The sequence below is a fragment of the Oncorhynchus gorbuscha genome, linkage group LG08 (assembly GCF_021184085.1).
Source record: "Oncorhynchus gorbuscha isolate QuinsamMale2020 ecotype Even-year linkage group LG08, OgorEven_v1.0, whole genome shotgun sequence".
NCBI classification, from domain to species: domain Eukaryota; kingdom Metazoa; phylum Chordata; class Actinopteri; order Salmoniformes; family Salmonidae; genus Oncorhynchus; species Oncorhynchus gorbuscha.
The window spans coordinates 29723943-29844876 of NC_060180.1; the positions used below are offsets into that span (position 1 = coordinate 29723943).

At 43.5% G+C, this 120934-nt stretch overlaps 2 protein-coding genes across 14 annotated transcripts; both read left to right on the forward strand.

Moving 5' to 3' along the window:
* Positions 1 to 5291: 5291 nt before the first annotated feature.
* LOC124041470 (LIM domain-binding protein 1-like) lies at positions 5292 to 51682 on the forward strand. Of its 11 annotated transcripts, none has more exons than XR_006839951.1 (13): positions 5292 to 5428; positions 11161 to 11262; positions 37618 to 37723; positions 37837 to 37881; positions 38020 to 38095; positions 38229 to 38331; positions 38466 to 38638; positions 38836 to 38958; positions 41433 to 41516; positions 41822 to 41945; positions 46470 to 46606; positions 47832 to 48758; positions 48962 to 51682. XR_006839951.1 is itself a non-coding variant. In XM_046359081.1 (13 exons), exons 3-13 carry the CDS (start codon positions 11235 to 11237, stop codon positions 48054 to 48056), a joined length of 1224 nt encoding a protein of 407 aa, XP_046215037.1. In that variant the 5' UTR covers positions 6831 to 6853; positions 8184 to 8188; positions 11161 to 11234; the 3' UTR covers positions 48057 to 51682. The 11 variants fall into 11 exon arrangements, 10 of the variants coding, with proteins under 10 accessions (XP_046215035.1, XP_046215044.1, XP_046215041.1 ...); XM_046359081.1 differs by lacking the exon at positions 5292 to 5428 and adding exons at positions 6831 to 6853; positions 8184 to 8188 and having other exon boundaries at positions 47832 to 51682; XM_046359082.1 differs by lacking the exon at positions 5292 to 5428 and adding exons at positions 6838 to 6853; positions 9055 to 9060 and having other exon boundaries at positions 47832 to 51682.
* Positions 51683 to 57718: 6036 nt separating this feature from the next.
* LOC124041472 (prominin-1-A-like) lies at positions 57719 to 93227 on the forward strand. 3 transcript variants are annotated; one of them, XM_046359090.1, is made up of 24 exons: positions 57719 to 57951; positions 66420 to 66762; positions 75325 to 75389; positions 75783 to 75988; positions 76095 to 76215; positions 77461 to 77524; positions 77694 to 77783; positions 78030 to 78226; positions 79795 to 79869; positions 87364 to 87427; positions 88410 to 88566; positions 88668 to 88820; positions 89057 to 89180; positions 89282 to 89370; positions 89503 to 89587; positions 90898 to 91041; positions 91162 to 91230; positions 91341 to 91427; positions 91631 to 91684; positions 91810 to 91890; positions 92244 to 92312; positions 92521 to 92610; positions 92763 to 92875; positions 93120 to 93227. In XM_046359090.1, the coding sequence occupies exons 2-24, from the start codon at positions 66519 to 66521 to the stop codon at positions 93169 to 93171; spliced, it is 2493 nt and encodes an 830-aa protein (XP_046215046.1). In that variant the 5' UTR covers positions 57719 to 57951; positions 66420 to 66518; the 3' UTR covers positions 93172 to 93227. The 3 variants fall into 3 exon arrangements, with proteins under 3 accessions (XP_046215046.1, XP_046215047.1, XP_046215048.1); XM_046359091.1 differs by having other exon boundaries at positions 66487 to 66762; XM_046359092.1 differs by having other exon boundaries at positions 66511 to 66762.
* Positions 93228 to 120934: the final 27707 nt, after the last annotated feature.

The window sequence follows — 120934 nt, forward strand, 5'->3', positions numbered from 1 at the left end:
TGTTAGTTGAGAACGACAGTTTGTTGTCCAGGATCACGCCAAGGTTCTTAGCGCTCTGGGAGGAGGACACAATGGAGTTGTCAACCGTGATGGCGAGATCATGGAACGGGCAGTCCTTCCCCGGGAGGAAGAGCAGCTCCGTCTTGCCGAAGTTCAGCTTGAGGTGGTGATCCGTCATCCACACTGATATGTCTGCCAGACATGCAGAGATGCGATTCGCCACCTGGTCATCAGAAGGGGGAAAGGAGAAGATTAATTGTGTGTCGTCTGCATAGCAATGATAGGAGAGACAAGTTTTTAAGTGGGAGAACTTGCACAATTCGTGGCTGACTTAATACTTTTTTGCCCCACTGTATGTTATTACATTTAGCATTACAGCAGTAATTACCTAATGTTAGTTGGATACTAATACATCGAACTTGCCAGGCAGTATATTAACCATCTGCTATCTAACTAACCAACGTTTGACTCGATTATTCACATCATTCTTAGCTAGGTGGTATAGTCATTGTGCTTTCAATGGACATTGTTAATTCTGGCTGTCTACTCTGATTTCAGAGCACTCTCGCGCACCGTTAAATATGGCTTGGGTCAGTAAACGTCGGCAAAAAAAAGTGTAAAGAATTGTTGCCAGCAGCACAGTTACAGTCACCAACGCTCTGGATAACATGAAAAACTTCCTAACCAGCGGTGCTGGGGCGAGTAAAGTGAGGTGTTCTCAATTTTTTTGGGAAGTAACTAGCCACCGTTAGCCAGTTAAGGCACGCTGGCACTCCAGATTGAATTTACTAACACAACCGAAATTATAAAATGCTTAGCTAGTCATTTGTTATGCTAATAAACTAGCAAGAGGTTGCATAGCAACAGCATCAACTTCCGGTAGACTGGTGAAGCTCTAGTACTTTCAACTGAAACGATATTGTTTGTTTACAGTATACTAAAAATGAACTATTTGTATATAGTATATACACATGAATAATTATGTGTGTAGTATACAGTATGTGTGTATGGGTATTCGAACACAGCTCTTGACTTATTCCACATTTTGTTGTTACAGTCTGAAATCGAAATAGATCAAATAGATTTTTACACACAATACCCCATAGTGATAAAATTAAGATTTTTTTTGTTGTTGACCATTTTCCAAATTTATTAAATTAAATAGATAAATATCTCACTTACATAAATATTCACACCCCTGAGTCAATACTTTGTAGATGTACCTTTGGCAGCGATTACAGCTTTAAGTCTTTCTGGTTAAGTCTATAAGAGATTTTCACACCTGGATTGTGCAACTTTTGCCCATTATTCTTTAAAAAAAATCATTCTATGTCAAATTGGTTGTTGATAACTGCTCAACAACCATTTTCAGGTCTTACCATAGATTTTCAAACAGGATTGTAACGGGTACGCTAGGAGTCAGGAAGCAAGTACAGGGAGTGAATTTAATAATAAATGAAACATGGAACAAAACAAGAGTATGGTACAGACATAATGCACAGGAACAGAATCAATAAAGCCTGTGGAAAGAGACAAAGGGAGTGACAGATATAGGGAAGGTAATCAGGAAGGTGATGGAATACAGGTGAGTCTCTTGAAGCTCTCAACCGACTCCACTTCAGCCCCGTCAATGAGAATGGGGGCGTGCTCAGTCCTCCTTGTCTTGTAGTCCACAATCATCTCCTTTGTCTTGATCACGTTGAGGGAGATGTTGTTGTCCTGGTACCACACGGCCAGGTCTCTGACCTCCTCCCTATAGGCTGTCTCGTCCGTTGTCGGTGATCAGGCCTACCACTGTTGTGTCATCGGCAAACTTAAGGATGGTGTTGGAGTCATGCCTGGCCATGCAGTCATGAGTGAACAGGGATAACAGAAGGGGACTGAGCACACACCTTTGAGGGGCCCCTGTGTTAAGGATCAGTGTGGTGGATGTGTTGTTGCTTACCCTTATCACCTGGGGGCGGCCCATCAGGAAGTCCAGTATCCAGTTGCAGAGGGAGGTGTTTAGTCCCAGGGTCCATAGCTTAGTGATGAGCTTTGATGGCACTATGGTGTTGAACGCTGAGCTGTAGTCAATGAATAGTATTCTCACATAGGTGTTCCTTTTGTCCAGGTGGGAAAGGGCAGTGTGGAGTGCAATAGAGATTGCATCAGCTGTGGATCTGTTGGGGTGGTGTGCAAATTGGAGTGGGTCTAGGGTTTCTGGGATAATGGTGTTGTGAGCCATGACCAGTCTTTCAAAGCACTTCATGGCTACAGACTTCTTGAGTGCTACGGGTCGGTAGTCATTTAGGCAGGTTACTTTAGTGCTCTTGGGCACAGGGACTATGGTGGTCTGCTTGAAACATGGTGTTGGTCAGGGACAGGTGAAACATGTCAGTGAAGACTCTTGCCAGTTGGCAGGTGTGCGTAATTAAGATGAATAAACTGGTGACAACCAGCACCAGTGAGGGGAGCGGGAGTAGACTTGACATGGATTTAAGTTAAAACAGTAAATCGGTAACTCAGAAACATTGTCTTCTTGGTAAGCAACGCCAATGTATATTTGGACTTGTGTTTTAGGTTATTGTCCTACTGAAAGGTGAATTAGACTCCCAGTGTCTGGTGGGAAGCAGACTGAACCAGATTTCTTTCTAAGATTTTGCCTGTGCTTAGTGCCATGTATTTTTTATCCTGAGAAACTTCCCAGTCGTTACTGGTACTCAGTATTTGTTTTATTGGATTTGACCCAAACACTTTATTTGTTAAGTGGAGCAACACATGGGAACCCAAGAGCAGACTCAGATGAGGAAACAGGGATGAATGAACCAAAATATTTGTTACACAGGGAGATATGGAGTGCAGCTCCGGGGAAGCTCGGATGAGTTGCAGAAAAAACAGGTGTGGAGACGGAGGTTGGAGTTAGCCGAGTAGAACAGGGTAAATCCAAGGTAGTGGTGGGGAGTAAAATCCAGAGCAAGGTGGTGAGATGTTGAACAGGAGCTAGAGCGGTAACTGCAATGAGAGGATAAACATAGCCAGGCAGAGTAACAGGAGCTTGAATTATTATAAATGGCTAGAATCATGAACTGACTGAGCAGAGATTACAAAAGGCAGAGAGGTAGTGGCAGGACTGAGTATTTGTAGAGGCCTTGATTATGGAACGAGTTGCAGCTGGTAGGGATCTGCTCTGACTCCAGCACACCTGTCTCCAACCACACAATCACACAGAGAGGGAGAGGGAGAGAGAGAGTGTACAGGGGGAGTAATTGCAGGTCAAGAAGACACCGGATGAACACCAGAGGGCGTAGCAGGAGCAGATGTGACAGTATTCATGACAAAATGTTAATTGCTTTGCCAAATTTTTTGCAGTATTACTTTAGTGCCTTCTTGCAAACAAGATGCATGTTTTGGGATATTTGTATTCTGAACAGGCTTCCTTCTTTTCACTCTATCAATAAAGTTAATATTGTGGTGGAACTAGAATGTTGTTGATCAATCCTCCATTTGATCCTATGACAGCCATTACACTCCAACTGTTTTAAAGTCACCATTGGCCTTATGGTGAAATCCCTGATCGGTTTCCTTTCTCTCCGGCAACTGAGTTTTTTTCCCTGGCAACTGTATCTTTGTAGTGACTGTTTAATAGTGATTTTACCCAAATCAAAATTGCATTTGACTAAGAACTCCAGACCACCAACCTGTTGGAATATTAAATTAGGGAATATATTCCAAATGCAATCATTATTTCTTCAATCATTTTGGATCTCTTTGATCTTAAAGATTCTGTTAGAGGTTTTAAAATCTAGAGCATTCAACACTCACTCACTTTGGGTGTTATATACAACCTATTCTCTTAAACAATTAGGTTTATTCTTCATATCAATTTAAATGATTTTGTATCAACCATTTTAGTTACTGACAAAGGAACATCTAAGGCAAGGGAAGTATAAACTAATCTGGACAAACCTTCAGATTTGGATAAAGGTACAATTACGATCTCTTAATAACCAGGAGTTAAATCTCTTTACAATTTTATTTTACCTTTATTTAACTAGGCAAGTCAGTTAAGAACAAATTCTTATTTTCAATGACAGCCTAGGAACAGCCTTGTTCAGGGGCAGAACGACAGTACCTTGTCAGCTTGCAACCTTTCAGTTACTAGTCCAACGCTCTAACCACTAGGCTACGCTGCCTCCCCTATCTACAATAGGAGATACATTTAAATTGTCCTTTTCTTTTTGATCTTTGCAAACTTTAATTCCAAGATATGTTATCACGTCCTTTACAGGAATATTACATTTTGAGTTCAAGTCACATCATTTCAACGCTCATAATTCACATTTCCTATTATTCAGAAGAGACTTGATTGGGCCAAGATACACGAGCAATGGATATTAGACTGGTGTAAATCTTCTTTTGGTTTGATGAGTCCAAATCTGAGATTTTTGGTTCCAACCGCCGTGTCTTTGTAAGACGCAGAGTAGGTGAACAGATGATCTCCGCATGTGTGGTTACCACAGAGAAGCATGGAGGAAGAGGTGTGAGGGTGTGGGGATGCTTTGCTGGTGACGCTGTCTGTGCTTTTTTTAGAATTCAAGGCACACTTAACCAGCATGGTTACCACAGCATTCTGCAGCGATACGCCATCCCACCCCGTTTGCACTTAGTGGGACTATCATTTGTTTTTCAACAGGACAATGACCAAACACACCTCCAGGCTGTGTAAGGGCTATTTGACCAAGAAGGAAAGTGCTATATCAGATGACCTGGCCTCCACAATCACCTGATCTCAACCCTATTGAGATTGCTTGGGATTAGTCAGACCGCAGAGTGAAGGAAAAGCAGCCAACAAGTGCTCAGAATATGTGAGAACTCCTTCAAGACTGTTGGATAAGCATTCCAGGTGAAGCTGGTTGAGAGAATGCCAAGAGTGTGCAAAGCTGTCATCAAGACAAAGGGTGGCTACTTTGAAAAATCAAAAATAGAAACACTTTTTTTGGTTACTTCGTGATTCCATATGTGTTATTTCAGTTTTGATGTCTTCACTGTTATTCTATAATGTAGAAAATAGTAAAAAAAATATAAAAAAACTCTTGAATGAGTAGGTGTGTCCAAACTGTTGACTCTTACGGAATATAAATAAAATAAAGATTAAATAAAAACTAAGTGGTGTAGTTTTTCTCAAGTGCAAAAAATGTTTCATGAAAACTAGTCAGCTCTCGTTGAATGGCAACAAACAGTTAATGTTCCCACTCTAGTTAGGAGTAGTACTGTTGACCAATCACTGACGAAGGGGCGTAGACTTCGGCAACTGATACTCGACTTGCCTCAAGAACATTTTTGGTGTGCTGGAACAGCTGAAAAAAACCCTGCCGAAGACCAAAACGAACAACAAAAAGTAATAGTACTGTATATGCACGAACAGTTTTGACTGGCAAGCAACACGGTAAGCTTTAGGATGGAATCAGTGTAGCCAACTGTGTGATTGATCGTCAAAGCTTAGCTTATGTAAAAAAAAAACTGACATATTTATGAAGTATGTGTAGCTAGAGAGGCCTAATAGGAAAAGGGGGATACCTTGTCCGATAGTACAATTTGTGTGCTCATAATGATAATGATAATGATGATGGTGATCACTAGAAGTACTGTAGTAAGACAGTAATAAATGTGGTTTTGTGAGAATCATTCATTTGCTTACATCAACAACAGTAGACATGGTTAAGGTAGGCTAGGCTACTACTAGGCCTATAGCCTAATCTAATTCTTCACTGGTCCAAAAAGTTGTACCTGACATGAACTGGAGCTGTGGATATTCTACTCGAACCGAATGATTAAAAAAAAGACCCGACCAGATCGGACCTGAGTGACAAATGAAACGTTATTCAGCTAATTTGCCCTACACTATGTAAGCTATACAAAGCTGTGGTCAGGTTCGGATGGGTCCACTCGAATATATCAGCTCTACAACATAGACCCGATCCATGACAATTGACAACTCAACCTGACTTGGACCGGAGGGACAAGTTGAATTTTGGACCCTCATGGTACACTAACCCGAATACTGGACCCAGGACCAGAACAGGCCCAAAATTATAACTTGTCCCTCTGCCCTGGGTCTCTTTTTTTGTTTTGTTCTTTTGCACAACTTTTTGGACCCTTGAAGACCTTCACCTTTTCATCATCAATTGATACATAAAAAAAAAATGCCATTTTGGTGGTGGCTTGAGGTACGACATGGCATTGCACTATTGCCAAAGACCAGCCTCTTTCCAGAGATTACATACCTCCCCAAAACTTATTCAGAAGCTGAGAGGGGCAGATGGAGGGAGGGGGACCCTAAATTCGGTCCCCTTGTAGTGTGGTAGTCTGTCATCATTAGGACATTCACTGCTGCTCTGGAGGACTAGAGGGAATCACACAGGCTGTGTGCATGTCAGGAACAGACTGAGATAGCGTGCTCATTAAAGGGAGAGTGTGTGTGTGTGTGTGTGGGGGGGGGCTGGGGGCTGGGAGAGAACACTGCTGTGCCCCAGCGAGCTCAGTAACCACCGCTTACTGCTGCTCTGTAGTTGCCATGGATACAGTGCCCTCTCTCTCTCTCATGGGTATGGAGGGATGGGGTGGAGGAGAGGAGAGGAAAGAAGTGACTCTGGCTGCTGCCTCTGCGTCATATTTATACCATCGGAGAGCTAGCTGTCTCCATCCCTCCTCATCATCTCCGCGATCCATTTCATCTCTCTGTTTCGCTCTCTCTCTTTTTCTGGCGGTCTATTTTTCTTTGCGGTTGACCTGGTGGATGTTATAGTGAACTGACTCTGGTGTTTCTACAGCCAGCCAAGGACAGAAGACTGGAGGAGACAAAAGGGGGGAGGTAAGCATGGATGGCGTGTGTGTACATGTGCCTGTTTGTGTAGTGAGGTGCCAAGATTTTTTTTTGTGTTTTTTTTGTTTGTTTTTTTGACCTCATCCGAGATATACTGGGAGATGGATGTCATGCCCCTCAGGCTAGACTATGCCAAAGTCCTTATTTTGTGTGTGTAAAATGTAATGTTCATAAAGAGTGTTTGTTTACCTCCACAGAGGTCAACATGTTCTTCACATGTTGTGTGATGCCTCTGTGATGAGGTGTGATGCCTCTCATTCAGTTGTGTTTGTGCAAGTACTTGACTCCTCCTCTGACATTACTGTTGTGCTGTTGCTGCATGCCTTATGACAGAGAAAGACAGAGCGACACCATCTTTGTTTTCGGAGAAGCTGCTTTCGGAGGGTGAGTGACGGTGTGGGAGTGTGAGCGCCGGTGTGATCAACATTGCCTGTTTGTGCAGTCAGTGGTGAAGTGTATATCTCTAGGCTTAAAGCCTACCTGGTATATAAACAGCAGCCATTTCACCAAAGCTGCAGTGGAGACAGACACACAGACGTACTGTACTGCACATGCAAGCAAAAACACACATACAGACACACAAACACTGTGTGTGTGTGTGTGTGTGTGTGTGTGTGTGTGTGTGTGTGTGTGTGTGTGTGTGTGTGTGTGTGTGTGTGTGTGTGTGTGTGTGTGTGTGTGTGTGTGTGTGTGTGTGTGTGTGTGTGAAAATACTCATATCTGCCTTTGTTCTCAGTTCGCCATTTCAAAAACAAGAGTTCTACTGCCAGCTGAGATAATTCTGTTTTGGTCTGGCTAGACTGAGAGAGAAGGGGGGAGAGAGAGAGAGAGAGGAAACAGAGTAGAGAGATCTAAGAGCGAGAGATGTGAGGACTGACAGTAAAAAGGCCTCAGGGAGGGTGGCGATAGTTCCTCGGAAATGTGTCTTAACAGCATGTATGACATTCAGCTCTGATGGCTCGGTCATCGACACGGCGCTTGATAGTTTGTAGAGAATGTCGTGTCCCACTTGACGTTTTTGTAAAAATGGTTGTTGTGTTTACTCAACGCATTGATCCTGACTGACGGATAACAAAGAGCTGTAGCTTGTGAAGAGGAGCCCCACTCCTACTGTGTATATGTGTGTGTCACTGCGAGTGTGTGTGTGTTAATATTCTCTCCTCACCATTCTTGATGTCCCTAAGATATCATGTAGTGGAGCGAAGGAAGAGTAGACATGGGGCTCAGAGGAGTGTGTGTCTGTTTGTCTGTCTGTGCACGTGTGTGTGGTGGACTGTAAGAATATTGGGTTTAGAGAGCAGACATCCTTGATGGAGAGGGGAGGCTGAAGAGACTAGCGCTAGCGTGTGTGTGCATTTTCTATTTTTTATTTCGCCTTTATTTCACCAGGGAAGCTCGTTGAGAACAAGTTCTCATTTATAACTGCGACCTGGTGTGTGTGTGTTATTAATTTATATATATATATATATACACAGTTCAAGTCGGACGTTTACATACACTTAGTTTGGAGTCATTAAAACTCGCTTTTCAACCACTCCACAAATTTCTTGTCAACAAACTCTTGTTTTGACAAGCCGGTTAGGACATCTACTTTGTGCATGACAGAAGTATTTTTTCCAACAACTGTTTACAGACAGATTATGTGACTTATAATTCACTGTATCACAATTCCAGTGGGTCAGAAGTTTACAATACACTAAGTTGACTGTGCCTTTAAACAGCTTGGAAAATTCCAGCAAATTATGTCATGGCTTTAGAAGCTTCTGATAGGCTAATTTGAGTCAATTGGAGGTGTACTTGTGGATGTATTTCAATGCCTACCTTCAAACTAAGTGCCTCTTTGCTTGACATCATGGGAAAATCAAAAGAAATCAGCCAAGACCTCAGAAAAAAAATCGTAGACCTCCACAAGTCTGGTTCATCCTTGGGAGCAATTTCCAAATGCCTGAAGGTACCACATTCATCTGTACAAACAATAGTACAGAAGTATAAACACCATGGGACCACGCAGCGTCATACCACTCAGGAAGGAAGAAGCCACTACTCCAAAACCACCATAAAAAGCCAGACTACAGTTTGCAACTGCACATGGGGACAAAGATTGTTTTTGGAGAAATGTCCTGTGGTCTGATGAAACAAAAATAGAACTGTTTGGGCATAACGACCATCGTTATGCTTGGAGGAAAAAGGGGGAGGTGTGCAAGCTGAAGAACACCATCCCAACCGTGAAGCACGGGGGTGGCAGCATCATGTTGTGAGGGTGCTTTGCTGCAGGAGGGACTGGTGCACTTCACAAAATAGATGGCATCATGAGGAAAGAAAATTATGTGGATATATTGAAGCAACATCTCAAGACATCAGTCAGGAAGTTAAAGCTTGGTCGCAAATGGATCTTCCAAATGCACAATGACCCCAAGCATACTTCCAAAGTTGTGGCAAAATGGCTTAAGGACAACAAAGTCAAGGTATTGGAGTGGCCATCACAAAGCCTTGATAGAACATGTGTGCGAGGAAGGAGGCCTACAAACCTGACTCTGTTACACCAGCTTTATCAGGGGGAATGGGACAACATTTACCCAACTTATTGGGGGAAGCTTGTGGAATTCTACCCAAAACGTTTGACCCAAGTTAAACAATTTAACGGCAATGCTACCAAATACTAATTGAGTGTATGTAAACTTCTGACCCACTGGGAATGTGATGAATGAAATAAAAGCTGAAATAAATCACTCTACTAATATTCTGACATTTCACATTCTTAAAATAAAGTGGTGATCCATACTGACCTAAGATGGAATTTTTACTAGGATTAAATGTCAGGAATTGTGAAAAACTGAGTTTAAATGTATTTGGCTACGGTGTATGTAAACTTCAACTGTATACACTACCGTTCAAAAGTTTGGGGTCACTTAGAAATGGCCTTGTTTTTGAAAGATAACTGATTTTGTTTTGTCAATTTTTAAAGTAACATCAAATTGATCAGAAATACAGTGTAGACATGGTTAATGTTGTAAATTGCTATTTGTAGGTGGAAACGGCAGATTTTTTAAAATGGAATATCTACATAGGTGTACAGAGACCCATTATCAATGACCATTACTCACTCCTGTGTTCCAATGGCACGTTGTGTTAGCTAATCCAATTAGCTAGTTTTAAAAGGCTAATTGATCATTAGAAAACCCTTTTGCAATTATGTTAGCACTGCTGAAAACTGTTGGTCTGATTTAAAGAAGCAATTAAACGGGTCTTTCTTTAGACTAGTTGAGTATCTGGAGCATCAGCATCAGCACACTCATGTACTTGTCGTCTTGCTCAGTTGTGCACCGGGGCCTCCCGCTCCTCTTTCTATTCTGGTTAGAGCCCATTTGTGCTGTTCTGTGAAGGGAGTAGAACACAGCGTTGTATGAGTTTTGTTCTTTTCTTTCAAAAACAAGGACAGTTCTAAGTTACTCAACTTTTGAACCGTAGTGTGTTTGTGTGTGTGTGTCAGAGGAGGCTGGTCGGAAGAGCTATAGGAGGACGGGCTCATTGTAAAGGCTGGAATGGAATTAATGGAACTGTATTAAACACATCCCAAAAATATGGAAACCACGTTTGCCTCCGGTCCATTGATTCCATTCCAGACGTTACAATGAGTCCGTCCTCTTATAGCTTCTCCCACTGTGTGTGTGTCTGTGTGTCTCCCTTGGTCTCCAGTGTCGCAGTGCTCCAGGAGGGCTTTGCATTTTTAATCGATGCTGACTGTAGTGATTAACACTGCTGTTATACACACAGATGCAAAAAAAGAGGGAGGACAAGGGAGAGAGTGAGAGGGAGTGTTTTTGAGGTTATTCCTATTTACACGAATGAACATTACAAATGGACGCTCAAATCAATGAACTGCACATCAAGGCCACCAATTAAATACGAGAGCCGGCACTGGCTGATCAATGTTTGCAAAGCACATAGCCTCTGCGTGACATCATACATTTAGAACAAAAAACAGGATATTTCCCTGTCTGTTGCCCTGTATAATCATGTTGTTGCTCTGTACAAGCACTGATACGTTTGCCACCATAAGCCATTTCAAGAGACCTATGGTTTGTCTCCTCTCTCATATCTTTCTCCGCCCACCAGTGTTGCAATTTGCATATTAATGAACCAACCAGTGCACTCCATTTCCTACTTCCTGATTCTCAGAGAGCGAGAGAAAGTGAGGGAGTTCCGATCCAGTTTTGTTTCATTATATTCCCTGTTGTTCTACACCTTTTTTTTCACACTCTTCTCCTTGTTTCTTTCCCTTTGCACGTGTCCAGTGTGTCCATGCGTACGGAGGGAGGACTGAAGGCAGCTGTTTCCAGCAGAGCAGAGACCTACAACATGTGAGAAGATGTCTGTTGGAGGCTGCGCTTGCCCGGGTAAGTCCACCCATCTCTCTCTCATTTGACCTCTCGTGTCTTTGCTGCTGTTAAGGTTTGATGGTATCCACATATTTGTTTAGAATGTACTGTTACAAAAAGGTCCAACTGGTTTACAGTGTTTTTTTACTGAAGTCAATATTCAGGGTACTTTATACTGTATCTCAAGGAGACTGCACAACAACTTACTAGCTATTGCTAACTCACATCTGCACACATATGTGGCTTTCCCCCATGTTGAATGAGGTACAGATTGTAAACAACTTGGGAGCAATGTTTTCTTGCTGGGACAAGTTTAGGCCAGTGAAGCGCTCCTGCGCCCACAGAACAATCAGGTTCCTTATGGAGGGAGGTGGGGGTGGGTCGAGGAGGAGAGACTGAGGGAAAGAAAGTGAGAGAGAGAGAGAGAGAGAGAAAGAAAGGGATTAAGAGGGGACACACAGTAACTCAGTGGTCCTGTTTGAAAGCTAGTTTGTTTACATTCCTGTTTGATGTTGCACTGATGGATCCTCTCCCTCAGTGTGTGTGTGTGTGTGTGTGTGTGTGTGTGTGTGTGTGTGTGTGTATTTGGCTCTGAGTGTGGGCTGTGCTGTGGAACACTGACATGACTACATCCTAACAGTCCGTGAGAGTCTGATCTGTAAGTACTGCAAGACAGATCTCACTGCTCTATCATGGTGGAGGTAGTCACAGCCTGGTAAAAATAGAACGCACGTGTGCTAAATTACCCCCCCGCACCCTCTCTCGCACATGCACACACACATGCAAGCTGCTCTTTCCCCTCTCATGTCTCTTCCTCTACCTCTCTCCTCTCTTTACCTCTCCCACTCACTCCCTGTTGTCTCTCTCGCTTTCTCACTCTCTTTCGCCATCGGTGGCACCAGCTCATGCAGAATGTCACATGGTCTGCCTCCTTGATTGAAGGGAAAAGGACTTGACGCAGAACTAAGATGGCAGACAGGGGGAGTGAACCGATCCACTCTTTCCCCGATAGATTGGTACTGCCTCTGCTGACTGATTACCACTCTCCCATTTTCACTGTCCCCTCCCGTCAGAAAGAATGCAGTAAGAAGAGGGATGATGAGAGGAACGGAGAGGGAGATGCAGAGAGGAGTGGAGCGGTGAGAGGGGGGGATGCAGAGAGGAGAGGGGGATACAGAGAGGAGAGGATACAGAGTAGAGAGGGGGATGCAGAGGGGGGATGCAGAGAGAGAGGAGGATAGAGAGAGAGAGGATATAGAGATACAGAGAGGAGAGGGGAGATGCAGAGAGAAGAGAAAGGGATACAGACAGCTTTCGATGTGCAAGGAGAGGGGAGAGCAGAGGAAAGTTGGCATGAGCCACTGACTGGGGAGAGGAGAGGAGGAATGAGAAATGGGGTTTTCTACATGGTTGAAAATTAGATGGCAGGTAAACAAAGTCACTCAGTGGAACACAATCCTTCCAGTGTTCAGAGAAAGCTTCATTGTGACGAATAGGTGAGAAGAAGAGCACAAAAAGATGAACAACAACATCCTTCAAGCATTGCATAGCTTTATTTTATTAGCCAGTGAGGTATGTGGTTTAGCACTGAAGGAGAGGCAGCCTATGGTGAGTAATACAAGCAAAGAGACAGCAACTATTTGCTGTGCTTTTAAATTCCATCTCAGTGGATCATGTTTGTGCGTGCGGGGACGGTCACTCGGCATGCCCATGATTGTGCCGGGCCTCAACAACCCCTGCTACCCCATATAGACTCAGTAGAAGGGACAGAGTAGATATATAGGCTCTCACTCTTTTTCTTCCCCATTGTCTCCCTCTTTCAGCTTCTAACTACTTGCTTTGTTTGCCGTTCTGTTGGCCTCCTTGTTGCTATCGCAACCAGTGAGCAGCTATGACAATCCTGACGGGCTTGTGTTTTGAGAACCGTTTGTATGTAACTAAGGGGTTATATAACGGTAACTAAGTCTGAGCTTAAATCGCTTTTTTTCATCGCTTACCCTTCTTCATTTTTTACTTTTCCACCATAAGTGGACAAACAAAGTGGACACACACTCCAACTATGCTGTTTCTCTGAGACCTAAAACCTGGAGACGTTTAAAAGATAGATTCACGGGGTGTGTGTGTGTGTGTGTGTGATTGCGTGTGTATGAGAGAGAGAAGTGTGTACATATGGTCTTTGCTTGTCGAGAGAAATTGTCAGTGACTTTTTGTACAGTTCACCTCAATCACGTATCTCATCTCAGTATCTTTATCAGGGTCCGTTTTCATTTGCAAGTACAAGTCCGAATCACTCTATTCAGAACAAGCGTGATGCCTACCAGGGCGTGGGAGTCTACGTCCGTCCCTTCAGGAAGTGAATTCAAATGTCATTAATGAACGGACAAATCATCTTTAATTCAATGATCAATAATTGCTTCATGGAATTTGCCTTAACCCTGCTGGCCTGTCAAGTCAACACAGCTATTGGAGGATACATGTTGTCATCGTACAGCAGGGTCACGATCAAAAGGCACCAATCGGAAGAAAGTCGACAAAACAAGGACTAACCTGAAATATCAATAACAAACACTAATCCCAATAACAAATGCCAAATTTTCGATTCGCATTACAAAACGCCATACTAATACTCATCCCCCAGATCTGTGTAGCTGAAAGCCTGTTGGCCAGTGAAGCACACAGTGACGTCCATCATCAGCTCTGCCTAACCTTTTACAGGAAACACTGAGAGAGCAGAGTCTTCAGTAGATGGGGTGATGTAAGACAAGACACATGCGTCAGGCTTCTAGGGTAAAGGTTAGACTTGTGAATGAGACTACAGTGGGCCCCCTTTTCAGCGCGGTCTGTCTGGGTTTGAACCTGGGCCGTCTGAGCTTCACTGTGAGTTTTCCATAGGGCATTCAAGGTTGTAAATTCCATCAGCATTCCAGTTGAATACAACTAAGTTATATTGAGCATTCTGATATGATCTAGATGGTTTGATGAAGCAGAGCACAGTAAGTAGATATTCAGGACGATCACAAGAGGACGCCAAAGCATCCGTTTCATGCGTGTCATGATTTCTAAAATGCACTATATTGCCAAAGGTATGTGGACACCTGCTCATCTAACATCTCATTCCAAAATCATGGGAATTAATATGGTGTTGTTCCCCCCCTTTGCTGCAAAAGTAGCCTCCACTCTTCTGGGAAGGCTTTCCGCTAGATGATGGAACATTGCTGCGGGGACTTGCTTCCATTCATCCACAAAAGCATTAATGAGGTCAGACACTGATGTTGGGCGATTAGGCCTGGCTCGCAGTTGGCTTTCCAATTCATCCAATGATGTTTGATGGGATTGAGGTCAGGGCTCCGTGCAGGTCAGTCAAGTTCTTCCACACCGATCTAGACAAACCATTTCTGTATGGACCTCGCTTTGTGCACAGGGCATTGTTATGTATGCTGAAACAGGAAAGGGCCTTTCCCAAGCTGTTGCCACAAAGTTGGAGGCACAGAATCGTCTAGAATGTCATTGTATACTGTAGCATTTAGATTTCCTTCACCGGAACTAAGGGGCCTAGCCTGAACCATGAAAAACAGCCCCAGACCATTATTCCTCCACCAAACTTTACAGTCAGCACTATGCATTGGGGCAGGTAGCGTTCTCCTGGCATCCGCCAAACCCAGATTCATCCATTGGACTGCCAGATGGTGAAGCGTGATTCATCACTCCAGAGAATGCGTTTCCACTGCTCCAAAGTCCGACGGTGGCGAGCTTTACACCACACTAGCCGACGCTTGGCATTGCTCATGGTGATCTTAGGCTTGTGTGCGGCTGCTTGACCATGGGCGAACAGTTCTTGTGCTGACGTTGCTTCCAGAGGCAGTTTTGAACCTAGTAGTAAGTGTTGTAACTGAGGACAGACTATTTTTAAGCGCTAACAGCACTTACAGTTGACCGATGCAGGTCGAGCAGGGCAGAAATATGACTTGTTGGAAAGGTTGCATCCTATGGCGGTGCCACGTTGAAAGTCACTGAACTCTTCAGTGAGGCCATTGTACTGCCAATGTTTGTCTATGGAGATTGTACGGCAGTGTGCTAGAGTTTGTACACCTGTCAGCAAAGGGTGTGGCTGAAATAGCCGATCGAATCCCAAAATTTGAAGGCTTGTCCACATCATTTTATATATATTTAGTGCCCCCTATAGCAACATAACCATAACCAACGCGTGCTTAACTATGGAGTTAAACAGACAGGGTTGGCTTAGACCTTTGACAACATGTCGACGATTTCTTCTCAAAATGTTTATTGAAAACACAAATACATTTGCACAACGAGCACTTGTTGCCTTTCAAATACATTATTACAGTTTTGGTTAGCTCGGTAGTGAATGTTAGCCATATTAGCATAGACATGGCATCAGTCAAAACAAAAAATGGCATCAGGGACAAGTTGGAACGAGATGAGACGAGCCACCTACACTTCCCCACATGGTAGCTTCTTGTCATTATTGCTAGCTATCTGATTCATATCAATGTATCTCTACCTAGCCATATCTATGCACGCACATCATTTCCATGACGTACTTAGTCAACCCGTCTATTGTACTGAACACACAATGGCACAGTGGAGAGGGCATAAGGATTACTGGCTTTAACAGGCTGTGCTGGCATACCAGCACATTGTCCTGCTGTTTCCAAGAACTCGCTCACGCACGGGTGCAAGCTTGCACACACACACACACACTCCCGCAAACACACACACACGTGCACACTTGCATGAGCGCACACGTACAACCATATTGTTTGTGTCTTTCTCGGTCTCTGAGATAATCCCAGCAAAAGAACCACAGAAAGGGCAAGTTGTGTGTGTGTGTCTACAGTATTCTACATTCTCAGCCTGATGTGACTTTTATTCACCAGTGATATACAGTTCTCGGAAAGTGCATTTTATCCACCAATCTACACACAAGTCCCTAATGATAACAAAGTGAATAAAAAAATACACTTTTTTTTTGCTAATTTATTGAAAATAGAGCTATCCCCATTTAGTCGATTGTTTTGTTGATGGGCTGTTGGTCGACCGAGATTTCTTTAGTCGAGCAAAACATATATATATATAATGTGGGGCAAGACATAATGGGGGGCAAGACATCTGTATGAAAAATTACTACACTACCGTTCAAAAGTTTTGGGTCACTTAGAAATGTCCTTGTTTTTGAAAGAAAAAGCACTTTTTTTTGTCCGTTAAAATAACATCAAATTGAACTGCCTAGAAGGCCTGCATCCCGGAGTCGCCTCTTCACTGTTGACTTTGAGACTGGTGTTTTACGGGTACTATTTCATGAAGCTGCCAGTCGAGGACTTGTGAGGCATCTGTTTCTCATACTAGACACTAATATACTTGTCCTCTTACTCAGTTGTGCACCGGGGCCTCCCACTCCTCTTTCTATTCTGGTTAGAGCCAGTTTGTGCTGTTCTTTGGAGTAGTACACAGCGTTTGTATGAGATTTTCAGTTTCTTGGCAATTTCTCGCATGGAATAGCCTTAATTTCTCAGAACAAGAATATACTGACGAGTTTCAGAATAAAGTTATTTGTTTCTAGCCATTTTTAGCCTGTTATCGAACCCACAATTGCTGATGCTCCAGATACTCAAGTAGTTTAAAGAAGGCCAGTTTTATTGCTTCTTTAATCAGAACAACAGTTTTCAGCTGTGCTAACATAATTGCAAAAGGGTTTTCTAATGATCAGTTAGCCTTTTAAAATGATGAACTTGGATTAGCTAACACAACGTGCCATTGGAACACAGGAGTGATGGTTGCTGATAATGGGCCTCTGTACGCCTATGTAGATATTCCATAAAGAATCAGCCGTTTCCAGCTACAAATAGTCATTTACAATTTACAACGCAGTATTTGTGATAAATTTGATGGACCAAAAAAATGGCTTTTCTTTCAAAATCAAGAACATTTCTAAGTGACCCCAATCTTTGGAACGATGGTGTATATTCATAATAATATTAACCCTTCTTTTTTGTTATTAAATCTCCTTATTGTTATTGTTATTATTTGTTGTTATTATGATCCTCATTATAATAATAAGTAATGTCATTATCATTAGCAGGCTTAGTATTGCAGCTTCATATGAGCCATTCATGATTTGAATTGCAATTAAGCATTTTAGTAATAAATAAATAAATGTGACCCTTGAATAATTAGCCTTAACACATAAATAAACCGTTCCATGTCGCCAGGCACTGGCCAGGCACAAGCGAATCAATTGCGTCCCTCTAGTTATTTGTGAGTCTTCATTTTTTTCATCAAACAGTGCGCTTAAAGCATCAGACAAGCTCAGGGCATATAGTTGATTTGATTAAAACACATAGGATGTGTCTATATGTTGAAACATTTCGACCAAACGATTGGTCGATAGAACAGATGACCCTGTCGACCAATATTTGTTTTGTTTGTCGGGGACAGCCCTATTTGAAAATGAAATACAGAAATATAATTTACATAATAAGTATTCACACCCCTGAGTCAACATGTTACAAAAGCCTTTGGCAACGACTACAGCAGTGAGTTTTTATGGATAAGCCTCTAAGAGCTTTGCACACCTGGATTGTACAAAATAAAAAAATTATAAACATAAATACCTTATTCAGACCCTTTGCTATGAGACTCGAAATTGAGCTCAGGTGCATCCTGTTTCCATTGATCATCCTTGAGATGTTTCTACAACTTCATTGGTGTCCACCTTTTGGTGCCTTTTGGCAAACTTGTGTTTATATTAATGAGGAAAACAAAATAATTTGAACCATTTTAAAACAAGGCTGTAACGTAACAAAGTGTTGACAAAAATCAAGGGATCGGAATAATTTCCAATTGGATTGTACAATATGTGCATTATTATTAATTGGCTGCCGATCATTGCTAGACAGACATTTTGAAGTCTTACCATAGATGTTCAAGCCGATTTAAGTCAAAACTGTAAGTAGGCCATTCAGGAACATTCAATGCCATATTGGTAAACAACTCCAGTGTATATTTGGCCAAGCGTTTTAGGTTATTGTTCTGCTAAAAGTTGACTCCCAGTGTCTGTTAGTCTGTTGGAAAGCAGACTGAACAACGTTTTCCTTTAGGATTTTGTCAATGCTTAGTTAGCTCTATTCCATTTATGTGTATCCTAAAAAAAATCCATTGCCAGTGACCAGCATACCCATAAAATGATGCAGCCCCCACCATGCTTGAAGATATGAAGTGGTACTCTTGTATTCAGGACATAAAGTACATTTCTTTGACACATTTTTACAGTTTTACTTTAGTGCCTTATTGCAAACAGGATGCATGGTTTGGAATATTTTTTATTCTGTACAGGCTTTCTTTTCACTCTGTAGTTACTCCACAATAATAACCTAAATTATAATGTAATTAATCCAAGACTAACTGTTTTAAAGTCACCATTAGCCTCATGGTGAAATCCCTGAGCAGTTTCCTTCCTCTCTGGCAACTGAGTTAGGAAGGGACGCCTGTTTCTTTGTAGTGACTAGGTGTATATAACTTCACCTTGCTTAAAGGGATATTCTATCACATTTTAGGAAAGACCCAGATGCAGACAGTGTCGAAGTAACAAAAGTGTATTACTAGAACAAGGGGCAGGCAAAATGACAGGTTGCGGGCAGGCAGAGGTCAGTAATCCAGATCAGAGTCCCAAAGGTACAGAACGGCAGGCAGTCTCAGGGTCAGGGCAGGCAGAGGTCAATAATACAGTATGGTGGGACAAGGTACAGGATGGCAGGAAAGCTCATGGCAGAAAGAATGGTCAAAACTGGGAAAACAAGAACTAGAAAAAGTCAGGAGCAAGGGGGAAAAAACGCTGTTAGGCTTGACAAACAAAACAAACGGGCAACAGACAAACAGAGAACACAGGTATAAATACACTGGGGATAATGGGGAAGATGGGCGACACCTGGAGGGGGGAGGAGACAAGCACAAAGACAGGTGAAACAGATCAGGATGTGACATATTTAATGTCTGCTTTTTTTTACCCATCTACTTATAGGTTCCCTTCTTTGCGAGGCATTGGAATCCTTCCTGCTTTATGGTTGAACCTATGTTTGAAATTCACTGCTAGACTGAGGGACCTGATAGATCATTATATGCGTGGGGTACAGAGATGATGTAGTCATTCATACATCATGTACACAGAGCAAGTCTATGCAACTTATTACGTGACTTGTTAAGCAAATCTTTACTCCTGCACTTATTTAGGCTTATCATAATAAAGGGGTTGAATACTTATTGAAGGCACTGTATCAAATCACACAGTCTATTATTGAGTTCCACAGGAAAAAAAGAGAGGAGAAGCTGTTTGTCATCTGGTCCAGTAGAGGGGGATACTTTTTCACAAGTCTCTCGCTCTACCTCTCCACCCCTACCTCTACCTACCTCTTCAGAAGGCAACAATTAGTGAGGTGTGACTGCCTCTCATATGGAACAAACAACAGGCTGGGAATTAGGCTAGTAGTGGGATTCTCATTCTTGTTTCATTAAACAAGAAAAACACATGCTTTCCTCTGCTCCTTACATTCCCCCCTCTCCCACTCTCTTTCCATCCCTCCTAACTTTCTTCCTTCCTAGCTTTCTTCACACCTTTCCTCCCTCCCTGACCAGTCCACTAAAGAGTAGAGATTGGGTGGATTGGGTTAACACAGATTAGTGATCACTGGTCATGCCTGCCTTTTAGGACCCCCCAAAAATATGTAAAAACATTTGAGAAAATATTGAATTTGGCCTTTACTACTATAGCTCAGAGAAATGCATTAAATAACATATAAATGGCAACAAAAAAAGACAGTCAAATAAATCATAAGAATCGAGGTTTAAACTGATACCGTTTTACCTTCAGACGAGTAAGAGCAAAACAGAGAATCTACCCTTTTCACGATTGGGGTCACGTTATTTTGTAGCCCAAACGGTTCGGATGCTACAAACTGAAGTTGGCACATCGACGGTGCAGACTTCAGAGTCCCGACACTTGTGGGGGTTTCGAGAGCAAAACTGTAGGTCAAACCGTTCAGATGCTACGGATGTTTTCGTGAGAATAACAATTTTTCAGGATGTCTCAAGGTCTGTCCAACACCGCTCTAGCTCTACCACCTTTCACGACATCGGCGGATGCGGAGGATTGAGACACATCCAATGCAAAAAAAACAACAATATCTCTAGCTTTAATATGTTACTTAGATTGATACACCAGTGTGTTAATTGACTCGAGGGGGTTAAACACAGAGGGGAAATGTGTACAGCTGTCCCGACACTCTGTAACCATTAATAATCACCGTGTGATTAACCTCAAACTCTACTTTCATATCGCCACGAAATAACTTTACAAATACAAAAGATCCACTTACTGTGCGACATTTGAACACATATTCCCACAAAGATGTTTTGCGTTGTACTTCCTGAGCTAATTGAAACTCTGGAAGGAAAAAAAAACATTGCAATCAAGGATCAATTGTTTCTAGATACAGCATTTCACACCAAATCAGCTCCGCTATTCATCAAGAGACTTTTTGGCCCTGACGGAGACATGGTCACCCCACAAAAACACTGCTACTTCAGCTGCTCTCTCTTCATCTTACTATGTGTTCTCTCATAGTCTGAGAACATCTGGTTGTCATGGTGGTGGCATAGGGCTACTCATTTCTCCTAAATGGAGATTTTCTCTTTTCCTCCACTCATGTCCATCTCCTCATTTGAATTCCATGTTGTCATGGTCACTTGTCCACTCAAGCTTAACATTGTTGTCATCTATCGCCCACCAGGTGCCATTAGAGTTCCTCAATGAGCTTGACACCTTGATAAGCTAATTTCCTGACGATGATTCGCCACTCATAGTACTGGGCGACTTCAACCTCCCGACGTCTATATTCAATTAATTTATTTCCCAGTCCCCTCCCACTTAAGGCAGGCCACTTTACTATATGCTGTTCGCCTACTAATCTCACTGCAACCCCCCTCCAGGTCTTTGATCACTACTTAGTTTCCTTTTCCGTCTTGCTCTCCTCCAGCCCCTACCAAGATGGTCAAGTGTTGTCGCAATCTTAACTCTCTTAACTCTCGCCCACTGCTCTCTCCTCTTATCCAATCATCTCTCCCTTCTGCTAAATCCTTCTCCCCTCCAGTCTCCTGATTCTGCCTCTTTGATCCTACTCTCCCCCTGTTTCGCGTCCGACGACTCTCACTGTAACCTTTCCTCTCAGCCGGCTTGGCCCTCTCCTCCTGCTCCGTGGCTGTGACACCATTGTGAGATCACAGAACATAGCTGCGGGCAGCTGAGCGAAAATGGAGAAAGATCCTCCGGAAGTTATCATCCTTTCTCTACCTTCTCTTCCAGCTGCTAAAGCCACTTTCTACCACTCTAAAATATCAAGATTCTGCCTATTTGCCACCTTCTCTCTTCTGTAGCTCAGTTGGTAGAGCATGGCGCTTGTAACGCCAGGGTAGTGGGTTCGATTCCCGGGACCACCCATACGTAGAATGTATGCACACATGACTGTAAGTCGCTTTGGATAAAAGCGTCTGCTAAATGGCATATATTATTATTATTATTATTAATCCTCCAACACCTAATTCCCCTCCCTCTCAACAGATGACTGTCAACCACTTTGAAAAGAAGGTTTCCGCACCTCATTCACTCAGCCGATTGACTATTGAGTCCACTGGTCCCTCTCACACAAAACATGCCGTGGTGTCTTTCTCCCCTCTCTTTCCAGATGAAATCCTGCGACGAGTGATGTCAGTCCGTCCGACAACTTGCACATTCAACCCAATCCCCTCTTCCGATCTCCAGACCTTGTCCTACAGTTAAAGTCGGAGGTTTACATACAGTTAGGTTGGAGTCATTAAAACTTATTTTTCAACCACTCCACAAATTTCTTGTTAACAAACTATAGTTTTGGCAAGTCGGTTAGGACATCTACTTTGTGCGTGACAAGTCATTTTTCCAACAATTGTTTACAGACCGATTATTTCACTCATAATTCACTGTATCACAATTCCAGTGGGTCAGAAGTTTACATACACTAAGTTGACTGTGCCTTTAAACAGCTTGGAAAACTCCAGAAAATAATGTCATGGCGTTAGAAGCTTCTGATAGGCTAGTTGACATCATTTGAGTCAATTGGAGGTGTACCTGTGGATGTATTTCAAGGCCTACCTTCAAACTCAGTGCCTCTTTGCTTGACATCATGGGAAAATCTTTTAGAAATCAGCCAAGACCTCAGAAAAAAAATAGTAGACATTCACAAGTCTGGTTCATCCTTGGGAGCAATTTCCAGATGCCTGAAGGTATTACATCTGTATAAACAATAGTACACAAGCAAAAACACCATGGGACCACGCAGCCGTCATACAGCCCAGGAAGGAGCGGTCTGTCTGTTAGAGATTAAAGTACTTTGGTGCGAAAAGTGCAAATCAATCCCAGAACAGAAGATGCTGGAGGAAACAGTTACAAAAGTCTCTATATACACAGTAAAAACGAGTCCTATATCGACATAACCTGATCGACCGCTCAACAAGGCAGAAGCCACTGCTCCAAAACCAGCATTAAAAACGCCAGACTACGGTTTGCAAATGCACATGGGGACAAAGATGGTACTTTTTGGAGAAATGTCCTCTTGTCTGATGAAACAAAAATAGAACTGTTTGGCCATAATGACCATTGTTATGTTTAGAGGAAAAGGGGGAGGCTTGCAAGCCAAAGAACATCATCCCAACCATGAAGCATGGGGGTGGAAGCATCATGTTGTGGGGGTGCCTTGCTGCAGGAGGGACTGGTGCACTTCACAAAATAGATGACATCATGAGGCAGGAAATTTATGTGGCTATATTGAAGCAACATCTCAAGACATCATTAAAGCTTGGTCGCAAATGGGTCTTCCAAATGGCCAATGACCCCAAGCATACTTCCAAAGTTGTGGCAAAATGGCATAATGACAACAAAGTCAAGGTATTGGAGTGGCCATCACAAAGCCCTGACCTCAATCCTATAGAAAATGTGTGGGCAGAACTGAAAAAGCGTGTGTGAGCAAGGAGGCCAACTAACCTGACTCGGTTACACCAGCTCTGTCAGGAGGAATGGGCCAAAATTCACACAACTTATTGTGGGACGTTTGTGGAAGGCTACCTGAAATCTTTGACCCAAGTTAAACAATTTAACAGCAATGCTACCAAATACTAATTGAGTGTATGTAAACTTCTGACCTACTGGGAATGTGATGAATGAAATAAAAGCTGAAATAAATCATTCTCTCTACTATTATTCTGACATTTCACATTCTTAAACTAAAGTGGTGATCCTAACTGACCTAAGACGGGGAATTTTTACTGGAATTAAATGTGAAAAACTGAGTTTAAATGTATTTGGCTATGGTGTATGTAAACTTCCAGACTTCAACTGTATATCTCACTTCCCTCATCAACTCCTCCCTGACCACTGGCTGCATCCACTCGGACTTCAAAATGGCTCGAGTCTCTCCCCTCCTCAAGAAGCCAACAATAGACCCCTTTGACGTCAAAAACTATAGACAGGCATCCCTTCCTTCTATCTTTCCAATAACACTTGAGCGTGCTTCCTCTGACCAACTCTCTTATTATCTCTCCCAGAACAATCTTCTTGACCCTAACCAGTCAGGCTTCAAGACGGGTCACTCAACCGAGACTGCTCTTCTCTGTGTTACGAAGGCTCTCTGCACTGCCAACGCTGACTCTGTCTCTCCTCTGTTCTCATCCTCCTTATCCATATTAGATCTCAACATCTCTCTTTCCCTCTGATACTGCCTACACTGTAGCAATACATGCTCCACGGCAATAATCACAATAGTCTTATTCAACCGGCTGTGTCCCACCCGTAATCTAGTAAAAAATTGCCTCCTCTCTTCTGTCCCTTTCTGCCGTCCTCCCCTCCCCGACTTTCCTCTGTGCTTTGAAATAAATGCCTGCCCTTAATATCTCTTTTCCATTGCTCCTGTCATCTCTGCACCATCACTGTCCATATCAGGCTTTCTGCCTCTGCTTTGCTCATTGAAATTTCAACATCCCCACTACTAAGTGCTTGTTTAACCAGTACATCAACTGCCTTGTTCCCCTCCACCCCCACATGGGCTGGGATGAAGTAAATCTTATCTGTATACCCATCTGTCTAATCTTGTCAATGGGTTTGTAGTACCTCAAAGCAGGTCTTGTCTGTTACGTGACCTAAAGGACTGCAGACTCATCAACACTGCACACGAATCAGAGCAAATAACTACTTCTGTCTGTCTTGACTTCCTCCATCCACTGCAAGGCCAACAGTATGGCCATCAGCTCCGCCATATATACAGCCAGATGATCTGTAACACGTTTTCTGACTTCCACTCCACATTCCTGCACGACAAATGCAGACCCAGTACTTCCTGTCCTTGGATCTTTCGATCCATCTGTGTAAATGGCCACAAAATCCTGATACACAGCATCCAGACTTCTCTTAAACAAATCAGATGGATCAACACCCTCTCTATCTTTCTGTAGACTTTACAACACTTCTAGATCAACTACTGGAGGTGGGAGGGGCCGTGGTGGATTTACAGGAATAGCTACCGTTGGACAAAACTCCCTTCCATTACAGTCCCATCTCCTTCGCCTGGGTATTACCCCACCCACCCAAAGCTTGTATTCTGTTCTCGCTCATGTTCCTAGCACGCCCGTGAAATCCCTTTCGTAAGATGAGACAACCCATGTAGGTTGACCCAATAATTAATTGCCAGCTGCTGTCTCCTTATTTGCAATGGCATATTCCAACATCTCCACCTGTGGCGCAGCCACTGGAGAGGTGCGAAACGCCCCACTACATATTCTGAGCCCTTGCCAAGTGTATGACATCTAGCCTTTCCAATGAGGTCCGGCCTTCGAACCATACCCTTTACTGCCATAGTCTATTACAGATCGGATCAATGCAACATACATGGTCCTCAATGAGGAACACCCCTTCCCCGTCAGACAGCGCATCACATTTAGCACCTTCTTACACTTTCCCACCACTCTTTCAATGTGTTCTACCAAGGTCGGTCTGGTGTCAAAATATACCCCGAGGAACCTAAATGACCCCACCTGCTCCAAGTTTCTTCCATAAAAACCTCAAGCATACCTCATCTCCCATCTTCCTCCTGGTAGAGAACACTGTCTGAGTTCTCTACAGAGAACCTGAATCCCCACATGAATGCCCACCGTTCTACCTCATCATTTGCTCTCTGTACCTTCCTGACTATGCATGGCTTCTCTTCTGCAAATAGCTACCTTCCAATATCCATCTGTACTTGAGAGTAAACATTATTGATCATGATTGAGAACAACAGAGGACTAATCATGCTCCCCTGCGGTGTACCGTTATCCACCAGCTGCCTGGTATATACTTCCCAACCCTCACCGGGACAGCTACAACAGTCTCCTTGTTCACCTGAGTCTTCCTGTCCTCTGCTTCTAAGCAGAGCACTGGTTCCATAGTTCCTCTTCCCTTCCTGAACCCACTCTGGTGTGTCGATACTAGCCCCCTGCTCTCCAGGAAGTAAGTTAACCTCAACATAATCACGTGTTCCATAATCTTACATACATGTGATGTTAAAGCTATTGGCCGATAGCTTGTTGGCCTCGTTGGGTCCTTCCCTGGCTTCCGGATTGGTACCACTACGGCCTCCTTCCAGCTTCCTGGTAGTTTCCACTCCTCCCACACTCTATTGTACAACACCAATACATTATCCAGTGCCTCATCACTAAGATGTGATAACATGGCACATCTCAGCTTTCCCAGGTGAGGTTAACCCAGCCTTACTTATTGCCCTTTTCATCTCTGCCATGGTAAATGGTGTATTCAAAGCAGCATTTACGTCCTCCCTCCTATCCAGGTGCCCCTCCCTCATTCTCCCTCTGACCCTCCTCTGACAAATTTTCCGAGCTATGCACTTCGACAAACGATTTGGCCATCGTCTCTGCCTTCTCCTCATCTGTTACTTCCACATCCTTCCCACTCCTCAGCACTGGATAATCCCACTCTCTTCTGACCCCTCTCATCCTCTTAATCATCCCCCACACTTCTCCCATGGGTGTCGCCCTTCCAATTGTGTCACAAAACCCGTCGCCAACGTGACCTCCTCTGCCTGACGGATAGTTCTCCTCGCCTGGGCCTGCTTATACTGAATCAGATGTTTGAAGTTATGCATCCTGGTCAGTACTCTAGATGCCCTGTTCCTACTCCTCATCATTGCCCCTCACTCCTCCAACCATGGGACGGCTTTCCTCCTCCTCCTCCTCCTCCTTACTCATAGGTATTGCCTCAGCAGCTACAGCAACTGGAGCTGTTTTCACCCAGTTATTCATACGATCCACATCCCTTCTCTTATCCACTTGAGCCATCACCCGCTCCCTCGGCTCCTGAAACTGATCCCACTTTGCCTTTCAAAACACCCACCTGCCTACTCCATCCACAGACACCTCCTCCTCTTCCCTCCGGTCCTACTGTGCATACTATGGGGTAATGATCACCCCTTACAGTGGACTCCTCCCATACCTCACAGATTCCTGCCATTGCACTAGATACCAGAGTGAGGTCCAAGGCCGAATCTGTCTCTATGGCTACAACAATCCTGGTCCCACAGCCATCATTCAGGCACATCAGATCTTTCACTTCTTTCCGATTTTACATTGCTTGCCCCCCCCCCCCCCCCTCTCCCTCCCAGAGCGTGTCGTAGCCATTAAAATCACATACCACACTACATTACTTATATCATGGCCCTCCACCCTCTCCAGCACTTCCAGGTCCAATATCTGATAAAGATAAAGTAGTTCACTACCACTCGCATCCCTCCTCTCAACCACACCTCCACCACCACCACATATTCCAGTTCAATACCTTCGCCTAGCATCCTGTAAAGGAGTCGTTGCTTTATGAAGGTGGCTCATCCCCCTCCTCCCCCCTATGTCTTTGTCCACACGAACCACTACATATCCCTGTATGATAATCTCCACAGTCAGTTTGAGCCATGTTTCCTGCACACAAATCACATCGGGCTTAGCTGGCACTATCTACAATGTACTGCTTGAACTCCTGCCCACTACCCAACAGGCTTCGAGCATTCCACTGTAGTACGACCACCATAACTAAGATCCAGTAATACATGACTCCCCCCTCCAGATGATTGAGGGCATCTCAAACCTCTTCCCATGTCAACCCTGTCGTACTCAGACGTCTCTCGGCCGCTTTCACTATTAGCTGAATCCTCCCTGTTGTAGACCTCTACTTTGGCAGTTATATCGATAGCTCCTGCTATGAATGTCACCAGCGTTCTCTTGTCTATGTATGCCATATCACCCACCCGGCTGCCCTGTAATCCCCGGTCTATATGTTCACGCCCACTGCACCTCTGATTAAAAGGGTTTGGGTTAAATGCGGAAGACACATTTCAGCCAAATGCATTCAGTTGAAGAACTGACTAGGTATCCCCCTTACCTTTTCCAAACCCATCTCTCCATTGAACCTGCATCTCCCTCGACCTGGACCACCCTCACTACCTCACTGCATATAACTCTCTTCTCTCCACTCTCACTTGTTGCACCTCCACTGCCTGCTTCATTGCCTCACACCCACCATATGCCACACTATGAACACCCCCCCACAGCTGCAGCACTTTGGTTGTACACCATTGCACTTTTAATAATCCCCTCCGCATCTGGCACGCACCCTTTTTTCTCTAGAGGCTGTTGCCACATGCCCAAAACTCTGGCAGTTATAACATTTCAAAGGCTTCGGTTCATACACCCTCACATAATAACTCCTATATATCCTATGGTTACTATGGTTACCCAATTTGTAAGTCGCTCTGGATAAGAGCGTCTGCTAAATGACTTAAATGTAATGTAAATGTACTGTATTTGGCAGTGCCCTGTCCTTGAAGTGTAACAGAATAGACACGATATCTACCTTAACTCCACCCCTTGTTGCTCTTTGAACATTCAATGGAATACCTCCTCAAGTTGTCGCTTACCTCTTTAATGCTAACACTCGCAGGCACTCCTGTTATCACCCTTTTAAGACACTGCTTCCCTGCTTGATCAGTTCAGTTGCTCGACATCACCTTACTCTTCCCTTTTTTCCCTCTGTGCCATGTCCGTACAGAACACCAACAAGCTCCCATCTCTTAACACTTTAGCATTGACAACTTCCCCCAATCAACTCTTTCATCACAGCCGTCAACCTTATTGGACTCATCGCCCCCAACTCCCCTTCCTCCCTAAACTTCGGAATCACTTTATGCTCCTCCTCACCTCCACGCTCCCCTCGCAACATATCTCGCACTTCTTCAGCACTCTCTACCTCCGAACTTCTACTAGCATTGGACACTATGTTGCTCTCCTCAAATGTAGTTTTCTGCCATCTCTCTGCCTCTGTAAACCTCTCATTTCCCTTCAAACCCCTACCCCCTTCCCCCCCCCTTTATTTCTACCGCTATGCTCCGTACTTGCTTCGCTTTCTTCTCCATCACTATCTACTACCATATCTGACCCAGTCACAGCACACCCGTGCCGAACCGCTGCCACACTGAGTAAAGTTTCATTGTTTCTTTATCAACTATTGATACCAGAGCTCCGATCAACCCACTTCCCAACAACCGTCGCCAGCAATTCCGTCCACACTAAATGAATTACCGTCAGAGATAGTTTTGAGGAGATAGGAAAACTCCATTGGAATTGTAAGGTTAGTTGGAAAGTCAATTTTTCTTATTTTTTCCCCCAATCCTTTTTGAGTCAAAGTGTAATGAATTCATACTCCAGAACAGCAGGTGGAAACACAGGTTCACATTCCAGTACAGTAGGTTGGCGGTCTATGCGCCTTTCATTTGGTTTTGATCCGCTAATACAAATTTAAAGAAGACAAAACAGCGAGAAGGGGGAAGCTGACTGTACAGAGAGAAGGAAGTGAGACAGTGGATGGTGGTTGGAAGAGTGTGCTTGTTTGAATTGGAAAAGCATTGCAGCTGCTTCATTAAGTGGGATGCACTGTTGAGCGCTACATCCCGAGGGGTTCGTGCTGATTGTACGGAGATTGTGACCGCCGGTTAAACGGTGTCCCTTGAGAAGGCAAGAACAAGATGACTGTCAGGAGAAATGCGATATCATAAGGTGATGTATACTTGGAATACAGGGGAGGAATGGAGGTGAAAAAGAGAGGCAGAGGAGGTCATAGCGAGAGAGAGGAAGCGGGTGAGCTCGAGTCGGTTATAAATGGTGGGAAAAAGGGAGATCGTTTTTTAAAGAAGAATGGTAGAAGGTGTAAGCAGAGTGAGCTGAAGACAGGAGGAGAAATGGAAGTGAATGAGGTTGAAGTGTCCGAAGTGATAGGTGTGGGGAAGTTCTTGGAGCCCGAGGCTCGCACCGAGGGTCAGGATAAAGATGAGTCTGTGACCGTTTTTTTTTGCTGGAAAAAGTGGACCCCTGCCTTTTGACCCATTTCTGGTTTCAGGGTGGGTGAAATGAGAGTTGGGTGCTGTGGAATTGGTGAGGGTAACCAGAAGTGGTCTTGTGATTATTGTTTGTGTTTCTGCTGGTCAAAGGGAGAAGGCGCTCCGCATTATACGAATGGGGGAGAGAATTGTAAATTGTTTTGCCTTCAAGAAAAGGGTGATTACTGGGGTAGCAGTAAATGTACAAGTTGACCAACTGAAGGGGAAGATTCCCTTTGTTTGTGATGCTCGTCGTTCGGTGTGAAGCAGACAGGGTAGCGTGAGTGGTGAAACAGAAGAGTCGTCCTCTGTTCTTTTGAGCTTTAAATGTTGAGTCTTTTCCCAACAAAGTGATGTTAGGATATACACTACAGTTCAGAAGTTTGGGGTCACTTATAAATGTCCTTGTTTTTGAAAGAAAAGCTCATTTCTTTGTCCATTTTTAAAATAACTTGATCAGAAATACAGTGTCGACATTGTTAATGTTGTAAATTACTATTGTAGCTGGAAACGGCTTATTCCATAAAACAAAATATCTACATAGGTGTATAGAGGCCCATTTATCAGCAACCATCACTCCTGTGTTCCAATGGCACGTTGTGTTAGCTAATCCAAGTTCATCAATTTAAAAGGCTAATTGATAATTAGAAAACCCTTTTTCAATTATGTTAGCACAGCTGAAAACTGTTGTGCTGATTAAAGAAGCAATAAAACGGGCCTTTCAGACTACTTGCAATAGCATCGAATAGTCCCCGCGATATGCAACTGTTCAGGGAAGTCAGGAACCAATACACGCAGTCAAGTCAGGAAAGCAAAGGCCAGCTTTCTCAAGCAGAAATTTGCATCCTGTAGCTCTAACTCACAAAAGTTCTGGGACACTGTAAAGTCCATGGAGAACAAGAGCACCTCCTCCCAGCTGCCCACTGCACTGAGGCTAGGTAACACGGTCACCACCGATAAATCCGTGATAATCGAAAACTTCTCAACTGCTGGCCATGCCCACCTCCTGGCTACTCCAACCTCGGCCAACAGCTCCGCCCCCCCGCAGCTACTCACCCACGCCTCCCCATTTTCTCCTTTACCCAAATCCAGATAGCTGTTGTTCTGAAAGCGCTGCAAAACCTGGACCCATACAAATCAGCTGGGCTTGACAATCTGGACCCTCTATTTCTGAAACTGTCCGCCGCCAATGTCGCAACCCCTATTACCAGCCTGTTCAACCTCTCCTTCGTATCATCTGAGATCCCCAAGGATTGGAAAGCTGCCACAGTCATCCCCCTCTTCAAAGGGGGAGACACCCTGGACTCAAACTGTTACAGACCTATATCCATCCTGCCCTGCCTATCTAAGGTCTTCGAAAGCCAAGTCAACAAACAGATCACTGACCATCTCGAATCCCACCGTACCTTCTCCACTGTGCAATCCGGTTTCCGAGCCGGTCACGGGTGCACCTCAGCCACGCTCAAGGTACTAAACGATATCAGAACCGCCATCGTTAAAATACAGTACTGTGCAGCCGTCTTCATCGACCAAGCCAAGGCTTTCGACTCTGTCAATCACCATATTCTTATCGGCAGACTCAGTAGCCTCGGTTTTTCAAATGACTGCCTTGCCTGGTTCACCAACTACTTTGCAGACAGAGTTCAGTGTGTCAAATCGGAGGGCATGTTGTCCGGTCCTCTGGCAGTCTCTATGGGGGTACCACAGTGTTAAATTCTCGGGCCGACTCTTTTCTCTCTATATATCAATGATGTTTCTCTTGCTGCGGGCGATTCCCTGTTCCACCTCTATGCAGATGACACCAATCTGTATACTTCTGGCCCTTCCTTGGACACTGTGCTATCTAACCTCCAAACGAGCTTCAATGCCATACAACACTCCTTCCGTGGCCTCCAACTGCTCTTAAACGCTAGTAAAACCAAATGCATGCTTTTCAACCGTTCGCTGCCTGCACCCGCCCGCCCGACTAGCATCACCACCCTGGATGGTTCCGACCTAGAATATGTGGACATCTATAAGTACCTAGGTGTCTGGCTAGACTGTAAACTCTCCTTCCAGACTCATATCAAACATCTCCAATCCAAAATCAAATCTAGAGTTGGCTTTCTATTTCGCAACAAAGCCTCCTTCACTCACGCCGCAAAACTTACCCTCGTAAAACTGACTATCCTACCGATCCTCAACTTCGGCGATGTCATCTACAAAATAGCTTCCAATACTCTACTCAACAAACTGGATGCAGTTTATCACAGTGCCATCCGTTTTGTCACTAAAGCTCCATACACCACCCACCACTGCGACCTGTATGCTCTTGTCGGCTGGCCCTCGCTACATGTTCGCTGCCAGACCCACTGGCTCCAGGTCATCTACAAGTCTATGCTCGGTAAAGCTCCGCCTTATCTCAGTTCACTGGTCACGATGGCAACACCCACCCGTAGCAGGCGCTCCAGCAGGTGTATCTCACTGATCATCCCTAAAGCCAAAACATCATTTGGCCACCTTTCCTTCCAGTTCTCTGTTGCCTGCGACTGGAACGAATTGCAAAAATCTCTGAAGTTGGAGACTTATCTCCCTCACCAACTTTAAACATCTGCTATCTGAGCAGCTAACCGATCGCTGCAGCTGTACATAGTCCATCGGTATATAGCCCACCCAATTTACCTACCTCATCCCCATACTGTTTTTATTTGATTTACTTTTCTGCTCTTTTGCACACCAGTATCTCTACTTGCACATGTTCATCTGATCATTTATCACTCCAGTGTTAATCTGCTAAATTGAAATTATTCACTCCTATGGCTTACTTATTACCTACCTCCTCATGCCTTTTGCACACAATGTATATCGATTATTTTTTCCTACTATGTTATTGACTTGTTTATTGTTTACTCCATGTGTAAATTTGTGTTGTTGTCTGTTCACACTGCTATGCTTTATCTTGGCCAGGTCGCAGTTGCAAATGAGAACTTGTTCTCAACTAGCCTGCCTGGTTAAATAAAGGTGAAATAAAATCAAAATAAAATCTGGAGCATCAGCATTTGTGGGTTAGTGGTTGGAGCGTTGAACTAATAACCGAAAGGTTGCAAGTTCAAATCCCCGAGCTGACAAGGTACAAATCTGTCATTCTGCCCCTGAACTAGGCTGTTAACCCACTGTTCCTAGGCTGTCATTGAAAATAAGAATTTGTTCTTTACTGACTTGCCTAGTTAAATAAAGGTAAAATAAAAATAAATAAATAGGCTCAAAATGGCCAGAAACAAATAACTTTCTTCTGAAACTCAACAGTCTATTCTTGTTCTGAGAAATTAAGGCTATTCCATGCGAGAAATTTCCAAGAAACTGAAGATCTCGTACAACGCTGTGTACTACTCTCTTCACAGAACAGCGCAAACCGTCTCTAACCAGAATAGAAAGAGGAGTGGGAGGCCCCGGTGCACAACTGAGCAAGAGGTCAAGTAAATTTTTTTATTTTAATTTTTTTATTTATTCAACCTTTAATTTAACTATGCAAGTCAGTTAAGAACAAATTCTTATTTTCAATGACGGCCTAGGAACAGTGGGTTAACTGCCTTGTTCAGGGGCAGAACGACAGATTTTTACCTTGTCAGCTCGGGGATTCGAACTTGCAAGCTTTCGGTTACTTGTCCAACGCTGCCGCCTCATTAGTGTCTAGTCCTCAACAGGCAGCTTCATTAAATAGTACCCACAAAACACCAGTCTCTGTCTAGACGGTCAGCATCACGGGGTCACCTCTTCACTGTTGACGTTGAGACTGGTGTTAGGCAGCTGCAGTGGTATTTGGGTGTGCGAGACGATAACTCTTCTGATGTACAGGGTGTGGTAAGTGGTGGTGTCCCATCCTTTCAGATTGTTGGCCTGAGGTAGGACTACAGAGATTTATATAATGAGTTGGGTGGTATTTTTTAAAGTTTTTTTTTTTTGTGAGCGTAGTGTTCGATGGTAGGGTATTTGTTTATTCCTTTGTTTTTTCAAGCAAAGTACAAGGGAGTTGTACTCCAGTCTAGTAGGTGGCGGTAATGCAATATTTATTAGTTTGCCAACCGCTGTTAAACTTCATCGAAGAAGAGCAAGTGCAGAGACGGGGGGGGGGACATTGTTCGCTGCTGGCTAGGAACAAAGGGTTTGGCTCCTTCACCACTTCTCAACAACTGTGTTGCTAAAAAAAAAAAACGCTACCTCGGAGGAGTAAAAATAACGCACCTGAGAAAGTACTGATTATTGCCACTTTTTTGTTTTGCTTTTCTTTTTGTTTCGGAGGAGCACTGAAGTAACGGCTATTTTTTTTAAAGCTGAGCCTGAAGGTGCTTCAAATTGGGACAGCTAGCATTCAAGCTAGCCTGCTAACCGAGCAGTGGTGTTGGAAAACCCCCCCACCGCGTTTCGTTTAACCATTCGGTGCAGGTATGGTGGCTTGAAGTGTTCGCAATTAACTCTAGGTACTAGTCTTGTTGCAATTTTAAGTAGCAATGGATTATTAGGATGCAAACGTGAAATTTCGAATGCGGCTCGTGCAGCTAGCTAACGTACTTAGTTCCTTAACAGTTAACGTTAGATGGCTAACGCCACAGCTAGCTAACTTCACTGCCACTGGTCAACACAGGCAATCTTGCTGTTGTAGCTAGCATGCTATCAGCATCCAGTCAAACCTTGTGTTCAACTGATCTCACGCGTCAGTATTCATCAAGATTAGACAATTAATGAAGACGTCATGTAGTTGGCTGCTAGCTTCTCAGCTCTGTCACTTCGATGTTTAACTAACGTAATCTGTACTAGGCTCAATGCTGTCTTTCGGTGTGTTTAATTGAGCAAATGTCAATTGGCGATTGTTGTTTTGTTATTCAAATCTCGTTCTAATCAATCATAACCCCCAGACTACAGATAGAGTATAAGCTCATCCAAATCTCTGAGTGGAAAATTCAAAACAGGCCGTAGATCAGTTTATCTAGTAGTAGAGGCAACTTCACCCACTCCAAGATAGGTCAATGGCGCTTTCATTGGATAGTGTGTGTCATCTGGGGAATATAGGAGAAGTTGTCTGTGACTCCTCTATATATGACATCTCTCAGACAGTGACATGATGCTCCTCCAGTGTTACTCTATGCTTCTGCCCCAGATCTCTGGAAGCTTGGACTGATGTCATCCATCTACATCTTGTCATAAAGACAGAATTGACCCCAGAGTAGAGTGAGTGGATGCCACCAACTGCTTATCCATTATATTCTCATGTTGGCATGGCTATATGCAGAGGTTGAAGGCTTGAAGCCAGTCTGTGCAATGAAAAGTATTTTTATTGATTGTAGGATGATAAGAGTAATCTAATATGACGTACCTGGCTAGCCTAGAGAAAGGCTGAGTGTATACAGGAGGATGTCTGGTGTACCAGGGTTTGGGGTTGCTGCCAGGTCAAAGGTCATGCCAATAGAACTGCAGTGAACCCTGTAGAGAAGGGCCGGAGAGGGGAGGATAGACAGCCTCTCTGGGGTGCAGTGAAACAAGGGGGATTTGTGTGCTTTTTTGGGAGGGGCGATGGGGGGGGGTATATAATATGGGTAATGTTGTTCTCCAAACAATGCTTTATTGGTGAGATGCAGGATTCTGCTTTTGGGAGCATATTAGAGTTGTTGTAGTAGAAGCTATCGTTTTTCCTGTGTTAAGGCCTCAGCATGCTTCAGTTCGGCTGGTGCAGAGTTAAACTCGGCTAGCCGAACATGTGTACTTGCATACTCCCGTAAAAGACCTTCCCTTGAAAAACGAGAAAAAAGCGGCAGTAGTACTGTTTGTCCATATTGAGAAGCCGTAGCCAGATCCTCAAAATAGTCAGAATTAATCTTTGATAACTCAAGATATCTGTTATTAATTTGGATGTTTTTGCAGAGATCTTTTTCGTGCAATTTCACATCTAAATTAGAATTTTGGTGCCGTATTTCTCAATGAAAAGGGTATTTGAAAACGAGTCGTCTCTCGTTTAAAAACAATACTTTATTGAAGAATCCCTACTGTTGACCAATCACAGAGGAAGGGGCGTAGACTTCAGCTTGCCTCAAAAAAGTGTGCCGAACAGCCAAACCCAAAATGCCATAATATATGCAAACTCTTCCGAACAGTTTTGGCTGGGAAGCATTTGGATGCCTTTTATAATGACCTGGGCTGGCTGAGTTGTGCACTAGAGAGGAAGGAGGGCAGACAGCTCAGGACAGTGCACATAACCCCATCTCTCCCTCTCTAATCTCTCTCTATGCCCCCCCCACTCCCCCGTTGTTGACGAAGTAGGCCACAGAGAGTAGCCTATTTTTTTATTCCAGCCTTACTTCTACAGATGGAGATGGGATGTTATTGAATACAAGTTGAGGCTCAATGCAGTGTTTCTTTGTCTTCAAATTCAGTAAGCCTTAGATGGGGTGTTTAGTTACAGCAGCGTTGTAATGAAGGCCTGAGTGTTTCAGTATGCACAGATCTAGGCAGGAGAAGGGTTACACCACAGCAAGCTAGAGGGCGGGGTGGGGGATGGGCAGGACAGGACACCACACACACAACAGGACTGTGATCACATGCTTTTAGGCTGCTGTATGCAAGAGAGGGGTTTAGTGTTATATGGTATACTGAAACTTCTGTATGTTTTTTTATTTTAAAAAGCTGTTTGGTACTGTCTGGGCTGTGTTAGCTCCTGACTCATGCTGCACATAAATTAACACTTGAATAATGCAACATGGCATGTAAGAATTACTGTTGGCAAAACGATGTTCACACAGGCTAGAACACTTCTACAACGCAAGACGATACTAGCTTTAATTGAAGGCTAACTTTACTTGCTAGCTTACAGCTGAAGCAACACAAATTCACTACCCTAGTACTTTCTTTGTGATAATATGCAAGTATAACGAATATGCACATTTCAAAGCTGATTTTCACCCAAAACTTGACTCATTCACTTTGTCTATCTCACCACCATAAACTCATTCACTTAATTTTTCTCCTGCCTGGTTTCCCCTATATTCCATAGCCACCCACAAAGCCAGAATCCACCGCCATGTTCTGCCTCACAAATGACATCATTGCCTTCTTAGAGACAGCACACACTTTTATAGAAGACTGCTTCTATGGAAATGTTAAGTACAATAGAATAAGTCCTACATGGAAGGGATCTGTAGCCCCACAAAATCAGTGAAAACAAGCTCGATAGCTCAATGCATTCACACACTCGTATTGAATAATATGCATTAATCTGTATCATGAATAGACCTAGGCTACATCTTGATTTACCCAGTTTATAAAGAGAGATTTAGAGCAATTCCATATTAAGGTCAATTTGAGCATGAAATGGCTTATTTACCTAGCATGTGTGTATTTTGAAGTAGACTACATTTGGCCTTTTATATTTGTCTAGTTTAATGTTTTTACTACAAAGTAGGATACAAAAGTCTAAGTAGTTTCAGTCAACCAGATTGCATAGCTTTTGGCAATGGCTGAGGGCATATGATTGGTTTGTATTTATTTGCACACAAGAAAATACAATATTGGTAAAATTTCCATAATGTAGTCAACTTTTTTTAACCTGTTTTCTCATCTGTACTCTGAAATATGCTATAAAGGAATAATTTCAGTCAACCTACCTGGTAGAGTAAATAAGATTAAAGATGCATATTTGTCTAATAGTCTGCTTTCACACAGAGGGGCAAAAACAAGCAAGTAAATGAGTTGGCTGTAGCTGGCTTAATGGTGGAGCGTGTTGGTCCGAGGCTGCAATTCATTGGTAGATTTTTTGTGTGAGCACGGTCTGTGTAATCAGGCTTGTAATCAGTTTGTACAAATCGCTCAATCTCTCTTTCTCTCTCTCTCTCTCTAGGCTGTTCGTCTAAGTCGTTCAAGCTGTACTCCCCCAAGGAGCCCGGCCCTAACGGCAGTGCCTTCCCCCCCTTCCACCCCGGCACCATGCTGGACAGGGACGTAGGGTAGGACACGCACGCATTTGCCACTTAACTCGTACTGTTAGTACATTACTATTAGTACCTATATAGTACTGGTTTGTTTTAATTTGTACTTTCTCCTGTCTTTCCGTCTGCAGGCCAACACCAATGTACCCCCCGTCATACCTAGAGCCTGGCATGGGGTGAGTACAACGACTGACGATCACAGCATCAACCTTGACCCCCCCAGGCCTCAAAATAGTGTTAGAGCAAATGTTTTAATTAGAAAAAAGTTGTTAAGTCCAGTCCATCTATACTGACCCTGCTCTGGCCTGATGCAGGAGACCAACACCATACGGCAACCAGACAGACTACAGGATATTTGAGCTCAACAAACGGCTACAAAACTGGACAGAGGTGGGCGATGATGGCGATTTGGCTGTGCCCTTAGTCTGTGGTGGGAGATTGATTTATTGAATGATTGATTCACTGATGGTGGGAATATCTTCTCTCCCCTCTACTGTTGGACTGATTTGGTTGTGTGTTGTAGGACTGTGACAATCTCTGGTGGGATGCCTTCACCACAGAGTTCTTTGAGGATGATGCCATGCTCACCATCACCTTTTGTCTGGAGGACGGGCCTAAACGATACAGTACGAAATATTTTGAATTCCAGGGCGGCTATGCTTTATGGGATTGCATAGATTTCACCCTCTAACCATAACGTGTTAATCTGCATTTGATACTAAATACTTTTATTGAAACAGTAAATGTATCCTCTTCCTAGCTATCGGCCGGACATTGATCCCGCGGTACTTCCGGAGTATCTTTGAAGGCGGCGCCACTGAGCTGTTCTACACATTGAAGCACCCTAAAGAGTCCTTCCACACAAACTTTGTGTCTCTGGACTGTGACCAGTGCACCATGGTTACACAGAACGGCAAGCCCATGTTCACACAGGTACGAAAATACACTTTCTGGTACATTTGAATATTTGCAAATACACATTACATTCCCCACTTACAATTCCACAACTCCACCTTTCATTTACAAATCCAAACATGTATTTGTCTTTCTCCCCCTATTTTCTGTGCACTGTATGATAAGAAACCATACCTTGCTCTAGGTGTTGGACCTCTAACCTCTCTCTCCTTTAGGTGTGTGTGGAGGGCCGTCTGTACCTGGAGTTCATGTTTGACGACATGATGAGGATCAAGACGTGGCATTTTAGCATCAGACAACACAGAGAAGTCCTGCCTCGCAGCATACTGGCCATGCACGTGAGTCGCACACACACCAGAGTTTCCGTTAGCCAGTAATAGCAGGTGGTTGGTCAGTAGATGTTAAATTGGCACCGGCCAATTGTCCCTGAGAAGAAGAGAGAAATCCTATTGTGAAATAATTGATGGAAATACGAGTCGATCGGTCATGCTTATTGGTCTATAGGTTCATTTGCATAATTTTGTTTGTATATTCGCTATGTTTCAGCATACAGAGCCTTTGAGCGGAATCTCTGTCAGGCAGCGCTAGAGCTTCTGCTACAGAATCTCAAACAAATGCATAGGCAACGGAAGTTGGGCTTCATCGTTGCGTCACACCACTTTACACTGAGCTGGAAGCAGTATGCATTTTGAAAACATAGTGCCTTCGGAAAGTATTCAGACCCCTTGACTTTGTTCATATTTTGTTAAGTTACAGCCTTATTCTAAAATTCGTTAAATAAAAAAAATATCCTCAGCAATCTACACACAATGACAGACATTTTTGCAAATGTATATAATTAAAAAAAACATACCTTATTTACGTAAGTATTCAGACCCTTTGCTTCGAGACATGAAATTGAGCTCAGGTGCTTCCTGCTTCCATTGATCAACCTTGATCATGTTTCTACAACTTGGAGTCCACCTGTGGTAAATTCCAATTGATTGGACATGACTTGGCACACACCTGTCTACATAAGGTCCCACAGTTGACAGTGCATGTCAGAGCAAAAACCAAGCCATGAGGTCGATGGAGACTTATCAGGATTGAGGCGAAGATAAACAGAGCAAATTACAGAGATCCTTAAATGAAAACCTGCTCCAAAGCGCTCAGACTGGGGCGACGGTTCACCTTCCAACAGGACAACGCAGGAGTGGCTTCAGGACAAGTCCTTGAGCGGTCCGGACTTGAACCCGATCGAACGTCTCTGGAGAGACTTGAAAATAGCTGTGCAAGCAACGCTCCCCATCCAACTTGACAGAGTTTGACAGGATCTGCAGAGAAGAATGGGAGAAACTTCCCAAATACAGGTGTGCCAAGCTTGTAGCGTCCTACCCAAGAAGACTCGAGGCTGTAATCGCTGCCAAAGGTGCTTCAACATACATTTGACTACGTATTGAGACATGTCTTACCTTGCTTCAAAGTAGCCTACCCAAAATCAGACCATATCTGTGGAGGCAATTATTTTATATAAACTTTCTTTCATTGTCCAGTCGCCTAAAGGCACAATCCTAGTCATATTAGCAACCCATGCTAATTGTTGCATATTATTAGATTTCCTCTTTCAAAATGTCTAACTGATATTTTCATCGGTCACATGAAACAGCTCGCGTGTGCTTTGACAATGGTCTTATCCCCACTATGGAATGGACATTGCTGTGCTAATAATGTGAAGAAATAATAGTTGAGCAACATTTTAAGCTAAACGTTCTGATCTGTTGCATCAGGCTACATAGGCTAGTCTATCCTCCCACAACAAGTCTATCCTCCCACAACAGTCCCAGAGTTTGTTAACCTACCAATAGAATAGGTTAACTTCCATTGGGGGATAGTAGATTCATGTAGGCTAGTGATTTTGCTGTTACTCGTCTTGTTGGCTGAAGAAAATATGGCTGCCCAGGGAAGTCGGAGGTGAAACTCACAATAAAATAAGACCGTGGGAGACCATTTTGCTGTGCTCAAACAAAAGTGGTTCCTTACTAAATTTTGGGGGGAATGGGGAGAAATAACTGAAAGGCGTCTCAGGTAATGGGTGGGTCACTTGGTGTTCGGCGTGGCGGCTCCTCGGACCGCCTGTGGTAATGAACAACAAAAGAGAGCGATGAGTCCGGTGTTTCAGTACTTGTTCTCATCTTGCACCAGGTGGCATGCTGCCTGGGAATGGGTCCTCTTCTCCAGTTCTTCTAAGGTCTAGGCATACCCCCTGCCTGTCTGCTCAAGCGCCCGAGTGACTGCACCTCTACTTATACTCATTTGGGTTAACGAGGGACAGGTGGGACCAATTCCCGGTGCCAATTGGTTTGTATCACCTGGACTGGGTAGTAATTAGTGTTGGATCACCAGCCTCAGTTGGTGCCTGTAGAGCTGTCCATGGTGCTGACTCAACTTGGCCTCTCTAGCCCTCTGGTGCTGACCATGGTCCTGCTCCTTCCTTTGTAGCTCCCTGCTGGCCCCTGGGTTGCCACACAGTAAATGTGGACAGTTATTCTAACATCTTCAAAGTACGCATCAGATTTCAGTAAGAAGGACTGCACATCGTTGGATCCTCGGCCTGCATGTTCTGTTAATATAAATGACCATAATCTAAATGTGATTTCTGTCATTCTGAGCACGGTGGGTGGACGCCCTAATCAGGTTACGCAATGCATATGGTCCGGTATAAATAAACACCCACCGATTTGGTGGATTGATTTCCAGACCAGTGTTTACTGACCACCTTCCCATGTTTGTTCTCTGCTCTCTTTCCACCCTTCTCTCTTCGCTCTCTTCCAAGGTGCAGGACCCTCAGATGCTGGATCAGCTGGCTAAAAACATCACAAGATGTGGCCTGTCCAACTCCACACTCAACTACCTCAGGGTATGTCCAGTCCAGTGGAGGCTGGTGGGAGGAGCTATAGGAGGACAGGCTCATTGTAATGGCTGGAATGGAATTCATGGAACAGTGTCAAACATGTTTTCCATGAGTATTATTTTGTTTGATACCGTTCCATTAATTCCATTGCAGCAATTACAATGATTCTGTCCTCCTATAGCTCCTCCCAACAGCCGCCACTGGTTGTCTCGTTCAGTGCTTTAGTCAGTGGAATGGTAAATGTGGTTAGAGATGCTGGTACTTAAGCATTATTGGTAATCTGTTTCTCTGACCCTCTTTCTCTCATCTAGCTGTGTGTGATCTTGGAGCCGATGCAGGAGCTGATGTCCAGACACAAGACCTACAGTCTGAGTCCCAGAGACTGTCTCAAGACCTGCCTCTTCCAGAAGTGGCAACGCATGGTGGCCCCACCAGGTAACAATCAAGGCTTTACACAGACAATCCACTTATACACATGTTTGGTAGGGATGGGCATTTGACATTTTTTGACTGTTCCAGTACTCACATTAAAAAAAAATTCGGAGTACTCAAATACATTTGAAAATGTATTTTTAGAATGCAAGGCCCGAACATTTATCTATAGGCCTATGCCAACAGTGTGCGACAATGCCTAATTTATCATAACCATTACAGATATATCTATTCAGTCAATAAAAAAGCAAGTACCATTAAGATTAATTTATTGAAATCGTAATCTCAACTGTCTATATTGTTCAACAATAATCTTCAAAAAAGGCAGGAATTTCAGCAGTGAGGTTGGTTTGTAGAAGCCAATGGCTATGCAATGGCATAGCCTTGTTTTGTTAATTATTTCCTGATCCCTTAGCAGTCAAGACACCTTTTTTATTGTTTAAAAAAAACTTGATGTAATATAACAGAATAAAATATAATATTTTTCCAAATGAAAAAACGAGGAAGTGATGCGAGTCTCGCATCTGGAACAGTTATTCTCAGTGATAATTTGAAGCAGGGCTCAATTTAGCGAGTTGAAAGAAGATTCAGGGTTACAAAACAATCTGTCTTTTCGATATACAGACTGTAATTTATTTATTTTTTCCATATATTTTTTTTCTCAATGTATTAAGAATTTCACACTAATTACGGCCAATGCATCTGTTCAGTGAGTAGGCCTAGGCTTAATGATTCTGATGAAAATACAATTTTGTGTATTTTCAGTGTGGAACCTGTCTATGTTTAGAGGGTTATAGCATTGGCTAACCAATTTGAAATGGCACTAGCATTTTGCAGAAAACGGACGGGACACAATTATTCCAAAACTGCAGCTCGTTGTTGGATCACATATCTTCCTACTTCAATCAACCAGTCTATTTAGAATGTGTTAACTGTCGCCATTTGGCAATGAATGTAGCTTGTTTATCCTATCAGTTAGATATGTTTTTATAGGCTTTTATTTTTGTAGGCCTAACGGGAGCTTGTGTGCAAGCGATCCCAGGCTGTCACAGCTGGCCGTGACTGGGAGACCCATGAGGCGGCACACAATTGGCCCAGGGTTGTCCAGGTTTGGAAAGCTGATATTTCCTTGTCCCATCGTGCTCTAGCGACTTCTGTCGCAGGCCGGGCGCATGCACACTGACACGGTCGCCAGGTGCACAGTGTTTCCTCCGACACATTGTTGCGGCTGGCTTCCGGGTTAAGCGGGCATTGTGTCAAGAAGCAGTGCGGCTTGGCTGGGTCGTGTTTCAGAGGACGCACGGCTCTCTGCTTTAGCCTCTCCCGAGTCCGTACGGGGAGTTGACGCGATGGGACAAGACTGTAACTATGAATTGGATATCACGAAATTGGGGAGGGAAAAAGCGGGCCGGATTGAAGTGCCCGTGGGCCCGAATATGTCCCGTGGGCTGTACTTTGCCCCCCTTGCTCTAAACTGTGCACGGGCGCGCAGCTCCCCGGAACTGCTGTGCAGAAGAAATATCAGCCCTCTTAGAGAAGCACGAAATTTAACTTCACCCAACTTTCTAGTTAACACTATCAACGTTTTCCTCTACTGTGCAAATTGTGGTCGAATCAACGCAATATTAGTCACTTTCAATGCATCATACCAAAACAAAACTAACTATCCAAGAGATTTTCTTGTAGTCAGAGAGCATTGGAGTTGGATTCTATTGCATTGACGGGCACGACTCAGGCCCATACTCTACACAGACTGGTGTGCCATAACCAACCAAATGAACCAATGCCACATGGATCTGTGGGTAGCATAATTTGTCTCATTCTCTGTAATAATGAATTGTATTTTTGCATCAAACAACACATTTCAGTCACCTTGTCTGAAGTACAAGTGGATAAACAGGTTGTCAATCCCTACATGTTTTTTTTTTTTCAAAAGTCTCATGGAATGTAGACCTACATTGAGCACAACACATTTGGCTGCTACTGTTGGCTGAATGATAGAACAGTTGTTAAAATGTTATTGGATGCATTTTCCCCATTGTTTTTGATGGTAGGCCTACATTAGGATCAAATAGCCACAGTAGCCTACTTGGCCATTGTTAAAACTAGAGGTCGACCGATTATGAATTTTCAAAGCCGATACCGATTATTGGAGGACCCCCCCCCAAAGCCGCTGCCGATTAATCGGCCGATTTAAATAAAATAATAATTTTAAAAAATAATAAATAAATAAAATATTTATTTATTTCTAATAATGACAATTACAACAATACTGAATGAACACTTATTTTAACTTAACTTGCTCAGAACATAAGAACCTATGAAAGCTGGTGGTTCTTTTTAACCTCTTAGAACCACCATCCCGGATCCGGGAGAATTGTCATCAACGCTGAATAGCATAATAGCAAATAATATTACTAGAAAATATTAATATTCGTGAAATCACAAGTGCAATATAGGAAAACACAGCGTAGCCTTTTGTTAATCCACCTGTCGTCTCAGATTTTGACATTATGCTTGACAGGGAAAGCAATACAAGCTTTTATGTAAGTTTATTGATTGCTCGACAAAACAATAAGTACACTTAGCATCAGGTAACTTGGTCACGAAAATCAGAAAAGCAATCAGACTTCAATATTCCAAGGTAAGAGGTTTTATGTTGTAGTTATAGTATTTATAGGACTATTTCTCTCTCTACCATTTGTATTTCACATACCTTTGACTATTGGATGTTCTTATAGGCACTTTAGTATTGCCAGTGTAACAGTATAGCTTCCGTCCCTCTCCTCGCCTCCACCTGGGCTCGAACCAGGAACACATCGACAACAGCCACCCTCGAAGCAGCGTTACCCATGCAGAGCAAGGGGAACAACTACTCCAAGTCTCAGAGCGAGTGACGTTTGAAACGCTATTAGCGCACCCTACTAAATAGCTAGCCATTTCACATCGGTTACACCAGCCTAATCTCGGGAGTTGATAGGCTTGAAGTCATAAACAGCGCAATGCTTGAAGCACAGGGAAGAGCTGCTGGCAAAACGCACGAAAGTGCTGTTTAAATGAATGCTTATGAGCCTGCTGCTGCCTACCATCACTCAGACAGACTGCTCTATCAAATATCAAATCATAGACTTAATTATAACATAACACACAGAAATACGAGCCTTTGGTCATTAATATGGTAGAATCCGGAAACTATAATTTAGAAAACAAAAGGTTTATTTCAGTGAAATATGGAACTGTTCGGTATTTTATCTAATGGGTGGCATCCCTAAGTCTAAATATTCCTGTTACATTGTACAACCTTCAATGTCATGTTATAATTATGTAAAATTCTGGCAAATTAGTTCGCAACGAGCCAGGCGGCCCAAACTGTTGCATATACCCTGACTCTGCGTGCAATGAACGCAAGAGAAGTGACACAATTTCACCTGGTTAATATTGCCTGCTAACCTGGATTTATTTTAGCTAAATTATGCAGGTTTAAAAATATATACTTCTGCATATTGAAGGCATTAGTGTTTATGGTTAGGTACAGTCGTCCAACGATTGCTTTTTTCCGCAAATGCGCTTTTTGTTAAATCATCCCCCTGCGTTGCATCGATTATATGCCAAGCAGGACACTCTAGATAAACTAGTAATATCATCAACCATGTGTAGGATTGTGGTCAATCCTCGAGGTGGGTGGACAAACAAAAACACACAAATTCAGACAAACTCCAAGAATTGATTATGCAAGAATGGGCTGCCATCAGTCAGGATGTGGCCCAGAAGTTAATTGACAGCATGCAAGGGCGGATTAGAGGTCTTGAAAAAGAAGGGTCACCACTGCAAATATTGACTCTTTGCATCAACTTCATGTAATTGTCAAAAGCCTTTGACACTTGTGAAATGCTTGTAATTATACTTCAGTATTCCATAGTAACATCTGACACAAATGTCTAAAGACACTGAAGCAGCAAACTTTGTGAAAATTAATATTTGTGTCATTCTCAAACCTTTTGTCCACGACTGTACAAATAGAAAACTAGAGTCAAAGGAAATTAACATTTGTTTTCAAGAGACAATAAAAAAAAAACGTTTTACTTGCCTGTTTGGGCAGCCACAAATGACATTCCACCAAATAGTTTTGCAATGTTTTTTAAAATTTCTGGTTAAAGATCGAGCTTTGACGACCATTCGAGTTCTCGATTACTCATGCCCATCCCTAATGTTGGGTAAACCACACAACCTTACTTGAGAATTGAAACCTTTAGCTTGGTGCACAGATGAATTGGATTCTCTCTCACACAGCATATGTTTAACTAGCCTTGTGGGGACCTAACATTTATTTCCATTCAATCTTATTTTCCCCCACCCTAATTGTAAGCTAAAAAATAGCCTTGGGGAATGTCCCAATAAGGGCAAATTTTCCTTGTTTTTCTATCCTTGTGGGGACTTTTGGGATTCCGGTACCCACGAAGATGGTAATACAAGCCACACACTCACACGCTGCAGATCTGTTACACTTCTCCTCCTATTTCTTTCCAGCTGAGCCAGCCAGACAAGCCCCCAACAAGCGGAGGAAAAGGAAGATGTCTGGCGGAAGCAACATGAGTGCTGGTGGAGGAAACAACAGCAAGAAGAAGAGTCCTGCAAACAACTTCCCTCTCTCCACACAGGTACCTGTAAGCATCCCATCTTTACATATTGTTTTGTTTGTTTTTAATTGAACCTTTTATTTAACTAGGCAAGTTAAGAACAAATTCTTATTTACAATGACGGCCTACACTGGCCAAACCCAGACGACACTGGGCCAATTGTGCACCGCCTTTATTGGACTCACAATCACAACCTTTTGACAGGTAACAGGGGTAGACATTTCTGGTCAGATGGGAGTGATAGGACACTTGAGAAAGGAATAGGGCGGGTGTGGGGGCAGGAAATATGGGGCTAGTATGATAAGGATATGAGTTTAAGACAGGTTTGTAGTTGATAGAAGGCAGGATATGGGGTTGAGAGGAAGAAGGGTTGAGGTAGGGCCTTTTGGGTTTAGGATCAGATTGGGGAAATAGGCTATGGGGAATGGTGGATGTGTATTAGGTTTATGATGCTAATGACTCCCTGTCTGACGTGAGCCAGTGCTGGGCAGTCCCTGGTCCTCTGGCCTACGGGTCACACACATACAGGAGGTAGACATTACCACTGGTCCTGGATCAGATACTATATAAACCCTCTAAATGTTAGTTAGGAGTGGAGATGCACCAATCTGATTCTAGGTCTGTGGTTAGGGGTAACTTCTACTTGGAGCAGGTGAGTCAATCTGCTCAATCTGCTTTATTGTCCTACAAACTTAGGCACAGCGGTAGTAGCTGGTTTTATCAAATCGTAGAATTCACAGACAGCTTAGGTGCTATTGGTTGGTTAAGTGAGCCAATGAGACCCGAGGTGGAATGAAAAACCCCATGATGCAGCACTCGAGGATCAGGGCTGCCCACCGCTGACCAATGGGGGAAGGGCAATACTACCCAAATCCCTGGAACAGAGGCTGGCATTGGGCCTGCTGTAGATGGTGTTGAATATTTGGGCTGTATGCCTGAAACCCAGAGCTATGTCTGGTTGTGAGTGGGGTGAGCATTGATGGACACACACTGAAACATGAGTTATCCTTATTTTCATAGGTACTGAAAGGCTTCATTTTAAAATGTCCATATCATTTTAGGCCTTCAAGGACCTAAAGTTACGTAAAATATGAATCATAAGTTTCATCTAGCCTAAAAATCCACCATTACATGTAACCACGGTAGTCCCAGCCCCATCCATCCCATTTTCGAAGTCCTTTGGGATCGTCCATGCTCGGTTCTCCCCCGTGGTTATGGGGATAATGTTCCGGCCCTTGCTGTCCCTCTCTAGGACGTGATGATGGTGGGCGAGCCCACACTGATGGGAGGGGAGTTCGGCGACGAAGATGAACGTCTGATCACGCGGCTGGAGAACGGCCAGTTCGACACGGCCAACGGAGCGGGGGGCCTGGAGGATGAGGACAGTTTTGGTAGCTCCCCTGCTCTGGGGGGCGCACACTCCCCCTGGAACAACAAGACGCCCAGCAGCCAGGACAGCAAGAATGACGCACAGTAGAGCCACAACCATAAACCCTAACTCACCACCCAGATACGCTACTCATCTACCTGCAAAATGAATCCCACTCACGCTCTCTCTCGCACATGCTCAGTGGTGCTCAACCCCGGCCCTCTTCCCCTTGCTCATCAGTGCTAGGCCTGACTCTGTTCTGTTCTGTGTGTGTGAGGGAGGGAGCCTGTGCTTACTGGTCAGAGTGTTTGAGTCAGAGCTGGGTTTGGCCGTCTATGATCAGTGCTAGCCATGTTGGCCATTTTGCTGGCTGACATATTGGCGGGTTCTTGTTCCAACCTCGGGTCTCTGGGTGTGTTGCCTTGACAGCGTACCTCTATTTCTGTTGTGCTCACCTCACAGGGAAGGAATACTTATTAGTTTTATTTATTATCTCTTAGATTTTAGCAGAGTAAAACGTATTGTGTGCACTACAGCATAAATCCAACGTTCAGTTTTTAAAAACTAAATTATTTGTTTTGTAGGACCTGGTTGGAACAAAAACCTGTACACTGCCGGAGCTTGAGGACCGGAGTTGAGAACCGCTACGCTAAACCTAAAACACACAACACAACACGCATGCAACACACATACACACACACACACACACACACACACAACTCGCTCGCACGCACACACACGCAGACACTCTGAGGTACTGGAGAGAGGTCCTACTTCCCCACCTGGACCAGAGCACCAGGCCATACAGAAGTGGGTTTTAATTTTCTATGTTTTTAGTTTGATTTAAATTTTTTATTTTTATATCAATTTCTAAAAATGAAACCGATGAGCAAACAAATAAATGAAACAAAAATGCACCCCAGAATATTCTTTACTGTTTTCCACTATCGTCAATCTATATTTCTTATGAATTGATGGTGTATTTTGTTCTTTTTATTATGGCTTATATAAAGAAATTGTAAAGCATCAGAAACCTGTGACTGGAGAGGAGAATCTACGGTATGTAACTGTATAAATATTACCCTTAGATCATTTGTATTATTGTCATTAAGATACTACATCTATGTAATATTGAATTGTCTATGCCTGATACAGTATGTTGCCTGTTAGTGTCAGACATGGCAATGACATTATAACGAATCCCAGTGATTCGCATCTGAAGGGAAAAGCCACCTCTTTTAATGTCCAAGCCTGCATCTTAAATGGCACCATATTCCCTGTGAACTACTTTTGACAATGACCCATAGGGCTATGGTCAAAAGTGGTGCACTATATAGAGCAGTGGTTCTCAACTGGTTTGTCCTGGGGACCCAATTTGAACCAGGTCTGTCGCGGTCCAGTATTTGCATTGCGTTGTTTGTTGTTGCCAAAATGCATACTATTTTCAATGCTATATTGATAGTAAATGTATCAATTATATGACAAGGGAACTGCAGTCCCACCTAAATGTTTCAATTTTGCCCCTATTCTTGAAGAATGTTAAACTCACTTGTTTGAGATGACAAAATCAACCCAATCTGCTAAATAGTGCTGCTAATAACTCTATATTGAAAATACTGTGGTTTTAAGACAAAATAGTTGAGATTGAATTAAATATAGGTTAATTATAATTGTTTGTTGTTTAACTTCAGACTTGAGGATGTATTTTATTTTTTAACTCAGACACACATTCAACCCATTCAAAACCTCACGAGACCCACCAGTTGAGAATCGCTGATTTAGAGGATAGAGGGTGCCTGTTGAGATCCATCCTAACTCCCTGTCTACTTATCTGCTCAGTACCTCATGTCCACACCTCAGACAGTACAGACACGTATTTTCTCTCTCCGATATGTTACAAAAACTTTTGAAGACAATTTTGGCACGGCATTGTAAGATATAAGAAAACAACACATTTTGTATTGGCTTGCGTTTCCCAATAATTTGTAATCACTATTTTTGAAAGCTACAAACCAAGAAGCTACTTTGCAAGATCCTTTTAAATATTGATCCCCGAATATGCTAGTTGTTTGTATTAAGAATAATTTTGTGCGCTTTTTCCTCTTATGTTTTTGTGTCTTTGTGCTTGTATATTTAAGGTAGTTCCTGTATAATTGTTATTCTACGTATCCTTCCTTAGATCAACACCCTATGGCATCTCTCCAATGTAAAGATACATTTTTTTCTCCATTAAAAAAAACTGTTTTGGAAATTACATTCAAGGGTACAACCACCATTCACGAGAGCTGGCTATGAATTTTTGTTCTACATACAATTTATTTATTTTGATACTGATGCCAATAGCTAGGTTTCCATCCACTTTGCGACAGATTTTCATGCGAATATTCTAAAATCTCCATAAAACAATATGCGCATTTTCCTACCAGAGATGTTTCCATCAAACTGACTTTTTGCTCATTAAAGGTCAACTTTTGCAGTTAATTCCCATGTTTATTTATTTTTTTACCTTGATTTTACTAGGCAAGTCAGTTAAGAACAAATTCTTATTTTCAATGACGGCCTAGGAACAGTGGGGTAACTGCCTGTTCAGGGGCAGAACGACAGATTTTGTACCTTGTCAGCTCGGGGATTTGAACTTGCAACCTTTTGGTTACTCGTCCAATACTCTAACCACTAGGCTACCCTGCCACCCCAAATTCAAGTTCAATTGGTTTCCATTACATTTTCAACTCTACTAATGGTTTTGTCACAAACATCGTTGCGTTTATATAGCAAATGTGCACGCTCTAGTTTTGACAAGTGCACTCTAGCCAACAGCTCACAGATAGTGCGGGTAGGCTACCTACATAAGATGATTATGGATAAGAGCGATTTTTATTATTTTATTGGTTAAACTGCAGCCAAATATGTATCATTTCACCAGAATAATACTCAATATTTAGTGGAAAGGAGCATCAAGTTCATCACTTTGCACATTCACCACCCTATGAAGTTCATTTATTTAATCTGAAGCCTACTTTAAACTGCATGGTTTCCCGAGTTGTAGTGGGAGAACCATATACCATATCATCGCGTGACTCCCAAGTTTACTAAAATATTATGGTTATTATATCAATATTTGCGCATTAGTGTTTCACCCCCATTGCACAATTCATTTTAGAGACGCAAAAAGATGCCACCATAAAATTGTACCAGCATTTCCTGTTTCCATCAGCCCTGTCAATTTTATGCGTCAGGTAATTAATCTGCATGAAATGGTTGGATGGAAACCTGGTTAATGAGTTTGCAAGTACATGTACAATATCTATGCCTTTGCCCCCAATGTCATTTTGTAGGCTTTTCTGGCTATGTCATCTCAACTATACCTCACATTTTCAATAAATGACCCCAATATCACGATCAACAGTCAGATGTCTGAAAAGACTAGAGAATTACATTATTTTCACATGATTTTCCATACGTTCCTCATAACTTGACATGATTTCCAGTCAAGTCAATAGGAAGAAATCACCATAGGTGGAAAAAAAGATTATAGAAAAAGGACTACTTAAAAAATAAAAAAAATCTATGTAAAATCCATCAGGACCTAAGTTGAACGAGTAATGCATTTCTCGCTCTCTATATATTAATCTTTAACGCTGCATTGTTGAAAGACCTGTAAGTAAGCATTTCACTGTAAGCCTACACCTGTTGTTTAGGAAGCATGTGACAAATAAAATTTGATTTGACAGTGATGAATGATTCCTCTGATTTCTCTGTACATAACTTGGTGTAGATGCTTAGTTTCACCACCAGGGGTCTCCAGAGCTTTAGCAGCCCACAAGAATGTAGGATCAACCCTCTCTTTCCTAACTCCCAAACGGTCTCTAAATCCATTCAGACATCACCAGGCTTAACTGTATAATGTTTTCAACTTTCCAGTCATGTTCCCTTCAGCAGGCTGAGTAGAAACTGGCACGTCTCAAATCACACCCAATACAGGGCACTATCACGTTTGGCGCTGGTCAAAAGTAGTAGCGTCTGAGTGGTGTGATGTACCCATACATGTCCCTGTTAGCGCATCATAGGCGTGGTTTGATATACGGTTTATATAATATTTTGCCGAGTTTCTGCCATTTATTCATGTAACGGTATCAATAAAGACACTTTCGATTGAGCGCAGTTGACTGATGTTCTTCACTTGCTATGTTTGTTCTCAGCACAGAGGCAAATCCGTTTAAGTCAACTTTTTTTGCATTGATGTTCACGGGAGACAGTGAAAATGTGAAGTTAGGTTTTGCCCTAGAGTCAGCGGGTGGGTAAATAAGTGTTTTAGTGGCCTCAGGCCTTCGAAGATATAGAGACAGACTGACTTTTGGCAAATTGTCCTTCATGTTAGCACGGAAAGCCCAAGACTAGAATGTAATTACCAAGAATGTTATTTCCGTTCTAAAATATCACGTCTGGTTATAAGAAGACCGTTGATATATTTTGGCTGATGTGGGAGATTATAATGAGTAGAATTGATTATGACTGACATTTCCTCACCGGGGTGCCACTTTGGTTTTTAAGTGTGTGTGTGTGTGGGGGGGGGTCTTCCCCAAAGATATATATATATATATATATATATATATATATATATATATATATATATAGTCGTCTAAAGCTCATTTACTGAATTTTTACACAATCCAATATGCCGTCTCTATTTAGAACAAAGTACGCAAAAATACCCACAGTCATCAGGCTTGGTAAGAGATTTAATAAGACTGAACTAGATCAAAGGTAATTCAATAATACATATTGTGTTGCACCTTTTTAACCAATAGCCAAACAACTGAACAACTCTCTGATTATTTTTATTAAGACATAATATATCAAATTTCAGCCAGCCCGAACCGACTGCACGCCAGACCCCCACCAGTGTAGTCAATAACTCAAATGATCTAACATATTTAATATACTGCAAAATTCACCTGAGCTCTGTAGACTGGTCTTCCCTGGTTGTCTGATCATGTTAACATGATGAGCATAGTGTTACATACTGACTGCACGAGATGGCTGTATTCCCACAGGATGCCAGGTCCTGAAAAATCATTGCGCGCGAATGGCATTTTTCATGCTGCCGGTCAATACAGACGAATTCAGGATGACATATTTTTGTTGTCCCACAGAGTATTTGGAAACCATCCTCTTTCTGCTTTGTATGAGTTAGCCTACCAATTGTATTAGAAGCACACATTTTTCAAATTGTACACACACACACACAGAATTCGCTGCTTCAATTTCAGTAGCCTACTTCTCCTAGTTGGGCGTGAGAGTCCAAGTGGGCTTAGTATGTGTGGTCTCATTGAAATAGAGTTGGCAGCAAATTCAGAGAAGCACGTCGCAGTTAAAAAGTTGAAATTAACTTAAATATGATTAGACTAGTTTTACTGCAGTGTCTAAATGCGTATTGATAATGGAAAGAAGGGGAGGGCGCTCAGCCAACGTCAAAGTACAATCACAAAATGTAATAATTGAAAAGTAAAAGGCACAACGCGCATGTAGGTGAGGCTACTAATGGTGAGTGAGCATTGCGCCTTTTTGATTTTCAAAAAGTATTGATTACCTATTTATTTGTATCTGCCTGCAAATCGTCCTCCTAAAAAGTAGGCCTATGCAAAATGTATCATGTGTCATCATTCTCGCTGCTTCCAGTTCAGTAACCATACCTGCTAGATCAGGTGCGCATGTGGTCTCAATTAAAATATGCAGTTGTGGACAAAAGTTTTGAGAATGACACAAATATTAATTTTCACAGTTGCTGCTGCCTCAGTTTGTATGATGGCAATTTGCATATACTCCAGAATGTTATGAAGACTGATCAGATTAATTGCAATTAATTGCAAAGTCCCTCTTTGTCATGCAAATGAACTGAATCCCCCAAAAAACATTTCCACTGCATTTCAGCCCTTGCCACAAAAGGTTCTTGCTGAGCTATGCTCAACTCTCCCATTCTGGTCCAGCCAGCTTTCCAGAAGCTTTGCCTTCACACAGCCTAAATCCAACCAGCTGAACACTCCAAACAGCCTACCTGACTACTCGAAGTCATCCACATGGACCTAAAGCACACTGTTGCAATGTGATACAAAAAAGGCAACTATAAAACTGGAGAGGTGATGCAGTTTCAGAATGTGGGGGGGGGGGGCATGACCCCCCCCCCCCCCCCAGTGAATGAGGATGGGGTGTGAGTTTTAGCAGACGCTCTCCTGTGCCAAGTGTATGCTTTAGATTAAGGTGAAATTGACTGCATAGCCTAAATGTGCTATGTGTATATAAATGTGATAGGTGATCAAATTAAGTTAGTTGTGAAAGACATTTTCTAGAGAACATTTGCATGTTTTTCTTCTCTGACAAAAACAAAAGCTGATTCAAAGGTGTGGCAGATATAAAAACTATACTCAGTGAAAGGTGGCGATCGAGGAGGGAAGGACTCTTCCGTTCGCCTACTAAGAAATTGACACTCTCCTCGACCACTTATCGGTTTCCGGGTCTCGAGGAGAGAGGACAGAGGACGGTCTTTTGGCCCAAACTAGAGAACCCCAGGGCCTGTATGTTTTTGAGGCTGAAGGGTCATCGGTCACAGTCAGCAGTGGCTGGTGGGAGATGGGGGCAAGTTTGGTTAAGGGATCAGTTTATCAGCGTGTCATGTCATCTACTCCTCACACCTCCTCTGACTCATACAGAAGCACCCTACACCTAGGGTCACATATCTTCAGGTAAGGATGCTCTAAATGACACTAAACAACACTATCATAATGTTCAAACAAAACTTTCATGTTCTATTTTAAAACAGTGTTTTATTGTTTTAGTTAAATAAAGGTTACATTAAAAAACAAATGCACTGGTCCATGTTGCAAAGTGCCTCTCAGAGCTACTGGTTATATGGCCACTATAAAATCAATTTTATATTCCAGTAGAGGCATGTTCTTTTGACAATGAAGGCTTTTATATGTGATATCGACATTTGATATAATATGACCTTTTTGATTGACTTTTTCCATAATGCACATTAAACCAAGTGATGGAAGAGGGGGTTAGGCGAGGCCTGGGTTGTGTTCATTAGAAAATGAGCAGTTCTTATTGGTCAAGTCCAGGTAGTCCCTCCCTGTTTCAGTCCATTTTCTTCTGTTTGGTACCTAATGACCATGACCCTTTTTGTTTTGACACCGACTGCCTCTGTGATGATGATGGGAGGAGATGAGCGATGGATGTGTCCCAAATGGCACCCTATTCCCTATATACTGCACTACTTTTGACCAGAGCCCCAAGGTCCTGGTCAAAAGTAGTGCACCAAATAGGGAGTAGAGTGGAGTGCCATTTGGAACTTGACCATGGACTCTGTGGGTTAATGTTTACCTCCGCTTCACTCCTGAGTCCTGTTCTGCTTCCTGAGGGAGAGAGATGGGAACATTGGCCAGCGTAGGGTCGGTGGACGAGTTGATGGACGTGTTGTTCTGCAGATATTAAAATACACATAAAGGATTACCTTGTACAGCTGATGAAACTAAAACTATAAGAGGGGGGAAATGTTTCATAGTGCCCTCTTCCCAACTGTCTTGGTGTGTTTGAACCATGATAGTTTGTTGGTGATGTGGACACCAAGGATCTTAAAACTCTCGACCCGCCCCACTACAGCCCTGTCGATGTGAATGGGGGCACTTTCGGCCGTCCTTTTCCTGTAGTCCACAATCATCTCCTTTGTCTTGATCACGTTGAGGGAGAGGTTGTTATCCTGGCACCAAACTGCCAGGTCTCTGATGAGCTGTAGTCAATGAACAGCATTCTCATAAAGGTGTTCCTTTTATCCAGGTGGGAATGAGCAGTGTGGAGTGCGATTGAGATTGCTTCATCTGTGGATCTGTTGGGGGCGGTATGCAAATTGTAGTGGGTCTAGTGTTTCCGGGATGATGGTGTTGATGTGAGTCATGACCAGCCTTTCAAAGCACTACATGGCTACCGACGTGAGTGCTGCGGGGCGGTAGTCATTTAGGCAGGTTACCTTCACTTTCTTGGGCACAGGGCAATGGCATTCTGCTTGAAACATATAGGTAATACAGTCAGGGACAGGTTGAAAAGGTCAGTGAAGATACTTGCCAATTGGTTTGCGTATGCTCCGAGTACACTTCCTGGTAATCCGTCTTGCCCCGCGGCCTTGTGAATGTTGACCTGTTCACATCGGCTACGGAGAGCGTGATCACACCGTCGTCCTAAACAGCTGGTGCTCTCTTGCATGCTTCAGTGTTACTTGCCTCGAAGCGAGCATAAAAGGCAGAAAGCTCATCTGGTAGGCTCACTGGGAAGCTTTCGGCTGGCTTTCCCTTTTGTGTGATATTGATATATATTTTTTTGCATTGGGCCTTTAACATTTATTTTAAAATGTAACCTTTATTTAAATAGGCAAGTCAATTAAGAACAAAATCTTATGTACAATGACGCCATACCGGGGAACAGTGGGTTAACTGCCTTGTTCAGAACGACACATTTTTACCATGTCAGCTCGGGGATTCGATACATCAACCTTTTGGTTACTGGCACAATGCTCTAACCACTAGGCTACTTGCCGCCTAACATTCATGTTTATGATAATAGGGAATCTTTTGTGTAATATTCCCCCCTAGGATATCCCATACAGTACTATTTTCAGCACAGGGCAGTGTACATTGTAATCTCTGGTGACAGACTGTTAAAACAAACAAATAAGTTACAGCCATATGAGTAACCAAATCGTGTAGCTGGCCAGCAGGCATGTGGGATTTGGTTCTGGGTTCTCAATATTATACATTCCTTCTCCATCTCCTCACATAACAATAGTCTTGTCATTTAAAGGTTATCACTGAAATGACTGAGTATATTGTTTGTTAATATTTACAAGACAAATGAATGACCTTCAAAGGTAACTCACATAGTTTTTAATGTACTATTTTAATCGAACTTCCTGAGACCCGGCCCTCATTTCCTCTGCATTTACCTGCCTATGTTCCGCTAGTCACTACCTGCATATTTGGGCTGTGTTGTTACACGTATAAGCACCTTATCACTGGTGATGTGAATTTGTGGTGGTATTTCATCAGAGAACTTATCTATTCCAAACCCTTTGTCTTATTTTTTTGCCTGTTGAGTGAATGAGTGAATGGGTAACACTTTATAATAAGTATCATGAAAAAGCATATTTTTCTGCTCCAAGAGAAGGATCTGAATTTTGGACAGCTGCTTTCTTAGCATTTAAAAAAATAAAATAAAAAATAAGAAGGGAGTTTCCCTTAACTCCATGCTTTTGACAGAATTCTGGACATGTTTTAGATAACTACTTATTTAAAGTAGGCCTTTAAGCATTACGCACAAGTCATACGCCTTTATAACATTTACAATAATTGATGAAGCATGTAATAAGCACTTATAATGGCATATTTATGTGTTACAAATGACGGTATACATATTGTGTGGCTTTGTGTGACCCATCCCTTTATTAGACACATCTTCAGGAAATCAAGTTACAATGATAAACACACTTCGAGTGATACATTATACTTTTTACTTAAGCACTTTACACCACTGCTGCTAAGCGACCACCCCCTCCTCAAAGTATTTGTTTTGCTCCCACCCTCCCCCCACCTTCCCACTTCTCTCTCTCTCTCTCTCTCTCTCTCTCTCTCTCTCTTGCTCTTGTCCAGTTAAAACCCTTCCTTTCTCCCTCCTCCAATCCCTTCTTCCCTCCCTCTATTCTCAGTGCCAGTATTTCACAGGCAGGCAGGGAGAGAGGCAGTCAACTTGACCTTCACCAGAGCAGTTGTCGACCCTATCAGATTGATCAAGGAAGGGACTAATACATACTCCCTCACACCGGGGACACACATACTAACACACTAGTGGGGAGACCAGGGCAGAGACCAGACACACACACTCCCTCACCTGGACTATATTCTTTACGCTCCAGCTCTACTGGTTCACCTCTTTCCTGACTCGACTGAAGGAACAACAGGTAAAGTCCTGTTTTCTGTCCCTTCCTCTCTCCGATGTCACTATCCTCTCTAGTCTCCAACACACTCTACTTTCTTTCTTCTTCTTTCCTGTCCTCTCACTCTCCAGTTATCTGTCTCCCCTTCTCCTCAAAACACTCCCAGAGCCTCATACAGGGACAGGGAAAGTAGGCTAACAGCTCTGCAGTTAGCGCCCAGAGATACTGAGGTAAACACCCAGAGGCAATAGCAGTACTTAAGGTTGTTGAGGTAGCTGTACAAGTCTGCTGTTGTAATTAATAAAGCCACTTTTCTATAGAAGAGCTATGGATTAGTTATATGCAGCTGAAGCAGCGGTAGTTGGAGAGCGTTGGACTCCAGGACTGGTTGACTGTGTGTTCTGTGTTCCAATAGGACTGTGTGTGTAGTGTACAAAGGAGCCTATCATCCTGCTCTCTCTCTCTGCTCTACTCTCAACAGAACTCTGTTTACACTGTGGGAAGTGAGTGAGAGCTTTTCAGTCTGTACTTTCTCTCTTGCTTTCTTTTATTCTTTATTTCTTACTCTCTCTCCCTACCTATGTTCTCTCTCCATCTATTTTCTCTCTCTTTCCGTTGTCCTAGTACTGTGTAATCAAGTGACAATGCCAGAAAAGCCGGTGTTTTGAAGATGTATTGGCACGGGTGTTGTTAGGCCCGACTCTATTCCTCCAAACACTGACTCCAAGGTCATTGTCAACGGTTACCGACATATTCAAATAATGATTGACATGTGTATATTCAAAATATTTTAATTTATTCATACTATTTCATCCTTCCACAAGATATAGTCCCGACACAAATCTAGGGTTGCTACCCAAGCCGGCTGGTCGTTTGTTCTATCAGTTCGGTTGTCAGAGAGACGACGACCCGGCCGTTCAGTCTTTTTGTTCTGTATCTATGGAACAAAAACACCCAGTCCATACTGGCTGGCAACGTTCTTATCCCTTGCTTGCTAGTTAGCAAACTATGGATAACTTACAGCCATGTCAAACAGCTAGAATAACAACAGTAGCTGCATTTGTTTAAGCTTTTTTCTAGTGAAATTTATTTGAATAATTCCATAACAATTTCACCTGGCATAGAAACTGTGCTCTCTTGTCAGGACACTGTTGTTCAGAGGAGCTAGCCAACAACACAGCTAACACAATCACTTCAAACTGAAGCTGGAAAAACTGCAAACTAGCTGCACTTCGTTTCTTTGAGCTTTTTTTCAATTGACATTTCTTTGTATATATCCATAAAAATGATGCCAGCTGATTCATGTTTTCGACTGGCTGAGAAATGCGGCCTGCCTGTCTGTCACGTTCATTACTATGGGACAGCTGGAGATCGAATTGGAATATTGAACCAATGTTGCAAATGTCTGATAGACAGACAGCAATATACTCCACTGTTGACAGCTAAATATTAGTCTGAAAGAAATGTGAGAAAATGTCTAGATGCTCTTAATAGTGGAGATTAAGTTTATACATTTCCCGACTGGGCTGATGAGACAGTGGATTGCACAGTCAGATGGAACAGAGTAAATAGGTATTTTAACGTTATAGATTTAGCCGGTGGTAACTTATGGCATAGACACCGGCTCGAATGCGGTTTTAACCAATCGGCATTCAGGAAAAGACCCACCCATTGTATAAATAAATATAATGTACTGAAACTTGTTGGACAAACAATGACATTGCAATACTGTGTTGGAGCTCATGCAAAACCAGTAAAAGCGTTTCTCTTTACTTTACAAACAGAATACCGGTATGTTCAGTCACACAGTCTTAGTAAGCAGGACCAAGGTCAAGTTTTTTTAATGTCACATGCACAAATACAGTGAAACGCCTTTCTTGCAAACTCAAAACCCAACAATGCAATAATCAATAACAACGTAAAAAAACCTACTATAACTAACTACTATAACTACTATAAAAAAAAACACGAGAAATAAGAAATATGTAAGTAAATATACAGGGTCCGTTCCAATACCGTATTTACAATGTGCAGGGATACTGTAATGATGGAGGTAGATATGAATAGGGGTAAGGTGACTAGGCAACAGGGTATAAGATAAACAGAGTAGCAGCAGCTTGTATGTGAGTGGCTATGCGGGCGTGTAGAGTCAGTATAAATGTATGGTCATGGTGTGTGAGTGAGTGAGAAGATGACGATGGATTGAGTGTGTGTAGAGCTCTGTGAGTGTGCATAGAGACAGAGCAAAAAAATATATATATAAGGTCAATGAAGATATAAGGTGAACTCCGTTAATCCGTGTAGCTATTTTGTTAGCTATTTATCCGTTTTATTGGTTGGGGATAGAAGCCGTTCAATAGCCTGGTAGTTGATGCATTGGTACCGCTTGCAGTGCGGAAGTAGAGAGAATAGTCTGTGGCTTGGGTGGTTGGAGTCTATCAATTTTCCGGGCCTTCCTTTTACACCGCCTGATACAGAGGTCCTGGATTGCTGGCAGCTCGGCCCAAGTGATGTACTGGGCTGTCCGCACCACCCTCTTGTCGTGCCATGTAATCGAGGGCGGTGCTATTGCCATACAAGGCAGTGATGCTCTCAATGGTACAGCTGTAGAACATTTTGAGGATTTGAGGGCCCATGCAAAACTCTTTCAACCTCCCGAGGGGACGGAAGAGGCTCTGTCTCGCCTTCACAACTTTGCGTGTGTTTGGACCATTTAAAGTATTCAGTGATTTGGACACCGAGGAACTTCTCAACCTGCTCGACTGCAGCCCTGTTGATGTGGATGGGGGCGTGCTTGCCCCCATCCACATGTCACATGTGAAATGCCTTTCTTGCAAACTAAAAATCCAATAATCAATAACAATGTACAGTTGACGTCGGAAGTTTACATACACCTTAGCCAAATACATTTAAACTTAGTTTTTCACAATTCCTGACATTTTATCCTAGTAAAAATCCTGTCTTAGGTCAGTTAGGATCACCACTTTATTTTAAGAATGTGAAATGTCAGAATAATAGTAGAGAGAATGATTTATTGCAGATTTAATTTATTACATCACATGCCCAGTGGGTCAGAAGTTTACATACACTCAATTAGTATTTGGTAGAATTGACTTTAAATTGTTTAACTTGGGTCAAATGTTTCGGGTAGCCTTCCACAAGCTTCACGCAATAGGTTGTGTGAATTTTGGCCCATTCCCTCTGGCAAAGCTGGTGTAACTGAGTCAGGGTTGTAGGCCTCCTTGCTCTCACATGCTTTTTCAATTCTGCCCACAAATTTTCTATAGCATTGAGTTCAGGGCTTTGTGATGGCCACTCCAATACATTTCCTTTGTTGTCCTTAAGCCATTCTGCCACAACTTTGGAAGTATGCTTGGGGTCAATGTCCATTTGGAAGACCCATTTGCGACCAAGCTTTTACTTCCTGACTGATGTCTTGAGATGTTATTTCAATATATCCACATAATTGTACTGCCTCATGATGCCATCTATTTTGTGAAGTGCACCAGTCCCTCCTGCAGCAAAGCACCCCACAACATGATGCTGCCACGGTTGGGATGGTGTTCTTCAGCTTGAAAGCCTCCCCCTTTCTCCTCCAAACATAATGATGGTCATTATGGCAAAATAGTTATATTTTTGTTTCATCAAACCAGGGGACATTTCTCCAAAAAGTATGATCTTTGTCCCCATGTGCAGTTGCAAACCATAGGCTTTTCTATGGCGGTTTTCTAGAAGTGGCTTCTTCCTTGCTGAGCGGCCTTCCAGGTTATGTCGATATAGGACTCGTTTTTACTGTGGATATAGATACTTTTGTACTTGTTTCCTCCAGCATCTTCACAATGTCCTTTACTGCTGTTCTGGGATTGATTTGCACTTTTCTCACCAAAGTACGTTCATCTCTAGGAGACAGAATGTGTCTCCTTCCTGAGCGGTATCACGGCTGCGTGGTCCCATGGTGTTTATACTTGCGTACTATTGTTTGTACAGAGGAACGTGGTACCTTCAGGCATTTGGAAATTGCCCCCAAGGAGGAACCAGACTTGTGGAGGTCTGCATTTCTTTTTCTTCTGAGGTCTTGGCTGATTTAAAAAAATGTTCTAATGATGTCAAGCAAAGAGGCACTGAGTTTGAAGTTAGGCCTTGAAATACATCACAAGTACACCTCCAATTGACTCATTATGTCAATTAGCCTAACAGAAGCTTCTAAAGCCATGACATAATTTTCTGGAATTTTCCAACCTGTTTAAAGGCACATTCAACTTAGTGTATGTAAACTTCTGACTCACTGGAATTGTGATACAGTGAATTAAAAGTGAAATAATCTGTCTAAACAATTATTGGAAAAATGACTTGCGTCATGCACAAAGTAAATGTCCTAACTGACTTGCTAAAACTATAGTTTGTTGACAAGACATTTGTGGAGTCGTTCAAAAACGAATTTTAATGACTCCAACCTGTCATGTCTGCTCCTGCTCGTCTCTTCCCCTGGCGCTTGAGGTCACCAGGTTGGCATCCATCACACACACCTGCCTTCCGTCTTCACACGCATCAGCGAAATTGGGCTCACCTGGACTCACTTACCATCTGTGTTTTTTCCTCCCTTATATTTGTCAGTTCCCCAGCTCTGTTCCCCACTGCCTCATTGTATTGTTTTTGTCTTTTAAAAAAAAAATCAATTTGTTGACGCTTTTCCTGTCTCGTTCACTTCGATGCATCTGCTTCTTTTGCGAGCATATCAAAATGCTAATCAATAAATAGTTCCTGATTCTCTATTATCCAGAATGTTTGTTTCGTAGTTATCAGATAATCCTCAATTTTTGTGATGAATTCACGGGACAAGCTGTGCCTACCACGCTGCCGCATACCATGTCATCACCCTATATGTTTGTAACCTCAGGTTGCACTGTGGAACATCCAGATGCTCTTTTGCGAACTTCAGATGTGCAGCAAAGTTTTTTGTTTTGACAGTTTTTTGTTTTGACAGCAGTGGCTTCTTTTGTGGTGTCCTCCCATGAACACCATTCTTGTTTTGTGTTTCACGTATCGATGACTCGTCAACAGAGATGTTAGCATGTTCCAGAGATTTCTGTAAGTCTTTAGCTGACACTCTAGGATTCTTCTTATTGAGCCTTCTGCGCTGTGCTCTTGCAGTCATCTTTGCAGGAGGCCACAGTGCTGAACTTTCTCCATTTGTCTTAGTGGACTGATGAACATCAATACTTTTAGAGATACTTGGAGGGGACAATGGTTTAGAATGCTAAACTGTTATCGATGAACAGCATTCTCTCATAGGTATTCTAGGTGGGTGACGGCAGTGTGGAGAGCAATTGAGATTGCATCATCTATAGATCTGTCGGGGCAGTCTTTGTTTCTCTACGACCATTACCGATGTTATGACTCAGAATAGTTTGTTGTGTGTGTGGTTATGCATTATGGAATTTAATGTTTTTGGTGATCTGTCTCAGGGTTTTATGTGTATCATCTTTATTGATTTAGGAAGAGGATGTGGAATTGCAAGATTCAAGTAATGTATTGTGTGTTGGTGGTTAATTGATCAAAACTCAGGTCTTTAAAGACTTTGATAACCTTATCAGTGGTAGCTCAGTTGGTAGAGCATGGCGTGGTTTCGATTCCCGGGACCAACCGTAAGTTAAATGTATGCACGCGTTACTGTAAATGCATCTGGGTCGTTCTTGAATTGTGGTGTCATTTGGTAATGGAGATGTGTAAAGAAGTATTTACAAATCTAGGTACATCTTCCTTTTCTAAATAAACTAATATGGCAGCGTAGCTCTTTCCACTCACAGCCTCTGTCATCCCATATAGGCGTTGAAAATGGGAGATTTTGTCATTGATAAACTACTACATTTGAACGCAGTGGCTGTACAGTAACATGCTTTACGTGATGTCAGAGCTCAGGTTCTCCACCACAGCGCTTCATTAGTTTTGACTAATAGCCGTTAACTTGAACACAACAAGAAGATGCCCTCATCCCTCCCGCTAAATTGGTCTACTTTTGCAGATTTGTGGTTGTCCGAGTCAGGGAAATGCTGTAAACCGAGAGAAGCCTGTGTTCTGAAAGATGAGGCGTTGAGGATTTAAATACCACTTTGTTGTCATACAAGCAAACCACACACCCACGAGTCGAAATTTGCATTCCACATTTCATATTTGAAAACATGTCTTGCTATATTTGATCCCACATATACAAGGAGGACATGCGTTATAACCTGGGTTGTCCTTAAAATAACGAGCCTATGTTTGTAGTATGGTGAAGAAAACTTGTCTCGGAACACTCAATTGAATGCACTCAACTCCATTCTATGCGCACCAAAATTACAATATGCTTGTCTGAAGTGCCTTTTGAAAGCCTAACACTGCAAGATCGTGTTCTATAATTTAGCTAGCCATGTTGGCATTAGAATAAGCTTTCAAATTATGCCCACCTGACCCAGATTGTGATTGATATTGGAAGGTTTTGGGATTGCGTAAACAACAACAGTAATTGTGTGACGTGGAGACGCAGGGCTGTTTCCCAAACAAAACACTTGCTACAGTTCCTCAATGTTAAAGCTGGGAGAGATAAAAATAAATAAATAGCACTTTATAGTTAACGGCGTTATCCTTTTGTCATAAAAGTACATTTAAATGACAACTGTGCACATTTTGGAAAGGTGTTTGGCCACTTCGAGACAACAGTTAAACCTCTCATTCAAACCATTGTAATCGTTTTTTCTTTAGCTTGCAATTTCTCCAACATTCCAATGAATAATATTATGTTACTGAATGTTTCCGGAGTATTTTCAGATTTCATTATTGACAAATGCTGTGAAAATGACAAATGTAAAATGCACATAAAATCATAGTGTAATGTTTGGATTCAGTCTTGTCAGGTGAACTGTTGTGTCCTCGCCTTTAGTTGGACAATTTCCCCATAATCTTCAGTGTTCTCTTTCAATTGCTACCATGGTTATGCATATGCTTTTTAGAGTTCTTCTTTTAAAAGAACATTTCAATTTGGCCCTATTCATATGCTCTAGACAAATTTCCACGAGTGTAAGGGGTTAATGACTTTGAATAATTTTGACCATTATGATAATATTGTGCCACCAGTAGGAGTAGTAAAACCAATGATGGTAACACCAATGATGGTTACACCAATGATGGTTACACCAATGATGGTAACACCAATGATGGTTACACCAATGATGGTTACACCAATGATGGTAACACCAATGATGGTAACACCAATGATGGGAACACCAATGAAATAAAATTGGAGGTTATTGAGGATTTTCTTAAACGGAGGCCACAGATGCGCAAATCTAAGGTCATTAACAGTTTGAAAATCATTTACTTAAGCGATATGATTAATAATTTTGCTCACAATGTAATAATTTCCCTTCATTTAAATTGAGTAACATCAAGTGCTTTTTCACATTCAAGTGACACATTTAGACACCAAATTATAAATGGAATCCTCAAATGTATTACCTACTAAAAGGGTGTGATTAGAAAATAATTGTCTTTAAAATCGACCCTTAAGTTTGCTATTGGAGGGAATGATTTTCAAGGTGGTAACACCAATGACATAGAACTGGGGGACAGACATTATACTAGTAAAAAAAATTGGTATTGTAATAGCCGCCTTCGTTGTTATTGATCTATACAATATATGAAATAATTTTGTTTCACTTTCTAGCATTCAAAATAATAGATATCTCTAAATCCCCCAAAACATCTCTCTACAACTCTACACGTCACTACTGGGACAAGCCAATTTTCTAACCCTAAGTACTTTAAACAATGCGTAAACAAAGTTTTGCAGTATGTTTTTATCATTGATATATTCAATATAAACAAAAACGTGTGATGTGTAACTATTTGTCATTTTAATGTTTTTCATGGTTGCATAGGCAAGGGACACAAATGCCACCACAATTGAAGAATGACCCGTCTGTGAAATGGCATGTACTATGGTAGAGCCTAAGATAGATATATGGTCTCTAGAAAGATGTTGTGTCAAATGTTTACAGATCATTAGGGAAGCGCTTCACACATGAACAGAAGAACGTTTCCCTTGTTATCACGTTTATGGTTTCCTTCAAGGCAGGATTTCTTACAATTGTTATACAATACTTTACTATTCAATACAATACTTTACTATACAATACTTTACTATACAATACTTTACTATACAATACTTTATTATACAATACTTTATTATACAATACTTTGCTATACAATACTTTACTATACAATACTATACAATACTTTACTATACAATACTTTACTATACAATACTTTACTATACAATACTTTACTATACAATACTTTACTATACAATACTTTACTATACAATATGTTTCCTTTCCAGTGCCTGCACTTTTTTACAACAATCTCATTACTTTGTGTTTTTCTTGGCTTTCTCCTCTGTATCCGTGTGTGTTTCCACCCTCACCCCAGTCTCTCTCTGCTCTGTGCGTTTGCAGGCCCAGCAATACTGAGATTGTGCCATAAGTTGATTGCTCCACACAAATTTCTCCATCCTTACCCTAGCACACCCTCCGGCCCTGTCTCCAGCTGCAGTGATGGGAGCATATAGGAGAGTTTGGAGGTTGGGGGGCTGCGTCGGGGCGGTGTTGGCCTGGATTGGGGCACTGTTCCTGGGTTCCAGCTTGGCCCAGCCTCCCGCTGACTCCTGTCCTACGGGAGTCACTCCCTTGAACCTGAGCCAGCCCCAGTACCAGTCAGTCCCAGGAGCAGACACAGGCTTCATGTCCGGGGTGGTCCAGTCCTTCCTCCACACCGTCCAGCCCAACCCCTTCCCCAAAGGTCAGTCTAGGGCTGAATGTGTCTGGTAAAAAGTAGTGTACTACAGTATACAAAGGGAGCAGGGTGCCGTAGTCAAAAACAAAACAAGTGCACTATAAAGGGAATATTGTGCCATTTTGGACATAGCCTAGTCTGACAGCTCTCCTTTTCTACAGCAGTCTATATATCATACTGACCTCATTGACCTAGCCAGTTGTGTGTATCCATTATGTACATCCCATACAAATACATGGGCTTCCTCCTATTTGCAGAGCGAAAATGGTATAGAGCTAATAGGGGAATTGTATTATAATTTTTCTCCTGTTGCCAACTAATCTCTTGTGAACAGACTACGTAAACATTAGGCAATATTTTATGTCTAGATTAGTTTCCATCAGGAAATGCACTGTTTGCTTTCCTCCTAACTCTCCCCAAAGATTTGAGCATGTGTGCCTATAGTGATGTGACGAGGTTAAACATTAGAGCCAACCAGCGCTCTTTAACCATAGAAACTGGCGACACCGTTAGCCAGTAAGTGTGTTCATGGGAATGCCTTTGGTCTGTTGTGGGTCAGGCTGTCAATGGTTAACTACTGTAGTCAGATGAACGTGTTTTGTAGATGGTGTGTTTCCTTGTATTTAGTGAGTGACTCATACACTCATGGTTAACCCAGAAACCACAGAGCAGAGTAACAGCGTAGGCCTGTGGACAATATTCCACTGTAGTTTGTCTCACTGACAGAATCTGATTGTCCATCTCCTTTGTCACGACAGTACATTTCATTATTGATTCTGTTTGACAAACAACAGTGAAGGTCCCTCAGGTATCCACATGCACGCACGCACACGCACACGCACACACACACACAAGTTAATCAGTCATTGACCTTTGCCCAGGTGAAACTCGTCTTAGATCAGAGAGCTCTCAGGTTGCTATGCACGGATTGGATAGCGATAGTCTCTCTGATCATGGCTTCTATCCAATCAGGATTGGAGGTATTATTGCTGCTTAGTATTTCAACCCTTGTTTGCGCATGTTTTGGTTTTATGTTCGTTGAGAACACTGACATTTGTCTGTTATTATGTGCCAGGCAATGAGCAGTAATTTAACATTTTAAGAACTTTACATTTCTGAACCCAACTGTAAATTCGGACTGATCCACTCTCTGTTCGAATCCTATCCTAAGTCTCTCTCTCTCTCTCTCTCTCTCTCTCTCTCTCTCTCTCTCTCTCTCTCTCTCTCTCTCTCTCTCTCTCTCTCTCTCTCTCTCTCTCTCTCTCTCTCTCTCTCTCTCTCTCTCTCTCTCTCTCTCTCTCTCTCTCTCTCTCTCTCTCTCATTGAACATGGTGACAGTAAGTAGCCTGTTCTAAGCTTTATTTCTTGTGCGTTTTATTATTTAGGGTTTATCATCAAAACACAAGTGATGGTGACAGCTCTTCCGTAGTTGATTTACTCAACATGTGTGGTAGATAGCAACACACATTTGTGCAACAGAGAAGAAAAACACTAATACAAAATAAAAAAAAGTGGTTCACACCTCGTTGTTACTCTGTAACAGTTTTCACAATTCAATGCAACTTATCTAGTAGAGTAGCCTCTGTGAGAGAGAGACAGAAAGAGGGAGCGAGAAATGCAGAATTAGAGAGAGAATGTGAAAAAGCAGAATGTCCTCCTTCCCAACTAGACAGTAATATATCTCCTCTCAGGTTTCTCTCCAGAATGCCAGCCGTTGGTGTATGAACAATAACCATAACTACCAGGGTTAGACAAGACAATGGTGGACAAGCAGTTCTTTAATGTGTGGTTGGCTCAGGTCTTACAACACCGGTATGGTTACCCATGGTTTCATGATCCTTAGGTTAGGTTACATCTAAATAACATACGGGTAGGTTTGATTTCCTATCTCACTGTTGTCAGAGAGAGAGGGTGAAGGAGGAATGAACGAAGAGAGGGAGGGAATGCGGGTGGGAGAGATCAGAGGGTTGATGTAAAAATGTGACGCCTGATCCCCATTCAGCCTTGGGAAAGTGTGAACTCTGATCCTCTCACATGAACACACCAGAAGATGTTTATAAAAAATAAACTTCCCTTTATCAGGACCCTGTCTTTTAAAGATCATTCGTGAAAATCCAAATAGCTTCACAGATCTTCATTTGTATAGTGTTTAAACACTGTTTCCCATGCTTGTTCAATGAACCATAAACAATTAATGAATGTGCACCTGTGGAACGGTCGTTAAGACACTAACAGCTTATAGACGGTAGGCAATTAAGGTCAGAGTTATGAAAACGTAGGACACTAGAGAGGCCTTTCTACTGACTCTGAAAAACACCAAAAGAAAGATGCCCAGGGTCCCTGCTCATCTGCGTGAACGTGCCTTAGGCATGCTGCAAGGAGGCATGAGGACTGCAGATGTGGCCAGGGCAATAAATTGCAATGTCAGTACTTTGAGATGCCTAAGACAGCGCTACAGGGAGACATGAAGGACAGCTGATTGTCCTCGCAGTGGCAGACCATGTGTAACAACACCTGCACAGGATCGGTACTTCCGAACATCAAACCTGCGGGACAAGTACAGGATCGTAACAACAACTGCCCGAGTTACACCAGGAACTCACAATCCCTCCACCAGGAACGCACAATCCCTCCATTATAACACTGGATGGATGGATGGAAAGCTGGCAAGTTACTTAGCTCCAGACGCTACAAAGAGGGCTAATCCTTGCAGGATGAATACATAGTACTGGTTCTCGACGGATCAGCTGGACAAAGTGTACTTCACTGAGGGTGTGGCGGCCCGGTCATTGAATGTGGTCACAATGCTGCTGATGTATTATGTTGATTTGCTACAGGAGCTGAATAAGACCACAGAGTCGGGGGAAGTCGGTTTCAGAGCTTCTCGATGAAATCCGTGCTGCTGTTGATTTTGTACTGCATCCATCCTGCTGTACTATCCTGGCCATGGTGAGAAGTATGGGTTCACCACCACCTCTGCTTGACATTGTCCTGGATTCCTGACAGGGACAGGAGGATGTATTTGGATGAGCCAGTTTCACCAACAAAGGGCCATAAGTGCTCCCAAGTGGCTCAGTCAACGGGGACAAGTTACTGGTTTGCAAAGTCCCCCAAACCCGGTGTGGGCTGGGTATCAGAACAGCAGTAGCAAGAAAGCACATTGTTTCTACAAAAATTTCTCTGTGTTTATTGGGAATCAAGAGTGCGGTCTCATCCAGTTGTGGGTATAATAAACAGTTCCTTCCCCTAGTTCAAACACACGGTTGTCAAGGAGTGGATATTAAAACAAGCATGACAATTTAAAAAAAATCCCAGTTCTCTGGGTGGTGCTCTGCCCATTCAGGAGACAATGCATGGGAGACTGGCAGCATGCTCCATCCAGTGGCTGGCATGCACAGTTTCACCATGGGCGATGAGGATGGTGACAAGGGGGTACAGTCTGTAGTTCACTGTGCGTCCTCCTTTTCTTGATGTCATTATGTCAATGGTCTCCGAGGTCCTAGCGCCTGTCTTGAGAGAGGAGATTTCCTCTCTCCTTCAAAAGCAGGCTATTCGGCTGGTCCCCGTGTCAGTTACATTTACATTACATTTAATGTAAATGCATTTCGCTACACTCGCTACACTCGCATTAACATCTGCTAACCATGTGTATGTGACAAATAAAATTTGATTTTGATTTGAAGTCATTTAGCAGACGCTCTTATCCAGAGCGACTTACAAATTGGTGCATTCACCAGTCACTTAACAAAGTGCATCTAAATCTTAAGGGGGGGGGGGGGTGAGAGGGATTACTTATCCTATCCTAGGTATTCCTTAAAGAGGTGGGGTTTCAGGTGTCTCCGGAAGGTGGTGATTGACTCCGCTGTCCTGGCGTCGTGAGGGAGTTTGTTCCACCATTGGGGGGCCAGAGCAGCGAACAGTTTTGACTGGGCTGAGCGGGAGCTGTACTTCCTCAGTGGTAGGGAGGTGAGCAGGCCAGAGGTGGATGAACGCAGTGCCCTTGTTTGGGTGTAGGGCCTGATCAGAGCCTGGAGGTACTGAGGTGCCGTTCCCCTCACAGCTCCGTAGGCAAGCACCATGGTCTTGTAGCGGATGCGAGCTTCAACTGGAAGCCAGTGGAGAGAACGGAGGAGCGGGGTGACGTGAGAGAACTTGGGAAGATTGAACACCAGACGGGCTGCGGCGTTCTGGATGAGTTGAAGGGGTTTAATGGCACAGGCAGGGAGCCCAGCCAACAGCGAGTTGCAGTAATCCAGACGGGAGATGACAAGTGCCTGGATTAGGACCTGCGCCGCTTCCTGTGTGAGGCAGGGTCGTACTCTGCGGATGTTGTAGAGCATGAACCTACAGGAACGGGCCACCGCCTTGATGTTGGTTGACAACGACAGGGTGTTGTCCAGGATCACGCCAAGGTTCTTAGCGCTCTGGGAGGAGGACACAATGGAGTTGTCAACCGTGATGGCGAGATCATGGAACGGGCAGTCCTTCCCCGGGAGGAAGAGCAGCTCCGTCTTGCCGAGGTTCAGCTTGAGGTGGTGATCCGTCATCCACACTGATATGTCTGCCAGACATGCAGAGATGCGATTCGCCACCTGGTCATCAGAAGGGGGAAAGGAGAAGATTAATTGTGTGTCGTCTGCATAGCAATGATAGGAGAGACCATGTGAGGTTATGACAGAGCCAAGTGACTTGGTGTATAGCGAGAATAGGAGAGGGCCTAGAACAGAGCCCTGGGGGACACCAGTGGTGAGAGCGCGTGGTGAGGAGACAGATTCTCGCCACGCCACGTGGTAGGAGCGACCTGTCAGGTAGGACGCAATCCAAGCGTGGGCCGCGGCGGAGATGCCCAACTCGGAGATGGTGGAGAGGAGGATCTGATGGTTCACAGTATCGAAGGCAGCCGATAGATCTAGAAGGATGAGAGCAGAGGAGAGAGAGTTAGCTTTAGCAGTGCGGAGCGCCTCCGTGATACAGAGGAGAGCAGTCTCAGTTGAATGACTAGTCTTGAAACCTGACTGATTTGGATCAAGAAGGTCATTCAGAGAGAGATTGCGGGAGAGCTGGCCAAGGACGGCACGTTCAAGAGTTTTGGAGAGAAAAGAAAGAAGGGATACTGGTCTGTAATTGTTGACATCGGAGGGATCGAGTGTAGGTTTTTTCAGAAGGGGTGCAACTCTCGCTCTCTTGAAGACGGAAGGGACGTAGCCAGCGGTCAGGGATGAGTTGATGAGCGAGGTGAGGTAAGGGAGAAGGTCTCCGGAAATGGTCTGGAGAAGAGAGGAGGGGATAGGGTCAAGCGGGCAGGTTGTTGGGCGGCCGGCCGTCACAAGACGCGAGATTTCATCTGGAGAGAGAGGGGAGAAAGAGGTCAGAGCACAAGGTAGGGCAGTGTGAGCAGAACCAGCGGTGTCGTTTGACTTAGCAAACGAGGATCAGTTCCCAAGAGCGATGGAACGTTGAGTCCCATCCTGGACTTGCCATTTCAAAATGCTAATTCTTTGCTGGCTATTGCAGTCGGTGTGTCCCAGCGTTTGGTTTACGCACATAGATCTGAAGGATGCATGTTTTCATGTGGCTACACATCCTCCACACAGAAGGTTTCATTTCAAGAGGTTTCATTTCGAGGGTGTGGCCGACGAGTTTCTGGTCCTGCCTTTCGGACTCTCCCGATCGCTCTGCACCTTTTCTATGGCAGTGGAGGCGACTTTGGCACCGGTGCAGTGCCAGCGGATCAGAGTATTGGCCACCCTGGTTTCCCATATTAAGTCTGTGGTGCAAAGTGGATTACAAGAACAGTTGTTTGACTCCGGCTCAGTGCTTTCAGTGTCTGGGTCTCATTCTGGACACGGTTCTGAATCCTGTGTTTATTGTCCCAACAAAGGAGGGTCGCATTCCGGCTCCGTCCGGCACGGTTTCAGCTGGGTCACTCTGCACCTTTTCGCTTGTGCCTGCGGTTATTGGGTCTGATGGCCTCTATGAAAGCTGTGGTGCCTCGAGGACTTCTGTTGAGGCGCCGAGTGATTGCTACGCGTCTGGACACATCTCGCTACTGCCATTGATTGCTCAAGATACAACCGTCATGCCTAAGGGAGTTGACTCCATGGAGGGACCCACGTTTGTTGTTGCAAGGGGTTCTCATGGGTCCGGGTAGTGTGCTGCATGTTGATCACGACAGATTTTTTATTTTATTTCACCTTTATTTTACTAGGCAAGTCAGTTAAGAACAAATTCTTATTTTCAATGACTGCCTAGGAACAGTGTTTTTAACTGCCTGTTCAGGGGCAGAACGACAGATTTTGTACCTTGTCAGCTCGGGGATTTGAACTTGCAACCTTTCGGTTACTAGTCCAATGCTCTAACGACTAGGCTACCCTGCCGCCCCGAAGATGCATCTTTACTGGGATGGGGAGCGCTTTGTGTGGGCTACTCAAAAAGAGGGATTTGGTCAACAGCGCAAAGGGCGCTGCATATCAATTACCTAGAGCTACTGACTGTTTGCTAGCCCTGAGGCATTTCCTTCCACTGTTGGAGGGACAGAATGTGTTGGTAATGTCCGACAACAGACTGGCGGTGGCGTACATCAACAGGCAGTAGGGAGACGCTCGTATGAAGCAGTGCGCATTTTCTGTCACTCAGGGCGATGCATCTTCCCAGATCTCTCAACATGGGGAAGTTCTACTTTCCAAGGGGGAGTGGAGACTGCATCCCTCTTTCCCAGATCGCTCATAAAATGTGCATTGTCATTTGTTCTGCTCAATGACGGTTATGGGCGCTCCTGTTTGGGAACAGACGCTTTGGCGTGTCAGTGGCCTCGGACCCTGCTCTATGCGTTCCTCCACTGGGCCTGGTTCATGCCCATGTGGAGAGGGTCCATCAGGAGGGTCTGGTGTTGATTCTGGTGGCAACACCGTTGGCCCGAGCAACCTTGATTCCCAGAGATCATCCATCCGCCTGTTGGACAGGGATCCATGAAGGGTTCCGTGTCGTTGGGATCTATTGTCCCAGTTGCAAGTGAGAATTTGTTACCCATGGCCGCAGATATGGATCTGTGGGTTTGGCCCCTGAAAGGTTGAATTTGACGGCTAGGGGTTTAATCTCTAATGTGATTATACACTCGGCCCGTGCGCCCTCTACGAGACGGTTGTATAACATATAAGTGGCGTGTGCGTTTGAGATTTGATGTCAGGTTAAAGGGGCGGCAGGGTAGCCTAGTGGTTAGAGCATTGGACTAGTAACCGAAAGGTTGCAAGTTCAAATCCCTGAGCTGACAAGGTACAAAATCTGTCGTTCTGCCCCTGAACAGGCAGTTAACCCACTGTTCCTAGGCCATCATTGAAAATAAGAATTTGTTCTTAACTGACTTGCCTAGTAAAATAAAGGTAAAATAAAAAATAAAATAAAAAGGAGATTCTCCTTTTCAGAGCTTTTTGATGTCCTTCCAAGAGCTTTTTGAGCAGAGCCTTTCTTTTATACATCTGAAGCTTATGTGGGAGCCATCTCGGCGTGTCATGTAGGTATTGTCAGTTCTAACCCAGGGTTTCAAATCTCATTTTATTTGTCATCTGCTCCACATGCGCCCCTCCCCTCCCCTCCTCTCCTGTGTGTGCATGGGCCGTCATAGGCGTGCTAGGCTTGGGGAGTGATTGTATGTTTCCATAGTATGCTATACAGAGTGACCAACTGAAAAGGAACATACAGTTATGAATATAACTACTATTCCCCGAAGGAAGGAACGAGGTATAACATACTAAGGAAACATACAATCACTCCGCGCCTACAGTGGAATTGGGCTCGCAGAAGAGCGGTACTTAATTGAGGAAATGTATGCGACCCCCAGTATTATAGTCAGGAAGGCGGGACTTCCGAGGGCGGGCTTGGCATCCGTTTGGTGGGATTTCAGTTCTTCAGGTGAATATGATTGGTTGTTGATTCCCCATAGTATGTTGTACCTCATTCCCTCCTTCAGGGAACAATAGCTATATCATAACTGTACATTTTCACAATTGCTTTCATATGCCGTATGATTTCAAGACCCTTACATATATACGTATTGTGTAGTGCTTATCCAGATCCGTCTTCTTCTTTTTTTCTCTCCCTCTCCATCTCTCTCTCCCTCTCCATCTCTCTCCCTCTCTCTCTCCCTCTCCATCTCTCTCTCCATCTCCATCTCTCTCTCCCTCTCCATCTCTCTCCCTCTCATCTCTCTCCCTCTCATCTCTCTCCCTCTCCATCTCTCTCTCCCTCTCCATCTCTCTCTCCCTCTCCATCTCTCTCTCCATCTCCATCTCTCTCTCCCTCTCCATCTCTCTCCCTCTCCATCTCTCTCCCTCTCCATCTCTCTCTCCCTCTCTCTCTCCCTCCCTCTCCATCTCTCTCTCCCTCCCTCTCCATCTCTCTCTCCCTCCCTCTCCATCTCTCTCTCCCTCCCTCTCCATCTCTCTCTCCCTCCCTCTCCATCTCTCTCTCCCTCCCTCTCCATCTCTCTCCCTCTCCACCTCTCTCTCCCTCTCTCTCTCCATCTCCATCTCTCTCTCCATCTCCATCTCCCTCTCCATCTCTCTCTCTTAGATTTGCTGGTGAATTTATTGGAGGAAAATGGCAATATATACCACGACGACAAGACCATTAAAGAGGTGAGAACAGATGCGCGTGAGACTCCTGTCCACATCACAGTCAATCTATTGTCTAGTGATATTTGACAAAGTGTGACGTCACATCAGACAACAATGACTCTTCATTGTTAATGATAGAAGATTGGTCTCATGACTATTTCTGGTCATTCGGTTTTAATAGTATTGCATGAGTAGTAGATGACAGTGTAAAGTACGCTAACACTACACAGTAATGTGCAACGTTAATTATATTTCAGCAAAGTGTCACCATCCTTCTCTTCACCAATGTTGAATCAGCCAACTTTTCTTCTTCTTATTTACACTGTGCTCATAATCCTATATATTCTACTAGTGTATCTGTGTGTTAATGTGTGTGTGTGTCTGTGTATGTTAACTGTGTGTGAATCTCCTCAGGTCCTTCTCTATGAAGTTGGTTTCCTAGTGTGTGCTGCTATAGGGATCGTGTACATTATCCTGATGCCCCTGGTGGGGTTCTGCCTGGCCTGCTGTCGCTGCTGTGGACGCTGTGGAGGACACATGTACCAGAAGCAGACTAAAGCTGTCCACTGTCACAGGAGAGGATTCTACTGGGCTACGTTACTCACCACGCTAGTCATACTGTAAGTGTGCGCGCATATTTTAAGCCTTTGGATGAGAAAAAAAAAACGAGCATTTTTTATATGAAACAATGGATACACACTAATTTTTCTGTGCATGTGTGTGTAGTTCAGGGAACATCTGCATGTTCTTCAGCAACCAGTTTCTGAAAGGGAGTGTCGAGGACAGCTCTGTGGAACTCAACAATACACTTGACAACCTCCAAACCTACCTCACTGCTGTCCCACAGGTGTGTGCGTGCATGTGAGAGAGGACTTACCTGTGATTTTTCAGAAGGGAGTAGAAAACCTAAGTAATAAATGAAGAAGGAAGACCAGTTTAGTTTCTAAAACATTATAGACATGTCAATGCAGACAGTTTTATAGATGAACAGTGGGGTCTGAAATGATTGACACCATTTGATAAAGATGAGCAAGAATGACAATAAAATAAATCATTCAAATACTGGAGCTATGGAGTATGCTCTACAGGCAGCAAGTGGCACCTTCATTGGGGAGGACGGGCTCATGGTAAATGTCTGGAAGGAATAAATAGAATGGTATTGAACAAATCAAACATGTTTTTCATGTGCTTGATACCATTCCATTCACTCCGTTCCACCCATTATTATGAGTTGTCCTCCCCTCAGCTGCCCTTGGTAAGCAATTTTTTGGCGGGGGGGGGGAATTTATTGACACCCCTAAAGATCATTATGAATCAAGTTGTCACAGGTTTAAATCTTGGCCCCATGTACCTAGGACGCAATGACTACATCAAGCGTGACTTGACCACAAACTTGTCGGATGCATTTGCAGTTCGTTTCGTTTGTGTTTCAGATTATTTAGTGCCCATTAGAAATCAATGGTAAATATTGTATTGTTATTTTGGAGTCTCTTTTACTGTAAATAAGAATATAATATGTTTCTAAACACTTCTACATTAACGTGGATGATACCATGGTTACGGATCATCCTAAAATGAATTGTGAATAATGACGAGTGATTTAAAAACAGTGGGTCAAACATCATACCCCCAAAACATGCTAACCACCCCTGTTATTTGCAATGGTGAGAGGTTAGCATGTCTTGGGGGTAGGACCTTTGACTCTCTGTCACACCATTAGTCGCCCATTCACCTTAATGGTTAACTGACGGTCAGGCCTGTCAACACTTTTATCTGGTACAACAGAGGGAGAGGGACGCCGGGGCAAGAGAGGGAGAAAGGGTGAAGAAGGCAGGGGATAGAGAGGGAGAGAAAGGGGACTGGGGAGAAAGAGAGAGGAAGAAGGGGGGAAGAGGGAGGGAAAGGATGGAGAGAGAAGGATAGGTTAATGGTAGGGCAGGTTGTGTTGTTAGAACATGTCAATCATTCATTTTGGCTGTCGGTAGTGGCTTTGAAGTTTCAGTTTTGTGTTCAGAATGTGCTTGAGAGAGTCTCCTCAATTTTATGTCGTCTCTCCTGTGTCTACGTGTGTGTGTCTTCTATCTCTGCTCAGCAAATTGATAGTGTGCTGATAGGGAGCAATGAGAGAGTGGATGAAGTCACCAGAAGCCTCAATAGTGAGTACCCGAGCTTCTAGTCACATAATGCATCACACGTTCTGCAAAGTACAAACACACTGAAACAACTGTAAATCCAATTGTCGTTTTGACCCAGTAGTGACGAGCTGCCATTCACAATTTGGGAAAAACCAATGACATACATCTCTACCTTCTCTCTCGCTCCCAGATATAGGTAATCTGCTGGGCAAGGAGATCCAGAGAAGGCTAGAGGGCCCCCTGAAACCTTCCCTGCAGTCTGTCAGAGATATAGCCAATGGTACAACTCCATCCTGTGTGTGTGTTTTTGTGTGTTTTTGTGTGTGTGTGTGTGTGTGTGTGTGTATATTCCTCTTCTGATATTCTAACGGGGTTTTCTGTGTGTGTGCGCTTGTGTGTGTTGTTTGTGTGTGTATTCCTCTTCTGATATAGGTTCATTTGAATTATCTACATTAATTGTTTAACAAAGTGCTTTTTAAAGTCTTCTGACATTTTAAAATGTGTGTATGTTGTATTTGTATCCTAGTGGTGAACAGTACCAGTGTCCTGCTGGTGAGGTTAGACTCTACTCTAACCCAGGTCCGGTCTGATGTATCTGTGGTCCAGGCTAATGTTAGCTCTGTCAGAGACCGCATCAACAACACACTGAGAAACCCTAACTGTACTGCGTGCTCGGCCTATCAGTCAGAGCTACAGAAACTAACATTTGCCACCACTATCGCTGTGAGTACAACTTAGTTTCGTGTTGCCGCCTCTTCCTCTTTCCACGTTTCCACGATTGTTCTGGTTCCCCAGTTATCACCCTGCACCCACCGGTGTGTGTCTTTTCATCCTACTGGTTTGTTCTTGATAAGGAAGGATTCAGGCCTTTTGTTAAACACAATCAAGCTCTTCTGTGTTCCTGATAACATGTGTGCGTGGTTTTCGACAGTGTGTGTTGTGTGGTGATGGACTGTGTTTTGAGGAAATTGTCTTACAACAGGAGGAACACAATTACTGGGTTAATGAGATCGACACGACACAGGCAAATGAGTAGACTCATTGACTCATGGTGTTATCTTTGGATGCCAGGTTTCAGTCTGTAAGCTGACCTGACTTGTCCTTTCTTCCGCCTCCTCCTCCTACTCCCTCTGACGCACCCCCCCCCCCCTCAAACAGGCAACCACCAACGAAGGGCTTGGGTTTCAGGAAAATGACCGCTCATAATGCATGCTCACATGCACACACACCTCATCAGTAACACAAGACGAAACCAGACATTTCTGTCTGCTAGCAGTTGATGTTACTCTTCAATAACACAGGCCCTTAAGCATATCGGGGGGGAGACCAATTGGTTTATTCAAAGAGGAGGACAAATCATAGATGTTATGCTGAGAGGTAGATGTTCATTCTCCCCTGTCCTCAGTAATTCTCTCCACAGAACAAAGGGACAGGATGTAGTTTTATAACCCAGCTCTAGCCTGTGGTTGACCAATTAGAATTCCTTGCAATTAAACTGTGCCAATGGCCAAGTTACAAGTATCCGGTTTCAGGCTCAATGTATACCAATGAGAATTTGCCATGTAGCTATGAGTCCCAGACTGAAATTCCTCCCATGTCTCTGACCCATTGGTCTTTAATCCCTATTACAGAAAATAACACTATTTCCATTGATCGTTAGTACTATATTGACCTCTCATCCTCTGCATTGTGTATTTATCTTCTAAATACATGTCCAACAAAAGGCCTGAATAGTTCCATATAAATGTTGTTTTTTAGACTTCAGTTTATTTTATCATCGACAACGCAGTATTTCATTCAACCCTTATCACCGATCTACTTCGATAACGAGCATCATTTTAAAATGTGATGATCTAGTTTCGTGGGTGGAGTTGAAATACTTGATCGATGTATATGGCATCGAAGGGTGTAATTGTCTTTAGGACAGCTGTTTTTTTAGTCAAGACTTTCGTGTTTTTAACGTAATTGTTGTACTGTATTGTGGGTTTATAGTTTTGTTTAATGTTGTGTATGTAAGTTGTTTTGTCTGAAACGTTGTTCCCCTGCTGCTATTGGACCAGGTCTCTCTTGGAAAAGAAAGACCTGGTCCAATTTCTCAATGAGAAAAACCCGTATAAATAAAAGTACAATCAAAAACAAGGCAGGCGATGTCAGCATAGTTGATAGTTCTGGCTTTGCTGCCCCCTTCTGCCAAAGCATAATAATGACATTTACTGCAAAGAAGTCATTTGAAGATTTTGAGCAGTTTGCAATCTAAAGTGTGTGTGTATGTGTGTGTGTGTGTTCCACAGGTCCCCAGTCTGAGTGAGCTGCAGTCGGCCGTTAATAACGTCACCGAGGCTGATCTAAACTCTAAAGTGAAAGAGGTGAGTCTGTCTGGACTAAATAGACACATTTTTCAAGACTATGTATTTGGAATGTTCCATATGGGCTATGGAAGTGAAGACTATCAATGAACTAGTTGATTGTATATGCCACAAATGTTCAATATCCAAATGAGGTGTTTTGTGGCATGCCAGGCAAAGTAATCATACACAACGGCACCTTTCTTGCTGTGTCAGTACTGCGTACTGTATGCCACTGTGGAAAACATGAGTAGAAATAGGTCAGGTCAGTGACCACAGATAATGTAACTCAGATTCATAATCAATGGGAATCCCTCTTTTGTAAGTACAGGTTAAGGTAACCTCTGCATGGAAGACAGTGAGTTAGTGTGTGTGTGTGTGCTTTTTAGAAGAATGTCGTTGAAGGTACCATCTCTTATGACTGAAAATAGCTTCTGGATATCAAAACAGTGATTACTCACCTCGAACTGGATAAAGATTTTTTGTTTAATGAGTTTGACGCGAAGGATATAAAGGCCCAAATCCCCGTCATTCGCATGAAGAAAATAAGGAAATACAGGGGGCGCAGATCAGGGTGCCTTGTGAGAGTTTGTCGGCGAGTGAGTAACCCACCTCTACCATCCATTCTATTGGCCAACATGCAATCACTGGAGAATAAACTGGTTGAGCTCCGTTTGAGACTATCCTACCAACGGGACATTAAAAAGGGTAATATCTTAGGTTTCACCGAGTCGTGGCTGAACGACAACACGGATAATATACAGTTGGCTGGGTTTTCCGTGCATCGGCAGGACAGAACAGCTACGTCCGGTAAGAGGGGTGGTGGTGTGTGTCTATTTGTCAGTAACAGCTGGTGCGCGATGTCTAAAATTAAGGTAGTCTCGAGGTATTGCTCACCTGAGTACCTCATGATGAGATGTAGACCACACTATCTACCAAGTTTTCATCTATATTTTTCGTTTACGTCTATTTACCAACCACAAACCGAGGCTGGCATGAAGACCTCACTCAACGAGTTGTATAAGGCCATAAGCAAACAAGAAAATGCTCATCCAGAAGCGGGGCGCCTAGTTGCCGGGGACTTTAATGCAGGCAAACTTAAATCAGTTTTACCTCATTTCTACCAGTATGTCACATGTGCAACCACCTTTACTCCACACACAGAGATGCGTACAAAGCTCTCCCTCACCCTCCATTTGGCAAATCTAACCATAATTATATCCTACTGATTCCTGATTACATACAAATACTAAAGCAGGAAGTACCAGTGACTCACTCAATACGGAAGTGGTCAGACAGGACTGTTTTGCTAGCACAGACTGGAATATGTTCTGGGATTCAACCAATGGCATTGAACGAGTTTACCACCTCAGTCATCAGCATCAATAAGCGCATCGACGACGTGGTCCCCACAGTGACCGTATGTACATATACCAACCAGAAACCTAAAGGCTAGAGCTGCCTCTTTCAAGGAGTGGGACACTAAAAAATCCCGCTATGCCCTCAGACAAACCATCAAACAGGTGTCAATACAGGACTAAGATTGAATCCTACTACACCAGCTCTGACTCTTGTCGGAGGTGGCAGGGCTTGCAAACTATTACAGACTTCAAAGGGAAACTCAGCCTTGAGCTGCCCAGTGATGTGAGCCTACCAGACGGACTAAATGCCTTTTATGCTCACTTCGAGGAAAGCAATACTGAAGCATGCATGAGAGCACCACCTGTTCCAGATGACTGGCTGATCACATAGCCAATGTGAGCAAGACATTTAAACAGGTTAACATTCACAAGGCTGCGGGGCCAGACGGATTACCAGGACATGTACTCAGAGCATGCACGGACCAACTGTCAAGTGTTTTCACTGACATTTATTTTATTTTATCCCCACCCCCTTTTTCTCCCCAATTTTGTGGTATTCAATTGTTAGTAGTTACTATCTTGTCTCATCGCTACAACTCCCGTACGGGCTCGGGAGAGACGAAGGTTGAAAGCCATGCGTCCTCCCATACACAACCCAACCAAGCCACACTGCTTCTTAACACAGCGCACGTCCAACCCGGAAGCCAGCCGCACCAATGTGTCAGAGGAAACACCGTGCACCTATCGACCTGGTTAGTGTGCACTGCGCCCGGCCCGCCACAGGAGTCGCTAGTGTGTGATGAGACAAGGATATCCCTACCGGCCAAACCCTCCCGATGCGTCGCCCAATGGACCTTCTGGTCGCGGCCGGCTCACTGACCTTTTCAAACTCTCCCTGACTGAGTCTGTAATACCTACATGTTTCAAGCAGACCACCATAGTCTCTGTGCCTACAAAAGCAAAGGTAACCTGTCCAAGTAACTACCGCCCCTTAGCACTCATATCGGTAGCCATGAAGTGATTTGAAAGGCTGGTCATGGCTCACATCAACACCATCGTCCCAGAAACCCTAGACCCACTCCAATTTGCATACCTCTCCAACAGATCCACAGATGACGCAATCTCTATTGCACTCTACACTGCCTTTTCCCACCTGGACAAAAGGAACACTTACTGTGCCTTGCAAAAGTATTCATCCCCCATGCCGTTTTTCCTATTTTGTTGCATTACAACCTGTAATTTAAATTGATTTTTATTTGGATTTCATGTAATGGACATACACAAAATAGTCCAAATTGGTGAAGTGAAATGAAAAAAGTAACTTGTTTATAAAATATATATATATAAAAACACAAAAGTAGTGCACGCATATGTATTCAACCCCTTTGCTATGAAGCCCCTAAATAAGATCTGGTGCAACCAATTACCTTCTGAAGTCACATTTTACATTTACATTTAAGTCATTTAGCAGACGCTCTTATCCAGAGCGACTTACAAATTGGTGCATTCACCTTATGACATCCAGTGGAACAGTCACTTTACAATAGTGCATCTAAATCTTAAAGGGGGGGGGTGAGAGGGATTACTTATCCTATCCTAGGTACTCCTTAAAGAGGTGGGGTTTCAGGTGTCTCCGGAAGGTGGTGATTGACTCCGCTGTCCTGGCGTCGTGAGGGAGTTTGTTCCACCATTGGGGGTCCAGAGCAGCGAACAGTTTTGACTGGGCTGAGCGGGAGCTGTACTTCCTCAGTGGTAGGGAGACGAGCAGGCCAGAGGTGGATGAACGCAGTGCCCTTGTTTGGGTGTAGGGCCTGATCAGAGCCTGGAGGTACTGAGGTGCCGTTCCCCTCACAGCTCCGTAGGCAAGCACCATGGTCTTGTAGCGGATGCGAGCTTCAACTGGAAGCTAGTGGAGAGAGCGGAGGAGCGGGGTGACGTGAGAGAACTTGGGAAGGTTGAACACCAGACGGGCTGCGGCGTTCTGGATGAGTTGTAGGGGTTTAATGGCACAGGCAGGGAGCCCAGCCAACAGCGAGTTGCAGTAATCCAGACGGGAGATGACAAGTGCCTGCGCCGCTTCCTGTGTGAGGCAGGGTCGTACTCTGCGGATGTTGTAGAGCATGAACCTACAGGAACGGGCCACCGCCTTGATGTTAGTTGAGAACGACAGGGTGTTGTCCAGGATCACGCCAAGGTTCTTAGCGCTCTGGGAGGAGGACACAATGGAGTTGTCAACCGTGATGGCGAGATCATGGAACGGGCAGTCCTTCCCCGGGAGGAAGAGCAGCTCCGTCTTGCCGAGGTTCAGCTTGAGGTGGTGATCCGTCATCCACACTGATATGTCTGCCAGACATGCAGAGATGCGATTCGCCACCTGGTCATCAGAAGGGGGAAAGGAGAAGATTAATTGTGTGTCGTCTGCATAGCAATGATAGGAGAGACCATGTGAGGTTATGACAGAGCCAAGTGACTTGGTGTATAGCGAGAATAGGAGAGGGCCTAGAACAGAGCCCTGGGGGACACCAGTGGTGAGAGCGCGTGGTGAGGAGACAGATTCTCGCCACGCCACCTGGTAGGAGCGACCTGTCAGGTAGGACGCAATCCAAGCGTGGGCCGCGCCGTAGATGCCCAACTCGGAGAGGGTGGAGAGGAGGATCTGATGGTTCACAGTATCGAAGGCAGCCGATAGATCTAGAAGGATGAGAGCAGAGGAGAGAGACTTAGCTTTAGCAGTGCGGAGCGCCTCCGTGATACAGAGGAGAGCAGTCTCAGTTGAATGACTAGTCTTGAAACCTGACTGATTTGGATCAAGAAGGTCATTCAGAGAGAGATAGCGGGAGAGCTGGCCAAGGACGGCACGTTCAAGAGTTTTGGGGAGAAAAGAAAGAAGGGATATTGGTCTGTAGTTGTTGACATCGGAGGGATCGAGTGTAGGTTTTTTCAGAAGGGGTGCAACTCTCGCTCTCTTGAAGACGGAAGGGACGTAGCCAGCGGCCAGGGATGAGTTGATGAGCGAGGTGAGGTAAGGGAGAAGGTCTCCGGAAATGGTCTGGAGAAGAGATGAGGGGATAGGGTCAAGCGGGCAGGTTGTTGGGCGGCCGGCCGTCACAAGACGCGAGATTTCATCTGGAGAGAGAGGGGAGAAAGAGGTCAGAGCACAGGGTAGGGCAGTGTGAGCAGAACCAGCGGTGTCGTTTGACTTAGCAAACGAGGATTGGATGTCGTCGACCTTTAATAGGTTAAATAAAATCCACCTGTGTGCAATCTGTCACATGATCTGTCACATGATCTCAGTATATACCTGTTCTGAAAGGCCCCAGAATCTGCAACACCACTAAGCAAGGGGCACCACCAAGCAAGCGGCACCACCAAGCAAGCGGCACCATGAAGACCAAGGAGCTCTCCAAACAGGTCAGGGAAAAGTTGTGGAGAAGTACAGATCAGGGTTGGGTTATAAAAAAATATCTGAAACTTTGTACATCCCACGGAGTACCATTAAATCCATTATTAAAAAATGGAAAGAATATGGCACCACAACAAACCTGCCAAGAGAGGGCCGCCCACCAAAACTCATGGACCAGGCAAGGAAATCATTAATCGGAGAGGCAACAAAGAGACCAAAGATAACCCCGAAGGATCTGCAAAGCTTCACAGCGGAGATTGGAGTATCTGTCCATAGGGCCACTTTAAGCAGTACACTCCACAGAGCTGGGATTTATGGAATTGTGGCCAGAAAAATCCATTGCTTAAAGAAATAAATAAGCAAACACATTTGATGTTAGCCAAAAGGCATGTGGGAGACTCCCCAAACATATGGAAGAAGGTACTCTGGTTAGATGAGACTAAAATTGAGCTTTTTGGCCATCAAGCAAAACACTATGTCCGGTGCAAACCCAACACCACTCATCACCCGAGATCACCACCCCCACAGTGAAGCATGGTGGTGGCAGCATCATGCTGTGGGTATGTTTTTCATCGGCAGGGACTTGGCAAACTAGTCAGAATTGAAGGAATGATGGATGGCGCTAAATACAGGGGAATTCTTGCGAGAAACCTGTTTCAGTCTTCCAGAGATTTGAGACTGGGACAGAGGTTCACCATCCAGCAGGACAATGACCCTAAGCACACTGCTAAAGCAATGCTCGAGTGGTTTAAGTGGAAACATTTAAATGTCTTGGAATGGCCTAGTCAAAGCCCAGACCTCAACCCCGTTGAGAATCTGTGGTATGACTTAAAGATTGCTGTACACCAGCGGAACCCATCCACCTTGAAGGAGCTGGAGCAGTTCTGCCTTGAAGAATTGGCAAAATTCCCAGTGGATGGATGTGCCAAACTTATAGAGACATACCCCAAGAGACCAGTAGCTGTAATTGCTGCAAAAGGTGGCTCTACAAAGTATCAACTTTTGGGGGGGGGGGGTGAATAGTTATCCACGCTCAAGTTCTCTTTTTTTGGGGTCTTATTTCTTGTTTGTTTCACAATAAAAACTATTTTGCGTCTTCAAAGTGGTAGTTATGTTGTGCACTGCAGGTCCTGGATGAACCTCTACATCACCAGAGGAACAGAGGAGAAGTAGGATAAGGGTATGGCTAAAGGCTATAAGAACTAGCCGTCTAGCACGTTCGGAACAGAGAGTAAAAGGAGCAGGTTTATGGGCAAGATAGCATAGATTCAAGGCATAACGTACAGACAAAGGTATGGTAGGAAGAGAGTACATTGGAGTTAAACCTAGGCATTGAGTACTGATGAGAGAGATATAGTCTCTAGAGATGTTTAAACCAGGTAATGTCATCGCATATGTAGGAGGTGGAACAACATGGTTGGTTAAGGCATATTGAGCAGGGCTAGAAGCTCTACAGTGAAATAAGACAGTAATCACTAACCAGGACAGTAATGGACAATGCATATTGATATTAGGGAGAGGCATGCGTAGCCAAGTGATCGTATGGGTCCAGTAAGTGGTTGGGCTGGCTGGGGACACGGCGATTCAGACAGTTAGCAGGCCGGGGCTAGCAAGCTAGGAGTTAGCAGGCCGGGGATAGAAAACTAGGAGTTAGCAGGCCAGGGCTAGCAAGCTAGCAGTTAGCAGACCGGGGCAGGCAGAAGGGCCTTAGAGGGACGTCACAATGGGGGAGAGTCTGTTTTTGCCTCCACGTGCGGTGACGTCGATAGACCTGTCGTGGATTACTAGGGTTCCAAGTAGCAGAGGGGTCCAAGTCCAATTGGCAAAATGGGTATAGTGGTCCAAGAAACTGGCCGATGGATCAACTAACAGTCCAATATTTGACCTGGGTCCCCAGATCCTCAAAAAGTTATACAGCTGCACCATCGAGAGCATCCTGACCGGTTGCATCACCGCCTGGTATGGCATCTGCTCGGCATCTGACCATAAGGCGCTACAATGGCGTACGGCCCAGTACATCACAGGGCCAAGCTTATTGCCATCCAGGACCTTTTTCAAAGATTCCAGTCACCCAAGTCAGACTGTTCTTTCTACTTCGGAGCGCCAAGTCTAAGTCCAAAAGGCTCCTTAACAGCTTCTACCCCCAAGCCATATGACTACTGAACAATTAATCAAACGGACACCCGGACTATTTGAATTGACCCCATTGACCCCCCCCCCCCCCCTTTGCTTTTACACTGCTGGTACTCGCTGTTTATCTATGCATAGTCACTTTACCCCTACCTACTTGTACAAATTACCTCGACTAACATGCACCCCCGAACGTTGACTCGGTACCAGTACCACCTGTATATAGCCTCAGTATTGTTATTTTATAATTATTATATATATTTTTTTTTACTGTAGTTTATTTAGTAAACATTTTCAATACATTATTTTCTTAACTGCGTTGTTGGTTAAGGGCTTGTAACATAAGCATTTCATGTTAAGGTCACATTTCACATTCGGTGCATGTGACAAATACAATTTCATTTGAGTGTTTGTGTGTGTGTGGGGGGGGGGGGGGGGGGGGAGAAATACACAATGCACTGAGGTTTACACACAGTTGCCATGGATTAGTGAAGTGTTACTGACATGATACAGTGGTATGCATGGTCCTGTTCTGAGGGGGAGATTGACTTCCATGCATAATTTATGCTGGGAAACTCCTTGGAGTGTTACTGAGGATGGTTCTGACTGTGTGTGTGTCAGGGAGAAGACTTCTTTGCCAGTATTCCCCAAAAAGTGACCAACGACACCAAGGACGTGGTACAGAGTGAGTATATTACCTTCAATGTCACTACTAACTGTTATAGGACTAAGACACCGTAACTACTCTGATTATTATTTGAGCCTGCTGGTCATCTATGAACGTTTGAACATCTTGAAGAACAATATGGCCTTAATGGCCACGTACTCTTCTAATCTCCACCCGGCACAGACAGAAGAGAACTGGCCACCCCCCAGAGCCTGGTTCCTCTAGGTTTTTTTCCTAGATTCCTGCCTTTCTAGGGAGATTTTCAGAGCCACCGTGCTTTTACATCTTGTGGCAGGCCAGGTGGTTGGGTCAAAACGTTTACACAGGACAGACACGGACAGAGTTGGATTAGCTCAGTTTCAAAAGGTGTTTATGAAAATAATAGTTCAAAAGAAAAGAACAGTTCTCCCCCATGAGACCCTCTCCGGGATACCGTCTTCTGGGCTCCGGGTCTTGCTGTGTCCCGTGGGGATAAAAAAAAAACTCCCTCCTGTTACGTCTCGAACTGTCCCCAACTACACAGGAGTCCTTTCTTCCCCCGGTCTCTCTCCTGTGTGCTGCCCTTCTGGCAGCTTTATGGGAAATCAGCCCTTGATTACTCACCAGCCCCAATTAGTCCTGGCCAGAGAGCCCGTCGAGACCTGGCACGTCCAGCAGAGGGAGCCATCGCCTTGTGATGTGTACTCCGTCTGTCACAAGACCTCGACGAGTCTCCCCCTGGTGGCAGACCTGCTGTACGCCACAATCTGCATTGCTTGCTGCTCTGGGTTTTAGGCTGGGTTTCTGTATAAGCACTTTGTGGAATCCGCTGATGTAAATATAGCTTTATAAATCATGTAGATTCAGTTATTCTACCTTGTATAGGTTATTATGCACACCCACACTATCGAGATTATGTCTACTAGCCTTATAGCCACATCTTATGCTTTAACCTTACCTAAATACCTTTAAAACTGACCTTGGATCAGTGTCTAGAGGTATATTCATCCTTCTCCCTCAGATGTGAAGCAGCAGCTTGAAGACATCAAGAGGCAAATCTCTGAGGTGAAGGGAAACATCCCTGTCTCTACCCTCAGAAACATCTCAGACACACTGGGAGAGGCTCAGAGATACATCGGCATGTACTCACAACAGTCAGAGATGGTAGAGATGATCAGGTAATGAACACACTTACACCCACACGCACACACGTACACACACACTGACCTGACAGGACTGAACAGATAAGGTAAAGATCCTCTGTTTTTGTCTCTCTAAGGTGGGGTGTGTGTATTATCCTGAGCTGTGCAGTTCTCCTGGTTGTAGTGTGTAACCTCCTGGGTCTGTTTTTGGGCCCGGTTGGACTAATCCCAAAGGACAAGCCAACAGAACGATCCAGCACCGCAGACTGTGGAGGAACCTTCCTCATGGCGTATGTACTGTGTGTGTGTGTGTGTGTGTGTGTGTGTGTGTGTGTGTGTGTGTGTGTGTGTGTGTGTGTGTGTGTGTGTGTGTGTGTGTGTGTGTGTGTGTGTGTGTGTGTGTGTGTGTGTGTGTGTGTGTGTGTGTGTGTGTGTGTGTGTGAGCGAGCATAGGCATAAGTGACGCCCGTGCCCTTAACAAAAGTAATCTAGTGAAAGAGTGATCTCAACGTATTTGTGTGTGTAGGGGTGCAGGGCTAAGTTTCCTGTTTTCCTGGCTCTTCATGCTGGTGGTGTTAGTACTGTTTATACTGGGAGGAAATGTCTACACACTCATCTGCCAGCCCTGGCGCAGTGGACAGCTACTACAGGTACACAAACACACTCACACGCCTACTCACACTCATACATCCTCACACACACAATGGATTCATTGACTCACTGATTGATTGTGTGTCTCCCCCCTCCCCAGTTTGCTGACACTCCAGGCCTGATACATGGCTTCAATTTAGGAAAGACACTGGGCCTGAAGAGCAACCTGACACTCACTGAAGTATACAAGTATGTAGAAACATTATAAAGGGTTATACAAATGAAAGATCTGCTTTCTGGTTACTATAAGTCACTCTAAATGTAATGTTGTTTTTGTTCTGCTATTGTGCTATGTAATGATGTATTGTTGTGTGTTTGTAGTGATTGTGAAAAGAACAGGCCTCTATGGACAACACTCCATCTGTATGATCTCATAGACCTCAATGCTTTGCTCAACGTGTCCAAAGTACGACTGTCACACTACGATTTCTATTGTTTCTACTCCGTCACATATGGTTCCTACTCTGTCACGTAGGATTCCTACTGTTTCTACTCTGTCACGTAGGGTTCCTACTGTTTCTACTCTGTCACGTAGGGTTCCTACTGTTTCTACTCTGTCACGTAGGGTTCCTACTGTTTCTACTCTGTCACGTAGGGTTCCTACTGTTTCTACTCTGTCACGTAGGGTTCCTACTGTTTCTACTCTGTCACGTAGGGTTCCTACTGTTTCTACTCTGTCACGTAGGGTTCCTACTGTTTCTACTCTGTCACGTAGGGTTCCTACTGTTTCTACTCTGTCACGTAGGGTTCCTACTGTTTCTACTCTGTCACGTAGGGTTCCTACTGTTTCTACTCTGTCACGTAGGGTTCCTACTGTTTCTACTCTGTCACGTAGGGTTCCTACTGTTTCTACTCTGTCACGTAGGGTTCCTACTGTTTCTACTCTGTCACGTAGGGTTCCTACTGTTTCTACTCTGTCACGTAGGGTTCCTACTGTTTCTACTCTGTCACGTAGGGTTCCTACTGTTTCTACTCTGTCACGTAGGGTTCCTACTGTTTCTACTCTGTCACTTAGGGTTCCTACTGTTTCTACTCTGTCACGTAGGGTTCCTACTGTTTCTACTCTGTCACATAGGGTTCCTGCTGTTTCTACTCTGTCACTTAGGGTTCCTACTGTTTCTACTCTGTCACATAGGGTTCCTGCTGTTTCTACTCTGTCACTTAGGGTTCCTACTGTTTCTACTCTGTCACATAGGGTTCCTGCTGTTTCTACTCTGTCACTTAGGGTTCCTGCTGTTTCTACTCTGTCACATAGGGTTCCTACTGTTTCTACTCTGTCACTTAGGGTTCCTACTGTTTCTACTCTGTCACGTAGGGTTCCTACTGTTTCTACTCTGTCACGTAGGGTTCCTACTGTTTCTACTCTGTCACGTATGGTTCCTACTGTTTCTACTCTGTCACGTAGGGTTCCTACTGTTTCTACTCTGTCACGTAGGGTTCCTACTGTTTCTACTCTGTCACATAGGGTTCCTACTGTTTCTACTCTGTCACGTATGGTTTCTACTCGATCACATATGGTTTTAACTTTTTCTATCACCATATACTGTCTATTGATGATCACTGGGAATCACTTTACATGGGGATTTAATTCCCAAATGAATCATCTTATGTTTCCACTTCCAAATTGGTGTAAAGTCCATATGTTAAACCATCTGCTCTCCTAGGACCATTTTTCCTCTAGTCCTTCTAATCATGTGTTTACCTCTCCCCTCCCAGTACACAGAAGAGATTCAGCAGCACTTTGACAGGAATGAGATCAAACTGTCGACCGTCACCCTGCTCACCCGTGACATACGCAATCAGCTACACAGCTTCTCTGACAAGGCCCATGATGTCGACTTCAGCTCTGTCACACAGCAGGTACAAAGTGTGTGCGTGTGTGTGCGCATCCGTCTGATCTTTGATCTCGTAGTTTGTATCGAATTTGAGAATACATCAGATCATATGACACACCGTAACGGTTTCGACGTCTGTTTTTAGATCAACAATATTTCCAGCATTGATCTGAATGAAACAGCAGACAGGCTAGACCAACTGGCTGCTGCTCAAGTGAGTAGTAAAACCCACTCAGTCATCATCGTATAATGTGCTCCTCAATGTTGGACTGTACATTTGTAGAAAGACCGTAATGTGAAGCATGTCCCACCGTCTCCCTCCAGACTGGTGTTAAATTAGAGCTGACACGGGAGGCTGCAGACCTGAGAGAGATCCAGTTCTACATTAACACTGCCATCATCCCACAACTGGTACGTCCGACCAGCCTGGCGCTGTCGGCTTCTGCTCTGGACAACGTCAGCCTAAATGTCCCATGTGTGTGGCCGTATGAAATGTACAGCTATCTGAACTATCTGTGACGTGTTTTCATCAGTTCTTCGGAGGTCATTATTCAGAGCAGAGTCACATTGTGTGTACGTGTGGATATAGTATCGGTCGGTCTTTTGTGTTTCAGACTCATTTGAACTCCACCATAGATGCCCTCGGTGTCATAGCGTCACACATCGATGTGAGTATTACTGCAGGGTGTTCCGAAAGCATGAGCAGCACGTGTTCTTTCGTTAGACCACGTCACCATGTAGCTGTGCAATGCGCGCTCATCCCTCTCTCTTTCTCTCTCCCTCTCTCCTTTAGCGCACAGTCAGAGATGTGTTGAGGGAAGTGGGAACAGCTCAAGACTTCCTCAACACTAACACTTCACGGATTGTCAAGGCCGTGAGTAGCCACACACAAGCGCATCCCGTCACGGAAAAAATACTTTACAACCAGAAAACGACGTCATAATGCCACATTCTGTATAGTGAAGAGGGAGAGATGAGTTCCGATGAGTGTGACAAGCACAGCTCTCTGTCTGACTTAGCCTGTAGCACCACAGCCATTGCTCACATCTTAGCTCACAAGGTCCACTTCACATAGTTACAGGGAAGTCCACCTGATTCTCTGCTGCAAAGCTCCACTGATTCTCATGACTGAGTGTGTTGAATTTACATCTGTCTCTCTCTCTCTCTCTCTCTCGCTCTCACTCTCCTCTCTCTCTCTCTCTCTCTCGCTCTCACGCTCTCTCTCAGGAGAGTAGGGGGTTCCTAGACTGTCAGATGGGGTACTTCACGGCGTATGCTGACTGGGCTAATTTCACGGTGTGTTCACTTAGTGTACTATTATTACTGTATCACTAAATTACTCTACCGTGTGTTTGGTTGAATTTTAGCTTTAGCCTCAACCCTATGTGTAAGAATGTGTGGTTCTTCTGTTAAAACAGGCCTGGGTTTCAGGCTGGGTATATCAAATACATTTGATTGATACATTTGATTGATTGACACTTCTGTGTGTGTGTGTGTTCTGTAGATCACTCAGCAGGTTGGTCTCTGTGGCCCAGTGGCTGAAGCTATGGACTCAGCTGAGGTTATAGTCTGCTCAAACATGGTGCAATCTCTGGTGAGTGAGTGAGTGAGTGAGTGAGTGAGTGAGTGAGTGAGTGAGTGAGTGAGTGAGTGAGTGAGTGAGCGAGCGAGCGAGCGAGTGGAGCGAGTGAGTGGAGCGAGCTAATCCAACATGGTTTATTAACCTACCTGTGTCTGTTTGTCCAGAATGCATTCTGGTTCAGCCTGGGCTGGTGTATGATCTTCCTGGTCCCCAGCATCGTCTTCTCCATCAAACTGGCCAAGTTCTACAGGAGGATGAAGCACAGTGATAACTACGAGTGAGTAGCTTAGATATTTACACGCATGCATCCGATGATTGTACTTAGGTACTCGGTGGGCCCCCATATCTTCTTATTCAATACGACATAAAAGGCTGAACTGATCCTTTGTCAGCACTACTACTGCGTGACTCGGGCCCAGGACACTATGATTGATTGAAACGTTGTTGCAGTAAAGGTGGTATGGAACCAAGATACAAACTCTTTTTTTGTTGTTGTTCTTGTTTCATCTTTCTCCCCACAGCAACCACATAGCCATGAGCATCATCCCCCGAGCCCAAGTCCAACCCTACTGAGCTGAGGGAAAGAGGACTGGCCAGGACTGTTACTGCTCTCAGGGACTACCTAAAACTACTACATGGGACATTCTGAACAAGACTAAAGCCAGTCGCATGGTGTATTTCAATAAGGAAGTGCTACTCTCCCTCAGTGATGGACTGAAACGCAGGAGCGATCTCTCCCTCACGATGGACAGAGGAACTGTTTTCTGTAGGCACCTCATGTTTCCATGCTGTGTGTCAGGAATTAAAGGCCACATTCTCAATGTCTGCAGTACACACACACACACACACACACACACACACACACACACACACACACACACACACACACACACACACACACACACACACACACACACACACACACACACACACACACACACACACACACACACACACACACACACACACACACACACACACACACACACACACACAGTGTTGAAGGGTAAAATGCAATCTACATAACCTCAACATTTCCCACATGTGGTTCATGATATCTAATGGATTGACTGTATGTATATTGTATGTTTTCAACCAGTATTTTGGTTTGAATGTACCATAAAGAACATCACTGGCATTTTTTTTTTTTTGAAAGGATTTCGTTATGGGAAATGGGACAAACCCTGCTAGTACCACCTGAATAATGATATATTGGATATAATGATAAAGTATATATGAAATCAAATAGGGTAGGTATTCAATATAATGTTTATGATCATTTGAGTTGTTTTTTTGTCTTTAAAAAAAAGTTTTTTTTAATGAATTATACTGACTGAAATATGAGATTCCGCTATGATAAAATGGTGTGCCAAATAATGAGTAGGATGTTTGTATGTTACGAAGCACTTTATTAGGTCTGTTTTATATATATATATATATTTTAGCATTGTGCAAATGACTGTAATTAAAGATTTTGCTCCTGACAGAGATGTCTGTGTGTCAGCTAATTCTTTCTCAAATGTGTCACTGTTATGGTATTTTTTACTAGAGCACGTTTCTGATAGGATATCATCAACGGCCAACAGAAACAACTTCTGCATTAGACTATTGTTTACAGGAGCCAGTCTAAAAATGGAACAAATCAATCGATGCGTGTAGTTTTACAGCACAGATCCACCTGAATCAGTGAACACAGCCTCTCAGCATCACCATGGGGAAGAGAGGGAGGTGGGGGAGGAGAAGGGGATGGAATCATAGATATCAAGGGTGGAATTTGAACCCCAATGACACATCTGCAGTGTGTTCTAGCCTCTTGGAGCAGCCTCGCTCTCTCTCACCCTCAGTCCTCCTCTCTCTCCCCACAGCAGGATTTTCGAACAAAGAGATAAGAGTCCCCATTGTCTTCAGGCTGTTGGCATCACTCCAAGGGCTCCTCGACTTGAGAGTGCAGACTCAAATCTGACGCAAGACAGTGAGTGGGTGCCTCCGCCACCCTTGTCCTCTGTGCACCTCCCTTCCCTCCCACCATTCTCTCCCTTCTCCATAGACGCACACACACACGCACGGTTCCATAGCCGTGACAATAAGGAGTGGTGCCGCTCAGCAGACATGGTATGGTCATTCTTCTCATAGTTAACCCGAAAAGGAGAAACAGAACGTTTAACCAACTGTACTGGTTCACACACAAGGCTGTGTGGAGCTGTAAAGAGATTTGGTCATTGCTGGGCTATGGCCATGTTGAGGTTGACATCGCAAGTTAAGGGAGCAGTGGGTCATGTGTCTTGAATGTAAATGTAGTATTTCCTCCATTTCTGTGACTGGTCTGTTATCTTGCCAACTCCTATGGCACGAACAGATCTGGTACCAGGCTAGTTTAAACAAAGGGTGAAAACAATGTTTTTGTAACTGGCGACGTCAAGGACCTATCAACACAACGAGCTGTGGGAGCCATGCCATATGGTGAGGATGACAAACTATTCACAAAACAGAAAAGGGTCACTTCTCACAGTGACACACGTACTGGGCACATTCCAGATCGACAAAATCCCAAGGCCTGCGTAGAATATCAGATCTTTACCACATCACCATGTTATAATGATCTTGTAAAACTTTGCAAGCTTGCACATAATATGGTTATCTGGAACGCACCCAATGACACAACTGCTGTAGTTAGCCTGGGTAACCTGACTGTTTCTGCTGTTAGAAACACTACATTGTTGCCTTGGCAAGACAACGACCAGTTAGCGTAAATCAGAAATAGCCTGGCAAAATACTATACAATCCAAAATAGCAAACATACACAAACACGAGACCATGTTGAAGTTGTAACTCTGACTGAATAACACACGTATGTTGCACTCATTCATAAATACCCAAAACAAGTATCTGTGTGGCTGAAAATGAAACACTGCAGGACAGTTTTCAGAACTGATCGGAAAATAAACATTTTGATAATAGGCCATACAAATGGGGAACTCAGCCTGACAAAACACTTCATTTTCAGAGCACATTCACCTGGAGCGGCTGGTAGTCTAGTGGTCACAGCGTTGGGCCAGTAACGGAAAGGTTGCTGAATTCAATCCCCGAGCTGACAAGGTAAAAATCTGTCGTTCTGCCCCAGAACCCCACTTCTCCCCTGGACGGTTGTCATTGAAAATAAGAATTTGTACTTAACTGACTTTCCTAGTTAAATAAAGGTTCAATTTAAAAACATGTCTGTATTGAACAGTAGGATACTAGGCAATGGGATTTTCTGTTATTGTCATGTTCTAGAGCTTTTACACATCAGTTCAAGTCACTGAGCCATCTAATCCTACTGGTTTCAGTTTCATTCTGGCACAAGCTTCACTTATTGATCAGTCAATGTCAATGATTGGCCAGAGAGAGAATATAAGACAGTCTGTGATTAAAAGGCATTGAAAATCAAGAGACATTTTGGCCCTCCAGGACCTAGGACATACTCATCATTTGCACAGTGAAACATCAAACAGAATGTCGTCACAGCATCTCATGAGTCATATCCTGCGTTCCAATTCTCAACCCTTTTCGCTCTGGTATGCACTCCCCCACATGGATTTAAAAGCATAGGATTGGTGTAATGACCAGTGCTTACACTAGCCCTATGCTGTTTAATCTATGTGGGGTATTTCCTTGGACCACTTAAAGGAAAAAGGAGGGAGAATTTGGGCACAGAACAAAATCATCTTTGGCTCTCAGAGCAGGCGACCGGTTTTTCCTGGCCGAGTCATGTGATCAGGAAAAGCTCATCGCTCCAGTCTCACTCACCATCCCATGGTTCTGACTGCTGTATCTATAGCGGTGGTGGTGACTGCATTAGAGCAGACATGTGTGAGGATCAGCAGCTCTCTGAAGGAACTCAGTCTGTCCAGTAGCATTCTGGAGTCTCACTGTGTCTGCTTCAGCAGGTCACATTTGGTGAGCGCTGCATTCAGTCGGTATATATTACCAATTTACAGTATACAGGGCCTTCAGAAAGTATTCACACCCCTTGACCTTTTCCACATTTTGTTGTATTACAGCCTGAATTTAAAATTGATTGAATATAGATTGTGTGTTACTGGCCTACACACAATAACCCATAACATCAAAGTGAAATTATGTTTTTAGACATTTTTAACAATTCATTAAAAAATGTAAATCTGAAATGTCAATAATTATTCAATCTCTTTGTTCTGACAAGCCTAAATACGTTCAGGAGTAAAATGTGCTGCATGGACTCACTGTGTGCAATAACATGATTTTTGAATGACTACCTCATCTCTCTACACACATAGAGATAGTTGTTATCGTCCCTCAGTCGAGCAGTGAATTTTAAACAGATTCAACCACAAAGACCAGGGAGGTTTTCAAATGCCTTGCAAAGGGCACCTATTGGTAAAAAAAACAAACATTTAACATCCTTTTGAGTATAGTGAAGTTATTAATTACATTTTGGATGGTGTATCCATATACCCAGTCACTACAAAGATGCAGGCGTCCTTCCTAACTCAGTTGGGGAAAAGGAAGGAAATCGCTCAGGGATTTCAGCATGAGGCCAAGAATGGAAACAGTTACAGAGATGAATGGCTGTGATAGGTGAAAATGAGGATGGATCAACAATACTAACCTGACAGTGAAAAGAAGGAAGCCTGTACAAAATAAAAAATATTCCAATAAATGGATCCTGTTTGCAAAAAGGTACTAAAGTAAAACTGGAAAAATATTGGCAAAGACATGAACTATTGGTCCTGAATACAAAGCGTTATGTTTGGGGAAAATCCAGCACAACATGTCACTGAGTACCACTAGTCATATTGTCAAGCATGGTGGTGGCTGCATCATGTTATGGGTATGCTTGTCATCGGCAAGGGAGTTTAGGATTAAAATAAACGGAATAGAGCTAAACACAGGAAAGATCCTAGAGAAAAGCCTGGTTCAGTCTGCTTTCCAGTAGACAAATTCACCTTTCAGCAGGGCCTCAACCTAAATCAGTGGTTCCCAAACTGTGGGGCACCCCCCTGGGGCGCGAGGGGGTCGGCAGAGGGGGCGCAGGGAGCGCTATTTCTAACTTGTCCGAAATGTCCAGATCAGCTAGTCCATGTCAGCTAATGTTTTTTAGCCCAATGATTGTTGTAATGTTTGAGTCCCTCAAATACCACACAAATACACATTAGACATGGCAAAATGTATAGAATTGCAAGAAAATAAGCTTTAAAACAGCAAAATATTCTCTGCATCTCATGACAAAATTGTAAGAATTGCGGGAAATAAGCTTTAAACCTAAAAGAGGGGTGTGAATAGTGCCTGTGTCCCATAGAAATAGACGTGGCATGCATGGGGGCCTGAATGAAAAAGATTGGGAACCCCTGACCTAAAACACAAATATACACTGTTGCTTACCAAGACGATATTGCATGTTACTGATCAGCCTAGTTAAAGTTCACTTATATCGGCTTGAAAATCTATTGGCAAGACTTGAAAATGGCTGTCAAGCAAAGATCAACAACCAAGCAGAATACGAAGCTCGCACTGAAAAGACTGGTATAGAGGCACAAAAGTATTTTAGTGGTATGATATTGTTCAGATCTATCTGACCACTTCAGGAGGGGGTCAGGGATGCACTGTGCCCGATTTCTCCTCTGCAATCAGGCCACCGAAAGTGCATACAGTGGGCAACATCATCAGCACTCCTCCCACGTCTCTAGAAAAACGAGTCATCTCTGCATCATAACGTTGGAGAAAATATGTTCCTAGCATGTGGGGAATGTGTTTGCTGGCCTCAAATGCTAGCCAGCTAGCTACTATTTAGAATAAAAAATGTGTTTGGCTAGAGTTATGCTAACTTGTGTCACGAACCGGCTCAAAGCCCGTAACAAAGGGAGACAACGTGGAGATAAGGAGTAGCAAAATATGTATTTATTAACTAAAGCAACTAAGTATAATATACAATGGTGTGTGTAATCAGTAATCAGTAGTGTAAGTGAGTGTTTTGCATGCATGAATGTGATAATGCAGGGTGATGAAAGGTGCCAAAGCAAACAAACAAAAGGCCACCAAGAACCACAACACAATCTACAACGGGTGTCTGCATGGAGAGAGTCTCCTCCATGAATGTGGAAGAGGTCTATTTATCCTGGGAGACACCTGGCCCAGGTGTTTCCCATGTAGCTGACGACCCTCTCAACTCCGCCCACCGGCATCCTAATAAGGAAACAAGAACAAAGACAGAATACGGCAGACAGAGTGGGAGGGTCGTCACACTTGTTTGCAATCCCTTTAGCGTTGCTTGCTAGCTTGTTGGCTAACTAGAGGTTAGTTGGCTACTTACATTAGCTACAACCATCAGTTGTTGTATTATCCACCGTTTGTAGAATGCACACTGTCATTAGAATATAGCACCGGAATGGACACAATGTGGACATGGTGGACAAATGTAAATGTAGACAGATGAGGTGTTCAGAACTCCATTCTCAGAATACAAAAGCTGCATAACTGTCAAGTCTAGACACGGCCTTAGAGATTTACTCAGAAAGAGACTCACAGCTGTAATCGCTGCCAAAGTTTATTTTACCACGCATAGACTCAGGAGTATCAAAACGCAAATGAGATATTTCTGTATTTAATTTAACACATTTGCAAAAATGTCTAAAAACATGTTATCTTTTCATTGTGGGATATTGTGTACATGGGTAAGAAAGAAAATAATATATTTAATCAATTTTGAATTCTAGCTGCAACTATAAAATGTGGAATAAGTCAAGGGTATGAATACTTTCTGAAGGCACTGTATTTAAGTGCTAACGCACACATCAGTGTTATCGGATTCACATGGAATTGTTGTACAATTTAAATGTTTGAATATGAAATTATTCGTGATGGGATGAAATGTGATTTTAGCTTCTAAAATGTGATTTTAGCTTCTAAAATGTGAGAATTGTGTTTTCATAAGTTTACGGCTCTGCTCTATCAGTGGCCCGCCCCTGTGAAGAGTCATGGGTTGTGAAACTTTTCAGACACACCCTTCTCGCTCCACTATATAAAGCCTTGACGAAAATGTAACCTCCTGTTCTGAGGATGTGAAGACGACGGTCCGATGTCAGAATGGTTCAGATAATAACTACAGAACGAAGCCAACATCAGCGTGAGCTTTGGTTGCGAATGGTATGAACTTTGAACTCTTATTCAATACAGAAGTGATACCTTCTAGCCGTTGAGTTAGCAACAGCAGCTGCAAACGAGGGTTAGGAAGGAACAGACAGAGTATCCCGTCAATCACACAACGACGTTACTACAACGTATCCAATTGACCACCAGAGACATTCTTCAAAGGACAAAGGACTCGGTTTGGCAACACGGCCTTCCATCTACCACCGACCTACCGAAGCGCAGCTCAGAGTAAATATTTATTGCATTTTCCTTTTCCAAATGGGCGGTAATTTAGAATACATAAGATACTGTATTTACGATAGCACAGCTTCTTCCTTTGTCACTCAGTCTTCCCGCTCTTTCACTCATACCCAGCCCCTTTTCTTTTGTGTAACAAGCTGTCATATCTGTTCCGCCCGCTAGGGACGTTTTCCTTTATGAAGTAATTTGTAATGAAGTTATGATAATTATGTGTATGTGTAATTCTGTGTGATTAGTTAGGTATTTAGTAAATAAATAATTCAACCCAATTTTGTATTGATGATTCAACTTGTTAGCCAGGGTTCGTGAAGATAACCAGGAATTTACAACTTTCAGATGAGACTGAATTAAGGTGACGATTAATATTGACTGCTATTGATGTAAAATATTACTAGATCTTTAAGAGTTTATTCAGAAGATAACAGCTCTATAAATATTATTCGTGGTGCCCCGACTCTCTAGTTAATTACATTTACATGATTAGCTCAATCAGGTAATATTAATTACGGAGAAATTATTTTATAGAATAGCATGTCATATCACTTAATCCGGCATAGCCAAAGACACGACACTAGTCTGTGGGCGTGTACACTTGGTGTGTGCATGTCTGCCTTGTGTGTGTGCGCAATGTGCCTTAGTGGGGTTGGGGTAGACCCAAACCAAGGGCATAACAGTTATCCCTAATTCAATGACACATGCTTGAAGATGGTTAGTCACCTCTACTCTACAGGGATGTTTGGTAGGAATGTACTAGGCGGGACTGAAGAAAGGTACTAGAGAGAAGGACAGGGGAGAGATTGGAGAGAGGGCTAAGAAGAGAATGGAAATAGAGAGAATGCAGAGAGTGTTTTAAGAAGTAGGAATATTTTATTGTGTTTTATTCGTAGGATATTTATCTACCGCTAGAAGAAAATGGGCATACTTTTTTTTACTGACGAGCTGTATACATTTCTTGAATAATATGTTTCACCATAGATTTTTTGCACTGCTACTGGAAAAGGTGTCACTATGTCAATGTTATTGTCAAACAGACAACGGTTCAGTGCAAGAGAGCTGCCATAGGTGAGTTCTACTGCTAATGCTTGTGTTCAAAATAACTGGGAACTCGGAAATTTCTGAGAAACTACAATGTTGTTGATCCATCCTCAATTTTCTTCTATCACAGCCATTAAACTCGAACTGTTTTTAAAGTCACCATTGGCCTCTTGGTGAAATCCCTGAGCGGTTTCCTTCCTCTCTGGCAATTAAGTCAGGAAGGACGCCTGTATCTTTGTACTGACTGGGTGTATTGATACACCATCCAAATATTTATTAATAACTTCCCCATGATCTAAGGGATATTCAATGTCTGCTTTAAAACATTTTTACCCATCTACTAATTGGTGCTCTTTTTTGTGAGGCATTGGAAAACCTCCCTGGTCTTTGTCGTTGAACTTGTGTTTGAAATTCTCTGCTCGACTGAGGGACCATACCAGTGGCGATTTTAGCATGTAAATCTTGGTGGGGCAAACTAAAAAAATGTTTTTAGATGCATGCCAGCAAAGCCACAACACAACACTAAACAATACATTAATTGCACTATAACAGTGACAAACGATGCCAATAAACTGTTAGAGCCTACATAAAGCTGTCCCAACAACAGAGCTTTCTTTTCAGCACCATGGAGTGAATCCTTACTACTGCTACACCTGGCTGTCAGCGCAGCCTTGTCTGGCAGCAAAACAGTTCATTCAGCCTCATTTACTGCCTTTTAAAAATACATATCTGATATCGCTGACTTGCTTAAACAAATGTGGTTTCTACTGACAATTGAGATGTACAAACTACGGCATAAGGGAACAAGAAGTAGATACGAGGTGTCATGACTTTCTCTCCTTGATGAGGATCAAAGTGCCAGATCAACTGACAATGGCTGACAGATAGTTGGGCCGGTTTTATGACAAAACAGCCGGTCGTAAATTTAGAGAGAACTTTCTCTCTCTTGCCCTGCAGTATTGGGAAGGTAAAATCCCTTTGTTACTGAGAGACTCTTGTCACCCAAAACATCAACATCAAACAATGGATACTGGGACAATGTATTTCAACATCCAAATGTTAGGAATGATGAGAGATGGAATATGGAAAATGTATGTCTATTTTGTGATGTCATTAAAATTGTTATGAAGATGTTATAACGGAAACATTGCAACTTGAAGAGATTTTACACCCTTTACGTTGTGTAGAAAATATCAAGAATAAAGAGTGTTTTTGTGATGATAAGATTGTGATTTTAGTTCTCTAATGAGATCATAGTAAATTATGATACCTTGCCTCGTAACTAGCCACACCCCAGGGAGCCAAGAGAGCGTGTCAGCATGACGTAAATGCCCCCTTTCTACCCGAGGGTGTAAAAGGATTGAGCTAAGAATTAACATATCAGACTAGACGGACCACAAGCTGCAGCTTGATCCACATTAGTCACGACCCCGAAAGATGCAACACAAGGTTGAAGAAGAGGAACCTCTTAACAATCAATGCTACGGTTGAGTAGCTGTACTGTATCTAAGAAGGGGGATTTAAGTAGGACCATCCAGTTATTCTCTTCAAATCATCGTTACCTGCACTGCCTTCATGACCACTTTGGGATCATCGACACGGCTGAATAGCCCGTTCTCAGAAGACCACTCTTCCAGAACGAGCGCAAGTAAACAGACAACCAAGATGAAGGACATTGAGACCTCTTGTGGCCAATCAGAGACTTACACCTGAGAAAGAAGGAGAAGGCCATCCAAAGAACAGGCTCCCCTTCTCACCAAGTGGAACCCTGCCCATTAAGGCCTGGGCCCAACAGAGATACCCAACAGAGATACCCAATGAAGACCTTCAACACGTAAATCTGGAACCTCTCTTTCTAAAATTATCTGCCGACCATTGTTGCAACCACTATTACCACTCTGTTCAAACTCTCTTTTATATCGTCTGAGATGCCTAAAGATTGGAAAGCTGCCGCGGTCATCCCCCTCTTCAAAGGGGGTGACACTCTAGACCCAAACTGTTAGTTCACTGACCATTTCGAATCCTACCGTACCTTCTCCGCTGTGCAATCCGGTTTCCGAGCTGGTCACGGGTGCACCTCAGCCACGCTCAAGGTCCTAAACGATATCTTAACCGCCATCGATAAGAAACATTACTGTGCAGCCGTATTCATTGATCTGGCCAGGGCTTTCGACTCTGTCTATCACCACATCCTCATCGGCAGACTCGACAGCCTTGGTTTCTCAAATGATTGCCTCGCCTGGTTCACCAACTACTTCTCTGATAGAGTTCAGTGTGTCAAATCGGAGGGTTTGCTGTCCGGACCTCTGGTAGTCTCTATGGGGGTGCCACAGGGTTCAATTCTTGGACCGACTCTCTTCTCTGTATATATCAATGATGTCGCTCTTGCTGCTGGTGAGTCTGTGATACACCTCTACGCAGACGACACCATTCTGTATACTTCTGGCCCTTCTTTGGACACTGTGTTAACAACCCTCCAGGCAAGCTTCAATGCCATACAACTCTCCTTCCGTGGCCTCCAATTGCTCTTAAAAGAAGATAAACTAAATGCATGCTCTTCAACCGATCGCTGCCTGCACCGCCTGTCCAACATCACTACTCTGGACGGCTCTGACTTAGAATATGTGGACAACTACAAATACCTAGGTGTCTGGTTAGACTGTAAACTCTCCTTCCAGACCCACATCAAACATCTCCAATCCAAAGTTAAATCTAGAATTGGCTTCCTATTTCGCAACAAAGCATCCTTCACTCATGCTGCCAAACATACCCTTGTAAAACTGACCATCCTACCAATCCTCGACTTCGGCGATGTCATTTACAAAATAGCCTCCAATACCCTACTCAACAAATTGGATGCATTCTATCACAGTGCCATCCGTTTTGTCACCAAAGCCCCTTATACTTCCCACCATTGCGACCTGTATGCTCTCGTTGGCTTGTCCTCGCTTCATACTCGTCGCCAAACCCACTGGCTCCATATCATCTACAAGACCCTGCTAGGTAAAGTCCCCCCTTATCTCAGCTCGCTGGTCACCATAGCATCACCCACCTGTAGCACTCGCTCCAGCAGGTATATCTCTCTGGTCACCCCCAAAACCAATTATTTCTTTGGCCGCCTCTCCTTCCAGTTCTCTGCTGCCAATGACTGGAACGAACTACAAAAATCTCTGAAACTGGAAATACCCTCACTAGCTTTCACTCACTAGCTTTGAGCACCAACTGTCAGAGCAGCTCACAGATTACTGAACCTGTACATAGCCCACCTATAATTTAGCCCAAACAACTACCTCTTTCCCTACTGTATATATTTTATTTATTTTTCTCCTTTGCACCCCATTATTTTTATTTCTACTTTGCACATTCTTCCACTGCAAATCTACCATTCCAGTGTTTTACTTGCTTAATTGTATTTACTTTGCCACCATGGCCTTTTTTTTGCCTTTACCTCCCTTATCTCACCTCATTTGCTCACATCGTATATAGACTTGTTTATACTGTATTATTGACTGTATGTTTTGTTTTACTCCATGTGTAACTCTGTGTCGTTGTATGTGCTTTGCTTTATCTTGGACAGGTCGCAATTGTAAATGAGAACTTGTTCTCAACTTGCCTACCTGGTTAAATAAAGGTGAAATAAAAAATAAAATAAAATAAAAATGAGTGACAGAACACTGAGCCAGTTTGGAGCTGCCTTACTCAAGAAATCAAAAAAGAGACCATGTTTGTATCCGGCTTTATCAACTCAAAGATGATTTTTTTATACATTATTTGCAAACTGATATGTGATGCGTATTAAAGGAACAAAATATCATGCAAAACAGGCCAAAAAATTATAATAATAAAAAAATAGCTGGCTAAACAGGTGGGGCTCAAAACTGGTGGGGCTCTACCCCACCTGCCCTGAATGACAGGTCGCCATGGGACCTTACAGATAATTATATATGTCGTGTACAGAGATGAGGTACTCATTCAAAAATCATATTAAACACTATTATAGCACACAGCACATTTTTAAATGGGTACTTCTAAGAACTTATATTGGACCCCCCTTTTTTTGTCCATAATGGCAAACACAAATATAACTTAACTTAGATTTTTCAAAAATGGTGATATAATGCTTAAAGCTTTGTTTAAAAAAACTTGGATCATGAGTAAATTCATGCAGTGTATTATTTGTTCTCTTACAACTTTGAACCAAACGTGACATTTGCCCAATGGTGTGACTGTCCCAGGTAAGGTTGGGGAACTTTGAACTTCAAGTAAATTAGTTGTAAAAAAGTATACAATTCCCTTCCCCTACTCTTTTAGTTCTAACACAGAAGTTTATTTCATACACAATAGTTCCCAAGTCTATTCGTGAAATCGTTTTTTTTATAGAGTACATTTTGTCCCTAAAAGCGATGTCCACTTTGTGTGTCACAATACTGTGTCATTCTCTTGCAATGAGGAAGTACAAAAGACATGGCTGGAGCACATGGCCTGAACAGATTTGAAGTTTTATCAGAATGATGTATAAAAAATATGTCACTTCTCTGCCATTGCCTCAAAAGGGGTCAGTTTCTTAGTCATTTAGTGTGTTGCCATTTGAATGTATATACAGTATGTAAATAACAATATATATATATATATATATTTTTACAATTTAAGTATAAAAAGCAATGAAAACATGTTTTGGTGAAATCATATGGAAGGCTTACTGTTAACAAGAAGGCCCAAAATGGACCATACAGCCTCAGATTTCCAACGGTGTGACAGCTTTTTTTCAGGGCTGGCGTTATGGACGAGCCTTAGGTGGCCTGGCCCACCCTACCGTACCTCTTTGCCCCTCTGTCTCTGTCTCAGTATGTGTAGACCATGTCTCTGATGCTGTTTGGACCAAAAGAGTATGGCATGCCATACTATTTCTGTCCAGACAGATTCAGATACATGGGCTACATACAGAGGTTGCGCTGTTTTGCTCGCTTAGAGGCATTCTTTGGCGATATAGTTTCAGAAGAGAGAAAGAGGCAAAGTGATATCATGCCAAATGTATCCACAAATGCAATTCACTATCCACAAACAAACACCTTTTGATTTTTGTATTTGTAAATCTACATATTGCATTATAATTTTTTTAATAACTGCAGATATGCAGGTCATTTCCAAGGGTCTTGAGTAAAATGACTGCCATAAAGACAAAAAGCTATCACTCGTAGAAAGCAATCTGTAGTTGTAGAAAACAGTTGGTCGCATAAATATTGATGCTGTTGACCCGGATCACTGGTTGCTGAGAAAAGCAGGAGGTGTGTAATGGCTAGCTAGGTAGCGGTGTGCGCTAATAGTGTTTCAATCGGTGACGTCACTCTGAGACCTTAAAGTGGTTGTTTCCATTGCTCTGCAAGGGCCATGACGTTTGTGGATCGATGGGTAACGATGCTTCGAGGGGGACTGTTGTGAGAAGCCCCTGACTGCATTGCACAGTTCGGGGCATGGCTCAATGTGGGCGGAATCAAACTCATTTAACCCGAACCCTTCCCGTCTCCTTCAAGGTCACCCAAGTTGAGGTTCACGACGAAGTTATCCAAGTCAACAAAAGCGAATCTTATTTGAACCTAACCTACATGAATGGAAATATAAACCATTGAAGTGAGACTGTCATAATGTATTTCAGAACATTCTTGTTATACCAGTGCAGTGGTATATTTTTATATAACCAACTACCACACCGATGTTAGCCTAGCCTTAATTAGCACCCATGTGAGCTAGCTAATTGCTTACAATGAGGGACTCTTATTTGGACAAATTTGCCTACTTGAGCAGTAAGCCTAGGTTTACATGTACAGTTATGTAATCGATTCGATCATTGATTTTCTGTGTTTCTTCAATGCATGCCTTGTTGTGTTTGGCTCTAAATGTGTATCGTTGATGCCGACGGCCATTCCCTAAATTACACATAGCAAGTCTACACAGCCGACACATAGGATATACAATAATGAAATTAAATGCCTATTGTATTATTTTATGCCTTTCTAATTATCATGCCTTTTATGTCTATGCTTATTTTCTTTAGACATGTTAGTGTGTTATTGGAGGGCGAGAGACCCAGAATTTTAAAAAATGCAGTAGCAGTCATCTTCATCACTCCTGTCACATCTCTCGTCAGAAGGCATGGACCAAAGCCCAGCGTGGTAAGTGTTCATGATAAATGTATTACTCGAACAAAATAACAACGAGTGAAAACCGAAACAGTCCTGTCAGGTGCAGACACTAAACAGAAAATAACTACCCACAAAATCCAAACAAAAAAGGACAACTTATACATGATCCCCAATCAGAGAAAACGATAGACAGGTCTGATTGGGAACCACACCAACATAGAAATAAAGCAACTAGAATGCCCACCCTAGCCTAACCAAGATAGAGAATAAAAGCCTCTCTATGGCCAGGGTGTGACAACTGCCCCTTCTGCACATGTAAGGCTGAACAATATATGGTCAACAATCACATCAAAGGTCAACAACCACATCAAAGGTCATGCTTCAGTGAGGCACAGAGGTACTATTTCTTTCTTTGTTTATTGAATATATTTGATGTTCACGTGTTTTTGATTTTTTTTCAGTTACAGCAGCGTATTTAATTTAATTGTATAACTTGTTACTATAGTATTATTCCTCTCTTTCAGAGTTCACAATCAGAAAGTGTGACTTCAGTTGTAGAAATGCGACACACTTTCATTGTCGCTATTGCACAGCAACAATATTCAACAGAGCAGTTTCTGAAGCACCTGACATACCATCAGCATCCAGTGGCCCCTCAAGAGCACCCTTAAATTCACATCTCTAGCGGATTGAAGTTATTTTAGCGATACCCATCAGATTGTGTGATTTTATTTTTCAAAGGAAAACACGCCGCAAATTAGGCGCCGGTGGTGCCTAGTTCTCCTGCAGAACATTCCCATGCCGTAAGCATTGAACATAAAAAAAACGTTTAATTTGCATCCTTAAAATCACTTGTTTCACTGTAGCCAGACTGACCTGAATATATTTTCATTTTGAATGTATGTAATGTGTGTCATTCACAAAGGTCTGAAGAAGAGAGGTTGAAAGATCGAAAAAGGCGGAGAAAAAACAAAACACACTACAGGTAGGTGTCATATGATGAGTGGTGTAGTCTTAAACCAATGATTAAAGACGTAAAACCGCTCCCTCTCCAATATATTTCAGGATGATGTAGAAGACGACCCCCCCCCTCCAAGAAGTCACAGCATGTCACGTCAGCATCCAGCTCTGCAGGATCAGGTACTGTATAGGCTATTAGCTAAAGTAAGGTGCATTCTTGTACACACATCCCTAGAGGTTCCATTACACTACTTAATGTCCACAATCTGTTTTCTTTCTAAACGATACTGAAAACAAAGTGCACAGCGAACTGGAAGCGGTGAGCTGGGTAAGTAGTCTACTGTGTGTAATGCTGAAGGCTTGATGCATGGCAAGATATACTAGTTGTGATGACTTGTTGAGTAGTTATATATATCACTGAAAACCCCTTTAGTAATAGTGGCTTTTGCTTGCATGGTGGTATTGTGAAAGTGGTGTCATTTGTCTTGATCACTACTCTTAATATTTATTCTTCAAGGAAGCAGATGTTCTTCTAAGGGACACCCTAGAGCAGTGGTTCTCAATCCTGGTCCTGGGGACCCAAAGGGCTGCACATTTTGGTTTTTGCCCTTGCACTACACACCTGATTCAAATCATCAAAGCCTGATGAGGAGTTGTTGATTTGAATTAGGTGTGTAGTGCCAGGACAAAACAGAAATGTGCACCCCTTTGGGTCCCCAGGACCAGGATTGAGAACCACTGATCTAGAGGCAGCAAGGTGGTGCAAATGCCAAACATTTTAAAGGCACCGTTTCCCTCCCCTAGTGTAATTGGGATGGACGGGGAAAACCGCATTACAACCCTTAAAGGACTACGGTTGTATGATGGCCTGGATGAAGATGAACATTTTATCCTCGAGGAATCATTCATGTTCTCGTTCCAGTTAAAGAGAGATAATGAGATGTTCTATGTGGAGGCAGTTGACAACAAGAAAATGACTGTCTGCCTCTTCTGATGAGCAGGGGTGAAGCCATTTTTGAGGAGTGGTCAAATCTTGTTTTTGTCTGCTGTGTTAATTGTGTTATGTTGTTTAGTAAAGATGATGTAGAAGTCACCCGAGTCTCTGATCTCTTTATTGGAGATGGTATAACTTAATTTACAATGCACATTCAGCTTGTCAGTATGTCTATATGGTATAGTCTCTCTCCATTCTCATGAGGAAAGTAAATAGCATTATGAATCAGGATAGGTAGTAACTGTATGTATATATATGCTCAATGAAATAATATAGTTATAACATTTATCAACACAATTTTAACAATATATGACATACATAATAAGTCTGTTGTTCACTGCAACAATATCAGTAGCTTCTCTCAAATATAGCATGAAGCAAAAAGTGTTACAACACATGTTCTGGTTCCACTTTATATAATATTTCTTACGATCTTCAAAAATGAAATACGTTTGTACTCAACATGTACCTTGCACAAATGTGTGTGTTTGTAGTCAGTGTGTGACTGTCAAACCTCAGATCAGATGGACGGGAAAAAAAACTGGTGGGCGGGGTCTAACGTTTGACTCCACCCACACTGAGTCCCGCCCCGAACTGCACACTGCAGTCAGGGGCACTTGACTGTTGTCGATGTGTGCAGAGGGTCCCTGGTTCAAGCCCAGGTTGGGGCAGAAGCAATGCTGTTACAAAGTCTGGTTCCATATCCTACACCTCCCCTCTACCTTTTGCATGCCTCTCCTGGGGAAACGGTTAGAGGCCTCAGGAATACTTATGTCTCCTTAATCATCGTCTGTGCAACATGGGACAGCGGATGGATTATAATCACAAACAATGTATGACATATCCTTCACATTTAGTGGTGCTATCACACTGGCCAGCTAATTCAATCAGTTTGGGTGAAGAATGGGTGTACACCGCAATAGTGTTGCAAATATAGAGTAATCTAGGGTTAGGGTTTTGATTATTTACGTTGGACAAACTATGGTTACACATATGGCTGACATGTTATGGTTACCGTACTATAATTTCTGATTTATAGAAATCGCTTTCTATGGGTACAAACTTTTTTTCTATGAATACAAATCGCTTTCTACGAGTGTTAACTTTTTTTTTCCAGTCATTTTACTTAAGGCCCTTAGGAATGATCTGCATATCTGCAGTTATAAAAACATTTGAATGCAATATATCGATAAACAAATATAAATTAAAAGGTGTTTGTTTGTGGATAGTGAATTGTATTTGTGGAGAGCGATTTACATTTGTGGAAAGTGATTTACATATGTGGATTGGTGATTTACATTTGTGAAAACATTTGGCATGATATTGATCCCATATGGGCCCCTTACTACACATGGGCTAGGAACGTGTGCTGTGGCACAATTTCACGAGTCTGAAAGTACAATATTCAAACGTTCTAATCCCTTGGTGTACATTTGTATATGTGATTCTTCCACATGTTGTGTTTGCATTTAAAAGGGTAGAAAACACGTGTTTTCTGTGAAGTTGCTTTTCAAAGTAGGAAAATTGTATATGGTTGATTTTCTCTTATCCAAAAGCCTTTATATTTAAATATATATATACAGTACAGTATATCAATATAGAAGCCCACTTACTGATTCCTTCAAGTAAGTTAAACTACCTCCGGCTAAATCAAGAAAAGGCCGTGGTACTTATTATTGGAGCCAAAGCACAGAGAGAATTGGCCGGACATGTTAATTCACGGCCACCAAAGATAAAACACTAGGTGAAAAAACCTAGGTGTCATCTTCTATTCTGAACTCAATTTCTAATCACATTACGAATGTGACCGAAATAGCCCCCCCCCCCCTCAGGCGCCTGAGCAACAATGCTTCATTACAAGCTGTCTTGACTACTGTAATGCTCTACCCAAGAAAGCCATTGGTCAGCATGGTTACTGACCAAGGCCAGATGGAGATCACACATTACACCGGTTTTAAAGTCTCTGCACTGCCTGCCTGTGAGTTTTAGAATGAGTTTTAAGATTCTTCTATTGGTTTTCAACTACATCCATGATTTTGCACCTCAATTAATGTCATACTTGCTTTTGAGTTATGTGCCCAGTAGGTCCCTCAGGTTCTCTGGCACGGGCCTTTTAACTTTCCACCTTGTGGGGGGTCAAAAGACCAAGAGGTATGGAGAGGCAGCTTTTAGTTACCATACCCGCAGCCTCTGGAATAGCCTGCCAGAGAACCTGAGGGGGCCTGAAGCTGTGGACATATTTAAAAGGGATCTTAAAACACACCTTTTTAGCTTTGCTTTTCCTTAGGTTGATTTTTAGTCTATTAGTTTAAAATTGTTATTCTTTTGTTTATGGTGTAAATATTTAAGTTTTTATTTTCATATTTTTTTCCCCCTGTGAAGTGGATTGTGTATCGTTCATGTCTGAAATGTGCTATATAAATAAAGCTTGATTTGATTTATAACTGTTCCAGAATAAATGGCCTTTGAAATGACCCATGTCCTTCCTCCACTGCAGCCAGGTCCTTTCCTCCAAGTGTTGTGGCTTGGAAAGAGTAGTGACTATTAATACATTCATTTAATAATCAAACAGATGAGGTTTTGGAAAAGTAAGTACTTTAGTCAAAACATCCCCATCTAGTGGATATACAGTGTCATTAGAATGAGTAGGACATCACTATTCAAGACAGGCAGGAGGAACATATTGTTACTATAAAATAATGAATACACAATGGAGGGAATTTTTTTTCACATGGACTTAGCTTGTTACTTCAGAGGCCAAATTGTTGATATGCAGAAAATAGAAATGAATGTGTTATCAGGGAACAATATTTGGGACGGCAGCGTAGCCTAGTGGTTAGAGTGTTGGACTAGTAACTGGAATGGTTGCGAGTTCAAACCCCCGAGCTGACAAGGTACAAATCTGTCGTTCTGCCCATGAACAGGCAGTTAACCCACTGTACCCAGGCCGTCATTGAAAATAAGAATGTGTTCTTAACTGACTTGCCTGGTTAAATAAAGGTAAAATAAAAAAAAATTGACAAATAAGGCAATTGATATGTTACTAACTTGAGGTGTGAAATAAAGGTATAAAATTATTGGAATGTTAATGACATCTCCATGGGTCAACTTGGGGGGGGTCAAAAACATACAGTACCTGTATGCATTTTGGGGTATATTGATTTGACAGAACGGGGAGCATTGGGATGTGCTTTATTATCACATGGTACCCTAGACGATAACTACACCAAACTTCCCACAGAACAAGGAGACCCATTGGCAAAGTTTCATAGAGGCATCATGGATTCTGTGTAAAATCAGTCACAGCAGCCTTTTTTCAAGTTTCAAGTTATAATTACAAGTGTGTTCCCGGGTAAGACGATTTGAACCTTCTTTAGTGCGATAAAGACAACTGGGAACTCGGGCATCTTTGTAGAGCTCCGAATTTCCGACCTGAAGACCAACGACGTCATGATTTGACCTTGTTTTTTTGTCAAAGTTCCCAGTTGTCTTGAAAGCACTATAAACCTATGTCAGTATATATTGTTCTGGTCACAAACTATTTAACATTTTCTATGTATTTTTACTGACCCGAATATGATGTATTTTTAATTGTGTCCTCTATCATAATTTTGACCACTAGGCCATAATGTGCTATATTATGTACTGTCATGGTTAAGACCTCATCATAACCTGGCAATGACCACCTGTCTACAGCTTATTACCTACTGTAAAAAGTATTGCAGTGGTTAAAGTTGAATATTGAAAACATTGTTCATTACATTTCTATTTGTTTCCATAGGCACCAATTCAAGTTTAAATCTGCAACATATTCTTACATATAGATCAAGCAATGGCATAAACAAATCTACATCACATTTTTTTAGCACATCTGCTTACAGTAATTGTTGCATAATTAATCCCCACAGATATTAAATGCATAGAAAGACCTACAGTATTGTTTTATTTTGTTAATGGTTAGTCCTTCTATAGCTAAAGGACTCCTGATATCCCCAGGAGAGCTAAATCAGTTTTTTTGTCTGTCGTTGTCTAGTACTTACTGTCTTTTTACTAACTAGGTCCTGCTACTTTAAGTGCTGCCTGTCTTCCCAGTAGCCTACCTGGTGTGTGAAACGCTGAATGCTCATAACTTGCAGATGATTGTTGACACATCAACCAGGATTAAGGGGCAGAGCAATACGTGACTGTTGTTGTTTTGGTAATCGGTGGCTGTATATTGGAGGCGAGGTGGTTTCTCCTCTCCTAGTCAGTTAGCAATTAGTACTGGGAGTTGTGCTTTTCACCTCTGCAAGGTGATTAGTACTTCAGTCTCCACTGGTTTCTCTGAGGGGGCTGTGTCAGTGGCGGTCTCGTTGCAAAACTAAGACGGTATCTATCGAGTTTCTCCTCGGAGTTGTTTGAGGAAGTAAAGAGAGGAAGGTTCCACACCACTCTCTCACTTGAGTATCTTACCTAGTTATTTTCAGATCTCATTTAGCTCTTTTGTAGCTTTGGCAACTATGTGTGTTTTCTATACCTGTCCACTCCTCTCCCTGTAGGCTTTACAGACGCTCCACACCCCTTGGCTGCAACCCTTCTAATTTAGTGTATCCTGCCGGCACAACCCATGTTAAATTCCTGGTCTCAGGCAGTGTTTGGAACTGCCGATCTGCGGTCAAAAATGCAGAGTTAATCTAAGCCTATGATGCCCTACAGTCCCTTGACTTTTTCGCCCTGACGGAGACATGGATCACCCCAGAGAACGTTTTCGCTCATAGTCCGAGCGTATCTGGTCGTCGCGGTGGTGGCACAGGGCTACAAAATTATCCTATGTGGAGATTTTCTCTTTTCTCCCTCACTCACCTGTCCAACTCCTCCTTTCTGTCACAGGCAGGTGTCCACTCAAGCTTAAAATTGTAGTCATCTTTCGCACCACCAGGTGTCCTTAGAGTTCCTCAAATTACATTGACACCCTGATAAGCTCATTTCCTGACAATGGCTCACCGCTCTTCGTACTTGGCGACTTCAACCTCCCAATGTCTGACTTCGATTAATTTCTTTCAACTCTTTCTTTACCCTCCTTGCCTCTTTTGACCTCATCCTTTCCCAGTCCCCTCCCACTTTCACAGTGCCCTCCCACTCACAAGGCAGGCAATATGCTTTACCTCATCTTTACTAGAGGCTGTTCACCTACTAATCTCATTGTAACCCCCCCCCTCCCCCCACTCAGCCCTATCCAGATGGTCGCAATCTACGCTCTCCTTCCCACTACTCTGCCCTTTTCTATCCTATCATTTCTCCCTTCTGCTAAATCCTTATCCATCCTGTCTCCTGATCCTGCCCCTTCGACTTTACTCTCCTCCCTCTCTGCATCCTATCTCTCACTGTCCCCTTTCCTCCAAGGCCAGCTCGGCCCTCCCCTCCTGCTCCATAGCTGATTGATTCATTGCAAGCCTACAGAACGGTGCTTGGGCAGCTGAGTGATAATGGAGGAAAATTAAACATCCGGAGGACCTATTATCCTTTCACTCCCTGATCTCTACCTTCTCTTCCTCTGTATCTGCTGCTAAAGCCACTTTCTAACACTCTAAAATTCAAGCTTCTGTCTCTAACCCTAGGAAACTATTTTCCACCTTTTTCTCCCTCCTTAATCCTCCACCCCATACCTCCTTCCATATGACTTTGTCAACCACTTTGAAAAGAAGGTTGACAACATCCGCTCCTCATTTACTCAGCCAATTGAGTCCACTGGTCCCACTGACACAGAAATACCCTACGCCTTGACCTCTTTCGCCCCTCTCTCTCCAGATGAAATCCTGGAACTAATGAGGTCCGGCTGCCTGACAACCAACACCATCCCCTCCTCCTTTCTCCAGACCATCTCTGGAGACCTTCTCCCATTCCTCACTTCCCTCATCAACTCATCCCTGACCACAGGATGTGTCCCCTCTGACTTAAAAACAGCCCTAGTGCTCCCCTCCGCAAGAAACCAACACTCCACTCCTCTGACATCAAACATCTTTATTTCCTTTCCAAAACACTTCAAGACGGGTCACTCAACCGAGACTGCTCTTGTCTGTGTCAGAGGCTCTCCGTACTGCCAAAGCTGATTCTCTTTCCTCTGTGCTCATCCTCCTAGATCTATCCTCTGCCTTCAACACTGGGGACCATCAGATCCTCCTCTCCACCCTCTTAGGGTTGGGCATCTCAGGCTCTGCACACTCTTGGATTGTATCCTACCTAGTAGGCCGATCCTACCATTTGACGTGGAGAAGACCTGTGTCTGCACCACATACTCTCACTACTGGTGTGCCCCCAGGGCTCGTTTCTAGGCCCTTTGCTCCTCTCTATAAACTGAAACACTTCGTCGTACACAACGATCCATTTGCATTCCAAACATACTCAATGGGTGACATGTCTGGTGGGTATGCAGGCCATGGAAGAACTGGGACATTTTCAGATTCCAGGAATTGATCCTTTGCCACATGGGGTCGTGCATTGTCATGCTAAAACATGAGGTGATGGTGGCGGATGAATGGCACAAAAATGGGCCTCAGGATCTCGCCACCATGGGGCACTCTGTTCACAACATTGACATCAGCAAACCGCTGGCCCACACAACACCATACACATTGTCTGCCATCTACAGTTGAAACAGGATTCGTCCGTGAAGAGAACACTTCTCCAGTGGCCATCAAAGGTGAGCATTTTCCCACTAAAGTCGGTTACGGCGCAAAACTGCAGTCAGGTCAAGACCCTAGTGAGGACGTTGAGCACGCGATGAGCCACCCTGAAATGGTTTCTGATAGTTTGTGCATAAATGATTCAGCTGTTCAAACCCATAGTTTCATCAGCTGTCCGTGTGGCTGGTCTCCGACGATTCCGCAGGTGAAGAAACCGGATGTGGTCCTGGGCTGGCATGGTTACACGTGGTCCGTGGTTTGAGGCCGGTTGGACATACTGCCAAGCTCTCTAAAATGATGTTGGAGGCAGCTTATGGTGAACATGACATTTTCTGCCATTTTCTACCTCTGATTGACATTCATGCAGTCAGCATGCCAATTGCATGCTCCCTCAAAACTTGAGACCAATGTGGCATTGTGTTGTGTGACAAAACTGCATATTTGAGTGGCCTTTTATTGTCCCCTGCACAAGGTGCACTTGTGTAATGATCATGCTGTTAATCAGCTTTTTGTTATGTCACACCTGTCAGGTAGATAGATTATCTTGGTTCAGCATACATGTGTTCTAACTTAAGAAATTATTTGTTATTTTATGATTGGACAATGTTTGTTCCCCGCATATAAAACCATGAAGTCTACTGGAAACGCCCAAATTCAAGATTGCAATTTTGATGGCTCACACAGTGAGCTTACTGTACATGGAAAGCTGGCGTGCATGAAGTTGTACTTCATGTTTTAGTATGGAAAACGGCTGTGAGGGTTTTATAGCCACAATTACTATCTTCATAGAATAAACATGTTATTTATTATTATTAATTTCATCAATTAAATGTAGAAAAACGTATTTGAGTGAACTTGATCATTTCAACACTTGAAACAGAAAGTGAATTCTCTCACCCTCTCTCCGGTTTTAGCTTGCGGCTATCACTGTCTGGCTGGCTAGCTTTAGGTAATTTACTATCCCATACCAGTGACAAACTTGGCTATCGACATCTGGCTCACTTATTTTGCAAGCCAAAAATGTATTCAGAAACGGAGGAAGAGGATAGCTAGCTATAGCAACTAGGCAAGTCAGTTAAGAACAAATTCTTATTTTCAATGATGGCCTAGGAACAAAGTGTTAACTGCCTTGTTCGGGGGCAGAACAACAGATGTTTACTTTGTCAGCTCAGGATTCGATCTTGCAAGCTTCCGGTTACTAGTCCAATGCTCTAACCACTTGGAAACCCTGCTGCCCCAAATGTTAGCTGATGCCTCTTCAACAAGAGGCAACTGTGACAACGTTGATCCTAAGATAAAAATAATACATTTGACCTTTTAACAAAATCCCATCCAAAGAAAGCCTGTCTCCCGGACTGACCCCAAATCTACGATCAGATGCATGACCAAATCTTCACACTTCAATTTAGCCCGCAGGCAGGCTCTATAGAAAACTGAGCCATCCACAGGGCAGACAAAAAGAGGCTCCCAAAACACAACTCATGCTGTAAGCTCCATAAATAAACTGTCTACTTTAAATAAAGCCTGTCTGCTTTCCCCCGAAATGCCAGCAGATCGCGATTGGATACATTTCCAATCGAATACATTTCCCGATTGAATACATTTCCCGACTCTGGGATGCTGGTCGTTTCGAGCTACAATAGTCATTTACAACATTAAACATGTCTACACTGTATTTCTGATGAATTTGATGTTATTTTAATGGACAATTTTTTTTGCTTTTCTTTCAAAAACAAGGACATTTCAAAGTGACCCCAAACTTTTGAACGGTAGTGTGTGTGTGTGTGTGTGTGTGTGTGTGTGTGTGTGTGTGTGTGTGTGTGTGTGTGTGTGTGTGTGTGTGTGTGTGTGTGTGTGTGTGTGTGTGTGTGTGTGTGTGTATGTATGTATGTATGTATGTATGTATGTATGTATGTATGTATGTATGTATGTATGTATGTATGTATGTATGTATGTCTGCCTCTAACCCTAGGAAGCTCTTTGCTACCTTCTCCTCCCTCCTGAATCCTCCTCCCCCTCCCCCCCCCTCCTCCCTCTCTGCAGATGACTTCGTCAACCATTTTGAAAAGAAGGTCGACGACATCCGATCCTCGTTTGCTAAGTCAAACGGCACCGCTGGTTCTGCTCACACTGCCCTACCCTGTGCTCTGACCTCTTTCTCCCCTCTCTCTCCAGATTAAATCTCGCGTCTTGTGACGGCCGGACGCCCAACAACCTGCCCGCTTGACCCTATCCCCTCCTCTCTTCTCCAGACCATTTCCTGAGACCTTCTCCCTTATCTCACCTCGCTCATCAACTCATCCCTGACCGCTGGCTACGTCCCTTCCGTCTTCAAGAGAGCGAGAGTTGCACCCCTTCTGAAAAAACCTACACTCGATCCCTCCGATGTCAACAACTACAGACCAGTATCCCTTCTTTCTTTTCTCTCCAAAACTCTTGAACGTGCCGTCCTTGGCCAGCTCTCCCGCTATCTCTCTCTGAATGACCTTCTTGATCCAAATCAGTCAGGTTTCAAGACTAGTCATTCAACTGAGACTGATCTTCTCTGTATCACGGAGGCGCTCCGCACTGCTAAAGCTAACTCTCTCTCCTCTGCTCTCATCCTTCTAGACCTATCGGCTGCCTTCGATACTGTGAACCATCAGATCCTCCTCTCCACCCTCTCCGAGTTGGGCATCTCCGGCGCGGCCCACGCTTGGATTGGGTCCTACCTGACAGGTCGCTCCTACCAGGTGGCGTGGCGAGAATCTGTCTCCTCACCACGCGCTCTCACCACTGGTGTCCCCCAGGGCTCTGTTCTAGGCCCTCTCCTATTCTCGCTATACACCAAGTCACTTGGCTCTGTCATAACCTCACATGGTCTCTCCTATCATTGCTATGCAGACGACACACAATTAATCTTCTCCTTTCCTCCTTCTGATGACCAGGTGGCGAATCGCATCTCTGCATGTCTGGCAGACATATCAGTGTGGATGACGGATCACCACCTCAAGCTGAACCTCGGCAAGACGGAGCTGCTCTTCCTCCCGGGGAAGGACTGCCCGTTCCATGATCTCGCCATCACGGTTGACAACTCCATTGTGTCCTCCTCCCAGAGCGCTAAGAACCTTGGCGTGATCCTGGACAACACCCTGTCGTTCTCAACTAACATCAAGGCGGTGGCCCGTTCCTGTAGGTTCATGCTCTACAACATCCGCAGAGTACGACCCTGCCTCACACAGGAAGCGGCGCAGGTCCTAATCCAGGCACTTGTCATCTCCCGTCTGAATTACTGCAACTCGCTGTTGGCTGGGCTCCCTGCCTGTGCCATTAAACCCCTACAACTCATCCAGAACGCCGCAGCCCGTCTGGTGTTCAACCTTCCCAAATTCTCTCACGTCACCCCGCTCCTCCGCTCTCTCCACTGGCTTCCAGTTGAAGCTCGCATCCGCTACAAGACCATGGTGCTTGCCTACGGAGCTGTGAGGGGAATGGCCCTCAGTACCTCCAGGCTCTGATCAGGCCCTACACCCAAACAAGGGCACTGCTTTCATCCACCTCTGGCCTGCTCGCCTCCCTACCACTGAGGAAGTACAGTTCCCGCTCAGCCCAGTCAAAACTGTTCGCTGCTCTGGCCCCCCAATGGTGGAACAAACTCCCTCACGACGCCAGGACAGCGGAGTCAATCACCACCTTCCGGAGACACCTGAAACCCCACCTCTTTAAGGAATACCTAGGATAGGATAAGTAATCCTTCTCACCCCCCCTTTAAGATTTAGATGCACTATTGTAAAGTGACTGTTCTACTGGATGTCATAAGGTGAATGCACCAATTTGTAAGTCGCTCTGGATAAGAGCGTCTGCTAAATGACTTAAATGTAAATGTAAATGTAAATGTATGTATGTGTGTGTGTGTGTGTGTGTGTGTGTGTGTGTGTGTGTGTGTGTGTGTGTGTGTGTGTGTGTGTGTGTGTGTGTGTGTGTGTGTGTGTGTGTGTGTGTGTGTGTGTGTGTGTGTGTGTGTGTGTGTGTGTATGTATGTATGTATGTATGTATGTATGTATGTATGTATGTATGTATGTATGTATGTATGTATGTATGTATGTATGTATGTATGTATGTATGTATAGCACACAGTGTCCTCCATCATACTTAAATGGAAGAAGTTTGGAACCACCAAAACTCTTCCTAGAACTGGTCGCCCGGCCAAACTGAGCAATTGTGGGAGAAGGGCCTTGGTCAGGGAGGTAACCAAGAACCCGATGGTCACTCTGACAGAGCTCCAGAGTTACTCTGTGGAGATATGGAGAGCATTCCAGAAGGTCAACAATCTCTGCAGCACTCCACCATTTATGATAGAGTGGCCAGAATGAAGCCACTCCTCAGTAAAAGGCATATGACAGCCCAACCAAGAGTTTGCCAAATGGCACCTGAAGAATTTCAGACCATGAGAAACAAGATACTCTGGTCTTATGAAACCAAGATTGAACCTGGCACCATCCCTACAGTGAAGCATGGTTGTGGCAGCATCCTGCAGTGGGGATGTTAACGGGACTTAAAGACCAGTCAGGTTCGAGGGAAAGATGAACGGAGCAAAGTACATAGTGATACTTGATGAAAACCTGCTCCAGAGCGCTCAGGACCTCAGACTGGGGCGAAGGTCCACCTTCCAACAGGACAACGACCCTAAGCACACAGCCACGTGGTCTCTGAATATTCTTGCGTGTCCAAGTCAGAGCCCGGACTTGAACCCGATCGAACATCTCTGGAGAGACCGGAAAATAGATGTGCAGTGACGCTCCCCATCCAACCTGACAGAGCTTGAGAGGATCTACACAGGAGAATCTCCCCAAATACATGTGTACCAAGCTTGTAGCGTCATACCCAAGAAGACCCAAGGCTGTAATCGCTGCCAAAGGTGCTTCAACAAATGACTGAGTAAAGGGTTTGAATACTTATGTAAATTTGATATTTCTCTTTTTGGGAAAATGTCTAAAAAGGCAAGTCAGTGAAGAATAATTTCTTATTTACAATGAATGCCTACCCTGGGCCAAGTGTGCACCGCCCTGTGGGACTCCCAATCATGGCCTGATGTGATGCAGCCTGGTTTCGAACCAGGTACTGCAGTGACCCCTCTTGCACTGCGATGCAGTGTCTTA

Coding starts and splice junctions, on each gene's coding strand:
- LOC124041470 (XM_046359079.1), top strand. CDS start 11,235: ATGTCTGTTGGAGGCTGCGCTTGCCCGG. Junction 11,263..37,617: donor TGGAGGCTGCGCTTGCCCGG/GTAAGTCCACCC, acceptor CTCTCTCTCTAG/GCTGTTCGTCTAAGTCGTTC. Junction 41,517..41,821: donor CCACACTCAACTACCTCAGG/GTATGTCCAGTC, acceptor TCTCTCATCTAG/CTGTGTGTGATCTTGGAGCC.
- LOC124041472 (XM_046359090.1), top strand. CDS start 66,519: ATGGGAGCATATAGGAGAGTTTGGAGGTTGGGGGGCTGCGTCGGGGCG. Junction 77,525..77,693: donor AGTCACCAGAAGCCTCAATA/GTGAGTACCCGA, acceptor TCTCGCTCCCAG/ATATAGGTAATCTGCTGGGC. Junction 89,371..89,502: donor ACACTCACTGAAGTATACAA/GTATGTAGAAAC, acceptor GTGTGTTTGTAG/TGATTGTGAAAAGAACAGGC.